This window comes from Aulonocara stuartgranti, assembly GCF_965226115.1.
Source record: "Aulonocara stuartgranti genome assembly, chromosome: 2".
Lineage (NCBI taxonomy): Eukaryota > Metazoa > Chordata > Actinopteri > Cichliformes > Cichlidae > Aulonocara > Aulonocara stuartgranti.
This window is the reverse complement of record NC_138940.1, coordinates 23038978-23181115: the sequence shown is the minus strand read 5'-3', so window position 1 is coordinate 23181115 and position 142138 is coordinate 23038978. Positions and strand designations below refer to the sequence as shown.

Genomic DNA, 142138 nt, shown 5'->3' with positions numbered 1-142138 from the left:
TACCTTTCTGACATGTCTCCCCAATGTGATGTTTGTGTAAAGTTGGTCAGAAGGTTCCTTTGTGAGTGCGCATGCGCCATTAGCGCGCTGCCTGCTGTAACCCTAATTTCCTTCGGGATTAATAAAGTATTCTGATTCTGATTCTGATTAACAACATGTAAAACTGTAACTTACTGTCAGTTTAATCAGTTGGCGAAAATCTGCACATTAATTGATAGATTTCTTTACAGACATCATAGCTGCAACAGTGTGACAAAGCATGTGGCTTAATGATCTGGACTGATGGATTTTTCTTTCTTTGACACTGGAAAAATGAAACAGCCCAAATGAGGGCGCTGTTGAACTACATGTCAAAACAAGAGGCCATTCTGTACTGTTATATGTTACTGACTGTTTCATTGGTAACAAATGACATGTTTTTGATGAACGTATCACAACCTCATCTTCAAGAAATGTTAGGACAAATAAATCAGGTCCTATCAGGACTGTTGGCAATGAGTGGATACAGGTTTGGTCCATTTGCTAATTAGGAAAAGTCAAACACAGAAAGAGTTTTAAAGTGGCCGACAGGCAGGTTGTTGGTGACTTTCACATGATAGAGTTTTAAGCATAAAAAAAAAGAGTAGATAAACTCGAGGAGCATGGCAGCCTTCCTGAGAATCATGGTTAGCAGGATCAGAGAAGAAGTGAAACCCAGGCCACAAGCACGGAGGCAAAACAGCAGACGCATTATTATTACAGATAAAGGCAGTGGGAGAAAACAGGAACAGGAGAAGGAAAATACCCAAGGTATGAAAAATTTCAACTTCAGCCTTATATTTAAAATTGAAAGACAACACATCAAAGATCAAAGCTGAGAGAAGATGAAGTCTAAATGTCAGAGGGCTCATTACAGACATACAAACTTCGGTCCGTAAACCTTTGATGCAAACCGGTCAAGCACAAGGCCCATGTTGATTTGAGATGAAATGACCCAGTTACCACGGTCTCTCCTTTACAGCCTGTAGTGCAGATGAACCTTGACTCGTTCAAGAGAACAAACAGGACATGTTGTTATTTTTAAAAGTGTAACCTCCCACATTGTTCCCCTGTGAGTGACAGCTGCGATGCCAAAGTAGTCTGCGTAGGGCCACCACTGCCAAACATCACGGGAAGGAAGCGGCCACCGAGGCCCCTCTTTCTTAAGCTGTTCCTCGCTTTTCAGCTTTAATTGATTTCTTCCAGGAACACTTGAGTTTGCAGCTACACACTGATACACACAAACACAGTAGTAAATAGGTTAGCATAGAAGCAGAGTTCCTCGATCCTCTTCAGTCTTTTACACTGTGTCAGGAGCTCCTTGGAGTGGATTATGTAAAGAAGCAGAGCAAGCAGCTCTGTGCTTCCTTCTGCTGGACACACCGCACACTGCAAGAACAAACTCTGGATTCAGTCACAAGTACGTGGAAGCTGCTGCTCACATTAACTTTGAACCATGTAATGTGTTCACCCCTCTCTGTGGTTGGAACTTCCTTAATTTCATCATGTATGGCAGCGACAGAGCACATATTTCTCGGCACTGACTGCTGTGTGTGACGTGGTTATGTCGCAGATTCTATCCAGATGTAAGCACCTGTCGTTATCTTGAATCTCTCATGTGCTTTGTGACAAATGTGAGGAGTTCAGGTATGACTGTGGTGGTTGGTTAGATCATGTCTTGATACAGCCCTGCCTGCCAAGCTGAGTGTTTGTGGCTTTGGTCCTGCCCAAAGTTACCCACATTTCACTAACCATCCTTCAAATCGTTTAGGAAAATTATTTTCCAATCAGCGTGTGCGCATTTGTACTATCCACATAGTAACAAATTAAATCAATAGAAGACATTACGGAAATTACACTGAGGCCATTTCCATTCATTAGAGCTTCCTTGTGACCCATCCCAGTTTGTTGTTTTTGTTGTTGTTGTTTTCCGTTTTGAAAAGCTGCAGTGAACTGGAAACCTTTTAGAAAAGACTGTTATGAGCTCTAGTGTGCGGTTTTACCACGGCAAACCTTTTATTGTGTTGCACTCTGGTATTAACACCATTTCCTGGGCTGGCTGCCAGTTTAAATAAGGGAGAGACAACAAGTGAGTGCGCATTTGCACGTAAAGCTGATCATGTCATATAAGCCTCTCAAAAATCAAGTGTGAAAGCCGTGTGTGTTCAGATTCCCATTTAAAGGATGTTTTGTCCTGTTGCAACACATTTTGTTGTACCAAAAGTATTTGTTTTTTTAGTAATATATGTCAATACATCATTTTAAACTCCAAGCAAATTTCAGGTGTTACTCCAAGTAATGTTAAAAAAAACTAAACTTGCTTTTAGTTTGTGTTTACACATGAAAAGTTGCATTTAAAAGAATTAAACAGTCTTTTTATGTCTGACAGTCAGACGTTCCTCTGCTCAGTTCATAAAACACTGTACATAAAAGATGGGCATTAAATGTGGTTACTGAAAAGTGAAACGGCTTAAATGTGAACTCTTTTTGAATCGTCATGCCGAGCAGGGTGTGACGACTTTGAATACAAAGAAGAATTGTTTAGAAGTTTATGAGAAAATTACACTAATTCATATTTGATATGTGACCTCAGTAAAGAGCTTCCTAATGAGTTAATGGTTATAGTCACATGTTTTAACTCTTACTGAATATAACATTACATTAATTTTGTCAATTATAGTCCCATTAAGACTCAAACAGATGCAGATAAAGCATGTTTTAGTGCATGGCTCCGCCTGTAACAGATAAAACACAAAAATTCCAAAGATTAACCCCTCGATGCCTAGTGTACCACATATGATACAAAGAATGTACTGAAAAACCTGAATAAACTCCACAATGCAGCTTTTTCCCCCAAATGCCAGATAAAGCAAATATGATACAAATTAAAAGTCCATCCATTCTCTTTTCCTTGTATCCTTATCAGAGTTGCTGGGATAAGCTGGAGCCTACCTCAGCTGTCATAGGGCGAGAGGTGGACTCAAATTAAAGGTCAAATTAAAGGTCATTTATGGAAATTAAAATGTTATTAATTTTTAAAGCAAATTCCTCAGATCATTCATAAAGCTAATTTTCCTCAATGATGATCTGTTTCTGAAAAATCACTTTCATTTTACTCTGAAGCTCCTGAACTGGATAAGTGGCTATGCAAATGGGAATTCAGATGATGGGTTAGTCACTGATTAGTTGTCTATTTATGACTACTGTAAGTATGAAACACTTGTATTTCCTGTTCCAGCTGAACAGAAGGCCTAGTGTAACTTCTACTTTGCTTTCTGTAGTCAAATTCATGTTTATTAACATTTTAAAGCATTCATTTTTACATTAGTATATTTTTTTTTATTGGTTTTATAAATTAAAATCAAATAGTCTGTATGACAGATTATTCGCAGAAAAGCTTACATAGTCTGGCTTGTAAAATAAGTTTTTATAAATAAGATTTTGTTTTTGTATAAATACAACCATTTCTCCTCCTCTTACAAAGGTCTAATGATACGAACTCTTTTTCCTCTGTGGTTGACCATAGAAGATGGTGTAATGCAGCCATGAATTCACCAGCCATAACATCTTCCTCAGATAACACGAGAAGGTAGGCAGGGAGGGGGGAAGCACGATGCCAGGAGGGGAAATCTGAGCATCCTGAAATGCTGAGGGGTCCTGCAATGTTTTGCAGTGTAGCAAAGACGTGAGTTCCAGCAGCACAAGCATCCAGGCCAGACGGCAGCTGAGCTGCGCCCAGCGAGAAGTCCTGAATCTCCGAGTCTGCTGAGGCCAGCGTGACACCAGCGTGGCCTCGAGTCCCAGCAGACCCAACAGCAGCAGAGAGGCCAGCTGATGTGCATCAAGCAGCTGATGACAGAGCACTTTTGCGGCCTCTCTCCACCAAACCAATTTCCCGTCCTTCATAAAACTCACCTCCTCCTTCCAGCCCGCCTCCTCCATCCACTTGCCCAGGGTCGCTCCCAGCTGAATCGCCCAGTGCAGCAGCACCAGGCTATCTGAGTGAGCCAGTTGGCTCAGGAGGACAGTGGAGGGCTTGGTGGAGATGTGAGGGGAGCGCAGGAGCAACAGAGCACGCAGGCTGAATACACAGCCCAGGAGCAGGGGGAGGCCCACCCCATGGGGGAACAGCAGCACCGTCACCAGCTTCAGCAGTAAAAACCTGCGTAGCCATCCTTTGGAGGCCGGGTGCACCCCTTTTGTGACTGAACCAGGAAGGCAGAGGCAGCTTATCTCCCAGATCGACTTTAAAAGTTGATGCGACCTGCAGAGAGTGCAGCACGGGGCGGTTAGCTCAGAATGACATAAAACAGTTTAGACACTAAATAATTCTCTAAATTGTCGCTGCCTCACTGCTGACTTATCTCGTCTACATAGATTTCTTAATGCTGTTCTCTATTTTTATGAGTAGGCAGTACTACTCATGAAGGCAGAAACCCAGGCAAGCAAACAAACCACTGATAAATTTCTCAGCTTTACAGGAGTCTTAAGATGACTCATGTTAACTTCATTTAGCCTATAAGTCAAGTTACACTGAAAAATACAGCAGTAAGTTATGCTTTTAATTGGAAAATAAATATAACGTGCAAACTTTTAAAATTTCCTAAGCAAAATAGCTATATACCAGTTTATGTGTATAAAAACTCTCATGATTCACAGTATGTATGTATTCAAACCTTAGCTAAAGCTATCTGGAAAACAATACGTTTGAAACTGCTCTTATTAATTATAAAAGTTAGCTTCATTTAGATCAGGGGTGGGCAACTCCAGGCCTCGAGTGCCGGTGTCCTGCAGGTTTTAGATGTGTCCTTGATCCATCACAGCTGATTCAAATGGCTAAATTACCTCCCCAACATGTCTTGAAGCTCTCCAGAGGCCTGGGAACAAACTAATTATTTGATTCAGGTGTGTTGGCCCAGGGTGAGATCTAAAACCTGCAGGAAACCAGCACTCGAGTCCTGGAGTTGCCTACCCCTGATTTAGATCATTTCCTCAGCTTTGTTAACCTTCGTCTATCGCTTCTGATATCTAAGGAACTCACCTGTGTATAGACAGGAAGTCGCGACTGAAGGTCATTGCCCTGTTTCACCTCTTGTGCGTTGATCTCTTCTTTTAAAAAAATCACATTTTAGCCCCTCATCCCAGCCCGGCTGCCGGCGTGGGCAAATGGAAAACAGTGAGTGTGAGGAGCCCCAGCTCTCTTCTCCTTATTAGTGCCGGTTGCTTCAGCTCAGTTGGCTCATTCTCACTCTGTGGTGTCATGTCTGTGAGCAAAGCTGAATCTGACTCACAAGGGCAGAGGATCTGTGCCCAAGAGTTATCTTTTCACAGCGGACATCAGCCTAACCTGTATGTTTTTCAATGTGGCACAGAGACAAAAAGGAGTTTCCTCAAAGAGCCTTTTATACAGACTAATATCAAACCAGTAACTAATACAGCTTCATATAATTTTGTCTTTATTCTTTTTAGATGTATGATTGAAGAGTTGACTAAACAGCCAGCATGTGCTGTCAACATCTCATGTATTGCTGTAGGGCAGGTAGAGACATGCACACAACAAGGATATGATCACTACAACTGCTGCCAGCTAAGAATGACTCATGACTTGACTCACTTTGACATTAGTTGTATTCAGTTCAAGTTTGTTTATACAGCACCTAGTTACAACAGCAGCCACCCAAAGTCACTTTGTTCTGCAAGCTAACAACTGCACGAAAACCCCAACAATCAGATGATTCCCTATGAATGAACTCTATGCAGCAGTGGGAGGAGAAAACTCTTGTAAGAGGAAGAAACTTCTGGCAGAACCAGCTATGGGTTGGGGGCGATGGGAAAGACTGGACGTGTAGCAGTGGGGAGAAAAAAGAGGTGACTGGAGAAGAAACCAGCGGATCACACAAAGTCCGGGAGTCTGAGCCTATAGCGGCGTAACTAAGGGACGGTTCAGGGTCACCACATCCGACACAAAGACTAATCTTAAAAGTAGAGAGGGTGTCTAACTGGCCCAAATGGACACAAATGGTCTAATGGCTGAAGGCTGTTAGGACGTTTTTGTATGAGGAGAAAGCTTTTAAATTAAACTCTGTGATTAAGAGGAGGTAATGAAGAGAAGCTAGTACAGGAGAAAAATGCTCTATCTTTCTGCTCTGTTGCAGTACTGTCACTGCAGCTTTTTGGATTAACTGCACAGCCTGATAATAATGAATTACAGTAGCCCAGCCTAGAAGTAATGAATGCACAGACTTAGACGGGATGTTTCTGCGATATTGGGCAGATGAATGAAAGGCTGTCCTAGATATTTGTTAATGTGTGGATTGAAGGGCATATGCTGTTTAAAAACAACTCTTGGGTTCCCCACAGTGTTACTGGAGACCAAGGTACTGCCATCCAGAGTAAGACATGCCTAGTTTAACTAGATGATTTGTGCCCCCTGGCTTCACAGATAAATAAAGCTTGGTATCATTTGCAAAGCAGTAAAATTATATACTGTGTTTTCTAATAATACTGCCAGGGGAAACACGTATAACGTAAATAGCGTTGCTCCCAGCAAAGAACCCTGAAGTCCACGATTAACTTTTGCATGTGAAGAAAAGCCATTTACATCCAAAAATCTGAGTTTATCAGATGTGATTGAAACCACTGCTGCACATTTCCTTTAATACCAATCCTATTATTGGAAATATTAAAGATAATAAAGGAAAATGCCAATTTTATTTAACCTCCTAGGACCTGGTGTACACATATGTGGACATCACATTCTGGGTTGTCTAGACCAGCGGTCCCCACGGACCGATTTATGTCTGACAATATTTTCACGGACCGGCTTTAAGGTGTTGTGGATAAATACAACAAAATAAAACCAGTAACGGTACAAAAACAGAAAATTTATTCATAGCACACAGGAAAAGATCCAGGGAAACCGAGTTAATGATAAAAAAATAACGATAAAAACTGATAAAAACCCTGAAAACCATAAATTTCACACCCGAGCCTCAACTCTCGCAGCCCAGTACCAAACAACTCCCTGGGATTGGGGACCGCTGGTCTAGACCACAATACTTAATTTTGCTCTATAAGGGCCTAATATCTCTTACGAGAACATTACACTGCCACTGGTCTATCGAAATTTAAAACGAATGTTCTCATATGTGGATATCAGACCCTTATAGAGAAAAATCAGGTAAAAAGATAATTCTTTGATTTTACATTCATCAGCTCAAGTAGCAAAGCGAAGTTAAAAATGCATGCCATGAAAGAGTTCAGGTCTTAGGAGGTTAAGGTAACAAACTGTATCAAATGATGCACTGAAGTCTCCCAGGACAAGCACAAAGATGAGCCCATGGTCAGAGGCCATGAGAAGGTCATTAGTAACGTTCACTACTGCTGTTTCTGTGCTCTGAATCCGGACTGAAATTTCCTCAAGTAGATAAGTCCTTTGCAAAGTTAGATTAGTTAGTTGTTTCACAGCTACTCTTTGAAGAAGTTTTCAATAAGAGAAAGGTTGGAAAAGCTCAATGATTAGATGAGACATTAGATAAGGCTTGGCACGTGGTGCCTAGGGACAGCATGTTGCTGCTCTGGATGAAGTAGTTATTGGAGAGAGTTTGCAGAGGCTGATGGGAAGGCAACTGTCTAGATAAACATCAGTAAACAATAAGGTAGCTATAATTAATGAGGTACTTGTCTGAAGGTCGTAAATATTTTTTCCTCGAATGCTTACAATGTTGTTATTATGAAAAACAAAACAAAACATAAAGTTTGATGGAATTCTTGGGTAAAAGAGCTCCAAGGCGAATAGGTTTACTGCAGAAAAGGAACCTCGTGTTGTTCCTCTTTCTTTTATCAGTGAGAAACAGTAAGAAGTCTGCGATTTGTGAAGGTGTTTTTTCATACAGCAACAAATTATTTATCCAGGCTGATTGAGAATTATAGCAGCAAGGCAAACTTGTCTAATTTGTCCCTTTCTTTTCGAGAGAAGCCACGCTGTCCAGTATTGCATGAAGTGAGGCATGCGTCGCTCCTAACAGGAGCAATAATGCAATATTTGCCAAAAATGCCACAAACTTTGCATATTGAATTGCTTCATGTATTTGTTGCTGTGCTTATCGCTCATAACAGGTGCAAATTTATTCTGTCTCTAAGCTGGTAAACACTTGTCTGCTGGCTGGACTGAGAACAGCTGTTTTTACTTTTAGTCTGGTGCATTTTGCATGCAGTGTTTACACAGTGAATAAATCAGACGAGTATGTTTGTATCAGACTAGACATGACAGTTCGTTTGTGAGTTCTCATACGCATGACTTTGCCAAAACTAACAAAATTATGTTTATTAGTTTCGATGCTTATATGAAAAGAGAACGGATTTATGGTAGTGGCAAGAGGTGGAGGGATGAGATTCTAAACTAGCCTGTTATAAAGAAAGTAATGTTTCAGAAAATAATGAAACAATAACAAGGAACAAAAAGGAACGAATACTTGCAAGTAATATTACAGTGGCTCTAACATGATTTATCCAGGAAAACATTGGGTGTTAAGATTTAAACACAAGATTTAAGATTTAAAAATATTTTTTCCCATCACTTCCTCTGTCAGCTTCATTGTCCAGGATGCAAAACATATTCAGTTCAATTCAATTTTATTTATTACAGCGCCAAATCACAACAACAGTCGCCTCAAGGCGCTTTATATTTTAAGGCAGACCCTACAATAATACATTCAGAGAAAAAAACCAACAATCATATGACCCCCTATGAACAAGCACTTTGGCGACAGTGGGAAGGAAAAACTCCCTTTTAACAGGAAGAAACCTCCGGCAGAACCTGGCTCAGGGAGGGGCGGGGCCATCTGCTGTGACCGGTTGGGGTGAGAGAAGAAGGACAGGATAAAGACATGCTGTGGAAGAGAGAGAGAGATTAACAAGTGTGATTCAATGCAGAGAGGTCTATTAACACATGTTGAGTGAGAAAGGTGACTGAAAAGGAAATACTCAATGCATCATGGGCATCCCCCAGCAGTCTACACCTATAGCAGCATAACTAAGGGAGGATTCAGGGTCACCTAAACAAATATAGAAAACATTTTACAATACATGCTGAGGCTAAGCATGGAAAATGATTGTCATTGTGACATATCAGCATGTCATCACACTGCCAGCTCATGAACCGTCTATCTATCATCAGCAAGGAATCCGATCTTTAAGTGATGACATATGAACCCTGCTTCGGGGTCAAAACTACTCTGCGTTTATTAAGGCTGTTGTGTGTTTAACATGTTTTAATGCTTTTTATCTTGTTCTATTTAATCTGAACAAGCCTCTAAAAAAGTCAGTGATCACTGTCGGCCTCGCTCAATTTTATTACCACTGTTTATTTTAAAGCTTCGTTTTTAAAACCTTATTGTTACTCCCCTCGAGTCGTAATAAAGCTCAACTTGTTCTTTGCGTTTTAACTGACATTTATTTCGGACAGGAGGATTCTTCGACATGCTTTAACATGTAATGATGTCCAACCACAGCCGATACAATGCCGTCAGAACTAAAAAGAAATACAAACTTAAATGAATATTCTTAATAAAGCCCTTAAGCATTCTATATAACAAAACATTCCAACAAAACAATCAATAAAATACACATTACACCTCACACTGCGGTAATTGCACTCAAATATCACGCAACACTAGCGTATTTACATACAACGATAATAAACAAAAGAAAACATTTACCTCATTGGCCTCACTCAAAGGGAATAAAACTTTAATCCTTATGTCGTGGGGAGGTCCAAAAAAGGCACTCTTTTATTTATCTTACTGTAGACGTGCAAACCTTGTGGCTCATCTCTCAATTAGCTTGCTGAGTGTGACAGCCAAAAAAATACCCTCTTAGCAATAACAGACGGAACTATAGAAACGGTTCCTATCTAATTGCACAATTAGCACAAATAACACATTTAAACATATAAATCTAAAGAACAAAACATGAATTACTATTTATTTATTTATTTATTATTTCTTAATATTTCAACTACTAATTGTTTCAGTCTTACATATCTAATAAAATGAACTTAAATGCGAGAGTTGCCTATGACGGCAGCTCACTTATGATGTAACTACAGCCCAGCTCACGCAGCATTAATGACTAACCTCGTATTGTGGATGGATTATCTCAGTTATTCTCCTGACTGAAGTTTGGTCTGTTTACAGCATCCTGCCATGCGACTGTATTTGTCCCTAACCATCGGGAACCCTCACATTAACTTTTATTGAGTGGAAAAAGTTAGCGTTCCTCCTCCAGCTTCACTGTGTTTATGTTATGCTAACTTAGCTGTGTATCTAGCAATCATGTAGCACATCATTATATACCAGCTAGCCCAACTTGAGTAACCCTACAAACGTCACTGCTGTTTAGTTTTCTGTCTTCATTTATGTTGGAAGTGATAGCAGAGCTGCACGTCTTAATTTGTCTCAGAAATCTCTCAGTCAGAATATGCTATATTATATTTAGATGGAAACTAGCGAGCTAACTTCCTGCTAACTTCTAACTCTGTTAAATTTAATAAATTCTGTTTTCATGGATGCCTGGATGTTAAACTTAATTGTTACACCTGGTAGAGCAGCAACGCTGATCATTTTATTAAAAATGACAGACTTTAGATAGTTTTCAACTCTCAGTAATGCCGCAGTGATCGTTTGACTTTGGGACCTGTTTGGGCCCAGACAAAGCTAATGACTTCAGACAAAATAGGTTATAAACAGTTCATCAAATGAATGCCCTCTGTTCCACATCAAAACCGTTATATATAATCTCAAATGAATAAGGATCCTTCATCTGTCAGTCTGTCTATTTTTGAGAAATGTTCTTCTAATGCACCTCTAGTTGGTGACTCTTTGGCCCAAGCTGGAAATGGTTAGGATAACCAGTGTGTGTGGGGTGGTGGTGGTATTGGGGGTGCCCACGTACACTGAGCCACATTTCTTTCTTGTAATTTCTTTAAGCAGCCTCCAGGAATAGTTCACTCTTAAAAACAAGTTTTCAAACAGCTATTTGAAAGGGTCTAAAATGCTCTTCAGACTGGGTCTTGCTACAAAAAATGTTTCCAGTTAATTTAACTGTCTCTGTTTTCCTGTGACAAATGACATCAGTCACTCACATATGCTGTATGATGAGTGGCTGTTGTGAAAGTCTGAAACCCACAGTCTGCATGTTCTGCACAGTCACATTTTGAGCAATCGCACACACACGTCCTTCTAGCTGTCTTCATTTCAAAATGAACTTTACAGTGGCCCTGAGAGGCCAAACGGACTGCAACTTCAGAAAACACTTTGCAAAAAAAAAAAATGCTGCAAAAAGAAAAATGCTGCAAAAAGAAAAACACTTGCAAAAAGAAAAATGCTGCAAAAAGAAAAACGCCTGCAAAAAGAAAAACACCTGCAAAAAGAAAAATGCTGCAAAAAGAAAAACGCCTGCAAAAAGAAAAACGCAGCAAAAAAAAAAATGCTGCAAAAAGAAAAACACCTGCAAAAAGAAAAACGCCTGCTAAAAGAAAAACACCTGCAAAAAGAAAAACGCTGCAAAAAGAAAAATGCCTGCAAAAAGAAAAACACCTGCAAAAAGAAAAACGCAGCAAAAAGAAAAATGCTGCAAAAAGACATCCAGGCATCCATGAAAACGGAATTTATGACATTTAACGGAGTTAGAAGTTAGCAGGGAGTTAGCTCGGTAGCTTCTATCTAAATATAATATAGCATGTCCTGACTGCGGGGTTTTGGAAACAAATTAAAACGTACAGCTTTCTTATCACTTCCAGCATAAATGAAGACAGAAAACTAAACAGCAGTGACGTTTGTAGGGTTACTGAAGTTGGGCTAGCTGGTATATAATGATGTGCTACGTGACCACTAGCGACACAGCTATGTTAGCATAATATAAACAAGCTAACTTTTTTTCCACTCGATAAAAGTTAACGTGAGTGTTCTCGGTGGTCAGAAACAATTGTAATCGCATGGCAGGATGCTGTAAAAGGACCAAACTTCAGCCAGGAGAACAACTGAGATAATCCATCCACAATACGAAGTTAGTCATTCATATACTGCTGCATGGGCTGGGCTGTAGTTACATCCTAAGGTTTTAAAAACTGAGCTTAAATAAATGATTAGCGGTAATAAAAGCCGAGGGAGGTCAACAGGGATCACTGACTGTTTTAGGAGCTTTTTGAGATCAAATAGAAGAAAATACATAACATTAAACATGTTAACAACACAAAAGCCATATTAAACACAGACTACTTTAGACCCGGAAGTAGGATTCGTCGCGTCATCACTGAACAACCAGATTCAGGGTCTGCAGCCTTAAAGTACGCAGCCTTAACGGTCCTCAAGGGCCGCGTACTCAAAGACAGCTGAGGCCGGAAGTGCGAGGCTTGTAGGCTTGTGAAATGGGACGGTCTAGCCTCCGTCACGCTGCCCAGGTTGCCTAGCAACCATGATACTAACAGCTGGAAACGTTTCACACAGCTTTGTTTGACAGAAATGAAGGAGAACATATTTTGTACATTTGTTTCTACATGAGCTTTGTGTGATTTGATAAGTATCTGAGGCTGAGACCACAGGGCTGTAAAACATGATTGTTGGGCTTCATTTCTGTATTGAACAGTCATTTAAGATTAACTAGTAAATAACAATTAGCTAATGTTGTTCATGAGACTAAAGTCATCTCACTTTGGTAATGTAAATATAATATGGCCAATATTATAGTTATTATATTAATCATTATTAGTTATTACAGCAGTGAGTTTGAACTCCGTGTCAAATACTGAGCTTCAGTAAAGATTCAAGTTGCATTTATTTATATTTCCTATCACCTTAAATCTTTACTCAAAGACAAGTATCTTTGACAGTATATATATAGATGTATTATATATGAGACAAATATTGTTCTTTTAATATGTTGGCATTACTAAATTTGGCTCATATGTGTAAAAAGAAAATGTACGAGCTGTGATAACTGTTTCTGATAGAATGAAGAGTAGACTGATATATGAAATATTCCTTTATTGGGTGAGAAAATCAGACCATGTCATAACTGCTTTAAGTCACACAGAATAGATATCAGAGCCTCATACAGGCTGACTTCTGCTAAATGGGTCAAACTGGGCAGAAAGTATACAAACACATAACATCCTTATAGAATATGATGTAACACTATAGATCAACTTACCTCAGAATATATAAAGCATATAAACAATTACAGCAATATGATGCAACAAACACAGCAGCACTACTAATCCTCATACTCAATACTCAAAGCTTCATAGAACTGAAACAAACATTTCTTTTTAGCTCCATTCTGCTGCTGATACATACTTTAGGTTTCTGAATATTACACTTGTTGCTGCCTTTCATAGTGTGTAACTTGAAGGCCCTGAGTACTTTCTCCCACACTGAAAACACTGGGATGATAAAATGATTTGAACATTACCTAATAAGACTGATTCAGGACAGACAATTAGTTATTCTAAACTTTTCTAGCAGTCCTTCACAAACAGGGAACAGTCTGTCTATTCTCTCCATCTGTCAGCTGCTGCTGGCTCTTCCTCCTCCTCTTCCTCACACACTGCTGAGTAGGGATGGGTATCGTTTAGGTTTTATCTGATACCGGTGCCAAATCGGTACTTTTGAAACGGTGCCGGTGCTCAAGCGGTGCTCAAACCGGTGCTTAAAGAATGGAGAACACAAAATTGGTCCAAAAACCTCTCATATTCAGCTGGTTTTTTGTAAAAAGATAACAATGTGTGCCTTTTCTGCAGCTATGGGGCATATATGGTATCACTCTTAGCCGGAAGCAGTGCTTAAACAATGGAAAAAATACAAACTTTGTCCAAAAACCTCTCATGTTTAGCTGTTTCCCTCTTTTTCTTTGGTCATTTTAGCCTTTTTGGCCAGGGTGAAGGGAGTATCTGCCATCAAACAAGAAGACAGCCGCATGTAGCTATGATGATGTTTGCTAGTTCACCTTACATGCATTAATGTAATAACGTGGTTAGCCTACTCAACGTAAATTACACACGAACAACATTAAGCTACTCACGCAGAGAAGAACGGCTGCTGCTGCCATCAAATACGGCGCATTTCTCAGCTTTTAAAAAAAAAATGCTATGCGTCGCCAGGTGTTTCATCGGATTTGAGGTGTTACCTCCTTTGACAGTATCACAGTATCAGCTTAAAGCACTTGTTGCAGGCTGCTGAGTTTGCATATTTTGCTGTGAAGTACAGCCAGACTTTTGACCGCTTCGCCTTGGGCATTTTTAATCTGTAGCTCTGCATAAAAGAACGTACGTACCTGGCCCTGCCTACTATCCTCGGAAACGTAAAATGATTGGCTAGAAGTTTATCACAGCTCAGGAAAAAAAAGCACCAAAATAAAGCACCGAAATGTGCGCTGCTTTTCGGTCTGGTTACTACCGTTTATGTCAGAACCAGTGCCATCATGGCACCGGACACCGGTACCCATCCCTACTGCTGAGTTTGTCCTGGTGAATCATCAGGGGTGCAAAGCCTCACAGATGATGTGCAGCAGTGGGTCCCTCAGTCTGTTCTCATTCTGGACACTTGCAGTTGTCACACATGGAAATCAAATGTGTGATAAGCTGCAGGATTCAAACACAAGTGTAACTTGTAAGAAACAGAGAGAGAGTGCAGGACAGACAGGTGACAGTCTCAGGTGTATACACTGCTACAAAACAGCACCAGAGAAGGAGGATTTAGTGTTTGTGTTATTACGAGTGCTAAACAAGAAGGGTTCCCAGATGGTACAGTGGACACATGTGTGACTCCTGTGATTAAAGCATCTTTCTTTCAGCTTAACGAGTGAACCGTCAGCTCGTTCAAACACACGTTAAAGTCCGTTTGGCTCGACACCACCGAACAGAGGCAGCAATATAGCATGGCTAACATTAACAGTGCAGTGAATCCTGCTTGTGCCGTGATATTCAGGACTGCAAACCAAGCAGCATCACTGACTTTCAGCTTGTTGTGTTTGTGGATATATGACTGACTTTAATTATCCATAAAATCATCAGATTCTCTGTAAGATTAAGGTCGACTATCGAACGGCATATAAAGTAAAGGCTTTAAAACCAAGTAAACGCTGAAAAAACAAACATCGCTAATGTCACATAACTTTGCCGGCATGTGGCCAACAGTAATGTTTTAATGTTCTTCATTATTAAACATTTGCACATAAATAAGTGACATCATATTCAGTACTTACTTTTGAAAGTTTACTCTTTGGCCGCCCCGCTTCCACTTCTTTGAAGTGTCTCCCAGTCCCAGTGCACTTGTTGGCATGTTTTGGTTCGTGCAACTGGTCCGTTGGGTTATTTTCTCCCCAGAAACATTTCCGTTGTGTCTTGTGTGCTTTTGCAGCGGTTTTCTTTTTGCAGCGTTTTTCTTTTTGCAGCTGTTTTTCTTTTTGAAGTGTTTTTCTTTTTGCAGCGTTTTTCTTTTTGCAAGTGTTTTCTGAAGTTGCAGTCCGTTTGGCCTCTCAGGGCCACCGTACAATTTATAATTTACGATAATCTGTTAGTAGAAGATGCAAAACACTAGACTGAAAGAACACTTGGCTAGTCTACACAATGAGCAGATTTACTAGTAAAACTCTTGAAAATGTGCCTCTTGGTTGGCTGATTTATTTGAATAAATGAAATGTTAGTGAAGATGAAGAAACCCAGGATATATGAGTCGTCTACAGTGTAACAGTAGTTACATCTGACTGATAAATATCTGATAAATAATATCAGTGATGATCTAATCAATGATTTGATTGGAATCTGCATGACCATTTAGGTTAACATGCTCACGATGAGACTCACATACTTAAAGGACACTTGACTTAATACAATTCTAAAAACATCAGGATGTTAGAACAAAGGACTCTCACGAGTCACGACTGATGAGCATCTGGAATCCTCTTGAGCAGCTGGTGTCCTCAGTTTCTAGATGTTTACTGACCGCTGTCAAAGAAGGGGAATGCTACACATAGGTAAACATGACTGAGCTGTGTTTTTTTCCTAAAACAGTTCATTGTCTCAGTTGAAACACTTGATATGTGCTCTCTTGTGAATAAAATATAAGGTTATTACATTTGGAAATCTGTGCATTCTGATGTATTTTGATTTTAAACAACATTTTAACTTTGTTTTTTACAATCGTGGTTGTAAAAATGTTGACACAGATGTAGACTAGATACACTTTCACACAAAGTGTGTCCTCATATCTTTACTTCCACTGAAAGTGGCCTGTAAGTTGTTCTGCTTTTGCAGGATGCTACAAACAGCGCTTACACAATGTTAACAGCTCAGATAAACAACAGTTTCCCCATGAATATTTCTTTTGTATGATTTTGGTTTTATTGCTTTTTATACACTATTAGATTTATCTGTTTGTTTGTTTTTTCATTTGTTTGCATTCACTAAACTAGTCTGGTTTCGTCTTTGTTTGAGAGGTGTTATGTGGTAAATGTGGTAAAAATATGAAACAACAATGCTGAGTGTCATATAACCCTACATACTCTGCATGAGGACTATAACGACTAGCAGGGGGTCATCTGAACGGACCGTATTCTTACATATGTGCAGCATACACTCTGGCTTAAATTCTTTATCATGATGTGTAAAATGAAGCTGTACCATTCAAAGATGTGTCACTATTTCCACTGACCCAAAGCATCCCGGATGTTTGAAATAATATCTCTAGATCAGCTAACAAGAACTCTGTATACATGCACAATGTCAGCGACTAGAAAACCACAAAGCTTTACATGTTGTTTGTTTCCTATGAGTGTTCTGGCAGGGTTCTGTCTCAGAGGTAATTGCTGAGGTAAGTGGTAATTTCAGAGATAAAGTGACCTACATAAACATCTGCAGGATAGCACCGGCTCTGCAAAAACCCACAGAATGGACCATTTTTAAAGTCAGATATCACATCAATCATATGAAGATGTTCTTTCTCATATGATTTGAAACAGATTTGAGTTTCAGGGGATCACACATATATTTAACAGTGATTTGAACCTCAACAAATCTCTCTTTAATCTATAACAGCTATATTTTGCAAATTATGGAGGTGAATAATGACAGACTCAACAGTGTAACACTGGTTTAAAATGATTTAATTAAATGGCGGCTGCTCTCATTTCCATGAAAGGATTGGAGCTGCTGTGAAGTCAGAAGTGTTGTTGGGCCCATTTCAAGTATGTAGGGTGGCTACATCCAATAAACAGAAGTTGACAGGAGTAATACCTAAATCTGTGACTACTTCCAAAAGAAGTCATGGATTCCTCTAGCATTAATGGTTATCACAAAAGAGGTCTGTGTTCCAGTTTACAATGCAGCGACTGCTTTAAACACGCTTGTATGTTTGGTGTTTTTTTTTTTTAAATGTGAGCATTAACCCACAGATAAGTCAGCTCTGTCAGCGCTTTCTCTTTTTTAGTGGGTTATTTTTTTCCCCAATCATTGCTAACCCAGTGTAAGCCACATACCAAGCATCAAACCTAGCAACTAGCTAGTGAATGTCCATCTGTTCATGTCCATCCATCTATTTTCTTCCACTTATCCAATTCAGGGTCATAGGTGGGTGGCTAATGGAGACGGATTTGTCGCAAAGCCCTGCCACGCGGGACAAACGCTAGGAAGAAGAAGAGGTGGGTGGCTAACACAGAGAGGCAGACAACTGCTCATACTAAAAGTAAGTGTTGGGGAGTAACGGAATACATGTACCGGCACTACGTGTTTAAAGTTGATTTATTCTGTTACAGTTACCATTTAAAAGGGTAGTATCCAGAATGCAGTTACTTTGTTGAAACAAAGGGATTACATGGTGGTCTTTTCCTGTTTCACATGTTGGGCCATGCTCCCTCAATTTTTGGTAATTCCACGCCGCTGGAAACCCAAACAAAACACGCATTAAGACGCTCTAATGCCTGTGTCTCAATCTCGCGGCCCATGTCACCCCTACTTGCGGCCTGCATATTGACGTAATGAAATATTTTTTTGAATTATTGTTCAAAAAATTATTTAATATGAAGGCAATAGGCAGAGTGTTACAGGCATAGAGAATGTAGCCTCATGGGCAGTGTAGCCCAGTTGTAAGTAAGCTATTAAGACTTGACTGTACACTGTGTTCGTGTAAAAAGTAAAGCCCGACACGGAACCCGACGTATTAGCGATGTATTAGCCAGACGTCCCTTTACTACGGTTCAGAGCCGCGGATCTGTTTTATATACACGCGGAATAGTTTTCTATATGACATCGCTGCAAAAAGTGCAGCCTTACCTAATGTTCATCCTACTGTTACTCATCTATATTAAGATTTAAAAATCTAGTTGGTATTGGTATGGCAAGTAACCCTCAGTGATAGTAATAAATCACACAGCAATAGGTTGTAAAAAGCATGATAATATATTAAGTAATCCAGAGTATTCAGAATACGTTACTCTGAGTAACGTAATGGAATACGTTACAAAATACATTTTGGGGCATGTATTCTGTAATCTGTAGTGGAATACATTTCAAAAGTAACCTTCCCAACACTGCTAATATTCACACTGAAAGCCAATTTAGAATCATCAGCTAGCCTAGCATGCCTATAGATGTGCATATAGCATGCATAGCCTTGCAAGCACATTGACGTTCTTGTGCTGAGGCAGCAGAGCTAACCACTGTGTTGCCCTATGACCGTCGCAGAGAATTTAGCAAGGAAGATAAACTAAAACTAATATGCTGTTAGCGCTCAAACACAGGCTAAAAAGTCGGATCTATCTAACTTGTGTAGCTAATAAAGCTTAATTTAATCCATCTATCTGTAGCTATTCATATATTTAACTGTGGATTTAGCATGGAGGGCTTGATCTTATCCCAGCTGAAAATGGGTAATAAACAGAATACCTGCCGCTCAGGTCATGGTCACACCCACAGCCAATTTAGAAATACCAAGTAAACTGTTACACATGTCTTTGGGTCACTGTAGCAAGCCAGAACACCTGGAGAGAACTCACACAGGCGCAGGAAGAACATAGCAATTAGCAGTTACACAGCTGTGGCAGCCGTGGTATTGGGGGAAACAAGGCTCGTCTTTTTTGGCTTTTCCAAAGAGCTACAAGTTAGCTGGAAATGCTGAGGCGAGACAGCAAAAGAGCTCTGTGTAAATGAGCAGTCAGTAAAATTCTGAGTAAATGAGGTAAATCTGGGATGATGCACTCAACATGTTAAGCGTCTCCACTTCCCGCTCACATTGGACTGTTTTATTGCATTTTGTAGATCAATACAATTATGATCCACAAAGAAACCACAGTTCAGAATCCACAAAGTGCACTCGAGTTCATCACCAGTTAACAGTTTTCAAGTGCACGCTCACAGATGCAAACAGATAACGCTAATCTGTCGAGCAAGTGTTTTTAAGTCTGCCAATGCGCCATTAAGTTTTGCGATGGCGGAGGAAAGCATTTGTTGCCAACATTAAGACTCAAATCTCATTGAGGTCACACAAAGAACGGCTACATGTGGTAAACGCTAAACACTTTGTACGTTTTTCAGTTTCTGGCGCTTGTATTTCGTGGAATGTAATGACTCAGAAAAACAAACAAACACACAAATATCCTCTCAACATCTTTCAACGTCTCAAAAGACCTGCCCCCACCTACCCGTCATTACTCCCTGCGTTTGGCGCTAATGCATTTTCAAGCTAATACATAATGTAACAGACGCCTTTGTTTTTTTATGCTTGTGCTGAACCACTAAATAGGTTATAGATGAATTATCTTGCCCTTCCATCCCAAAGGCCGTTCAACTGTGAGAATGAGTTTGCCCATTTCCACTGCAGCATCCGCACTCCATTAACTTAGTGTAAACCACGCTCATTGGCAATATACAAAGGAAATGCAGCACAACAGCTGTTGATGATGTTGTTGTGTTTTCCTTCTTTGGGTTAACTAACTATCTCTGCATCTCCTTTCTTTATAGCTAATCGTCATCATCACCCGTGTCAACCCGAGTTCCAACTTGTTGTCAACATGTTCAGACAAAACAGCTGCGCTAAACTCTCCAGTTTACTCGACAGCTGCATAGTAAACGACGTGTTCATTACAAAGCGACTAGACATAAGCTGTCACCTAAAGCAAAGACTTTAAATGTTCCTATTTCCCAACACTTTTCATGCAGTGCCCAGTGACATTAGACACTATGTACACAATATGTTGTTAGAAATTGCTGTGTCAACAAGGTGTCAGACTCGAACAGGTCAGGCAGGCTGATACAGTCATCTGAGGGGGAAATATGAGAAAATAAATAAAGAACAGATGGTGTTTGCATTGCACCAGGAAAGTGTGAAGTGAGTGGAAAATATGGTTTAGGGTGTGTGTTCAGCAGAAGCAGATACTGGCCTATCAGGATAAATCAGTAAGTGGCAGTAAAAAAAATATTAGTAACAAATTTTGGCAAATGAAAGCACAATATTGCCTACAGCGAAGAAGTAAAAAAAGATCACCTTTACAGTGGTTTCCCCCCATGAGCTAAAGTGTTTGTGATGTCACTGAGTTTGATGTGACTGTGCTGCGTAGTTAAAGGGAAAGACCAGCCCCACTTCAACTTGCTTTCAAAGTGAGCCTCTGAAGACGCAGCATCATTCCATTACTGTGGCAACATCTGGTAGATGAAGCAGGCAGTCGGTCTGAGGCAGCATTGTGATTGCGGACGTCAGGCGGGAGTGAAGATTGACATACCATTTTTGAAAACAAGAATTCACCGGTAAGGAGAACATGCCTTAGCTGGAGTTGAATTTGCTGGAATGTGGGTTTTATTTTTGTGATGTTTATACTTTTGCTAACAGCTGTGGGTGACAGAGAAAGCGCTCAGCAGCGTGTAGGCTTATTGTTAGAAGTTACCACTCATTGTCTGAGCGGTGCAAATAATCTATTTGTTAATTTAAAGAGTGCTTTGAGAATGTCTTTCAATCAAAAGTGAAAGAGCAACAGAAAGTCTGTTAACTGAAACTGAATCAACGAGTTTTTAGCTTCACAGTAGTGAATGTGCATTACAGTTACGCTCAGGTGCATGGTGAGTTATGTAACACATATGCACGCTCCTTAATAATTTATCGCCTGCACAATGCTAAATGAAACGATTTGCCCCGTAGTGAAGTGGAGTCTGACAGAATGTGATCCATCTGTTAATAATGAGTCTGTGACAAGTGCTCACAATGAACAGTGTCTCAACATTTCACAAGAACTGCATCTAAAAGAGACATTAGCTTATGAAACCAAAAACAGAAGCTTTACCATGTGACAGGATGGAGGTTGAAAGTGCTTATCTGTTTTCGGTGTTTCTTCCAGAATTGCACGACAGGCTCACAGACTATCTGAGAAATAATCTACCACATTGGGGTTACAGCACTTTACACAGCTCTGCGTTTTTGCTTTCTCATATGCATATTTTTTGGGGGCCTGAACCACTTTCATTTACACATTTTTATGCACGCTCATAATGCGCTTTCCCTCTGTCTCAGCAGCTACACAAATGGAGAATGTGACAGGTGGTTTGCAGGACAACTCCAGTCGGTGCGAGTCCATCGATGACTTCCGTAACCAGGTCTACTCAACAGCATACTCCCTCATCACAGTTCTAGGCCTGGTTGGGAATGGCTTTGCCCTGGTGGTGCTTATCAGAACGTATCGCCAGAACTCACCCTTTCACGTCTACATGCTGAACCTGGCTGTGTCTGATCTGCTGTGCGTTATGACGCTGCCGCTGCGAGTTCTCTACTATGTCAGAAAGGGAGACTGGCACGAGGGGGACTTTCTCTGTCGTATCAGCTCTTACGCCCTCTATGTAAACCTCTACTGTAGTATTTACTTCATGGCAGCTATGTCTTTCACGCGTTTCTTGGCTATTGTTTTCCCTGTGCAGAACCTGCGGCTGGTGACAGAGAACCGTGCACGCCTTGTTTGTGGTGCTATCTGGGTAGTGATCTGTCTTTTATCTTCACCCTTCCTGATATCTGGCCAGAAGTTTGATCCGATAACGAATAAAACCAAATGCTTCGAGCCACCTCCACCCGGGAAAAGCTTGAAAAAACTAATTGCGCTGAACTATGTGTCGCTGATGGTGGGCTTTGTCCTGCCCTTTCTGGTCATCATACTTTGCTACGCTGGCATAGTCCGAACCCTGCTTTCCCGCACCCACGCTGCCCGCCGTCAGCGGGGCACAGGCACCAGAGCCATCCGGATGATTGTCATTGTCCTGCTGACCTTTCTGGTCAGCTTCATGCCTTACCACGTGCAGCGCACCGTGCACCTGAACTTTCTGTCTCGGGGAGACACTACCCACTGCGAGAACGTTTCCATGCAGAAGTTGGTGGTGGTGACGCTGTGCCTGGCTGCTGCCAACTCCTGTTTTGATCCGCTGCTTTACTTCTTCTCTGGGGAGGGTTTCCGCAGCCGGCTGTCCTCGCTGCGCCAATCCATGAAGGCAAGCACCATGCAACGCACAGACAGGCGAAAGCCCATCACAGCTTCAGAGTCAGGGGAAAACCAACAGCTGAAGACCGGTTAAATGGCACCATGAAGACAAGTTGTCAACAAGAACATTTTATCAGGTTTAGAGTGAGTAGCGCTCTCACGCCAACAAAAGACAGAAGTTTAAAAATGTTGACAGTTTTAAGTATTTAAACAGACTGTCTCCAGAGGATCATCCTCACGTAAGTTGATATTTATCATCTCAAAGTATTTGTTAAATATTTAAGTGATGTTATGTATTTTCAGTATAATGTAGCCTGTCGTGATCTAAAGGTTGTGGTGTAAATGCAAATATATATGTTATGTCACTGCATGAATGTATTTATATGATGGTGTAGTAGGCTATGACTTTTTATTGAAGGTTCAAGAAGGTCAAGGTTCGAACTTTGTAACTTGCATATGAAGGGTTAATCTCTGCCTCATGGTGAATACTGTAGAAAGAGCAGTGTGGTAAAGACTGTGGGTATTTATTTTCCTTTATAATTATTCTACTCTATGCTGTCGCTTTTATTTTTCACATTTCTTTGTGGAAACATTACTTTGATTTCTGTTTTTTCAGTACGAGTTATCATCATTTCCTGTCTTAGTTTATGTGTTTTGGTTTACTCTGAGATTTCTACACATTTTAGACATTATTTTTCTTTTCTTTTTTTTTAATGTATGAATAGTAATAAATATTTCACATTTTTACAGGAAGGTTTGTGGATTTAGAGGGTACCTCTAAAGCAATAGTTGACATTTTGGGAGATTGGGGAGAACGTACCCATGTGAAACTGAAGCCACATGACTGGAAGAGGGACTAAATAGCTTGCATGTTGCTCTCCACAGGTAACACATCCACCTACAGGTGTCTGTAAGGCTCACTACTCAGTGCACATATTTAATCCCTCGAATGTTTACAGCTTTGGCTTTATGCTGAATTAAACCTCACTTTCACAAAGCAACATGAGAATGGTGCCACTCTTTTTACTACCTGACATTAGCAAAAATAAGCAACATTTATAACCCAAAATGTCGAACTATTCCTTTAAACACATGGAAATATGTTGCTGTATTCAAGCAAATTTTCAAGCCATGTATAATAACTGCATTAATAAAAGATTCTGTCATAAAAGTCTATTAAATTCCCAGAGCCCTTAGGAGCAGCTACACCCTCTGGCCACTGGGGGTCAACACCAGTACAAATATTGTTAGTTCTTGCGTACAGCTCATTGTCTCCCTTGCCATACTATGTTTTTAGAAAAACAATGAGCCACTGTTTTCATGTCTAGAAACTGTGGAGGTCTTTCACAAATTGAATTTGTGAGAAACATATAAGTCATATGATCATATGTATGGTATGTGAGCATACAACCCCAGTTCCCAAAATAGGTGGGACGCTGGATGATCATCTGGTTTGTGTCCTCTTTTATCGACATTTCTGTTTTTTTGTTTTGTTGATTTTTTTGTGGCTTGTTTGTTTGTTTTGCTGTTGTTGGGTTGTTTTTGTGTGGTTTTGTGTGTGTTTTGTTGGGATTTTTTGGTTTTTTGGAGTGATTTTCAGGGTAAGTAAAGGTTAAGAGCATATTTCATCCTTCCATAAACCCACAACAGCCATAAATGAATTATGCTTCGGGGGTAATTTAGAAATACAAAACAGTGAGAGAAGATGAGACTGATGAGGCTGACCCTGCTGATTAGAACATAGAAGGCCACTGTATTACCGCTTCATACACAGATAATATCAAGCACATGATCGGCTCCCCCCGCCATTGGCACAAAAAGCTGTTTGTCTCAGTCTGGAAAACAGGAGCTATCTATCCCATAACAGTATTAGTGTACCTCACAGCAAGGATGCTAGCTATACAGGAAGCAGAGAAAGTCCCTGCTTGATTCTTACTTGCTTCTAAAGAGGGTATAGATAATTGTGCACTATTCATTGCAGGAAGTCACTCACATAGCTTTATTCAATTCATGCTGCAGATTCATTCCTATTTAATTAATTTAGCTTCATTTATGTATCATACTTATTTCTTGCTCTGCATTGTTTTTCTGGGACAATCATTTCATTCATTAAACTAAGGCTATTTGAGGCCCACCTTACTAAAGACAGTCTTGTCTATGATTGGCCAGCATCTGGAAGCACGGTGAGGGGCAGAAATTGGGGCTTGTAAAAACTGTTTTATTGTTGGAAAGGTTCGAAACCTGTAAACCTGCTAAGTAACATGATTTTCTATTAATATTTTAATTATAATTAATATTTTTCCAGGTTGGACACGCTTAAAAAAAAATCTTGACAGATTTCATCTGTTAAATGTAACAAATATTCCTCTTATTTTTAAGTACATGAAATTGCAATAAAATTAAGACTTTTATTTTAAAAGCGAACAAAAATTAATAATGATAAAGACCTAAAATAGAATTAACTGTACTTTTAAATAAACATAAAAAAAAATTTTCAAGATAAAATTATATAATATTAAAATACAATTACAAATTTAACATAATATCAGAAAAGGCTATTTTTTAAATAGAAAAAACGGAAAGTATAGTTTGCCATAAATACTTTTTTAAAACTAATTTTACAGATGTTATTCAACCAAAAGAATAAAATTCTGGAAAAGTATCAATAATAGAAAAGTCATGGATCATTTTAAAGATTTGTTTTTAATAAATACACGGATTTGATGACTTTGAGCAATAAATGCCTGTGGAATCATCCATCTTTGATCATTAAAAATATACTAAATCTAAAAGATGACTTTAGAGATAACTCATTAAACTTCTATGATTAAAATATTAATTATTATGTAACACTAAAAATATCTAAATATTTTGTAATTTCTTAGTCTTTTTGTAAAAAAAAAAATTTAATCAGGAGCATTCGGGAACAATCACATTTTGTATTTAAACTTTGAACAGAAACACAGTGTGTAGAGAGACTCTTCAGTTTTATTTATATATGCTAAAACACAGCAAAAGTTGCCTCAGCATGCTTTATATTGTAAGGTAAAGATCCTACAATAACACACAGATATATCAACAGAAGTTAAATTTCAGAGGACGCAGGAAATGAACTGACCTGACATGTTGAGGCAGTTAAAGATTCGTGGACATTTACAGAGCGACACTGTGGAATTTTAAACTTTTTGCAGCTAATGAAGAAAATGGGCCGTTCAAAGCCAGCAATGAGCACGATGCATCTGCAACTCAAGCTCCAGCCTGGCAGTAAATATCCATGAGCAATCACACTGTCTATTGTTTACATATACTTAAGGTGTCAGCTAACCATTAAAGTAATGAAACCATTGCTTTTCTTTCATGATGTTTATATAAGTTTATATAAAAGTAGAATATGGTGGCGTAGTGGTCAGCATTTAGCACTATGCAGTTAGTGGGGTTAGGCTAATTGAGGGTGATTTGCCCATAGGTGGGCGTCTGTTTCGATAACAAATTTTACCATTCTCGAATTCAAGAATTGCAAGAACTGCTCTTTGACATCACCTTGGAGAAATCTTGTCCCATTCTTCTTTGCACACTTGTTTTAATTCAGCAACACTGGAAAACTTAAGCATGAACAGCCTGTTTAAGGTCATTAGAGAGCATTAGAGAGCAATCACACTGTCTATTGTTTACATATACTTAAGGTGTCAGCTAACCATTAAAGTAATGAAACCATTGCTTTTCTTTCATGATGTTTATATAAGTTTATATAAAAGTAGAATATGGTGGCGTAGTGGTCAGCATTTAGCACTATGCAGTTAGTGGGGTTAGGCTAATTGAGGGTGATTTGCCCATAGGTGGGCGTCTGTTTCGATAACAAATTTTACCATTCTTGAATTCAAGAATTGCAAGAACTGCTCTTTGACATCACCTTGGAGAAATCTTGTCCCATTCTTCTTTGCACACTTGTTTTAATTCAGCAACACTGGAAAACTTAAGCACGAACAGCCTGTTTAAGGTCATTAGAGAGCATCTCGATCAAGTCTGAGTTTGGACTTCAAACTCAAAACCTCCAAAACCTTCATTTGTTTTTATTTGTTTACTTAGTTTGTTTTTTTCTAATCCACTTTCACTGACTTCACCTTGTCTAACAGGTTCTATTTAAGTGATATCCTTATTCATCAGGTCTGGAAGTAATTAGGCCTGGGTGTGGTTACTGAAACTGAACTAACCATTCAGACTGTCTTCCTCAGATATTTTACTCATAGGAGCGACTTTTAAACATGTTTAAGTCATTACTTAAAACTTATTAAAACATATTAAATGTAAATGTCCAACACTGTAAGATTATACTGAATGGTTTTGTGGGGTTTTGTGTTTTGTTTTTTAAGGGGAAACAGACTTACTTTTACAACATGTATAAACACTCACTCTGCTAGATGAGAAACACTTGGAGGAGCTTCCTGGGAGAGCTGTTTCTGTGTCAGGCATTTAGCCTTTCAGTCATATTTTCAAATGAAGTAACCTAATCAAAAAAGCTTGCTAAAATTGTTCTGAGGGATTTTTGTATTTGCCTTAGACAAAGAGATCACACTGATGAATACCACGAGCGGAACAGGCCTTGAATATGTAGTTGTCCATGGTGTTTTATTATTCTGTGTTTGAGAGGCCGATCGAGTTTAGGGTTTTTATGGAGCTGATCAAAAACAGAATGGCCCAAAGTGATACAGAATTACCCCACAGATGTTTATTTATTCACTAATATCTAATTCATGGGCGTTCAACATGGAGAAGTAGAACAAGTTTTCAGGCACCGTCATTTTATATCATCACAATCAGTTACTGAGTTTTTGAGCGGTCCTTTTGTTGCTGTTGTTTTTATGCCTGGGACTTTGCAATGAAGTATTATTAGCAGAAATTAGAGTCGAGTACTCTTTTCCTTCGCACATGCAGCTATAATTTTTGAAATTTTTGTCAGCTGATTTGAAATCTTCGAAAAATGTTTTTCCATAGCGTCTTTCCTGCCTGGTAAACAGTCGTATCTGTCAAACTAGTGTGTAACAAAAGCTTTCTGTTGAAACTCTGAACTCTCTAAACACAAGCTGATATTTTTCTTAGACTGGAGAAAGCACATCAAGAGCCAAAGGCCATACGTATGCAACATGTTTTCATCCCCGGGCATCACATCCCGGCATTCTGTGAAATCCTGCTTGCGTCACAGAGACAAGGTGTCCTTTGGCTCTCATGCCTTGAGACAGTGTCTGCATTGATATTAAACGCAGGGAGAGAACAGCCTCTTTTTAGGAACCAAAAACGTAGCAGCAGGCTGAAGCAGTGATGGTGGAGTGCCTTGAAGGGCTGGTCAGCTACAAGATTACAGTTCATGACCTGTGTGGGAGGTTTACACTTTGTTTTCCTCACTTTTTACTTTCACTTTCACTCACTGCTTGATTTGGCTTGGCCACCACATTTTTTGTATTGCTGCCTCTGTATGCAACCACAGTCAAGGTGTGATTGACGTGTCAGTCAAGTCTACAATCAAGAGAAGCCTTCACAAATGGAAATATAAAAGGTTTATGGTACAAACAATGGGTTACACTCAACAACAGGAAGATCAGACTAGACTTTGCCAGAAAATATTTAAAAACAAATCTCCTGCACAGTTCTGTAAAAACTGATTTGGACAGATGATCAGGATGTCCTAAAACTCCTTGAAAAGTCTTTAGTTGATCCAAATTGCTGCAGCAAGAGTCCTGACAGAGACTAGGAAAACAGAGCATAATTCTTCTTCATTGGCTCCCTGTTAAATCTGTATCCTACTCATCAGCTACTTGAATAATGTCTTGAATAATCAGGCCCCATCTTATCTTAATGATCTTATAATACCGTATCACCCCATTACAGCTCTTTGCTCTCAGACTGCAGGCTTGCTTATGGTTCCTATAATATTTTAAAGTCGAATGGGAGGCTCCCAGTTTGGATTCAGGAGACAGACGCCCTCTCTACTATTACCATTAGGTTTAAAACTTTACTTTTTGATAAAGTATATAGTTATATAGGCTGGATCAGGGATTCCCATGATGCATTAAGTGATTCTTCTTCACTCACCTTTTTCACTCACTATGTGTTAATGCACCTCTTTGCATTTAATTATTTGTTATTATTGATCTCTGGCTCTCTTTCCAAGCATGTCTTCTGTTCTGTCTTCATCCACTGATCCCCAGTCGTTTGCAGAAGGCAGCCGCCCCTCCCTGAGCCTGGTTCTACTGGAGGTTTCTTCCTGTTAAAAGGGAGTTTTTCCTTCCCACTCTCGCCAAAGTGTTTGTTCATAGGGGGTCTTATGATTGTTGAGGCTTTCTTTGTTTTCTTTGTGTTAATCGGGGCTCAAGAGTTGGCAGAGTCTGACAGTCTGGTCGTTGTGTCCTTGGGCAAGACACTTCACCTGTTGCCTACTGGTGGTGGTCAGAGGGCCCGGTGGCGCCAGTGTCCGGCAGCCTCGCCTCTGTCAGTGTGCCCCAGGATGGCTGTGGCTACAATGTAGTTTGCTGTCACCTGTGTGTGAATGGGTGGATGACTGAAAGTAGTGTAAAGCGCTTTGGGGTCTATAGGGACTAAGTAAAGCACTATACAAATACAGGCCAGTTACCATTTAATGTGGGGTCTTGAGGGAACTGTTGTTGTGATTTGACACTCTATAAATATAGAGTAAATATAATTGAATTGAATTGAAATGTCAAGACACAGAAGCTCCACACAATGCATTGAGGTCTCCATCCAAAGTCCATCACCCCAAGACTCTATGAGCAACAGAAAGAGGTAGGGTGAGGATTAAGAGTGCCAGAGACACAATCCAGGAAGAAACACGGAGCATCTGTGAACAGATCAGGAAGATTGCACCCCGGAGAGGAAGCTCTAAGAAGTGGCTGACATCAAGAAATCATACCCGTGTCTAGAAAAGCCTGGCTTACAGGACAACAGACGCTCTGATCATGGAGGCACAGGAACAGGCCCTAAGCAACAGATCCATAGAGGCAGAAGTCTACCACAGCTAACAGGGCCCAAGTTGCAGACTCTACAAAGATGACCTGAGACTATCTAACACATAGTAGCAGGATATTTGTTGGGACTGTCTACACTGAGAGGCTAATTAAGTGACTGAGACAGTACACAGGAACATCTGTGCCGCATATGGACTAGAAGTCCCCAACTCCCGATGGGAGACACCACCAGTGGTGTTTGGGAACAACAGGGCAAAGGTCCCGTGGGATTTCAAGTTCCAGACAAGCAGCTGCTGGTCAACCAACCGGACATAGTGGTGGTTGAAAAGGGGGAGAAGACCACAGTTGTGACAGATGTGGCAGTGCTAGCAGACAGCAACATCAGGAAGGAGGAGAAAATAGAAAAGTACCAGATGCTGAAGGCACAACTAGAGAAGGTAAAGTCTAAAGTAGTAACAGGAGCATTAAGAGCTGAAAGAGTGGTTCCAACAGATCTCTGACCAGGAGAGCGCAGTCCTGAGAACCGCCTCTGGAGGAGGACCCGAGCTTCAGGATCTATATGTTACATACAGCATGTTTGGCCTTGTGGTTTTTAAATAACTAATTGAATTTGGAGAAGAGATCCTTGAATCTAAATAACTACTGGACTCAAGTTATATCAGGTAATTAGCCAAACTTCTTCCAATCAGAGAAGACCGCTACACTAAAAAAAAAACCAGACAGTCACATTTGCTGTACTAACCCTCCAGACGAGGCCCCACCTGCTCTAACAGGAAACTTGTGAAGAGTGCAGCAGTGTCAATGACAGTAATTGTGTATCGTATTGAAAATATTTTTAGCCAGCAGTGTATTTTTGTCCACACTGTGACGCACGCAGAGAGAAAGGCCCCTTCAGTCTGCATGACTTTGAAAATGTTATCATCACTTCCCATCACTTCTCTAAATCACATAAAGCCTTGTGGCATTTGTTTTCCACAAAACAAATGAAAACGAGGGTCGCTTTTAAAATAGATTGGGAACTGTTGGGATGTTACAGTGTTGGTGTTGTGTACGTTCTTGTTTTTATCCTGCACTTATAGACCTGACGAGAACTTGTCGGACATCAAGTCCTTGAAGTAGGAAGTGCTAAAGGAATTAGGATCTTGACAGTGTTTCTCATGACTTTGTGCAATATTTCATATTAATTAAAATTGGCAAAAGCCATAGTTTCACTGCTCTCTGTCCGGCCAGCTTACCTCTCCAATAAACAGAATGAATAAGATTCCTAAAACTCTCCAATTCTCAAACTCCAAGAAGCCTAAATCTTGTTCAATCTGTGTGAGCACCAATGACCAAATGAGTCACAGACTTGCTGATCTTCTACCATGAAATTCTCACATAATCTGAATCAGATCAGTCTGAGCAGAACTTCACAGCTGAGTCCACACTATGAGAGCACTTTAATGGCAAAAGCTGCAAATGAACGTTTGGCAGAAAACTTAACTTTGGGAGGATTATTCAAACAGAAAGCTCATTGTTCGGGGGGAGGTCAAAAGAAGCAGTCCCTTTTGAAAATTTCAGTTTGACTCTTTGAGGCGGAAAACTGCTTTGTTAGTCAATGAGGGAAGAAAGAGAGGATTTGGAGCTTTGGTAAGGAGAAGACAGTCGTGATGCAAAATTCACTGAAAAGCTGCAGCATGTCCAGACGCAGTGAAACTGGGTCATCCTGCTGATATCCCAGTTAGACCTCGTCTGTTTTGGTGCCTTATGCACGTCACTGCCTGAACATTAGCAACACATACTGGCCTGTTTGAAAGCTTCAAGACAAACTGGTTAGGAGTACTGGGACAGTTTGTGAGCAGCCTGTACAAGTTCATCAGAACCAAAGAGAGCACTTCACAGAGCAGATCTTGAGCAAATAAAAAAATGTAAACACAATTTGTTCCCTATGAATACTAAAAAGTTATCAGGTATCATCATTTATAAGCATGCAATGCTTAGGTCATGCAATTTAAGACAACAAGAGGGCTTTTAACTCGTTTTAATTCTTCAACTGAAAACTTCATCAGAAACAAAAGACTAGCTTTACAAGGAACTACAAAAGCACAGGAATTGCAGTCCTCTATAACACAAGGGCATAAAAGAAACTGTTTTAATAAAGAGCAAACGTGTGAATTTGAATCCGGCTTATTACAAACTCATCGATGCAGGAAAACGTTAGATTCATCAAAGATGTTACTTTTTGGCTCATATCTCGTGTTTCCTGCCATCGGAATGACCTTTTCAATCAAAACCGAGCGTAATAGCAAAATATTTTGACACTTGGAAATAACTGCCAGGTCCTTTGAGGTGTCGGAAGAAACTCAAATGATTTAGCAAGACTGAAGATTTTGTGTGTTATATAAATAAAAATAAAATACAACAGTTTGAAAAAAAAAACATTAAAAAACATTGCATGAAAACATGACAAATCTGAAAAAGGGAAACATGCTCATTTTGATTTTGATTCCATCAACATGTTTCATGGAAGTTCAGCTCAGTCTGGAAAAGTGCAGGAGGACATCTTCTGGAAACGACTGCTGGGAATTCAGCCGGAATTCTTTTTAGAAATGATCAGCACACACTGCAACATCCATGGGGGGCATTACTGAACATGGCCTGGGTTATTCACAGTGAAGGTTTCATTAATGCTGATTACACTGGGCAAAAGCACAACCCCTAATTTCCTTATATTTTAATTAGAAAGACACAGATCTTATTGTATTTGTGTTTTTTAGTGTTCTTGAGAAACAGTTCTCCAGGCTTTCTGGAGTTCTTTCAGCTTTTCTTTAGACATTTGGCTGCTTTTTCACCATTTTCAATCCCGTCTTTGTAAGAGACCATTTTCAGAGGAATGTTTTTAGTTTGTTTGTTTCTTGAACCACTTAACGCTGACTTGTGGATAATTCAGTTAAAAAAGGCACCTAACTCAAGGAATGCACCAGTGTGGTGTCTACACAAAACACAAAACTTAACTTAACTTTACTTGGAATCTGTTAAAAACACATCATTTGTTTCCATTTCTTTTGTTTCATGTACAGAAAATGACAATGCTAATATAGTTCAAAAGGCATAAAACAATGTTTTTGCATCCAACAAGATAACTTCAAAGGAAATATTGGCTAAAAACTTAGAATATCTCAGTATTGTGTGCACTGTCATTAAAAAGGTTTTAGGAAACTGGAGAATTGGAGGTCAAAAGAAGAAGAGGCAGGTCTAAAAAACTAGTGTTGAAGTACGCCGACTTCACGGATTCTTTTTGATGGTAGCGACTAGGCGGAGACTCTTACTTCGAAAATCAGACGTCTTTATTTGCGCTTTACAATAAAAGACAGATGCAACCTAGCTAACTAGCCTACTTCCGCTATGTCTAGCGAGGTCTGGCTCACAACCGGGAGTCAACACACAATCTTATGGGTTCAGTGTCCCACCCATTGTACCGCCCCCTTCAACTGTCCTGCCTCCGGTCTTCCTCACCTCAGCAATCTAAATAGAATCACCTAAGTTTAAGCATAGCTCTCTAATCCTCTCTACCTACAATGAAAATAGGAAACCAAGAGTACATAATCACATTCTCCCCAAGCACCTCTTCCCACACTAACTAAAGCAGTTGAACAGCGTTTCATGTCCCTGACACAGGACCTGAGAGATGCATCTGGCCCTTCAGTTTATCTCACTACTCATCACTGAAGCCTCGGTGGAAGGTTGTCTGTCAAGAAGCCATTCTTAAAGAAGGGAAACAGGAGTTAACGGATGAGGTATGTCAAATTACACAAGAACTGCAACTTTGTTGAAGCAGTGTGGGATCATCTTGACAGAGAACAGAACAAAAGGCAGAAACATCCAAAGAAGAGTTTTGAATGCCCTGCAAGAAGCCTGGAGAACTACTCTTAAAGACTATTTAAAGAAATAACAAAGAAGCTGCCTGAGAGAGTTCAGACTGTGCTGAAGAATAAAAGTGGTCATTAAAAATATTCACATTTAAGCTCATTAAAATTGTACCATGTTCTTGTTTTATGTACTGCACTAACTTCCCATTTTCCAAGCCATTTTTTGGCAACAAGCCTCTACTACTGAATGCTTCGGTTTAATTTAATTCAGTCGTTGCTTATTGAGCAGCTCAAGGCAGACAAGAAACCACCACGTATATATAGTATGACATAATGACATCATGCACATAAGAACTTGAAATACTTTCAGGTTAAAATCATCAATAATAAATTATAATTGACTGGCAAAAGACGCTGGTGCATGAGCTAAGCAGTAAAGCAACTATTCCCGCTGTGTTTAAGACAGATAGGATTTATGGCTTCTGGAATAAACCCAACTATTTTCTCCTCATGCTGGGCTTCTTTTGCTCTCTTTTTCTGGAAACATCACAGGAAAACCTGACAGCGTGATGAGCTGACATGACACAAAACAGAATCATCACTCACTCTCGTCTATGACTATCACTGCAGCCACAAAGCAAGTGAGTTATCTGACCACTGACCACATTCATCTTTAAACTTAAAAGGTCATTTTGAATTTGATGGTAGCAACACGTCTCAAAAACACTAGGACAGGGTCGTTTTTACCGCTGTATGGCATTCCCTCATCTTTGAACACCCTCTGTAAACATCTGGGGACTGAGGAGACCAGCTGCTGGACCTTTGGGAGAGTCATGTTGTGTCTTTCTTGTTTGATACAGGATTCAGGCTTCTCAACAGTGCTGGTTCTTTGTTGGATCCTTCGTTTATGATTTGGCACATGAAAAGTCTGAACTGCGGGCAGAACAGTTCAAATTCTTCTATGTGGTTTAACATTGTGTTGCTGAAATATGCAAGACCTTAGTTTAAAAAGACATCATCTAGATGGATGTTGTTCTAAAACCTTTATATACCTTTCAGTATTGATGGTGGCTTTCCAGATGTGCAAGCTGTCAGCTTTATAGGCACTAATTCAGCCCATTAGCATCATAGACAGGCTTTTAAACTGAGCACTAATAACAAGCTGGATGGTCCCTATCCACTTTAGGTCATCTCCACACTAATACATTTTCGTTTGACAACACATCGTTTTCTCTTCATTTTGGCCTCCCGTCCACACTGAGACGGCGTTTTTAGTCAAGGAAAACTGAGCTTTTTGGAAACGCTCTCCAAAGCGGATCCATTTGAAAACGCAGCTTTTCGCGTCACAGTGCAGACTGCGTAAATGGAGCCTTTCGAAAACCATGACGCATTTTAGTCATATGATGCAGTCATGTAACCAATTCAACTAAGATAGTGGAGGTTATTGTACAGCAGTTGTTTTGTTTGCTCTCCATTTTGACAACCCTGTTAAAGATTAATATCAGTCTGTACATGCTCCAGATAGCTTTTCTTCAAATCCTTTAACTCTCACTCGCTTTTGCAACTTTGTACTTTTGTGTTACTCACAGCAACAACTCTCTCTCATTGTTAGTCCATTTAAAAAACTCGGTGCTTTTCCTCGATATTTTGCTGCAACGTTTCAAAGAGCCAGAAAGTAAATAAACAGCAGACAGAAATGAGGCACGTTGAATTGTCTTACATTTCACGTATGCGCAGTACAGGAACGTAACCGTTTTCAGTCGTTTCAGTGTGGATGAACAACTGTTTGGAAACGATTGAAAACGTTAGTGTAGACCGGGAGTGTTTTTAGACGAAAATACCGTTTTCACATTAGTGAAAGTACCGGCTCTAGATTAGTGTAGACGTGGCCTTAGACTGCAGGGTGCACTTTGATGTTTTGCAAAAAGAATAATAATGGATTTGATTTATATAGCGCTTTTCAATGCCACTATTCATTCACTCTTGCATTCACACACTGGTGGAGGCAAGCTAGGGTTGTAGCCACAGCGAGGCTGGCATATCGCTCCATCGGCCCCTCTGGCCAACACCAGTAGGCGGTAGGGTAAAGTCTCTTGCCCAAGGACACAACGACTAGGACAGAGAGCCCGGGGATCGAACCTTACAGATGCACTTCCCAACCCCCTGAGCCAAGGTCGCCAATGTAAAAGTTTGATTCGTCTGACCAGAGAACAGTCTTCCACTTTGTCTCGGTCTGTTTTAACTGAGCTTTGGCTCAGAGAAGATGATAGCACTTTAACAGTTTTGGTTTTTTATAGTAAAAAATATAGGATTATGAGATATGCAAATCACTGTACTCCGTTTTAATTAAGATTTTACCTATTGTCCCAACTTTTCCAGGATTGTGTTTGTAAAATATGAAATTAAATAGTAGCTCTGCGCACTTAAACAACTATGACGTGCGATGAGTCTAATTACAATTAAACTGGATAGCATGACTAGATCTAAATTTTCTGTTTTTCACACAATCTTGCGAGATTTTCCATGTATCTGTTATGTCACACATACAGGCCCAAGCCCTCTGTGAGGTGAGCGAGAGGAAACAGCTGCTTTTGAAGTTGTAGCTGAAGTGCCCTGGTGTGGAGGAGACTCACAACAACCTGAAAATTGTGGGTATAATTAAAGGAGGCTGAGGAATAACATAACACAAGCCAGCTGCTGAGCCTGAGATATCAGCAGAGTCAGAGGACACAAAGAAACCAGGAAGGGAGAGGTGGAAAAGGGGAACCCAGGAAAAGCTGCTGGCTTGAGCAGAACCAGCAGGTTTGTTTACAGAGGAGTGCTTTTGCCTTGTATGTTACAGGATGCAAAGTAGCAACACTTCTTTACTGTACTTAAGTAGAATTTTTAGGTCTCTGTACTTTTCTTGAGTAGTTTTAAGTTAGGAGCCTGTGAGTTATTATATCACATCATTGCAAACATTCAAACATTAACAGTAACACATGAAATCCTGTTGCCTGTTAACCAGATAGATGAGATAAAAGAGGCAAAACTGTGTGCCAAAGTCAGGGGCTAAAGTGGGTTGTGTTTCGATTTATCGTTATTTAACAACTGCAGTTGTCCGCAAGTTGCGGTTGTGGTACTTTAGCATCTAGCTAGCTCCACTGAAGAGGTGCAAGCATAACGGGAGTGACTTTTAAGTGTCAGCTAATTTCAAATGCGGCGTTTCTATCAGCTCAACAAAGCAAACACACAAACTTATTTCAAAGGGAGAGAAAAGAAAGAGAGCTAACTTCACCCAGAGATGGAGAAAGATAAGAAAGACAGGAGAGGAAGAAGAGAAGAAGCTGTGGGTACCGACAAAAAGAATTAGATCACAGATACAAGAGGTGGAAATGGGCTTCCTCCAAAGGGCGGCTGGCCTCTCCCTTAGAGATAGGGAGAGAAGTTCGGCCATCCAGGAGGGGCTCAGAGTAGAGCTGCTGCTCCTCCACATCGAAAGGAGCCAGCTGAGGTGGTGACAAGGATGCCTCCTGGGTGAGGTGTTCCGGGCATGTCCTACAGGGAGGAGGCCCCGGGGCAGACCCAGGACACGTTGGAGAGATTATATCTCTCGGCTGGCCTGGGAACGCCTCGGTGTTCCCCCGGATAAGCTGGAGCCGGTGGCTGGGGAGAGGGAGGTCTTGGCTTCTCTGCTTGGACTGCTGCCCCTATGACCCGGCCCGGATAAGCGGAAGAACATGGATGGATGGATGGATGGATGGATGGATGTCTTCATGCTTTTAAATCAGATATTGGGACTGTACAGGCGACATTAGGTTTTTTCATATTGCTGAAAAAAAGCTGAGGTAGAGTAACTGTTTTATTTAAAGGTGTCACGTTATGTGTAATTCTGGTTTAAATTATATTCTTTGACTTGTTGTTATTCACAGTTATCCACAGCGTCATACACAACAAAAGGTTGCATGAAAAGGTTAATGCAGGATAAACAGGTTAGCTTGTTGTTCTGTGTTGGATTTAAAGGTTCTCCTGCCTGTTGAATCCATTTTAACCTCTCCTCTCTTTTTTAAATATTCCTTCTTTTTCTGTTCTCATGTTCTACTTAACTGATTAAAGCTGACTACTTTCATTAGAATTAACATTTAAACTGAAGTAGAGTTTTTAATGTCATTTATTCGTGCTATTTCATTATTACATTAATATAACACAAGGCTCAGTTAGCTTTGCTCTAAAATAGCTGGTAGTAGCGTCCTCCAAAGAGCTGCGTTTTACTGTTTTACTTTGAGTACATTTTAGAGCCAGTACTTTTTTACTTTTACTTGAGTAAAGAAGCTGAATCAATAACTGTCTTCAACTTTTACTGGAGTATTTATTAATTACTTTATCACGTCTGAAGCATTGTCTATACAATTTTGAACTAAAAGGCAGTCGCTATGGAAATAATCTACATGCAGGCTAATTAAATGAATTGATTTTCTCATTAATTTATATTTATATATATGCTTTCAGACTAATCAGACTATTAGGGAAAAAAGCAACAAGCAATTTGCAAAAATTTGCAATTTGTGAATAATGACATGTACACTATAAAAAATTACATGATTTATTTAACCACAAGAAGTCATATTGGATAGTGTTTAACAGTAATTATAGACTTCCAGTCCTCCTCTGGCATTAACATTGGGGAAAAACTGTGGGCCGGAGCTTCATGGTATGGTTTTCCATGAGCGAGCAGCTGCATGCAGGCCAGGCACAATGCCAGGCATTGGCTGGAGCCACCACTGGACTCTGGAGCTGTGGAAATGTTTTCTATTGAGTGATCAAACACACTTCTCTGTTTGCAAAGTATGATGGACAAGTCTGAGTTAACAAGAATATTACCTGCCTGGCTGCACTGTGCAGGGAAATCCTTGAAGGGAATGAAGGGAAATCAAAATCCTTCAGCTCACTGAGACATTTTGGACAATTGCATGTTTCCAGTTTTGCGGGAACAGTTTGAGGAAGGCCCTTTCTGTTTCAGCATGACTGTGCACCAGTGCACAAAGCATGGTCCATGAAGGCATGGGTTGTATGCGTTTGGTGTGAAAGAACTTGACTGAACCACAAAAAGCCCTGACCTCATGCTCTTCTGGATGAATGGGCAAAAATTCCAACAGACACATTCCAAAATCTTGTAACAAGCCTTCCCAGAAGAGTGGAAATTGTTGTGGCTGCAAAGGGGGGCACCAATCCATACAGAACCAATTTAGATGTTTTACATCTACCTGTAAGGCTGTGAGACTAGACCCTGGCCCCTGGTAACACAAAGAGCTCAGCCCAGAGTCTACAAAAGAGCTTGTTCACACCTTTAGCTTATTTACTCTACTTAAAATCTGCTGACGAGCCAGTAAACTTGTACTATACTTTGGTTTCTTTTCATGCAGAAAAATTCCATTCGAACACCACAACAAACCACACGAGAACATTCAGTCCATTCTGTGACAAAAATAAGTAATAATTTACAGCACAGATTTGCTTTTATAGATAGTTGCTATAGTTTGTGTAATCTCCATGTGTACTCTGCTGTATCAAAGCATACATACTTGCAGTGTACACCTGGTAGTTGAGTCTGAGAGAGGCTGGATCATCTTGATGTAATTACCATATACACATATGCATGACTGAAAAAAAAAACATATGCATGACTGTGGGCACCCTAAAATATTTTAGAATGGGTTTCTTGGATTTCATTAAACGTGACTGTCATTGTTGGTATATGAGAATGTGGGCGGGACTTAATTGACTCATCTGACTTCCAGTTCAATTCAATTAGGCCAGCGGTCCCCAACCCCTGGGCCACAGAGTCATTTGGTACCGGGCCGCGAGAGTTGAGGCTCGGGTGTAAAATTTATGGTTTTCAGGGTTTTTATTGTTAACTGGGTTTCCCTGGGCCTTTTCCCGTGTTGCAGTTGTGCGTCTTATTTTGAAAGAAATATTTACGTGTTACCATAGCGACGAGAGCATTAAGGGGCAGAGAGGAGGATGTTACTCTGAATGTTGTTGGCGCATTTCAGCGGGACGCTGCTAAAGTTACACAATCACACAGTAAATTGGCTTTTATTGTTATATTTACAAAATACCACAGTTTTTGTGTTGATTGTATGATTTTCTTTTGTTGTATTTAGAGGCTGGTTCGTGAAAATATTGTCTGACATTAAACCGGTCCGTGGCACAAAAAAGTTGGGGACTGCTGAATTAGGCTCATTTACATGGCATCAAATCACAGCAACAGTTGCTTCAAGGTGCTTTATACTGTAAGTTAAAGGCCCTACAGTATTAGTTAAAGTTGGAAGGAAAAACCCATTTTTAACAGGACCAGGCCGTCTGCACTGCAGGCCTGAAGTGGTGCCGTGTTATACTGCTCCAGATCCACAGAGCAGACGTGTACCTCTGTCGGTGGGTGAGGCAGTTGCTACAGTAGGAGAAGACAGCATGCAGGGTTAAGGTTGTTTACTTTCTTTTTCAAGTGGCCATTGTGTTTACTTCCACCCATCACATGGCACCTGGTCACAGTCTCCTCATCAGGGCTGAGCTCGACCCTCAACATCTACCATCACAAAAACACACACGCACAATCACACACTCAGATGCACACAATGGGCTGCTTGTTATCTCCAGTGAGTGTACAGGAAGCCTCTCCTGCAGATTTCAGGGTCAAAGTCATGATGTCGGCATGGTCCTGCATGTGCCACTTGCTCATGACGCAACCTCATCAATGCAGCCTATTGATGCGGCAGCCATTTCCTCCAGTTAACTGAAGACAGCACCTCTTATCCTACGGCCAGTTAACACTGAAAGCCACTGAAATATGAGAACATGGCGATTTTGTTGTTTTCACCGCCGTATATTTCACATCTGAATAATCAGCGGTTTATGTGTAGTCAGCTGAAGCTGCTGCTGCTATTACATGGGACACCAGCTTACGTAGGCTGTTGCAAAGCTTGTAATTAGCAATGTACCCAGCACGTCCTGCTCCCTGACACTGCGGCCATGATAAAAAAAAACAAATCTGTTTTCACCAAACAGTTCTCTTTGGTAGAAACCTTTTGGCCGGTTTTATGGAGCTCACATGCTCATGTTAAGCATTTGTCAATATTTGTGGAGACAGGAAGTCTGAAAGTTTGAAGACCTACCATATTTACTGTTTCATAAAAGTCATAGAGCAGTGATGTGTTTTTGAAGTTAGTTCTGCTTAGTGTTGCCACTGCAAGCTCAAGGGGGAACTCGTGGAATTGTTCATGAAATGAAGAAAAGTTTGCATGTTCTTCAACGAATTTATATCTTACATTCAAGGCATGAGGGAAGTAATAAACTTTAAAATTTAAAAAAAAGGTTTAATGTCTTCCTGCTCTTCCACCCACGGTGATGGCAATGACGCTTCATGCTGTTTTCAGAAAATTCAAGTCAGTGGACCAGAGGAAAGAGAAAAAAATGTAAAGCAGATGTCCAGCTGGGTTTGTAAGCACAGCCAAACCCCCTCCACAGCACCCATGTTGAGGAAAGAACATAAATTCTGATGAGATGCTGTACTAGAAGCCAAAACAGGTTAGAGATTTCAAAATTTTTATTCTACTGGCTTTCGCTGACCTAAAAATCCCATCAGGCTGCTCTGAGACCAGCGCACCTAAACATGCAGCACAAACAGATGCAAAAAAGCTGGAGCTATGGAAGAGATTTCACAAGCCCCGAGCTGTTTGGAATCAGAGTGTGCAAATATAATGGTGTGTGTGTCTGTGTGTAGCCTCTGGGTAAATGTGCAATAATGTAAAACAGGATTTGGATCACCCTCAGCTGTGAGCAGGTGTGAGGTTTTTTTTCCAGCTAGTCAACTTCCTCTCTTGTCCTCTTCTGTCCACTGACCTCGTTTTTAGCAGTCTAAGAAAATCAGCCACTGCGAAAGGACTTTGCCGCAGATTCACAACATACATTTATTGGGCCGAAAAACAACTGGCAGCTTTGTGTCCCCAATTACACTGTTTGCCAGCCGGTAATGGGATGCATGAGAGCTTCATTAGAGGCGGTGAGCCCCTCTCTGTCGTCAGTGACCTCGAGATTTGCATTCGTACACAAACACACCGCAAATGAAAGAGTACAGGAGACGGCCAAAGACTCGACATTCCTCGCTGGTGGCCGCAAACACATTTACACACACCAGGGTGGCCTGGCCTTCAGTGCTGCCATCATTCAACCAGAAGACAAAAGAGCTGAAAGCATCTGTGCTTCGATTCTTCTGCTGAAAATGGGTTTGAAAAAGAGCCACCTTATTGCTACATGTTTTTATTTTGTGCAGTTCTTCATTAAACATAACATTAACTGTTTAATGACACATAACATGTTTAAAATAAAGGACTGGTGGTACAAGTTATTTTGACTTGAATTTAGTCAGTCTGCCTAACAGAGTGTTTTATCATGTGGGTCAGCTCTTGCACAAGCACATGACGACTAGGGCTGCCACGATTAGTCGACTATCAGAATCGTCGACGACTGATTTAATAGTCGACGCATCGTTTGAAGCTTTGTAAGATCACAAAAGACGCAGGAATAAGTAGTAGGATTTAAGAGTGTAATAATGGACTGAAACAGAAGATGGCAGCACTGCATGCACAAGGATGCCAGCTGCCGTTAAACCCCGAAGAAGAAGAAGAAGTAGCTCTGTCCCAGAATTCATAGCACAGCCCTGCTCAGTTTACAACAATGGCGGCAGCTAGTTAGTTTTAATATTACTCTTATTATTCTTTCTGGGTCACAAAATAAACGTTTAACATATTGTCAGGAGAGAATGTAGCTGTGTAAACCTCAAATATCTGCTCAGTTTATCAAGACACCACATATTTTCAAAAGCGCTCCGACATTTTCGAAGATGTCTGTTACCCACTAGCTCGATAGCTAGCTGGGGGCAAGGCTCACTAGAGCCCGTGAGAACACCGGACACCCTGCAAATCGTTTTCAAACCCACCGCCATCTTTCGCTACTCAGGTTAAACATGATATACAAGTCACTTAGATAACTTTAAAATGTTATTGTTTGGCTTTTTTCAGTATTTTATTTGTTCCTGAGTAAATTGGTTTGGATTAGATTGAAGTTATAGTTTTTACACAGCTGAATAAACGTCAAGCAGACAACTGATTATCAGAAGTGTGAGATGCTCGAGAATATACTCCGGTGTCCTGTTATATTTTAGATAGCAAGGAGTTTATTAAACTTCACTGAAACAATCTGCAAATTTCATTAAAATTTAATAAACTATCATCTTGTCTTTATTTTTAGTTAGCACAGACCTTAAACACTTCAAGCTGTAAGCTAATGATAGTTATATAAGAGCAGATGCATGCTGGTGCAATAATCTGTACGTTTTACGTCCAATGGATGATGATCTGATTAGTCGACTAATCGCAAAAATAATCGGTGACTGTATATTAGGTAAAACATTGATAAATCAACTTATGTATGCAGATGACCTGGTTGTTTTTAGTCCAAGCAGTGCTGGGTTACAGGATCTTCTTAATGTCTGTACTGAATATGGTGTGCAATATGACATTGAGTACAATGCTGCTAAAAGTGCTGTTTTGATATGTAGAACCAAGCAGGATAAACAGCTAAATTTCCCTTTGTTTAAACTGGCACAAAAAACTCTTGAAGTTCATAAAAAGGTGAAATACCTCGGTCACTTTATTACTGAGCAAATGAATGATGATGATGACATATACAGACAACGATGTAAGCTCTATGTGCAGGCAAATACTATTGCACGCAAATTCAGCTTTTGTTCACTTCCAGTTAAAGTGGCTTTGTTTAAAGCGTATTGCACACCGCTATATACTGCCCCCTTGTGGTCATCCTACAAACAATGTAGCATGCAGAAGCTGCATGTTGCATATAATGATGTGATGAGAATCCTATGCAGGATACCTAGAAGTGGTAGTGTCAGCCAGATGTTTGTAGCTGTGGGTGTTTGGACTTTTAAAGCACTTTTAAGAAAGCTAATGTTCAATTTTAGAGAACGACTGGATGGTTCGAGTAACAGTATAATTGTAGCACTTACAGATCCGACACTGAGTGGTTCCCGTTACTCATCCAGTCTCAGAAAGCACTGGTTAAAGTGTTTGTGTATTTATTGATTTATTTTAAGTAATTGTGTTTTATGTATATTATGGTTTTATATTTTTACAAATGCTTTAGATACTTATTTATATACATATATATATTTAATGGTTTATACCTTGTGTTGGGCGGGGGGGGGGGGGGGGGGGGGTTGTGTGTGGTTTTTTTTGTCTTGTTTTTATGGACTTGAAGTCTGCCAATAAAGATTGAATTGAATTGAATTGAATTGACTATCAAAATAATCGTTTGTGGCAGCCCTAATGACGACTGTAGAAAAGTAAGTGTGATGGTGATTGTGTTACAGTCCAACTGCAGCACAAACAAAATAGCTGCAAATGTGTGCCATGAACTGAAATGGCTGCTTTAAAGATGGGGACCAGGTCTGACACCACTCACAGTCCATCTTCAAATACTCTGGCGCAATGTGATGGTGACAAGGTGGCAATAAAACCGTGTCTGTCTGCTATCGGTTTGCTGCCAGTTTGTGATTGAATGGGGTTAAGTTGGCAACTACATGCAAACTCTGCATGTAAAACTCATGCAATTAACTGATGAATCAGCAAAGACTGCAAATCTGCTGTTGTCTACATACACATAGATTCCAATTACTCATATTTGGTGTTTATAACTAGGGTGGTAATTAGTTGCAAACCATCAGTCTGTCTGAGAGGGATTGCAGTCAGTCTGAGTTGCCTATCTGGCAACCTGAGCAACTGCCTTGTTCCTGAGCCATTATCCAGTAGATACGGTGAGGACAAACTATGACGGACACAAACAATGGTGGTACAGACAGACCAACTAACAAAGATTCTTCTTCTACTGTTTTATAGCAGAGCGCATGGCCTGTTGTTGACGTTCTCATGCTGTTTCTGAGTTACTACAGACATGTCATCATCTGATGAGCAACATAGCTATGGGCTCAAAATGTGGTCATAAATATTTTGTACTTGTAAATCGGTTTTGTACTTGTAAAAAAGATTTGTATGTGTAAAAAAGATTTGTGCGTGCGTAAAAAAGATTTGTATGGGTAAAAAAGATTTGTGCGTGCGTAAAAAAGATTTGTATGTGTAAAAAAGATTTGTGTGTGGACTTGGCCAAAAAAACCCCTGCAAGCTACAACTACGAATTTTGACCCTATTTCTCTTCCTTTCATCTGATTGGTGAATGTCATGTCAATCACAAATGTAACAATCCAATCAGAGAACAGATGGGTTTGGCTGTCGGAGGGGCGCTTTTTTTGAACTGCAGGTCTTTGAAGGGAATAAATGCCCTTTTACATGCCAACCCAGCGTTTTCCTTCATCACCACGAAGGAAAACAGCCTGTGGTCGTCCGAGTTTGGTGATTTTTGTGTCACAGGACTACGTGTTTAATACAGGGACTTCCACAGCCTTTTCAACAGCACTGCGGACGCAGAGGGGGGGGCAGTGTTTTGGAAATGACAGTCTTCATTACAAAGCTTTCTTCGTTATGAATTAGCATACATGTTTTTATTGAACATTTGAAGAACTAGCAAAAAAACCAGAAACTCTTGTAGTTCACATAAAGTCAGAGATAAAAACGACAAGGAGCAGGTGCAACTAGTACAGGTACACTGAAAAAAATATGTTGTTGGATTTACTTAATTCAATGGTGGACATTTGTTGCACACAGATGTTTTGCTTTGGCAGCAACTTAAACAATTGAGTTAAATTAACACAATTTATTCATGTTCAATAAACCTGTGCAATTTGTGTTGATAAAATGTGACTTAAACATGTTTTGATGAAGTAATTTGAGCTCTTGAAATATTTTAATCCTTCACAATTTTCTCACTTTATCCCAACACCATTCAATAACTTTTACCCAATACTACTTGGTCACTTAAATACTACATGTTATCTTCAAATTACATTTTGCTATTATATTCTAGTATCAAATACACAATTTTCAAATGGAGGCCTTATAACAGATTATATTGTTCTCTTCCAAGATGGTTGCTGGCATCCACCAGTAACCTTTCAAAACAAAATGTCTAATTTCACTGCATTGACAGTAGGTAAAGAATTAAACTGACATTACTCCACTACTGAATCTATATAAACCAACAGTTAAATAATGTCAGTTCTTCCGTGTTCTCTGGAATCAATCACAGCAAAGAAATTAGACTCTTTCTTTTGAAAAATGTTAGGAAAGAACAATACAAAACATTCTATTTAAGGCCTCTGACGTCAAGATTCAGTTAAACAACAATTATAACTAAACAATTTGAGGTAATGTTAGTTTCCATTAACATTAAATTAGGTTACTGAATTGGCAAACACCTTCCTATTAACATTACCCATTTTACCCCAATAACTAAAGAAATTAGCACTTGCAGGTCAAAACCTTTATTCAAGAGATGCAAAAATAACATTGATACGGTGAGTGACTGTCAAAAATTACGGCACTGATCATACTGTGACATCTTGGTTCAAAACAGCAAGCTTAGAAATATTCAACATTCCTTACTTCAACTGAATGAAACTGAAAATACCATTTCACACGGCCCATATGGGATATTTAGACTGCATAACTGTTCATGCTACATCTCTTCACTAGTAAAAGAAAGAAAAAATACAAAGAGAAATTTAAAAATGCTGCCAAACAGACAGAGAACTTGTACAGAGCAAAAGGAAAAACAAACAACAACAACAACAACAAAAAAACGGCTCGTCCTCATGGCAGTTGCAGTGTATATAAAAATGAACCCTGCTATCTGTTCCTGGAATTGAGCTTCAAAAATGCAGCAGAACAAGTGTGAGATTTAAATGTCTTCTCACCTAGAGCTGGTCACCTCACATGCATAACAGTGAGCTTCGTTGCAGGAGCAGTTTTGTCTTAGTTGTGAGCTTTTCTTGAGAGCTGAGTTGCTTCCAACTCAATTACCACCCTTTGAATCACCTCAAAAGTGTAGCAGAGTTGTGATGGGTAACTCATATTGAAGGAATAAAAAAGGTCCAAACAGCATGGCTACTGCAAAGGTCACGTTATCCAGATCTTGAAGAACTACTATACCCTCGATGATGATGCCAACGTCAGAAAAGTCATTGCCTGGTGCATCCTCTGGAGACAGATGTTCATTGTGGTTTTCTCAATCTGTGCAGTGGCCTCAGTCAAGTCCTGGTTAAACACAAAACATTTCTTTAAGATTCCTTTTTAAACTCATCTCTTTTGAATCTACCAGTTCTAATGTTAGAGTAATTTAAACCAATGCAAGCAACATAGTAAATAGCTATAGCCAAAGAGTGGCCTGCCATGCTGCCATTCATGGTCTAACAGAGTTTCTAAGAGAGGGTGAAAAACATAATTTCAAATGCTTTACATTAGTTTTTCTTAGAAAGACACCGGCCCATCAGAAATCCAGGTTTTGTCACTCAGAAGATGTTAGAATTTAGACTTTCAGCCCCACAATTTGGTTAGCTGTTGGTCTTTTTTTTTTTTTCAAACAAAAGCTAATGTAAATATTGGTGGGATTTTCCTTTGTTCACTAGAATGACAAATTTAAAGTTTTTTCACACTGATGTGACCCCTAATACAGGGGTGGGGCCTCAAGGGCCGGCGGCTGAGTTCACTACCAGGCCTCATGTGAACTTCAAATTATTAAAGAGGACTACTGGTCCTAACTGGTCCAATGAGGATCAAGTGGATAACTAAATGCATTTTAAAATGTTGCAAAGCCACAATCTACTCATAAAACACTCACCATGAACTCCTGCACCAAGATGTTGCAATTGTCTTTCACACAGATGCGGAGCACTTTGATGAGACTCCCTTTGAGCATTAATGTCATCCTAAAGTATTATAACAAAGAAAACAGAGATTTGTGAACTTTTCAGTAGCAGAGAAGAAAATGATCCCAGACCAAAACTTAAACCAGTCAACATGCAACACCAGCATCTACAAAGCAATATCAAAAGTTCCTGTTTGACATCAACTTTATGGATATATAGTTTCCAGAACATTTATTTTTTTAAAAAGATCAATTTTTCTCAGTGGGCCAGTAAATGCATGACGAAAATTATGGCATCCTTTTGGTGGAATCAGTACTCACAGGTAATAGTTGACTGTTTCAATGGATGCAGCATAAAAATCTTTTACTGACCTAATGCAATACATATACACTTTGTAGTTAAAGAATTTTAAAGTTCTTACTGTCATCATGGCAGCTACATCCTTTAGCTTTGTGCCCTGTTCCCCCGATCACTTTGCAAACACTTTCAGCAGACTGTCAGAGAGAAACTCAGCTCCGTCAGAAACCTGTAAAGGCATGGTTGGGATGCACTGGAATGCTGCATTTCATCTGAAATGACATAAAATTATTTTGAAATAACAGCAGGCACTGTGCTTGGTTAATAATCAGTAATGTTTTGTTGAATAAAAACTGTGTTTCCAGATCTTATGGGATTAAAAAAATCCAAAGATGTTTATTTCTGATTTGCAACCCAAGAACCCACAAGTTACAACCTCATTTTAGTTCAAGTGTGCATTAATGTGAGTCCAGTAATCACCTTTCTGACAATACATACAGGTATAAGTCAAACCTATGGCAGATTTTGGATTTCTCAGTTGTATTAATAGGGTGGTCTATTTGAGTATGCATGCACCTAATAATTATAAAAAACCTATTATAATTAAGTTACAGAAACCTTAAGCGAAAATAGAATATACTTTCTTACCATAACACCTTGAACCCACAATCCATCAGCTGACTCCTGGTGAAATGCAGAATAGATGTGGTCTCTCAATGTGCATCAACAAAAACAAAAACAAAAGGACAGCAGGTGAGGGCAGGAGGGGTAGGGATGTAAGCTAGCATAATACCGCTGATGATATTAGCTAAAGCTGTTCAATGTCCAAAATCTCACTAACACCACGGTGCAGTAAATACACAATGTAACTGAAGAGTCAGTTGACAAATCTATTCACACAGAAAACCAAATTATGTTATGAGTGCCTCGTAATTAGGTTTAATGTGATATTAAGGCTCTTGTGCCAAAGACAAATTCAAATGAAAAAGCGCCAATTCTTTGATAACAGATAAAACAGCAAATAAGCTAACGGCTCTTTTTTAGCATGTTACATGGCGGCACTTTAGACGTTTAACTACATTTGGCTGAAATATGGTAAATATTAATTCAAAAAATCAAGACATACCAAAAAACGTAGAGTTGGCTGCTCGACTTGACTGAGATGGATGCATTTTTTAAACCACGATCCAAAGCCCGCGAGATGAAATCACGCGTGGTTTCACGAGATTTAACGTTGCTATCTTATTGACTTACTTCACCTGAACATGATATAAACAATTTAATACACCCTTTCTGCATATCATGTAGTTTTTACACTATATAGTTACATTTATCTTTAAAACATGAGGCAATTGTGTTAAATACATGCAAGATGCTTACATAAATCCAAGAGATGGCCAGTCCCTTTTTTTCAGTGTAGAGCTGCTGCAAAAACCCACAGAGCCCAGCAGCCAGCAACAAATTCTGGATCCTTTGCTTTTAGTTAGCAATTAGCATTGGCAGCACATCCTGCGTCCGATGTGAAAGGACTTTTATGCTGCTCGCTGTGACTCACAACAATGGTCCCGGGTCAGCCCTGACGTTGTGTTAAACTAATCCTAAAGTAATAATGGTATTTCTAACCACTGACATACCACAACTTTATCCTTTCAACAACTGCTGAAAGTTAGGGGACCTAACTGCTATCGGATATTTATATAGAGATTACCCTTCAAGGACCTGCAGTTCAAAAAAGTGCCCCTCCGACAGCCAAACCCATCTGTTCTCTGATTGGATTGTTACATTTGTGATTGACATGACATTCACCAATCAGATGAAAGGAAGAAAAATAGGGTCAAAATTCGTAGTTGTAACTTGCAGGGTTTTTTTGGCTAAGTCCACACACAAATCTTTTTTACGCACGCACAAATTTTTTTTACACATACAAATCTTTTTTACAAGCACAAAACCGATTTACAAGTACAAAATATTTATGACCACATTTTGAGCCCATACATAGCCAACTGACATATACAGTATGTTTAATTTCCCTAAATTAAACAGAAGAAAAGGCTGAAGCTGGCTGGACAAAGTTAGTATTCTTCTGTAGATACTACATATATACAAAGTGTTACATACTTGTTATCACTGCACATTATTAGGACCGTTGATGGTTGTCTAACCAAACAGTTGGGTAGTTTGTTAGCAATCTGAGACCCCTTTGTCTAGTCTGCTGACATAGCCTCTGGGCACATTGGGCAACATTTTAGTGTTTCCGATGTAGCTAAAGTCTAAAAACTTCCTGTTTTCCGGGTCATTGTTCACAAAAGCTGATGAATTTTAAAACGCTAATACAAAGCTAAATTGTCATCAGACAACAGCCGGTGTTTTTGAATTTCTGCAAATACGTTCTTTCGTCTGCACTTCAGAAGGATTGTTTACCTGCATGAAGCCAAAGGCTGCACAAGCCTGATTGAACAATGCTATCTGCCCTGAAAGCAGACTGCAAACGGCAACCAAATACTGAGACACACTATATGGACAAAGTAGACGGGCCACAACTCTTAATATTTAGATTCAAGAGTTTTCAGTCCCGTTGTCACAGGTGTATAAATTTTACAAACATTGGTGAAACAATGGTCATTCTAATCAGCTCACTGAATTGAGCATTGTAGGGGACACAGCCCCTGCTCTAACCACTTGGCACCCTAGGCCAGATTTTAGGTGGCGCCCCCACCCTTGCATTGCAGTAAATTCCACTTCCTATTTACATATACTCCTGAAAGGAACTGAATGGCGTTGTCTTTGACATTTTCTATACTGTACAAGTGTTATATACAGTGCTTTGTTCTGAATAAGCAAATGTTTCTACTTAGATTCAAATGTATTGTCATTACAGTGAATTATTGATTAAATTTAGTATTAACATTCACGGTGTGCACTTCAACACTGATTTAGAGTTTAATACTATAACCAGATAGCAACAAAAATGTAGAAAATGTAACACCTGCTGAATAGATCAAATCTTTAAAAAATAAAATTTCACTGAGGAGTTTAAGGTGGACAAAGTAATCTATAATACTATAGGTGACTCCTAATCCTGAAGCTACAGTGGCCCTGAGAGGTCAAACAGACTGCAACTTAAGAAAACACCAGCAATAAGAAAAACGCTGCAAGCACATAAAACACAACGGAAACAGGAAAAAAGAAAACAGAAATACAAAAAAATAACATATTTCCAAAAGCACAAGGGAAATGTTTCTGGGGCGACAATAACCCGACGGACCAGTTGCGGAAACCATAAGCTAAGAATTGTGCTGGCAGACACTTACAAGAAGTGGAGAATCTATCAGTTTTGCGAGGAAAGAAAAGATGAGAGGTAAGTGTGTTAGCCTAACTATTAGCCTAAAAATCTATCATCAGTATTATATGAATCATGAGATTAAAACACACTTATCTAGCATGTTTTGATCCTGCAACTTGTCCGTCGAGTTATTGTCTCCCCAGAAACATTTCCCTTGTGCTTTTGGAAATATGTTTTTTCTTATTTCCGTTTTCTTTTGTCCTATTTCCGTTGTGTTTTGTGTGCTTTTGCAACGTTTTTCTTAATGCTGGTATTTTCTTAAGTTGCAGTCCGTTTGGCTTTCAAGGCCACAGTATAAAGCACTTTAACTGATCTTAAAACTAGCTATTTATTGATTAGCAAACCATGCTAGGCTAAAGGCTACTAGCATTCAACAGCAAATTAGCAGGTTAACACTACGTTCTGCTAGATAATTAAAGCAAACAAATATTATCATATTATATTTACTGTACCTCTGTCTCTGCTACTTTTTCCTCTTGAACGATCAGATGTAACTGATTCTACTGTAAGATGGAGTCAAATAGGAACCACACCAAAGAAGCCACAAAGTGGCAAACCACATAAAGATACAGAGCTAGGCACTGAGTGCTGAGGCCCATAGTTCTCAAAAGTTGCCAGCGCTTTGGTGATTCAGTAACTGCAGGGTTCCAAACCTCCTGTGGTTTTAACATCAGCACAAACAGTGCACACCAGGGCCCGTATCCCTAAAGATTCTGAGAATCCTCTCAGAGAGCTCCTAACTTAACCTAAAAATTCCTTGCCAGGAGTTTTAGCTTAGAAGTGATTCCAGAACATTTTCAGTGAACTCTGAGCAAGGAATGGATGGAAAATCCTATCTTAGTGAGGAGGTGTGGTTGACCCCGTTGCTAGGTATGAGTCATCATTTCAAAAGCCGTGATTGGTTGATCCTACAAGTTTGATGGAAATGAGCTTTTGGTGATAATGAGCAAAGGATGTACCCTCAAATCAATAAACATATTATATACTCTAATCTTATGCTGACTGTAATTGTAAATAATATTTCACATTCAAGAAAATATCTGGAAAATGAATAGTAAGCTGTAGGGGTTATAGCCATTAGAATCTAAAATATGTGAAAACTTAAACTCATTACACCCTGTTCAAATAATGATTTGTGTCTTATTTGCTCATATTAATATCCTAGCTGACATATTTTGTACTTTCAATCCCATATGGACCCTGTTGAAAACAAGATGGCCTATCTCAAGGGGCTGTCCTTAATGAAGTAGAAATCACAACGTTACAAGTCCAGTGTGGTCTTAACGAGGGTAACATGGCTCAGCTTTTAGCAATGTCTGTGATTGCAGACCCAAGTCATCACTGCTGCATTGTTGCATTTTCCCGGTTGCCAAATACCTCAGGGTTGTGATTACTTTCGTCTCCGGTGTAATAGTGTTGTGGCGTCGAGTTGGTGAAGTAATTGCATCTCTGAGGAGATCCACCACAAACATGATTCCTGCACGATCCAATCTGTAGCGTCTCAATAATTCCCTGTCATCCAGTGTTTGCAGGACATCTCTCCTGCCTCTTCTGTTGGCCATTTTGTGCAGCTGCTTAGGGGAACTCCTAAGCCACTAAAAGTCCTCTTCCCTGCTCTTAGCAGATCTCGCCTTAGGAGCCCTTTTAAGCGCTAGGAATCTTGAGGAATCTTGAGGTTTGGAGTCTTCTCTCACCCCCATTCTCTGCGACCTGCTGGAGCAGGGGGGCTAGGACTAGGAGGAGGAGTTGGCCGTCCGACTGCGGTCTGGAGTGTGGAGCCTTCCTGCTGCTGCGGAGTCGGGGCGGTCTGCCTCCCCCCACCGCAGGGAAAAGGGAAACACCACCTGGGTCTGGGTGCAGTTCCCCCCTCCAGGGGCGGGGGCACCTAGACCCGGTTTGTAGAGTACGCTTGGGGAGTGTGATCATGTGTACAACGTCTCTTTATGTCTGTCTCCACGTTGGTTGAGTGTGGAGTAAGTGCATATGAGAGCATGAGGGTGGGAATGGATGTTTGTGTCTGTGTGTGCCTGTATGTCTGTGTCTATATGTCAGGTTGGGTGTCAGGCGCCACCTCTCTGGGGACATCTCAGGCCCTCCAAGGTTTGGAGGCCTATCTCCCCCTACCACCACTTCCCCTGCCAGTGGCGGACCCCCTCAGACATCGGTGCGTTGGTGGTTCTTTGTGTCCGGGGATGGGCGTCCAGGTACACACCGGCTCACTCCTTGGCGGCCGCTTATCGGGGCCTGGAGCCTGGGGCTCGCTCGGGCCACTTCGGAGGTGGGGTGCCCCCGGTCTCTCGGCGCAGCTGGCTGCCGGCGGAGCTCACGGGCGCGTCACTGCAACTCCCCCTGGCTTCTGCTCCGCGGCTGCTGAGTGAGCCCTCATCTGGGACTCTCCTCAGCTCTTTCCGGGACAGTGGCGCAGCTGCCCCTCTGTTGGTCTTCCTTGGTCTCTTGTGTTCTGGGGGCCTCTGGATGTCTGGAGTTTTGATCTCCTCCACACCTGCTTCACGCCCTGGAGGATGGGGCTGTGGCCCCCCCACACCCTCTAGCAGATTATTACATGAAGGAACCTTTTAAAAAACAAAAAACAAGCACGTCCATGCTCACAGGTGTACACACGGGTGATCACACCCACAAACTACACCCTTTTTGGCTCCTACCTCAAAGCACACTGTGTTCTGTTGATCTTATGTGCTGCACAATAATGTTTAACATTTAGTATTTACTGTCATATTCCCATATATCATTGTGATGTTGTTTATTCTATTACTCTTGTTCTCTTCTGCTTGCTTTCTTTTTTCTTTCTCAGCAGGTGATCCAGGTGATTGATATATGCATTTTTTTTTTCTCTGCCCGTTCTGTTGGTTTTTGTCTTTTGCCCTTCTCCCCCGTCCCTCTTCTCAGCTGTTTCTCTTTCCCTCTTTCTTTCTCCCCTTCTTTCCCCCAGTCAAGTCTGTCCCGTATTCAGTAAGTGAAAATAAAATAAACAATAAAAGGTGAATCAAATGGACCATTACGGCAAGGCTGGGATGGTCAGTTTGGTAAAGTAAATCCGTTGGGCATCTTTCTTTGCCTTTAGACAACAATTCTGATGGCAAAAGAGCCAAACGGGACAGGCAAAAAAAAAAAAAAAAAAAAAAAAAGGAATCTTGAGGAATAGCTTTTATATTAACTGGGATAGTCGTGTCACTTTTAGGGGAAATTCTAAGAAAACGTCATGACTCTGAGAATTTTCTTAGAATTTGGCCGCTAGGAGCCACTTTTTGCACAAAGATTCTTTAGGGATACGGGCCCAGGAGTTTAACAGCATAGCTTTACATGGCCGAGCCTTTCATCACCAAGCACAAAGCCAAGAATTGGATGGAGTAGTGTAAACATTTTACTAAACCTGCTATGGAGGTGGCAAGTGCAGGATGAGCACTTGTCAGAATGTTTTTTCTAAAATGCTTCTTTTTAGTGAAGAAACCAGCAATTGCTTTTTAGGAATGTGGGATGTTATTCCCCCAGTAACCATCTGGAATCAAATCTACAAAATAAAATTATGGCGTCAAACATCTAAGACAGTGTGTGCAATTCAGAGGTCAGTTTGGTAGAGTCCTTAGCACTTCAGGAATTTAGAAATGGACAAAAATATACTACACTACCATGCAAATAGTCTGGAATTTTGCTAGGAAAATGGGAAAAAGATGGAGTGATTTATTGAAAAGTTCTCCTTTGGATGTTGGCTGTCTGTTATTCTGTTCTCTATCAAAATGATCCCACACTACTTCAATAATGTTGCAATCTGGGCTCTGTGCAGGCCTTGGATAGTGATCCATAGTGTGTCTTTCTATCCAGGTATGTTTTTACAAAGTGTTTGGGATCACTGTCGTGCTGAAAAATGCAGCTCTTGTCAATCAGATTCCTTCCAGATTGTACTGTACATGATAGTGCCTCCACCGTGTTTTACTGTACCCATCTCCTGACCTCCTCCATACATACTGATCATTATTTGAACCAAAGCTTTAACATTTGGACTGATCCATCCATAACACTGCCGCTGATTTTCAGTCTAGTTCATGTATAATTTGGCATATATCAGTTTTTTCTCCCTGTTTTCATTTCTTAAGAATGGCTTCTTGATAGCCAACCCTCCACTGAGAGCAGTTCTGATAAGGTGAACAGAAGATGAATCATCTCTCAGTTCCTTTGTCAGTTCTTTTTTTAAGGATATGACTTTCAGATCCTGCTCATCTGCTGTAGATAGGTTTTCAGGTCTGACATTTATACCTTTTTCCTCCACCAGTCCAGTTTCCTCAAAGGAAACACTGGACACCACGCCAAGTTTCCAGCTGATAGCTCTTTGCCAATCACCTTGTTAGTGTAAAAATATTATTTCATGTCTGTCAAACTGTGTTATTCTTGGCCTTTTTCATATATTCAGCTAAAGAAATGAAAGCAAAATGTGTGTTTTTGTGACAGGCTGTTAGTAACAAAGTGCCTAAAGATAACATTTTAAATTCAGTTCTTTACTAAGTTTTCTGTAGACACAGCGTTGTGTCCTCCTTTGAGTTAGGTGCCTTTTTGTGCTTGAATTCACTGGTCAGTGTTAAATGGTTTAACAGAAAAACAGCAAAAGAAAAAAATCATTTGAAAATGGTCAGGCACAAGGACTGGACTGAAGATGCCGTTTAAAAATGGCACAGTCTGATACCATGAAGGCCAAATAGAAAGAAATAAGGAGTGGCTAAAGACTTGCACAGTGCTGCAGATTTTATTTTTAATTACTATTCAGATGTTTATTATCTCCAAACTCTCCAAAGATAATTTTATGTAGTTTCAATCAATGTTCACTGGAGAAAACCATCAGGTTTTCAGTACATGTGATGCTAGATCTCTTGAGTGTAACACGATTTGTTTTGGTTTTGGCATACCAGAATTACACTTGTAAAAAAATACTCAAATGAAAACCATTTTAGGATGTTCTAACAATCCCAGATTTCAATCAGCGCCCTGTACTACTCAGTGTTTCATACAGATGGAACAGCAGACTTGTTATACGTGCATCTCTGCACACACAGGGTGATGAGAGACACTATTTTACAGTCCAGACCTGAAGGAAGCACCAAATGGTTGTTACCATCATTCACATGGTAGTAAAGAACTGCCTGTCTTATTGTAATCTGCATTCAGGGAGCTGTTTTCAGGTGAAGGGGTAAAACAATATTAAGTAGTTCTATCTGTCTGGTTCTTTATTCCTTTCTGAACTTTTATTATAGTTTGTTTAGTAAAGTTTCATGTGTGTGAAATGGCTAATAATAAAAGGTTAATAAGATCCTAGCTAAAGTAACAGTTACAGCCTCTGTATTTAAAATAAATACTTGTGTTTAGAGCTAGCAGGGAATATGTCTTGTCCTTGATAATATAAGTACCCAAATGCTTGACTATTGAGCAGAACAACAGTCCCTATATTTACTCTTATATTTTTTCTCTGTCCTTTTTACTGCACAGGGTCCACAAACAGTGGGAACAATCCATGATAGCTTCCTGAACTAAAGCCAAACTTCCCAAATTTCAGAATGACTTCAGACCCACGGCCTTGACCTCTTTATTAATAAAATCATGAGAAAAAATATTTAAAACAGCAGTGAGCTTTGCTTCTAGAACTGAGAAGGGACTCAGGATCTTCGCCTTAAGAGTTCGACTGAAAATGCAGAATTGTTTGGGGACTTCAGCGCCACACAGCCAGACATGCAATTGCATAAGCTCGCTATCAGAGTTAAATGTCAGTCCTCTTTTTCCTTTTGTACTCATGGACTCTACAAAAATGAGACATTGATCAGACTTAGATAAGTTAGCATAACCCATCCACCCAAAACCAAAAAAAGATTGTTTTTGTGCATGCATGGCTTTCTATATTGTGTGCTTCTAAATTCCTGATTTAGTGTTACATTCATGTGTCTATGTGTGCTAAATGGGTTACCCACTGGTTATGGTGTATCCCACTGCAGTATGACTAACAGCCCCATAGGGACAAATAAAATCAGTGATTTACTTATGGTCAGATTTTCCAGAACTCCTGAAAACCACAAGAAACCCACAGCAGAGGGTGATAAAATAAGAGAGATGACAGCAAAGGCCTCCCTGTAGCGTGACATTCAGCCTGCTTACGTTGTATTTGGGGGGGGGACAGGTGTTAGAGGAGAACCAGGCAGTACACCGAAGCTCTAAACCAATGAACATATGGTATGTTTTTGAGCTTTACTGGGGCTGGAAACCACATTTAAACCACATGAGAATGATCTGTCTGGATATTTTTTCTCCCCTCAATACAGATGTCCTCTATGAAAACTAGGGAGGAGAGAAATAGTAAATGATTATGTTTTATATGTGTTAACATCATTCAGACATCTACCAGTCAGGTATTGTACTAAAGATGTATTAAAGCTTCATGAACAGCCAAGCATCGATAAGTGAGTGGAAGATGCCACTGGTTCAACCTTCACATAGTAATGGTGTAGTACAATGGTCCCTCGTTTACCGCGGGAGTCACGTTCTAAAAATAAATTGCAATAGGTGAAATCTGCAAAGCAGCCAGCTTTATTTTTTACAATTATTATAGGTGTTTTAAGGCTGTAAAACCTCTCAACCTCAGACAGGCATGAACTTCCATGTTTTTCAAGTTCAAAATCATCATTGTCAAGCAGTTCCTTTTCCTGAGGTAAAAAGAGTTTTAACGAACTCTGAAAAGGCAAAAGTGCTCAGAGACACGACCAAGGTAAGGCAGGCTGAAACCCAACCATCAAGACTGGACCAAGAAACATCTGAAAACAGATTTTTCAAAGATTTTATAGACTGATGACATGAGAGTGACTCTTCATGGGCCAGATAGACGGGACTGTGGCTAGACCAGAAACATGCACTGAGCTCCACCTCAAATCAGATGCCAGCAAGGTGGAGGTGGGGTTAGATTTAGAATCTGTTGGGGATTTTTTTTATTACTCTCACTTGTTCTATTCTTCTAGGAAAGCCAAAACCTCACTTTTGCTTTCATAGACATTCAGGTTTGACTTTAGCATTTTGGATTGACCCTTGATCAATAGTAAAAATGAATCCTCAAAAATATACTTTGGCTAATAATTGTTCACAAGGTTCAGAGCTACTTAGTAACCAAACCTGTTGTCAATAAATGTTGTTAGCTGACCAGTTTTGACTGGGAAGACATTGTTGCTGTTTTAACCATGTTTGCAGGGATAAAAGTCACATGCTGGGGATTTTTTGCAGAAGATCTATCCCAAATCTTTCCCATAAAATTAGTCCAATAAGGGAACCAAGCTTATCAGGGAAGGTCAGATTTATTAAGTTCACATGCCAGCTTATTGAGGTTTTCAGTTACAGAACTTCTAAATCTGTCATGCACGTTTAAATTATTCTGCAAGCTATTGTTCCAAACTGAGAACTACTGAACAAGAAACATTCAAGCCCTTGAAGTTATCAGCATCCCTGATGCTGTCTTTGTGTATCAGATGTTTCCTGCACAGGGCCTTAGCGGAAAGGAAGTACCCACCTATCCTGACTCTGACACTAGCTATCTCGTACTGTTATGTTGTTGCTAAATAGACCCTTTGCCCCGAAGCCAGCACTGCAAACGTTGCTTATTCAATAATAAATCGGATGCGTGCAGCAGGTTTCCTAGATGTTGATGTCATCTGGAAGTCACTGTTCCTGTTCCCAAGGGTAGAACCAGCCAGGGGCTGGTGGGAATTGTTCACGTACTGAGGGAGGGTTACAACATGTGTGCATAGTGTGACTTTGGGGTTATCACTGAGCTACTAATTGGAAAGGCTTCAAAAATTAAAAAAAGAAGAAGAAACTTTGTACAGTGTAAGGTACCTTTTCCCATTTCTCACATCATCAATCAAATTTGTACACGTTTCTGAAAATTACAGCAGACGGGTGTGGACAGAGCAGGGAGGGGGGATTTTCATAATAGCCCTGTGATAACCCTCTCGTCAGTGCTAATGCACACATGCCTAGGCCCAGCTATACACTAAACGTAATACAGAGCTGCAAAACAGATTGCTACCAGATGTGCTTTTCCTCTGCACCAACTATATGACAATTTCCAACCTTACTCAAATATTTACCGGAAAACTGCAGTTATCATAAAACGTAATTTTCTGGTAAATATTTGGCACAGAGATCTCATCATCCAACACTCTAAGAAATTCATGACAAATCGTTCAGGTTGTATCCCTGGGAAAATCACCTATTGAGTAATGCTGCAATTTTCTCAGTCTTCCGTACATTTGATATCCAGCGGTATTTTCTTTATTCGTAAGAGAGAAAACAAAATCACAGAGCAGGTTTGGATTTCATTAAAGAATAAATTCCAAGCTCAATGAAGAGATTTCTCTCTAATATATTGCCTACTGTTCTTCTCTCTCCTGCCAAGTGGTATCGTGCTACAGAAGCAGCAGCGTGCAGAAGAGAAACTATTAGAGTGTTAATGGTGCTGTCTTTGGCAGGACCATGTGCACCTTCTGCTCAACTCATCCCCTGATCCTGTCAGTCTAAAGCTGTATTTTTAGGATTATTTCAGAGCCAAAGCTCATCTTTAAGTCCAACGGCAAACTGATCAGTCAATCCATCTCACAATTTGTCTTAGGATTTATCACCTTCATCCTTATACTTCAGCATTATACTGCTATAGGCCTTGGCTCTTCACAAGGTAGAACAGTTTCTGTATTTAAATATCGAGAATCTTTAAACAGCTGATGCCAATTTCAATGGCAGATTGTTGTTGTTGTTCTTTTTTCTGGGGGGGGGTTGGTTTTTTTTGTGTGTGTGTGGGGGGGGGGTTCTCTTCATAGTTTTGCTTGTAATTGAGTACTTTTGCTCAAATATCAACTGGCTACTCCAGAAGCCCTGAAAACAGACCAGACAATGTGTTTCCAGATAGTCCACAAAGCACTGAGCACCTTTTCTCTCATTTTCCCTTCATGCCTTTTAATCCCACTATGCATTTATGTTGTCTTCTGAGGGTAATGTACCATTTGTTGTTGTAGTGTCCACTATTATGTCAAAATGATGGACAAAATAAGGAAAATTATGCAATTCTTGTCATAGGTCTGTTCTACAAGAAATCTGAAAAATGCTTTAGGATTTATGCTGCCACCCTAAAAGGGGACTCATGGATAATTTCCTATATGAATGGATCCTCCCTTTATTTATTTTTTTCAAACCAAAATGTTTAAAAACAGTCAAAACCAGAGTAACTGTAAATCCAACTCATCTCTCAGTTGTACACAGCGTCCATTGTTCCATCTTCAGGATGATTTGTACTTATATTGGAAAACCAGTACTTCCATAAAACAGACAGGTCCTTCTGCACCACAGCACTGTTGAACAAAGGATAACTTGGACTTGATGCAAGGGCAGGAATATGCAATCCTGAGACAGTGGACCAACACGAGTTCTTTGCAGCTTTAGCAACAGTGATGAGTGAAGTCTGGCGAGGAGGCCTAACAATGCTGTTTAATTTCCAGCATCCTAATGTGGCAATCTTCCTGTGGAATCCAAACTCCACCTATTCAACTTCATCACTCATATACAGTTCTAGCTCCATCAAGCCAAAGCAAAAATGGCTATTGTCCCCTGAGATTTAAGTCTGTCTGGTCACTGAAAGATTGAGTTCAGCTGTGCTCTAAATCTTTGTTTCCCCTCACAAATATCCAATCCATCCGGAGCTAGCTCAGCTGAATAGAGTAAACAATGAACCATTATTTTGTCAGCACTATAGTAAAGACACGCAGTACCAACTGTACCCTGTTCACACATTTGGAGAACATGGAGAGTATTATGCATCCAAATATTCACTATTCTTTGAGCATGATGTTCTCCCTCATTTCCTGTCACCACTCCAGTGGCAAACAGCTAAACTCTGCAGAACAGAGATGTTTTGGGGTTTTAGCATCATTTTAGTGAAAGATACCAAGAAAAGAAAATAGATTTTTTGGAATCTCTGGACCTTAGGAGAAGAACCACAGAAATTGGATCTTTCTGTAAAAGTTACCAAAAATCATCAGATTGAGCTACTTTGTCTAGAAACAAAAGGAATGAGACACTTTATCTGATAACTTTCTTCCTTATAACTTACAGCCTTTTTTGTGCCACAGACCCGTTTATGTCCGACATTATTTTCACAGACGCCTTTAAGGTGTCGCGGATAAATACAACAAAATAAAACCAGTACCGGTACCAAAAAAACTGGAGGTTTATTCATAACACACGGGAAAAGACCCAGGGAAACCGACTTAACGATAAACGACGATAAAAAAATAACAATAAAAACTGATAAAACCCCCGAAACCATAAATTTCACACCTGAGCCTCAACTCTCGCGGCCCGGTACCAAACGACTCACCCGGGGGTTGGGCACCGCTGACTTACAGCACATAGTGTAGTCTGACCACTAGTTCAAGGAACTTTCCTCTTAGCCTTTCCTCTTTATTTCAATCTACCTTCAAAAAGGCACCCCCTCCTTAAAAATGATTAGCGTGTAAAACAGAACTTTTAATACTCACCACTGAAAAAATATCTCTCCATTAACACCTGAATGATACAACAGCAAGAGCCAGAGGGATGCATTTTAAGGTTGCAATGTTCCACATCACAGCAGCACACCAATAGAGGACGGCTCGATGTTGTAAAAAGAGCAGTTCTGGCATTTGGCAGTACTTTATGTTCTTATTATCAGTGAAAGCTGACGGTAGCAAGTGAGCTGAAACAGGACAAGCAAAACTGCATGCAATCCCCTGATGATTTTGTCCTGCAGGCTATTCTCACGGTTGCAAAAACTGTATATAAGGTGTAAACGTCACAATAAGATGCAAACAGAATGAGATGTTTGCCTTTTTGGTTAGCGTTGTCACCTCACAGCAGGACTTCTTCTAATCCAAACCTCCTGGTTGACTGGAGCCTTTTTGTGTTGGGTTTGCATGTTCTCCCTGTGGGTTTCCTTTGGGAGATCACGCTGCCCCTCATAATTCAGAGTCATGCATGCTGGGTTAAGTGTTATAAATTGGCCATGTGAATGTTATTTGTCTCCAGCAGTGGATTTGGGATTTTGGGATCCTTGTTCTGTTGGAACATATAATTGTGTCCAACTTTCAACCATCTAGCTGTTGATTTAAGGTGAAGTTGAAGAATGTCTTCATTATTTCATTCACCTTGTTCAATGCAGCATTAGCACTGGCTGCAAGAAAGCTCCAGAGCATGATGGTACCACCAGCATGCTTGATAGTTGGTACAGTTTCTTAGGTTTGAAAACCTTTACTACTGTGAACACAAGTAAAGAAGCGACATGCTATATAAAAACCAGCTCAACCATTCATTGTGACCAGCTAGCTTAATCTTTGTCTTGTCTGACCATAGCTTGTCCATGTGAGCCATTTGAGCTTGAAGGTGTTGATTTTCGAGTGGGTGCTTCTTTCTTAATCAGCCTCTTTGAGTGTTTGGCGATGTTTTACTTCACTGTGGGCAGTGAGACTGGTGTTTCAGGAGTTCATATTTCATGGTGGTTCCTGTGTTGTTTCTGAGCATCCTAACCAATTTCCTGTCATCTGAAGGTGATGGTTCTTCCAGCATTTGTGTGTTGACGTATCAAGTGTTGACGTATCAGAATAACTTGTACTTATATCTATGTACAGTTGTGCTATGTTTCCCTGTTGAGCAGAGGATGGATGGTATTGGTTTGGGAAGTTTCTTTTTGCTGGTGTATGCATGTATATTGCCACTAAAACCTGATTTTACTGTCTTCATATTTTCTGTTTTAAAATCAGATCAAAATAAAATATATTGTAAGTTTTCATAAGCACATATTAAGTTTTAGTTTAGCGAAAAGAAACATTTAGCCTCCATTTGTCTTCACATTTAGAAGAAGATGGTGCATTCACTGTTCGTGCTGCTTGGCCTCTCTAGATTTATGTCAAAAGTCATGTTTCCACGAGCCTACACGAAGAGATTAATTTGAGCTGCTGGTGCTGGCCAGTATTGTTAACCAGTAAATTTTACATATTCTCCCATTATGCAAATTGTCAGGTTAGCTACACCCTAGAAAGACTTCTCTTTCAGATATTCACATCAACAAAAATGTAATCAGTCATCAAGTTCATTCCATTTTTCTGCCAGTGCAGGATTTCATATTGCAGTGCTCATCATTCATTTTATCAGATACAAAGCCAAAATTTGACACAAAGAATCTCCAGAGTCTTCTTGAGTTTTTGATGTTATTTGAGGTGGTGCCAGAAGCCTTGACTAGCAACCTTTCCAATTTGCACCCCACCTTTTCCCAAAGGTAAACTGGGATAACCTCCAGCCCCACCACAGTCAAGATCGGATAAGCGGTAAAGGGAAAAAAAGAGATGGTGCCAGGTTAAAACAGTCCTGTCTGCTGGATAAACTCGTCATGTTTCATCAGGTTAGATCCAGCACCCCTTAAGTTTTTTAACCATATGAACTCGGTGATATCAATTGTTAAAAACTAATGTTGCGTGACCAAGCATTGTTCAAACCCACAGATATTTGTTTTCAGTTAACATAACTCATTACAAAAAGATGTCAAACATCTCTGAGTTTGCGGGAAGACCTTATTTACAAAGTGATGGAGTAATGGTGCTGTGGCATTATGAAGAAGTGTGGCTTTATTTTCAAAGTTTAAAAAACTCCAGAGTTCAAGAGGTTGAGCAGGCATAAATGAAAGATACAAGAACGATTCTTTTTGTGCTTTTTCTGGAAGCGGAACATGATGTGTTGAAATTGGATTTATCACATTACAGCTGAAGAAAGAAGAATGAACTGTGCACTTGTGTGCCTTCAGGAAAAAAATAGCTCAGATGGGTGAAAAGAAATTAAGCGGCAGAAAAACTTCAGCAATGATGTGAGAGGTTTGTTTGTTTGTTTTTTTAAAGAGTCTTACAGTTTTTGCCCGTTGCTTGAACACCATGAACCCATGCCTAGACTAAAGTAACACAACTTGAAGCTTTTGTTACCATACCTCAAACACATGTACCCCTACCTTAAACAAAAGCGCTGCTTTGCACCCCAGTTCCAATTATGCAACACACCTACTCCTTTATGCAACACACATGGTCCTGCATGCTACACTCCATTTCATACATAAGACACTTCGTTCACAAAATGAAATTTCAGGGTGCCATTCGGAAAACACATGTATCCAAAATACAAAACACATCGGGTAATTGCAACCACTCAAATACACACCTGAAGGCACTTACTTGCAAAACCAAACACCAATTAGCCAACTACAAAAAGCCCTCAGCGTAGCCATTTCAAGAACTTTGCAAGCATGGATGGAGGGAGAGCAAGAGGAAGAGGAAGAGGAGGAGGAGGCCGAAGAGGCCATGCACGGACCCATATTTCTGATGAAATAAGAGCAACTTTGGTGGACCATGTCATCAACCATGGCCTGACTATGAGGGAAGCTGGGCAGAGAGTCCACCCACATCTAAGCCGCTTCACAGTGGCATCTGTAATACGAACATTCCGACTAGAAAACAGGTCTGTCTTCACCTCCATACCTTCTGCTCTACTCAGATGGTTTTATAGCACTGTTCTACAGTATATCACATTACCATATCAAGTGTACGGGGTGCTAATGCTCCTTTTGCAGCCAAAGTGGCTGATTCCTTATATTGAAGTACAGTGTTGTACAGTGGATGACACAGTACATACAGTAAAGTACTGTAAGAAAAATAAGCAAACCGATGACAATATGTGGTTGTATTTCTCCAGAATGACCCGAAGACCTTCTGGGGGAGGACGCCAACGCCTGTTCACACAACGGCAGGAACTTGCTGTTGTGGACCTAGTGAGGGCAGACAATGCCATCCGTCTCCACCAGCTACGACGGAAAATACTTGCAGACAGGCGAGTGTTCAGCAACATAAACCATGTGAGCATCACCACCATCAGACGCATCTTGGGTAAACACAGCATCACCATGAAGCAGCTCTACAGAGTCCCATTCGAGAGGAACAGTGACAGGGTCAAAGGACTTCGAGCTGAATATGTACGGGTACGTGTAACTGTCCCTTACATTTACAATAGAGTATTGGTGAAGTCCAGTAGCAGCTGAATATGTACCATATCAGTACCACATGGATCTATTCTGAGAGCTACACAGGTACCTGTGTGATGGGGTGAGGGTGCTGCATGTGTAGCACTGTAGTACAGTGATATGTTCCCCTTTTTTCCAGAGAATCTTGGCCATGGATGGAGCTGCACAGCCTCATGAATACATTTTCATTGATGAAGCTGGATTCGACCTGAGCAAAACAAGACGACGGGGTCGTAATGTAATTGGCCAAAGGGCAATTGTGCACGTCCCAGGGCAGCGCGGGGGAAACATCACATTATGTGCCGCCATATGCCTTCGAGGGCTTCTGCACCATCATGCAATACTAGGTCCATACAATAGCCAACACATACTCACATTTCTAGATGCTCTCCATGATATAGTTGTACAGAACAGACCAGATCAGCCCAGGTTTGTGGTGATATGGGATAATGTCAGTTTCCATCGGGCTGCTCTGGTCCAGGCCTGGTTCTCCAACCACAATCAATTTGAAGTGGTATACTTGCCCCCTTACTCACCATTTTTAAACCCTATAGAGGAATTTTTTTCGGCTTGGAGATGGCGAGTATATGACCGCCAACCACATGCCCGCATGCCTCTTCTGCAGGCAATGGAACAGGCCTGCGGCGACATTCAGGTGACAGCAATCCATGGATGGTTTCGACATGCAGGAGGATATTTTCCCCGGTGCCTAGCGGGAGAGGACATTGCTTGCGATGTTGATGAGGTCCTGTGGCCAGACCCCAACAGACGGCGGGATCCATGAGCCCACGTATGCACAATTGTCATGGTTTTTTTGTTTACAGTATAGTGTTTTTTCTATTGCAGTATTATTGTGTTGTTGTTGTTGTTTTTTTTGCTTTATCTGAATTCATGGTACTGCAATGTACAACATTGGGTAGGTCTATTTGCGTTTTTGGTTGTTTGGAAATGTGTCTCCTGTAAATGTGCCTTCTGAATAAACAATGGAAATCAAGGACTGCAGTGTTTTATGTAAAGGAGACTAGTGTGTTCCCCCTGATCTGTAAGTGTTTGCATATGATGCAAGTATGTGTCATTTTGTCAACAGAGTTACATTTTGACAAAGGAATGTTAGGTTTTGACAGCAGAGTTTAGGTTTTGGGAGTAGAGTTTCAATTTGGCACAGATGTGAATGGTATATTTCCCAGTGTTGTGTCATGTGTACTTGTGTGTACAGTTTTGGCACAGAGAGCGGAGTTTTGCAAAATGTCTTCAAGCAGTGGGCAAAAACTGTAATAAGTTTGGGGATGAGTTTTGCACCAGGAGGCTTATTGTGCAGCAAGAAACATCATATCCAACAAATGCTCATCAGGTTCCTCCCACTGGACATCAGCCTGAAGGTGGAGCCATGGAAACTTAACTCACACATGAAGATCAATCATTGTCTTCCTCTATTGTCTTTTTGCAACCTCTGTTCTTTCTTGAGTAGAAAACAAAATAGACTCCAACTTGAAGAGCTGTCGTATTTGCTGCTTTCCAATTTCAGAGTTTGGTGGCTTCCTGTGGTAGAGGAGGAGGAAGAAGGAAGAGCTTTAAAAAGTGCCTGTGTGCATCTGCCAAGGCCAAATTCTCTAGAAGCACAACAACACATCCTCTCTTCGGTTCCTCCGTCTCCTCAAGCACACACAGGTGCAGAGCAATGCTGCATTAAGGAGTGTGTAATGGTGATAATGTCTGTTAATGGTTTAATAATTTGAGGCTGTGGTAATGACAATAATGATGCACCAGGAATAGTCGCGTCCCAAAATAGAGCAGGGGATGGGTGCCATTAAACAGACTCCACAGAAAGGTCCTTTGTTTTGTGTGTGTGTGTGTGTGTGTGTGTTGTGAAGGATTCACACATGCAGAGGGTAAGTGTGCAAGCATGCATTTGTTACAAAGAGAAATGATTTTATTGTTATTTTATGTTTTGAATTGTTAAACTCTAAGATTGTTAAAAAATGAAAGCACACAGTGTGTTTGTGTTTGTTTGATAATGCATGTGTTGCACCTTTTGAATACCTAAACAGCACTTAGTCATCAAACAACAATGCATGCAATAAAAACAAGTGTTAAGTTCACACCTGCAGGTTAGAGTAACAGCAAAAGGCAGATGTGAAACCCTCTGATCCTGCAGCCTGTAAAGATGTTTCCATATTAGAGTCATGCATGCAGTCATATCATAAACATAGGATACATTTTTGTAACAGCATATGTGTCACTGTTGCAACTGCCCACCCTCAATAGCCGAGTTCAGTTACAACGCTAACTTCCTCCATTTGAATAAATCATGTGAATATTTTCATTTTGTGTGTAATCATCTTTCAGTCATGTGGGCAGTAAGATAAATAATACGTTCTTTATTTGACCCATTTTGGGGGAAATGATCATAATACAGCAGTTAAAGTAATGATAAAAGATTTCACGGGGGCAGCTGTGGCGAAAGGTTGGTGGTTAAGTCCCTGGTTCCTCTAGCCTGCATGTGGAAGAAAGGCAAGTTTCCCCTGATACAACCATTGGAGTGTGAGTGTGTGGATGAATGTTATCTTTAAAAAAAAAAAAATCAGTGTGTTTTTGAATGGATGAATGAGGCTTCCCATAGGTGGTCCAGGTGAATCAGTGTTTTAATAACTGAGATATATTTGGTGCAACCCACCTCAGTTTTCCCCTGGAGATGGAGTCGATGATTCTGAAGAGGCTCATCAGTGGAGAACGGCTGAAGGCAAAAAAGATTCCCATAAAACAAGCAAACAGCAAAGGAAAGGTCATATATTACACATTTATTATTTTGCGGGAACAATCCGATAAGCTTTTCATCTGCAGTATTGAAAAGATGTATTTCTAAAGTCTTCCTGCATTCATCCTGACAACACAATGGAAAGGATGGCTGTGTCTGATTGGCTGCTTTCGCAACCTCCCGGCTTGGGTATTTAACCCCCTCGACTTGTCGGGAGGCTGCTCAGAGCGCAGGCGGAGCAGGGAGGAGAGGTTTTACGCACAGCTAAGCACGGTGTGAACTCTGAACGCCAGGAACTCACACAAACAGCTTCGGGCCAATCAGAGGAATATTGATCTAAAACGTTGAGTTTGAGCACATCATAACAGCGCGGTCCGGTAAGTCGAGTGAAGCTGGTATTAATTTAATAATTAACATTTGATTCAATTTAAATATGGAGAGGCAACAACAAATGTATGTTATGTTATACTAGACTACAATCTATCTATCTATCTATCTATCTATCTATCTATCTATCTATCTATCTATCTATCTATCTATCTATCTATCTATCTATCTATCTATCTATCTATCTATCTATCTATCTATCTATCTGCAGTTTTGTGTATATATTAACTGCTCTTGTGCGTCTGCTACTGCATTCTCCGGGCTTTTTGAAGTTTGCACTTTGCATGCCAAATATGTTTTGTTGCCATGTCATAGAGTTTTATATTTACTGCTTTGAACCCCATTCAGTCCTTTGTGCCGGACTTGATGAATGCTTTAACCTACTTTCAGCCTGCCCTCTGATGCTCCTGCATGATCGTGTAGTTTTCGGACAGCTGCAGAGCTGAAAACGAGCGGCTTGTGCGCCGCATCACCAGCTGATCTCAGGCTGCGACCTTTGTCGCTTCCAGAACCTGCAAGCGCGCAGGCTTTGTCTTTAAAATGTGTGGCATGAATGCATCACAACACCATCAAAAGAGTAAAGCTTTGAAGAGCTTTTCCTTCTTGCTAGAGAGGATTTATCGGATCTTTTCACCCTGGAGATCCTGCAGGGCACTGTCGGAGAAACATTTAACACTTTAATAGGGATTTTTTTTTTTAAAGGAGGCTGTTTAACTATTACCTAAATTCAGGTTCGGTGGATTTGGAAACATTTGGAAGCATTGGTTTTTATCCCCTCACAGCCATGTAAAACGGCACTGTGATGATGTGCACATGATTTTAGACATTGCGCTTCTAAACAGCAGGGACAACGTGACGATGTTCAACAAATATTCCCATAAACTTTACTTATGCGGGATTTGTTTGCTCGGATATACAAGCTCCCAAGCTTTTTGTCTAAAAATACAGTTTTCAGGTTTATGCGCACTGTGTTCTCACTTTAAAAAAAAAATGCATAACTTTCAGCGGCTGTATTCTGCCGCAGGGAATCATTTCAGTCATAAAGGCATGCGAAGCTTTATCTGATTGTTGCACTTTTATTGCCAACTAATTATCTAGCCAGCGCTATAAAATTAATGATAAAATGAAGCCACCTCCTTTCCACAGCTTGGGATGAAAACCACATGTTGCTTTCAACAGTCACATTTATTGTGTGCTGCTCGGATAATTCAGAATGTGAAGATCCAAGAAAATTAAGACAGTTTGATGTCATTTCCTCACATCATGGACATCCTGGAAATTTATGCTGAGGATAAATGCTTCCTAAAATCTTCCTGCCATCTCTTACTTTGAGGTCACTCTCATGACTTCTGCCCTCTTCTTCATTGTAGCTCAGATACCCCCCTCCTTCATTCTGGCTCTCCCTTTCCTGTGCATTCCTCCCTATTTTATTGTCCTTCCAAATTGTACGGTAGATCAAGTTGTCAGTTTTCTCCTGTCCTGGCCTCTTGTGTCTTCCTGCATTTCATTGTTTTTAAAAACACAGTTTTCAACACTTCTCTGCGCTCCCACCTTCAGCCCCCACGCACAGGCATACACTATCTGACCACCGCAATATCCCTTCCACTGCTGCTCAGCTGGTTGCCAACATTCCCCCTCCCTCTCTCTCAACCTCTTCAGATGTGGAGCCAGCAGAGCTAAAGGTTGGAGATGGTCTCTAAAGCCAAATCTATTAGATTAAGAGGATCGGGCCAGTTAAAACTCAGGTTTCCAATTAAATCAGACAATTCTGCTCTAACATAGCCTAATGAGCTGCCATGTTACACAACACAAAGGCATCATTCACATGACCGAGACATACGTTTGGACGATGGCCACATTTTTCAAAACTGATTTCTTGTGATATGTGTGTGAGTTGACCCATGTGATTTTCTGCCTTTGTGTGTGAGAACAGAACCAACTAGTGTTTTTCAGTCAAATGCATTTATGAATAGCAGTTGTCTTTGAGCGAGTGTGTGTGTGTGCATGCGCTCAAGCGTATGTTGCTTCTTTTAGTGCAACTGCATTAAATTTTGCAAATGCAAGTGTATTCTGACATGATTATTTAAAAGTAACCCTGTGTGTCCGCAAATTGTTGCCTTTCCAAACCATCATGTCAAAGAGGTTTGCTCATCTGCGCCAAGATGAAGATTGTACCCATGTGTGTGTGAGTGTGTCTGTGTGGTGTGTGAGCGTGTGTGTACGTCTTCACCCCGATAGCATGTCTCTATAGACGCGGTTGTATTCGTCAATCAGCCCATTTATCCCTCCATGCTCCAGGCCATTCTGAGGGTGTGTGTGTGGTGGGGGGGGCATGATTCTTGAGAGGGCTCATAGCCAAGTTAGAGTCCTCTATGAGTGAAAGAAAGAATCAATGTTAGAGCGCACGGGACACACAAACACTGTTTTCATCAATATTTCATCCCTCCTGCTCCCTTTGTTCACCAGCCTTTATTTTACAGCTTCTTTTTCATCGCATAAAAACGCTGCTTTGATGATGTGTTTAATATACGTGCACATGTACTCAGTTAAATATATTGTGACGCCTGTTGATTCAAGAGCAAATTGCTTACTCAGGATTGTGCTTGAAATGTTTGCTTTGTTTTATAATTACTGGATCGAGCGACAATAGGCTGGCTCAATGGTGTGGGGATGATTTTGCTCTTAGTTGATCCATGAACATACTGCAGGGGTCGCTGAGATTGTTAAACGGGTTTCTTTTTTTTAATTTCTTCAAAAAAAGAATTTTCACCATAAACCAAAGCACAGGAGAAATTTAAATTTGCACCTGGTGATGTTGGTCATGCTCAGAGGGGCATTATTATATGTAATAAACTTTTTAATAATCCATTCAGTAGTTATTTTTATAATTATTTGGTACAGAACTGTAAATGTGAACCCCAAGTTGAAAAATCACAGGATCAGCAACAAGTACATATTTTATAGGGTAAACAAAAACACAGACGTGCTTTTGGCGTTCTAGATGAATCAAAAGTCATCCTCTTCAAACCATAAATATCTTTTTATGCGCCCTGAGAATCTAACATTTGTTAGAAATACTTTAGGCCAAAGCGGTGAACTCACCATCGTTGCTGGTTTTCACCTCAGCATGCATTCTGGAAGGCTTGTCTTCATTTCACACATGCAGCAAGTTTTCTGTTTTGATGGTTGAACTATTTTCTCTGCAGGACAACTTGGACTCAGACGTTGCCAGCTGTGGAGCAAGACCCAGTGGGTGGATGCGTGTGTGTGCCTTAAGTGTTTGTTTTCTTACTTCTGTGCACCTTTGGGTGAGGCTTCTGTGAAGATGAGGGCCATCACACTGCTGTGTCTTCTGATGGTTGCGGAGGCTGCAGCCTCCAGGTTCGTCCGTGACTCCCAAAGTGGGCTTGAAGCTTTAGAACCCGGCAACAACAACGCATCAGTTGTTCTTCCACCCTCGCAGCCGGGCCGACCACGGAGCTCGCACCCCCCCATGTGCATAAACCCCACGGAGATCAAGCAAGCCTTCAAATATGTGAACACCATCATATCCTGCCTGATCTTTGTCGTGGGAATCATTGGCAACTCAACACTGCTCAGGATCATATATAAGAACAAATGTATGAGGAATGGACCCAATGTACTCATTGGCAGCTTGGCACTGGGAGACCTGTTATATATTGTCATCGCCATCCCCATCAATGTGTACAAGGTAACCAGATTTATACTATGTGTCTTTATGATTCTTCTCATAGTTTAACATCGACTGTACATAAAAGATGGACATAGCTACATTACCCACTGGTTGCTGGATTACCCCTCTGCCAGCTATGAGTCTGTTTGTCTGTTGTTTTTTGTGGCTTCATTTTGGAGTTTGTCACTTTAATGTGATCTCTGTCTCTCAGGTCTCTAATTCAGAAACTGTTTGCTGTGTTAAAATCACACAGTTATATCTTTGAATAAAATTCAATTCACTGTTAATACAAGTGAAAGTTTCGCATGACAAAGTCTTCATTAAATAATTTAGCTGACTTACACAATATGTAGAAACTTAATATTGATTCAGTTTATTACCAAAGCTGAGGATGCATCTAGTATTTTACTTTAGTATTACTTCAAGCTAAAGCAGTTTACATTGCCTAAAATGTAAACCTGATAATTGCAATTTTTTCTGCCGGAGGTTTCTTCCTGTTAAAAGGGAGTTTTTCCTTCCCACTGTCGCCAAAGTGCTTGCTCATAGGGGGTCATATGATTGTTGGGTTTTTCTCTGTATCTATCTCTGTATCAAAAGTTGCCTTGAGGCAACTTTTGTTGTGATTTGGCGCTATATAAATAAAATTGAATTGAATTGAATAAATAAATCAGGTTTATTTATTGCTTTGTAAGATTTGATGTTGCAGACTTGTCTACCTAAAACTTCAAGGGATTGTCAAACCCATAAAAAGGCAGATGTAAAGTGTTATGCTAGGATTTTCATAGAAAGGACTTTATTCACTTGCACTATCCAATGGTCAGAGATTTTAGTGCAGCCAGACAATCCCAGCCTGCAAGAGCTTATTAAACCAAAAAACAATATTTGAAACTTTTTTGTGGGAGTATTAAGATGCATTTCAACTTTTTGATTTAATGAAGAAACATTTAGAGTGCGAAGGCTTTACAACCTCTGATAGATTAGCGAACAGTACAGATTGCTGTGAGCAGCTGAAAAATATAAAGTCCCTTCTGATATTCAGATGTGTGGCCATAATTTGTTGTTACACATGCTGTCCTGACCCTGAGCAGAACTTATTGCCCCTGGGAGATGGACTTGGCAGTCACGAGGAACATGCTGTTGTTGCTTTTGGCATTAGAAGCTGTATTAATGAAAGAAGACACGAGGAAAGAAGGACCCCTAAATGGACCTCAAAGAGGTCTGCCCGCATGTTTACACAGGTGAACTTCTTACATTTACAAAACTCTCTCCTCTCCGTCTCTTTTTCCTGCAGCTGTTAGCCGAGGACTGGCCATTTGGCGTGTACGTCTGTAAGCTGATGCCGTTCATCCAGAAAGCGTCGGTGGGAATCACCGTCCTCAGCTTGTGCGCACTCAGTATTGACCGGTGAGTACACCACTACTCCACACACATACATAGACACTGACAAGTGTTAGTATTAAAAGCAGCTAATGGATGTCTCTGTTTATAGCTACCATGCAGTGACATCATGGAGCAGGGTGAAAGGGATGGGAATCCCACTGTGGAAAGCTGTGGAGGTGACACTGATCTGGCTGCTTGCTGTGGTGCTGGCAGTTCCCGAGGCGCTCGCATTCGACATGTTGGAGATACCATACAGAGGCACCAAGCTGAGGGTTTGCCTGTTGCATCCAGAACAGACCACAAGCTTTATGAAGGTAACCACCAGATTGTCACAGTCAAGTCAAAATTTACAGCATCACAATGTAGAGGTCACCAGTATGAGGTGGAAAAACTGCACAAGTACTTTTTATATAAATGTATTAAGGTCATAAGGTGTTAGTTGTTGCAAAAAGGTGTCCTTTGCTACCTTCGGTTTCCCAATTTTCATCACTGTGCACAGAAATTAACAAGATATTGTTAAACTCTTCTATAGTAAATACAGAACTACATTTTGGCCTATACTCTTATTTCTGCAACATGATCACGTTGTCCACCATGTTAATTTGGGCTGTCAGCTTGATAGCATTCTCTAAAAATCACTTAAACACTGGGCTAACAACTGGCAATGATGACATTCTCATTAAAATGCAGGACACTTAACACAATAAATAACATACAAGCTCTTCCTCCCCTCACCCCCAGCCAGTAACTGCAGATGGCTCCCTGAGCCTGGTTCTACTGGAGGTTTCTTCCTGTTAACGGGAGTTTTTTCACCCCACTGTCACCAAGTGCTTTGCTCAGAGGAGGTCATGTGATTGTTGGATAGTTTTCTCTGTATTATTGTAGGATCTTTATCTTACAATATAAGGAGCCTTGAGACAACTATTATTGCGATTTGGTGCTATATAAATAAAACTGAATTAAATTAAAGGTGACTAGTGTTTTGCTATAAACAGAATAAATTTGAGATATGCTAAACTAAGGGTGTCATAACATTATAATTTATACCATGAGTTCGCAAAACAGATGATAAACAGCCTGAGAAATACGAAGTGTAGAAACAACAACATGTCTCAGGCATTTTGCCTTCAGTACAGAAAAACTAAACTGTTGTAAATCGAAGAAATGCATCAGCACAGCTCCATGTGTTGATCACAGAACATCAGTTTGCCCGGGGAAGTCGTGTGTAATATTTGTTGGCAAGAATGTGGTAAGAGTTAGATTCCAGGCTGAACCTAATTTATAGCAGAAAGAGCTTAAAATGATGTAGGTACCTTCTTGAAACGTTGTGGATGTACCTCACAGAACTCCTGTTCGCTTATTAAAGCCTCCCGTGGGCTACATTAACTTGCAGCTGCACATTATTCCCACTTACATCAGTGGTCTACACCAAAAGTGGAAAAAAATCCACTGTTCTGTTTTGTAATTTTTTAAAGAAAGCGATCGGGATCTGCGCTAAACTAAAATAGCTTCTTCTTTCCACCATGTCCTTTGTCCTTTTGCACCGACGTTCATAAAATCGAGTTTGTTAGTCTTTGAATAATCCTGCCAACAATTACAGACAGGGTGGCAGTTTAAAGAAGAAGAACAACACACAATATCTAAGTTAGGCGATGGGCCACCATGTGCTTCTAGAACAGTTTCAGTGTGCCTTGTCATTGGTGATTCACATTATTATAAACTCATCAAATCACACGACGACCCCTCTGCAGATAGGTGAAACTGCTGCAGCTGATCAGAGAGGAAGTGACCTCTCCCGTCAGGACTAAAATGTTTGATGCTGCCGGGTCAAAGGTTCAGATTTTTCCTTTAATTTGTCTGCCGTCTGAACCTCCGCCTTAGCTGAGAAAATATGAAAACCAGCAACATGGAAAAACTCCAAACAGCTGGATACTTACATCTTTCTGAGATATATGATCTAAACAACTTCAGTTTGGCAGAGAGGAGTTATGTATCAATTCAAAATGTTTGATAGGGATTATTAAACTTTCCCACAAACACATGGTCAAAGTTATCCAGCATGTTGATTTGGATCTGTTAGGATTGGGCTGAGGGGGAATAAACCCCTTGGATTCTATTCAGCTTGCACCTGATGTTACTTTCGAGTGCAAATGTCAACAGAATGGTTCTCTTCAAAGTAAAGCGCCTGGACAGCAATGATACAATTAGAGTGTTTCTTTAATCAGGTTCCTTTTATCACTCTGCCAGTAAGTTATTAGTGACAGCAAAGAAATGCAATACAACACACTGCAGGCAAAACATGTCAAATTACTTTTTCACAGTTCATTGATAAAGCCACGCAGCAGGATCAAAATCACAAAGATATTTTGGTTCTTTTAAATCTGAAGGAAGGAACCACACAGTTCAGTGGAAACAAAGCAGGAAGCTGGCTTTTAATGTGTCATCAGGATTTGAATTATCTTATAAACCTACAATGTCAGCTTTGATCAATAGTCAGATTTAAGCTGATTATTGCTATGAATCAAGGTACTGTTTATTAGTCATAAGCCACTCCTCATTTCTTTACAATCTCTAGGAAACCAGAGTTTCTGTTATTTTTTTTAAGTCCTCCAGGCTTTCTGAAGGTTTTTCAAAGTTTTTATTTAGTTTGGACATCGCCTGCATCATCACACATTTTTAGTCCGGTCCTTGTGCCTAAACATTTTTAGAGGATCTTTTTTTCCCTTTGTTTTTTCATTTGTTAAACTGCTTAACATTAATCTATGAGGGATGAGTAAATGTTGTCTACACATAACAGTCAACTTGGCAAAAAAACAGTTTAAATTGTATCGTTAGGCACTTTTTTAAATGCAGCCTGTCATAAAAACCACATTATTTGTTCTCATTTCTTGAGCTGAATTAAAAAAGAAAAAAACAGAAAAACACAGCAAAGTTTTTGAAGCCAAATAATGTTTGCATTAAAATAATATTCTGCACCATCAAGGTGTTTCCCAAAAACATGTTTTGGTGCAAAAGAAGTGGCTGGCCTAAAAAAAAAGATGTATCCAATTATCTATGTCAGAGGAATCGTATCTGAAAATTATGTCCTTAAGAAATAAGAAAGTCATCATCAGCATGTATGTAAAAGTTCAGTGTCTGCAGCATCTGTAAAACACCGTGGAGGCTCTGTCATGTTTTGGCTTTCAAGGTTGTTGCAATTTTACAAACTCGTATTTTTCCTTGTATGCTGTATTTCCATGTATGTTTTCACCTATTTCCACTTTTCCTAGGAAAATTTTTTTTTAAAAACAGAGGGGTGGCTCAAGACTTTTGCACAGTACTGTAAAATATAATACACACAATTTTATGTTGGTTTAACAAAGTAAATATTCAAGCTGAAATATCAGCAACAATATCAACATTATCCATATAAGCAAAGATTAGCAAAGACGCAGCTAATCCACCAAAGACGTACAACAGGCCAGGAAAACAGTGATTATGTTGATGACGCAGAGTTCTGGGAAACTTGTGGATCAAATGAGATACAAATGGATTTATGTACTTAGACCAAAGTTGCACTGTACCTGCCTCTTACAGGTTTAACATGACATTATCTTGAAAAATAGATATGTATTTTTTCCAGTACCCTTGTTTTGTTTTTTTCCCAGTTCTACAAGGAAGCGAAGGACTGGTGGCTGTTTGGCTTCTATTTCTGTTTCCCTCTGGTCTGCACGGGAATCTTCTACACTCTCATGTCCTGTGAGATGCTCAGCCGCAAAAAAGGCATGCGCATCGCACTCAATGACCACATGAAGCAGGTAGAGATGCAGATGACAGCCATGCTGGGAACCATTACACTGATTAGCTTATGCAATGGCGATGTCTGCTATAATTTACAAGAATCACTTCTTCTCAGAGAGTACTGGTCACTCAAACTAATGACTAAATTCACTGGCACAGTGGATCTTTATATTAGTTTGTGAAATACAGCTAACCAATGACAGCAAAAACTTTCTTTCTGTACACCACACATTACAGTAACCTGTGAATTGTGATTAGATCAAGAGCTGGGTATGGTCACCTTACTGTTCCTCTGATTTCTTTGTGTGTGTGTGCTGCAGAGGAGGGAAGTAGCAAAGACAGTGTTCTGCTTGGTATTGATTTTTGCTTTCTGCTGGCTGCCCCTTCATCTCAGCCGTATTCTGAAGAAAACAATCTATGAGGAGGATGACCCCGACCGCTGTGAGCTGCTCAGGTAGGCACGTAGATAGCCAGTGCGATTGTTCTCCATTCTGAACCTTCCTGTAGTCTTGCATGTAAACCTTGGCTTTTTTATCTGTCAGTTTCCTGTTAGTGATGGATTACATTGGAATCAACATGGCCTCCATAAACTCCTGCATTAACCCGATTGCCCTCTACTTTGTCAGCCAAAAGTTTAAAAACTGTTTCCAGGTATGCAATAAAATTACAAATGTGGTTTTACAAGAAAACCTATTTGTCAAAAGTCTAAACCTTATATATTTTTTTGCTGTTTCGTAGTCTTGCCTGTGTTGCTGGTGTTACAGAACATCTCATCTGGATGACCAAGGACGCTGGAAGGGCTCATGCCACGGTAACGGACTAGACCGCTCCAGCTCCCGTTCCAGTCAGAAATACACAAGCTCTTCATAAATGCAAACACACTAATTGCACACCTCCTCCTGTACACACCAGTGCTCCCATCAGGGACAAACAGCAGTCTCAGTGCCAACAAACTGGCCTTCAGATCAGAGTCAGAAGGGGAACCTGGAGTCACTTCTACAGGACTCGCCGCAGACTGAAAGACTCAAAGATCAACCCCAAAATGCTGATGAAATAATGGAAGTGTGCCTCCTCAGGCTGTAATAGTAAATGCAAAAGCTTTGATGAAACCGATGCTACATAAACACGTTCATATTCCTACGCTGAGGCCTCTCTAGAGGACAACTCGGTGACACTAAAAATGCATTTATACAGAATGTTTATTCAAACCACTATGTAAATGTATGTACAGTATTATTTACATATAGAGTGCAAACTTACCATCATATTTATCCTTAGTACTTTGTGTAGCTATGAATAAGCACTGAAAAACACTACCTGTTGAAGCTTTATTACCTCACGGGGAAAGCTAGAGGGAAACTGTGACCCTTAGTAATTTTACAATGTAGCTTCTATTTTTCTAAGAAAACAACACAAAGCACACGGAGAGCTTGTGTTACCTAAAGACGTGAGGTGTCCACGTGTTATTATTGCCAAATATTTCACCTCTATCGGAGAGCAGTAATGTTTCTGTGGCTGGAAATTAGTCTGAAAATGCTTTGTGAGAGCTGTTTAAGTAATACATTTCTGAGCCATGTAAAAGCTTTTGGGAAGGAAAAAGAAATTTGCTGGTTAAGCTGTATGTAAGTGAATGATTTAAAAACTCACATAACAAGGGAAGGTTAAAAAGTTCCACAACACAGCCCATAAAAAGCTGAGGTCAGACATGACTTAAATGAGGCATCATGGACCTGTAACTTGTGCAGAGAGCAACCATCGACTTTTGTTTCAAACAGACTCAGCTTTTATGTTGAGGATCGTTACTAGGAATGACAGCTGGGTGCTCAGACCCAGAGACCAAACGGGAAATTGCAGTGGAAGAGCTTGCAGCTTTGAACGAGGAGTGTGACCAGGAGCACACATATTCTTCTTATTATCATTATTATCTATTTTTTAAACAGTAAATTAGTCTCCCAGGGTCAGACAGTCGAAGCAGGGCTGGGCTGTAATGTCCTGAGTAGGGTTTTCGCGATACTAGAATTCCGACACTCAGGAAAATACTCAATACCTGATGCTATTTCTAACACCGCAGATGAAAAAATGACAAAATAGGCATACTTCTTTTAAAATATTAGAACAATGCTGGTTCATGCAAAGGATTGAACCACAGCCCTGTTCATTTTCTGTGCTTCTGTCGACTTAGTCCCACGTTTTTGTTGCTGAACAGAGTTGAAGAGTAGGCTGCCAGTGAGAAATGAAACTGTTTTTTTACAAAAACAACTGTGCCTTCGTGTTAAATTAACAGTCCAATAACTTTACAGACAGGCAGGACTGATAAAATCTGCTGCCTAGCTCCAAAATTACCGTTAATATTTCATTATTAGCCATAGCTGCTAGCTTAATGATAACAGACAACTAACGTGGGTTAGCTGCTAACAGTTAAATGGCTAATGCTAACATTTATGCCAGTCAGATTAATGTTTGTGTTAACTAAGTAATACTAAATGTGTTTGAAACAGGAGTTTTACTGACCTCTCAAACTTCCTCAGAAAGACAGGATATAAATTAAGATGCTTTGCAGAGTCTGTTGATGCGTTCAGCTGCTAGTGGGGGGAGGGGCCGTGCTGCATGAACTTGTCTGTCTAGACTTCTGTGGTGAGTCTTTGTAGAGCCTGCAAAGTCACCTGTGTAACTGACCAATGTCATTGCCAGCATTTGTGTATGTGCAAGTGCATTACATGTTAATTACCCCGTGGCTGTGTCTCTGTTTGTATGCCAGCCAACAGAAACAAACAAAACGCTTTTTGAAGAAAAATCTAATCTAATCTAACGTCATCTCACAATGAGAAGGATAAAGGTAGCTGAAAGTAAAGTGAATACAAGCACTTAATAATCACATATAAATCTAATATAAAAACTCCCCATCAGAAGGAACACATTTATTCTGTATTCACAACATTGTCACTTGGGGAGAAAAAATTGCATGTTACAGTTCATTTTAAGAAAATGGGACAGTGCCAATATTAATAACACTCAGTCCAGTGATAAAGAAAAGCCTAGGATGAACCCATTTTATGTAGCGTAATTTCAGTACAGTGTTTCTAAGATGTGGTTAGAAACGCTTTCACTGTTCTCAGTAATCGTGAAATGTGCGTATTCTGAGAATCCAGACAACGTGTTTGCCGTCATTTGGAAGACTGAAATAGAGCACACTGAAATATGTTTATCATTTTAACACCTGGACACAACATCAATCAAGTCAGCTGATCATGCAGTATGTGACTCATTAAAATCTATTTCTTGCCATTTTGAGCCTGCTTTCAGCTGCATCTAAGTGATTGTACAACTTTGTAAGTTTCCTTTGTAAGTGGGACCAACAAGCTGAGACACGTCGGTAATTTGACCTGGACGATCAAGTTAAATGTTTATATCCCCTTATGTCTGAAATCACATTTATATTAGTATGCAGTAATAAATATCATTTTATAGCACTTGTGTTGTTTGAGGGTTTTTGTTTGAGTCATTACAGGTCAGTAGAGATGCCATCAAAAATTGACACAATACAACATGTTACATAAAGTAGAAAACGGTGAACAAAACAACCCGTCTTCTCTGTCAATAACAGCTTGTAGAAGCTTAAATGTGATTTTATAAACATAATGCTTTCTTTTTCTTAGAAGAAGCTGCATTTGGTTTGCATTTGATATCACAGATCATAAAATGGCAACTTGTGAAACGTCTTGACTTTACTGCTGACAAATAGAGAAGCTGATTCCAAGAAGCGGGTCTTGTGGTGATTTACTGTAGACAGAATGTGAGAAAAAGATCTTTAACAACTGTTCACATTACAGATCTCTTTAATCTCACAAAACTGGCTGTTGTCACAAAACAACATAGCTGAGTCCTGAGGTCAAACGGAGACGGCGCTGCACTGGATTCCTGGAACAACTTAATTAAAGAATTTCAGCATAAAATCCTCTATTGGCATGTTTACAAGGACTTCAAGGCAAATATTTAAAGATTAGAAAAATAATATTCACTTTATAGGACTTTCTGAGGTCCTACGCCAGACACTTTGGAGAGTTCCAATATGTTTTACATAAACATGGTATGGGCTAGAACTTCATCCTGCTTCTATTCAATTCTAAACTTCGTGATGCTGACAAAACCACATCAACACTCAAAATTATTGTTTGTTAAAAGAATTATATATTCATAGCAATGCTTCAGTGTCCCAGTGCTGCTGTCAACAACCACATGTCCAAGTAAACAGTATTTAAAGTTTGTGACCATGTTTCATGTGGTTCTCTGTCATTATATGAGTTTCGTGGTGTATTTTGCATTTGTGCATGACTGGCACATTAAACTGGGATTTCGAATTAAATCATTTTGAAAACCACAGCAGTGGCATCAATGCATTATTTCTCTATTAGTCATCCCACGTTACAGTGGTTATTGAGCACTTGTCTTTCTACATTTCTGCATAAAAATGACCTTGAAGATTAAAAGATTTTCATGAAATTCAGGGAAAAAAAAATCAAAATTACACCTACTGTACATGGGATGGGGCAAAAGTTTAAGAATTTCTTGATTTAGTGGATAATTTAAAGGTAAAATTAGGAGACACATGTTATCAATTCATTGAATGAAAATCGGGCGTGGATGGTGGGTTTTTGATGTTTTTAAGTGAACAACAACAACAACATGACTGGAACAGGGATCTATCAAAGGCTGATCTTTACAAAACACATTTGAGGGAGTGGATCGTAGTTGGTGTTGATGCTCATGCAGCTGTAAGAGGTTACAAAACCATCCCAGAACAATTCAGACTCCACAAGTCCAATCAGTCAGACAGATGGTGTTCAACTATGAAGGAGAGGTTGACAATCAAAGATCATTCCCACAGCAAACCATGTTACAGTCATCAAGGTCACAAAGGAACAGTCGCAGGCCTCTCTCTCTCTTTCTTGGCTAATGTTTGTGTTGATGACTCCACCATCAGGAGAACGGCGAACGGCAATCGTGTGCATGGAACGGCTTCAAGGACAGAGCGCTGCTCTCCAGAAGAACGTACACAGTTTGCTCAAGATCACATGGACGAATCTCAATACTGCTTTAACAATATTTTGTGAGCAGGTGAGACTGAAATAAATTTTTTTGGTGCATCTGATCTAGGATGATTCAACTTAATTTTGAACTTTAAAGAAAAGTCCACACACAAAATTCACTTCTTTTACCTGCCAAAGTAACCCTTTAAATTAGGGTTGCCAAAGATAAGGCTGGGGACCAGAATCGGCCTAGCAAAGCCGCTGGGCCACCAAACAACTTTGGAAAATGTCAAGGATGCCATAAAGTTTCAACTTTAAATTGTATTTTCATTTATTTTTCACCTTTTCCTACTATGCTTTTCTGGTGACTTGTGGTACTTTGGTTATGTTGGCAAATTTGTGACAAATTTTGACATTTACAGCAATTATCTAACAATTGTAATTCATTCTCACGATGCCTGCAGTCCTGAAACAAGGTTACTCCACACTTTGTTTCTCAGCTGGTTGTTGTTTTTCCTCAAACTCTTTTCCATACTCGAAGAGCGCGCCTTGCTTGAACATGTGACTGATGAAGAGATGCGATTAACCTCAAATAACTTTAACCTTGTTATTCACACTTCACTCCCCTCATATTTTCCCTCTGTATTCTTGGCACTGGGCGCAGTCCTTCACACCACATTCTTCTTCTAATAAGGACATTCGTCAAACACAGCTTCAAAGGACAGATGAGAGCAATCTAGGGAAAAACAACATTTAGATCTGGACATCCGTGAAAACCGTCTCCCTATGAAGGAAAAAAAAAAAATAATAATGTGAAATCCATGGCAAAAAGGAAAACGCAAAGTCTTTAAGAGTTTAATGTTTTATATTTGTTTCAATCATCATTCCAGCATTCAGGGAATGATAAACACAAAACGTATTCACATTTATCATCATTAATCAATTTGAAAATACTACAAATACAAAAGCTGCACAGATGTTTGAAACTGATACAGACTGTGTTCAGGAATCGGAGAACTTGCCATTCCTCCTGCTCCCTAGTATGTATATTTAAATAATACGGAAAAAAAAAGTAGAAATGTCCAGGTAACTCATTTTCATGGTGTGGATGCAGAACTGGTGTCTCCGACTCCCTCGCTGTCCCTCGTGCCAAACAGCGTTCATTCCATGGGTTGCTCTTGTCTTTCTTTGAACTCGTTAACTCTTGCCTGGAACAAATTTAAAGAACGTCCACGTCAGAGGTGGATTTCAGGCAGCATGTGGGAGTGTCACATTTAATTAAAGTCAGCTGACTGTCCTTTCACTTAAAATTACTGTTTGCTAGAACGCCCAGGGTTTCTTTCTCTGTCCTGTTACGTGCATGGAAATTCAGGTTGGCTTCTTGTTGCTTTCCCCAGTTTAGAAATGAGAGCACCAGGTCAGCTTCTAGCAGGACTCCTGTGATGGGAAGAGACCCTGGGGTAGGAAGAAATTGTTGGCAGCTGCTAACGCTTGGTTTGAATATTCTGCTCTCTATATTTTGCACTGTGATAAAGGAACTCCCAGAGATCATTCATAAAAGTCTTTGAGGTCCCACCTCTTACGTGCAATCTGTGCTCTCTTTGTAAATACCACTGTGCATTTTTTAACGCCAAAACCAATTTGCATGGGCGTTAGTAAATCTTTTATGTTGTGTGGAGGAACAAAGAACATATGAAAACAAATGGAAAGAAAAAAAACAACCACGTTTTCAGAACTTCAACTTGTCCAGTCTCATGGAAACCAGACAAGTTGGTGTTCAGCATGCATGAAGTTGACAGTGTTGCTGCATTTGTTTCAACAGGTAGCCAAAAAGGTCAAGCTGAAACTTCCACAGCTCAACAACCAATAACCAGCTTCCATCCATCAATTTTCACAACCTTTTGTCCAATGCAGGGTTGTGGAGGGAGTGGAGCCTGTCCCAGCTATACCCTGAAACGTAGGGTAGACTCTGGCAGGTTAGCAGGCTATTGTAGAGCCAATACGAAGACATAAAGAACAATTTACAGTGACATTCACACAAATTTAGAATCCCTAAGTGGCCTAATATGCATGTTTTTGGACTCTGGAGGAACCCATGCAAACTCCACGAAGAAAAGCCAGTTCACTATCAGCGGGGTCAGACCCAGGACCTCGCTGCTGTGAGGGGACAGCGCTAATCACTGCACCGCTGCCCTATCAGTCCAGTACTGTCCACTCTAATTACCTTTAATGGTTTAACCTCCCAAGACCCGAACTCTTCCACGGCATGCATTTTTGATTTCTCTTTGATATTTGGGCTGATTGGGGCCAGATGAATGTAAAAACAAAGAATTGCCAGATTTTTTTTTTTACCTGATTTTTGTTTCTAAAAAAATGAGATCCACATATGAGGATATTCGTTTAAAATTTCGATAGGACAGTAGCAGTATAATGTCCTCATAAGTGGATATCAGGCCCTTGTTGAGCAAAATTGAGTATTTTGGTCTAAATAACCCAAAATGTGATGTCCACATATGTGGACGCCAGGTCCTAGGAGGATAATTTAGGTCTCTGTGTTCTGACCAATCACTGGCAGGCACATTCAGCGACAGCTTCAGTGTATAGTAGCAGGAGCAGCTCCACCCAGATCGAGCTGGACATGAAGCCTCCTCTCTCATCAAAATGGAAAAAAAGAAATGATTCCATAACTGTGGAATTTACTGCTCATGACACGAGGCCTCAAGCACTTATTCCTCAGTCATTTATGTGCTCGAATCACAAGTCGATAGAAGTTCAATTTTCAGAAATCATATGAGTATAGGCAGGTGCATGCTTGTTTATAATGAAATTAGACTAATAAAGCTAGCGAGGAGATTGCTCTCAAGGCACTGTGGCTGATTTAGTTAATCAGGAGATAACATGCAGACATGACCGTAGGCTGGGATTTCTGCAAGATTCCAGCTCTGTCATCAATTAAGGGAAATTTAGGATGCGTAAATGATGATTGACTGGATCATGTCGAATGACATCTCCATTCGTGTTTTACGAGATAATCGCTGTGGTCCAAAGGGACCGTGCATTTATACTTGAGCCGTCACAATAGGGAAAACAAGTTATCTGCCCTCCACTGATGATGGCTTTTCCCCCCCATTCCCCACGCACACGCTTAAATTAGAGCTGATTAAACCAATTCTGACCAGCTGTGCTGAAACCACAAACTCAGACTTTCCTGTCTCAGAGTAAAGAGTTCAAGGTGATTCTCAGAGTTTATCAAACCTGTTTTCTGGAACGCACCCCGGGTCATTTTTCTATGTAAGACACATGTTGTGTACAGAACAGTCACACATGCTTACCTGAAATGTGTTGAGAACATGTTGACAAACATCGCTGAGCTCGTTCAGGCCTCTCCGCAGCGGCTCTGCGGCTGGAATTCCCCCTGAAGCAGATAGCAGATACTTCTGACGAAAACCACCACCGACAGCACAAACAGAGCAAAAACAACCGCAGAAGATGTAGGCACTCTGTTAGCCACTCGTCTCTGGGTTTCATTTAGCGCTGTGAGTCATCGTGCGCCCATGATGAGCACAAAAGCGGACGCTCTACACAAATTTATTATTGACAAGGGTCACCAGCGCTGTTAAGAGATGAGAAGCACGCATCAACCACATTTGCAACGTGGGATCGTTTTGTCTTGCTCAATTTGATATTTCAAGTGTCGAAACAAACGCCACACCTGCAAGCGATGCATCGCGAGCGCTACAGAGAAACTCTGCCAACGAACTGACTGCACCCTCACCGACGATGGCTTGTAGGCACGCTACGCGCTCTGGTCGGCATCTCGATGGGGAAAGATTCATTCTGCTGCAGAAATAACGAGCCCAAACACGCCTCGAAGCTTTGCGAGAACTACTCGAGGGCCAAAGAAAACCAAGGAATCCTGGACATTTCCCCCACAGTCACATGACCTGATCCTTGTAGGATATTTACCATATGGGGGACTGACTGTGCTGTTCCTTATTTCCTGTTATATATACTTTTACAGTGGTGGATACTCCTGTTGTAAATAATGAGGTCCATGTATGTACCAGCAATCGCTGTAAGCCAAAAGTTGTTTTGTGCTCCTGAGTCTTTGACAGGTTTTCTCAGGTGCACAGCTCTTGTTATGAGCTTAAAAAACTCTCCTCGTTTAATTCTTTTGTTTGCAATGGCCGGCCAATCAGAAGAAAGCTAAAGGTAGGTGTGCCTTAAAGGAAGAAGAGCTAAAAAAATAAAATAAAAGCTTGTTTCAGAGTTGCACACAGTTGAGAAAATAATCATTTGATGACCTGCTGGGATTATTACGTTTGTTCACTTCCAAAGAAATAAACAGTCTCTAATTTTATCGTAGTTTTATCTTAATGAAGATACTGAAGACACACATTACAGCCATGTTATAAATGGATTTGTGTAATAAGTCTTTGATCTGGGCTGTTCTGAGTGTTTCGCCCACATCTATGATTAAAAAAAGACCTTAAATAGAAACGTAGGAGATAGGAGCACCTGTGTGAAGAAAATAGCAGTTTTTCAACAAACAGATTGATAACACAACAGCGATCCTATTTTATATGGCAGCAATACCTGCAACAAGCAGGACTGAGTCTAAAGTCTACACCATATTTATTTCAGGGCTTTAGTGACATTATTTTGTAGAATTAGATTAATCTAAAAGTATATTATACTTGCCTTCAGCAACCTGCCCGATTTAAACATCATATCAGACCAAGTTAACAGTTCATCTGCATATTTTAATGTAAGTTCTGTGGCTTTAATGTAGATGTTTGATGTTTAAAACATGGATGGGAGCAGCTACAAAGTTCCCTTTTCTTCACGGAAACAAACGTTTCTGTTTCATACGTTAAAAAGAGCCAACTTTCACTTCGCCTGAGCTCAGCATTTAGGTAACAGCTCTGCCTCTTCGTTCTTCACCGTGCTCTTCTGTGGCGCCACAATAAACAGGGACAACTTTGTGCAACAGTTTTTATTGATATGTGCGCTCTTATCACTGGTCATCTGTTTTTAGTCGGTGAAACGCTTGTGTTTACACTGTGACATGTGATCGTTACAGAATTGCACATTAAACGAAGCATTGAAGTAAACAAAACAGGGTTGTTGTTTTTTTTAGAATCTAGTTACTCGATGAATCGTTGAACCCCTAAAACGCTGTCACAGAGACTGCTGACATGCTCGCGTGTCCTCATTCCAGTCACACGTACTCACTTGTTCACCAGCACACTTAAACATGCAGACACACACACAAACTAAATCTAGCTCATCCAGGTGATACAACACTGTCAGAACTCTTCCTGCTAATCTACGAGAGCCAGTGTGTAATTTTTGACAGATATAGTACGCACTTAAACTACTAAAAGCAATGAGCAGTTCGTGGCTCAAGAGTTGGGAGTTCGCCTTGTAATCGAAAGGTTGCCGGTTTGAGCCCCAGCTCGGACAGTCTCGGTCGTTGTGTCCTTGGGCAAGACACTTCACCCGTTGCCTACTGGTGGTGGTCAGAGGGCCCGGTGGCGCCAGTGTCCGGCAGCCTCGCCTCTGTCAGTGCGCCCCAGGGTGGCTGTGGCTACAATGTAGCTGCCATCACCAGTGTGTGAATGTGTGTGTGAATGGGTGGATGACTGGATGTGTAAAGCGCTTTGGGGTCCTTAGGGACTAGTAAAGCGCTATACAAATACAGACCATTTACCATTAAAACACCTGTGTTTTAAAGAGAGACAAATCACATGCTTCCTTTTGATGACACTGTCATAAAATAAAATGTTTATCATATTATTATCTATGAGCTAGAAAGCGAGGAAAGTCCCTTCCAGTTAGAGTCTTACTACAGATAACAGCCGTCAAGCTTCACTCATACCCTTTGTACGTCAAATAAGCCACATGTGTAGGATGTGACTTCAAAGATACAAAAGAAAACATTTAAAAATGTTTATTTATTTTTATCTGATTCCAGCCATAATTCTGGCTGCAATCAATTACAGACGTCTTGATCTTAATACGTGTATAAAACACATATATTTTCAATTTTTTCCATTGCAACCTCCTCAAGAACAAGCTTGGTGAGAAGGTGCAGTTATTCACAAATGGAGAATATAAAATGACCATCAATCACCCTCAGTTTGAATCTCCGTGCAAGATCTTACCTCATGGGTGAGGGAAAAAAAGACGGTGGATAAGCCCCAAGCTAAAGCTTCTCAATGACCTTATGGCAGCTGGGATCACAAACCCCAAGTACACCACTGGTAACACACTATGTAGTCACAGATTGAAATCTTGCAGCACCCACAAGCTCTCCCTGCTCAAGAAGGCCTGTCTTAAGTTTGCCAGTGAACATTTAAATGATTCAGAGAAGGTTTGGGAGAAACGCCTGCGTTCAGATGAAACAAACATCTAACTCTCTGGCTTCACCAACTCTACCTGATGTGTTTTAAAAGAAGAGAAATGCTGAGTTTGACCCAAAGAACACCATCCGCACAGTCAAGCATGGAGGTGGAAAAACTATGATTTGGGGCTGTTTTTCTGGTAAAGGTACAGGACGACTTCACTGCAATGAGTGGCCAGAGGGCGAAGCTATGTACCATAAAATTCTGGCCTAGAACCTCCCTCCCTCAGCCAGAACACCAGCAAATCAACCCACAACTTTCATGTAATGCATTCTTTTCTGGATGTTTGGTTGATATTCTGTCTCTTTCCATTTAAATAAAGCTGCCATAAAATTAGAGACAGTTTATTTGTTTGTTAAAAAGTTTGTATATTCAGCTGGAGACCTAATAATTACTCCCCCCCCGTATACGTTTGCCAAAATCTGGAATAGAAATAGTAAAAGTGGGAACTAATACATGGACAGCTTTACATAAAATCACATTAAAACATGAATAGAACACCTGATTGAAAAAGTCAAAGGAAAAACTGAACTAAGGCCTGGTTAAAAGAATATTTCCCTTTTTCTTATGCTAAACTAAATATACAGCAACACAAAACCAGGATATAGGAAATGAATGTTCGTCATGAGCAACTGTGCAAGTGCACAAAAAAAGGAAACAATTCAGGGTTGTGTCATTGATCGTTAACTGAATATGCTTTTGTTGGCTGCTGTTGAAACCAAGCTGTCAATTTTTTATGTCGCTGCGCTTGACTATCTTGTTTTGATAATCTAAGCGATTAACCAAAAAAAAGATGTGGCATTAAAAAACAAACGAAAAGAATGCTGCGGCCCTCCTGGCCCCCTCAACTGACACAGATGACCTCAATCCAGCGTTGTGATTGCGGTCTTGGTGGAGAAATTTAACAACCAAAATAAATACAGATCATTTCAAAGGGCGATCTGATGGCCGAAAGCGCAGTGAAAAAGAGGGGGAATATTTTTTTATTTCTCCTTGTGCCTTGAAGGTAATCGGGTCTAGCTGTATTGAAGCCGTGAAGGAAAAAAAAGAAACCTCCAGGCAACCAGAAACTTGGTTCAACAACAAAAACAAGCTGTTTTCTCAGTCTCGCCGAGTCCTTTCATGTGACAGGGCTGCTCTTATCCTTTGTGAAAGCGGATGACAGATTTTTTTTTTTTGGCAACGGTGCAAGTGATTATTGCTCTCAAAATTAGGGTGCGTGTGTTATTATTTGCAGTATATCGTGATCAGCCTTTTTACCTTGCAACGCTGCCTGAAAACCTTTATTACCAATAAACACAGCCATACGGAGCCGTGTGTATTAACAGAGACGTCTCTCACCTCGTGTCTGAATGCGAAAGTTGATCTTGCTCTCTGACGGATGGGTGATGGTGTAGCCGCAAAACTCCACATCCGCGCTGGCAAAAGAGAAAAGTGGGAAAATGAAGCGGAGGTTTGCGAGCATTCTCAGAGTTCTGCTTAAAAAAAAAAAGACTGGTAATGACTATATTTTTTTAGATTAGCAGACCCTCTCCTGGCAGGATGACAAGAGAGCCCCAAAAACAGGGAAGAGGAGAAATCACATGCTTCCTTTTGATAACACTGTCATAAAATAAAATGATTATCTTATTATTGTCTATGAGCTGGAAAGCAAGGAAAGTCCCTTCTAGCTGGAGTCTTACTACAGATAACAGCCGTCAAGCTTCAGTTTGAATGTCAAATAAGCCACATGTGTGGGAAGCGATTTGAAATATAAAAAGAAAAAAAGAAAACACGACGGTGACCATGCTGAGTTCAAAGGGGGAAAAAACCAACACAAAAACGCTCACTTCTTCATGATCATGTATCTGAGGGAGTTCCCTAACGTATGGTCCTCGTCGTGCAGCACAAAAGTCACACAGCCCTCATCTGCCCCGTCGGCCTGGACCTAGAATGCAAAAAAAGTCCATTCTTAAAACATCGCACAGCCAACATGGAAGAGAAACATTACACCAGCTTCCTCCTCTGAGATTAGTGAGTGGGCGAGCCGCTCACGCTCATTATGCACTTCCAAAATATTCAAAACATACAGAGTTACAGATGCAAATAGAAGCAGACACTGATTGCATGCACAGTTGGGTCCAAGAGTATTTGAGAAAGGACATGATTTTATTTGATTTTTTTGCCTCTGTACGCCAGCACAGTGGATGTGAAATCTAAGAGAAAAAGAAAAATCAAGATGTGACTTGGAGCTTTAATTCAAGTGTTTTAACAACAAAAGTGGACCTACTGTGCACATTTCCAGCTCCATATTTTGCTCATTGGACTCTTTGTTTGGGTCACAGTAAATGTTCTTATTTTTAAACTCAGGCCTCATAAACTTTATCAAACATCTAAAACACACAATGTTACCCCATTCCTCCTTCTTTTAGGCCAGCCTTCATCTGATTGGCCACCATTCACAAAGTGAAGATCTGCACTGGAGCAGCTAGAGCGTATTTAAAGTGCCTGACTTGACCATGTTAGGGATATCCACTCTCAACAGGAGAAACAATAGTTTGCTGTTTAGAGTAAGCCGGAACTTTTTAGCTCTTAAGAGTCTTTTTTTTTAATAACTTCATTATTTTCAAGTTTTTGCTTTCTTTATGGAAAACCATCAAAGAATTGCAGCCATTTTTACACGACAACCCACATTTTTACAGCTGCGAAGGCATGCAGGCCTTCACTGCGGCCGTCTTTAGCTGCTGTTTGTTTGTGACTCTCTCTGCTTTCAGTTTTGTCTTCATCAGTAACTGAAAACCATGCTCTGCTGGGCTGAGCTCTGATTTGACCATTCAGGAATATTTCATGTCTTTGCTTTAGGAAACTCTTGGATTCCTTTCCGTCTGCGGATAAGACGGTGCACTGAAAGCACCGTCTTATCAGTTCTAAAGCACTTTGGCTGAATCTGAGCAGAGAGTACTCCCTGTACGCTTCACAGTACATCCTGCTCCTTCTATCAGCACTCACATCATCAATAAAAACCAATGATCCAGTTATACCGGCATCCACACATGCCCATGCAACAACACTGTCTTCACCAAAGATGATGAGGTACTTCGCCTCTTATCATATTATCCCCTTCCAAGGTAGTTAAAGCAATACTTTTAACCCCCACTTGAATTAAACCTGAAGCTTCATATTTCATTCTTAATTGGCATCTTTATTTCACATCATCTGAGGTAGGAAAATTAAGAAAAATACATCACTTTCCAAATACTTATGGCGTTTATCTTCATAGGACATGAACACTGTTTAACTACTGCCCCCTAGTGGAGATACTGTTAGGTACCCGTGGACTGAGACAAATCCGCATCTAAATTAAACAAGTAGGTACCCTCATGTTCCAAATTACTGTTTGTCTCCGGTGCTGGTAATGCTTCAAAAAGACAGATTTTAGCGTATACTTAAGTTAGATTAACGCCGTGTTGTAAGTTTATTTACTGCTAGTCACTAGCTACCCACGTGAGGAGCACACAGGCGGTCAAATCGCTGTCATTTGCTTCTTTAGTTAATCGATCCGACCTGGAGAAAATAAAGACGAACCCATCCAACCGCGCACACCATCAAACCACACACGATTTTCGCTTTTTACCATTTCTAGTACTGCTTTCTTTTCTCCTTCCCCGGCCATGCTTCACCTTCCCACTGCATCCGTCAACAGAGTAAGGTTTAGTTCTGTGCTCTTTAGCCCTGAATCTAGTTTGACAGGCAAAGGAAAGTTCAATACGACTGGAATTTACCTCAATGTTTTGGTAACATATGTATGATTGTAGCCATAAATGATCAAATTATCAGATAATTTTCATTTAAAGTGACGCAGCTCTGTGGTTGGTAGATTATTTGTCAAACGCGTCGTTTGGCTACTCTGCAGCGTGATTATGGCTTAAATTTTATATTATTGTTGTGCCTGGATGCTTAATAACATAACATGTTTACTTAAACAAATAGTTATTTTTAATACTTACCTAATAAATATTTATTTTAATAAAAGCTAACCTGTTCAGCAATTAACAATGGTAAGTTTTGTCACATCTCTAGCTGCAGGGGAAAGCGTTATCCTAGCGTTCAAGTCGCCTGGAATACTGTAACAGGGGCAAAATTCGCGGCCCTTCTATAACAAGTTGTTTATACGAAGACGTGACGACGGAACTACGTAATATGTAACGGGGTAAAAAAAAATGTAGTTCCAAAAGGGAAACAACGACGTTAAGCACATAGAGCCTGAAATGCGGTAGGAACTACACTCCCCAGCACGCGCTTGAATGTGTTTCCTGTGTGGACGATTTGCGAAGCAGGCAGAAGTCACTCGAAAAGGATTAGCAAACTAGCAACTGAAACGTCTTTAAATGTGGGAATTTTGCGCTAAATGAGCCACTTTAATCGTCGTTGAGACATCCAGGTACTGAATATGATGTTATGTGACTATTACGTACGTTAGCTCAGTAGCTAAAAACAACCGACATGGCGTCAAGTGGCTAACTACCTTTCTGACGCTAATATAGGTTTAATGGTCAACAACAGTGTTAGCTAGCTTGTTGTTTCGCAAATTTTGGTTCATCTAGTTTTAGCTGACATTTTACTCTAGCATGACAACCTGTTCATGATTGGGAATTGTCCTACGGCGTTCTAATCGTAGTATTTGCATTTCTTAGTTACACCTGTTCACATGTCATTTTATTTCCTTCTTCCTGTTATCTGTAACTATTTTTGGCTGTTTCACAAGAATTATTCTTCCCTAATCATTATCGTTTGGGTGTTTCCCCCCCCAGCTCAGCAGTAACAACTCGCCTTCCTTGTCCTTCTACCTCCAGGGTGGTAATAAAGGTGAAAACCCAGCTGTTGCCATGGCAATCCTGTTTGCTGTGGTGGCTCGAGGAACCACTATTCTTGCCAAGCATGCATGGTGTGGGGGTAACTTCCTGGAAGTTACTGAGCAGATTTTAGCTAAAATTCCCTCAGAGAACAACAAACTGACATACAGCCATGGCAGGTAAGGGCGTGTGCGGCCTGTGTCATCCCCAGTTGGCAGTTTACATCCTGTTAGTGACAATGCCTACGGCGGTGTCATGTGATAAAATACCACAGAGTTCATTCCTTGTAAAAACTGTAGGAAAAACAGCCCTACTGTATAAAACACCTCTCATCTAATGATTAACCCTTCTGCTTTATTTTTAGCTATCTGTTTCATTACATCTGCCATGACAGAATCATATACCTGTGCATCACGGACGACGTAAGTATATATTTGACAGTCATATGATTTTGTCGGGGTTTGGATTTGCAGTAGACCATTTGTAGATGTTATGAATGTATTTTAAGAACCTGAATTAGTATAAAAATAAATATAAACCACCCAGCCACTGTAGGAAATGGACACATGTCCTGTGTTATTGTAGAAAACCTAGCATTACTGCTGTTGCTAAAGATGAGATAGGGTTTTGAGGCAGCCACAATTTATTGTATGCAACTTCTTATAAATCTATTTGACTGTCATCTTCTAAAGGACTTTGAGAGGTCACGTGCATTCACCTTCCTCAGTGAAGTGAAGAAGCGTTTCCAGACAACATATGGCTCACGAGCACAAACAGCCCTACCTTATGCCATGAACAGCGAGTTCTCCTCTACACTGGCAGCTCAAATGGTGTGTATGATGAAAGCCTGAATGTACCAAGCAACGTTTCCTGTTACTGCACTGTGATGTCCTAATATTTCTGTGGTTTAAAAGAAGAAGAAGAAAAAAAAAAAAAGAAACGGAAGAAGACGTGAAGAAGTGTGACGTGTTCCTTTTCTTTGCAGAAACACCACTCAGATCCACGTGGACCCGATCGTGTCACTGAGACTCAGATGCAAGTGGACGACCTGAAGGGCATCATGGTCCGCAACATAGGTGAGCATCTCTTTAATTTCCTCATTTTGTATTTATTCATAAATAAATAAACAAACAAGGCTCTGAGATGGAAAAACATTGACTAAAACTCTAATAAACCAAGTTAGATAAAACCTGTAATGTTTGATTGGTGTGTGGTGTGACTTTAAATGAGTGAAGTGTTATATCATGAGCGACCACCTCACTTACGATGCATGATGTGCTGTGTTTAGTGAATTACTCATATGTATTGTATTATGTGTATTCACACTAAATTCACTGTTTGCATTCATGTTTTTACAGACTTGGTAGCTCAGAGAGGAGAAAAGCTGGAGCTGCTGATTGACAAGACAGAAAACCTGGTTGATGCAGTGAGTTTAACTACAACTGATTAGGCTCTGTTGCTTCTACTTATTTTCTGATGCATAACATTTGTCATTAAGTATATACTGCAACTGCAGTCTATTAAACAACAGATATTGTTACTGATTACATTTTTTTTCCTCCTCCTCCTTCAGTCAGTCACATTTAAGACCACGAGCCGTAACCTTACACGAGCCATGTGCATGAAGAACCTCAAGCTGACTCTAGTCATTGTGCTGGTTGCCCTTGTGAGTACAGACACCGAGATGATGAAAACAAGTAGTGCATTGAGCTTGGCTTCTCTGTGCCTTATTTAGTGCAGCAGTTGTGAAGGAAGTGAACTCTGTCTGTGCTCTTTTTCAGGTGGTGATTTACATTATTGTCTCTGCTGCTTGTGGAGGTCTCAACTGGCCCACGTGTGTCAAACAATGAGAAGAGAGCGGGGACAGAAGAGAGGGAGATGAAGGAAAAGGGACAAAGGGGAGAAGTGCCTGTTTAACTCTGCTTGCCAGTGGACACAGTAGAAAATACCACGTTCCTTGCTTTTTACTCCTTTGGCTTCAGAAGAGCTGGAAAACTATTTGCTCCTCCTCCTCCCACCTCCTTTCTCACCCTGACTTTGACAGTGCACATTTATATGCCTTCTGGACCTGGAGTCCCACCTCATACCCACACTAATGGACAGCAGCCACGTGGCCTAAAACTGATGTGGAACAATGGTCTTGTCTTATGTTAGTCTGGTGCATTCATCTTGTCTCATGCACTCGGTTGGCTGATGTATCAGTTACTATACTGTCCTGCACCTGCCTGTGTAATTAATCCATATAGATTTAACTACAAAGGTAGCAATGTTTGATTTGTGAGTGTCCTGTTTAATCTTGGATGCCAACAGAGTATGTGGGTAACATGTTTTAAATGTATCACGAGGGTGTAGTGTATGGGCCTCTGTTGAAGAACTTTAAACACATTGTTGACTAAACTGATGCAGTATACAGACTTTCTGATAAGTTTTATCACTTAGCACAGTTGTATCTTCTAAGGTTAATGTTGTGAAATACCCTGTATGATCATAAAAATAAATATTGTACATTTGATTGAGGAAGAATGGTTGTTTTAAAGCAAGTGTGATTTCTGCCTGTGGAGTTAAGGCTTCCCTTCACCTTTTACCTCCCTCTTTGAGGTTCAGTGTGCCCAAGTTTTCTTTCTGTTAACAAAATGCACTTTTTTTTATATTATGTTGTACATAGATTTGCTTCCTGACATCATATGGCTGATGATCATTATGTAATAATTGTACATCCTCATTTAAAATAAATACATTCTGATGGAACTGAGTGATTTGCCTCTAAACCAGGAAAGGACAAAAGGGTGTTGTGACATGTATTCATTTTAAAAAGGCTAACTGAATGTGTCGGTGTGTATTGATCCTAGGTAAATAGCACATGCACGGAATACGTTTATTTTTATTTTACAACTAATTATGTGAGAAATATGACCAACTCACCGTCGGTGTCTCCCAGAGGTCAAAGTTCATGTAAACAACTCTTCTTCAATCACTCCTCCCTGTTGATAGTTGAACTCTGGCACGGTGAAACACGTGACACCGTGAAGTTTTCCACGACGAAAATACAGTGAAAAGGGGAGAAACGAGCACGTGGAACCGACTGCCCACCGAATCCTCGAGCGCTCGCTCCCGTCGCTGCTGCTCGCCCCTGTGACAGGTAGCTAGCAAGTTTTGACATTTCTGTGAAAGTACTTTTTATGAACTCACTTGCCTACAGTATGATTTAAAAGGTGGAGAGAATGTAAAAAAGTTTTTGTTTTTCTTCTTTGTAAATATGTAATTAGAAAATTATATCGAAAATTACACCTGTTTTCAATAGAAAATAATGTTAACTCTAAACGCCTCGGCTTGTTTGTCAACCGTTCTTTGTTTGGTCATTTTGGCCAGCCGTTGAAGTTAATCCTTGTATATACTGAACCATTTTGTAACTACAGTCAGAGGAGAACTGCTAACAGACCGTAGACCCCACAGCGACTTCAATGAGCTTTTTCTTTGCTATTTGTAGCAACATCCTATGTTTACTCCTGAAGAAATTGTAGACCTGAGTGACTGCTGGAGGAGGCCTCACACACGAATGGATATCCGTCGGGTTCAGGGGTCGAAGATGTTTTGATCAGAAGTTGCTGTACTAATGACCATCCGTGTGAAAGGGCCAGGGAATTATAGTGCTTCTCTAAACGCCACCTAGCAGGATTCATTCTATTTTTGATAACCCCTGAATAAGTTAATTTATGATAAACTTTCAGTTGGCACAATGTAGGACTTAGTGTTGTTAAAATTTCAGCCACATGTAGCTTTCTGTGAGTATGGACATGTCTCTGTGTAGTTGGTGTTTGCTCATTGCTTTGAAGAGAGCAGACTGCACAGGCTCATTGGTTTAACTTTGTTCCCCTGGGCTGTCTGACCAGCCTTTTTCCCTGAACAGAGCTTGCTGTTTTAGTGTTGGACAGTCCAGTGACTGGGCTTTTGATGGCTGGTCCTGCTACTCATAACCACTCTCTGTGTGATACTGATATGATCCAGTCAACCAGGAAAAGGCCATTTGGGGCATTGTATGCCGTGCCCGAGGGGCTTCGTGAACAGAAAAGCATTGTTCTGTTGCTCTCACTCCAACTTTTAAATGTATAATTTAATTTGCAGGCAGTAACTTGCACTACATTGCTCTGAAGGAGAACAGAGACACTTAAATGGATCCCTTAATCAAACACATTGCGATGTTTGTGTTTTAAAGCTGCTTTTAACTTTTTGCATTGTTGTGTAAGACCAGTGTTTTTCGTTGTTTTTAAAAAGCTCCAATCATGTTTATGTCAAGAGCAACAGGATTTAAAAGTTGTAGGACTCTTAAAACCAAGAGCGGGGTTAATAACTGTGCTCCATACCATGATTTACATCTCAAGTCAAGATTGGACTGCCGTGTCTCGGGTCACAGGCCTTGTATAGATTAAGCAGAAATAGCTTGGGTCTTGGTGGTCTCAGTCTCTGGTGTCACATCACTGTTGTCATTTCAGGATCAGGTGTCAAGTTGGCTGTGTCATCAAAGAATGATGTTGTCAGACTGAAAACTGTGTTTTGCCATCATTGTGTGAGTTTGAATGCAAATTCCAATACTGATGTACGGTTAAAAACGTTCATAGTGCAACTTTCTCCTCTTGCTAGGCCTCACATCATTCTGCTCTACTTTTCATTTATCCGTTGCTAAAAAAGCCGCCTGATCCATTCCCTCATAAAAGAGGGACTTTGGCTGCTTAGCAACAGTGAATGCCAAGTCTGCCTGGCAGCCCATGGCCACTCCCCTCGGCATGGATAAGGTAACGTGTTGCTCTCTGCCTCACTTGATCCTTTTGTGAACTTGGGGAATGAACCTCTGCAGTGAGCACTGCCTCTAGCTGGACCTTTGCATGCTTGCACAGGCGGAGCAGTGTGAAGCTAAGTTACTGAGTTTGTCTGAGACAGGAGCTGGTTAGATGGATTGATGATCCACTTCTGCAGCAGGCCTACAGGACAATCACGTTACCTCAGGGAGTGAAAGAAGTGAAGCTAACAACTGCATGGGGGGGGGGGGCACTCTCACTCAGACTGTGATGTTACTGATGCACGGCTGATTCTGAACACGAGGACAGAGGAGCAGTGGGATGGCGATAGACTCTCAGCCAATTGCCTGCTTAGCTGGCTGGATTTTGGACTTTGCAAGGAAAGTAGTAATTGGATTGTCTGTGAAAGGCTAAAACGAGGCGAATGGAGCTACAAAAAGTGCAATACAGTAAGCTTAAAAGGTGACTAAAGATATTTTCTTTCTTACTGTAAATCTCTGGATGCAGAGGATGCAAATGGAGGTATTGAAAGTTAGTTTATACTGTAGCCGAGTACCTCTCCTTAAATCTTTGTACACAGTTGTGCTTCCTTCTTTGACTGTTCCTTATTTCTGTTCACTGTCTCAGTGTCTTGTAACTTGAATCTCTTGGTTTTATTTACCCATAAACATCGTCAGGTTGTCAGCACATTACATAATACGCCATGCCCAGGCTTATTTGTAACAACCAAAACAACTGCTCTTTGTCATTGGCCTTGAAGGTGCACTTCCACAGTTCAATGTGCACGTCAGCTTGTCAGGGCTATATATTATACTTCATTGTAGAGATTGCAATGTACAGTAAGGTGTGTTCTCTCTGCCTGTTAAACAAACACATTCATCGAGTTTTTGACCACTGATCGTGCTGATAAGATTCACTGAAACTGTTGGAATTTTTTCAGCTCTGATATTAAAGGCGAGGCAGGATATGGATATAACGCCATGTTTCTTCAAAGAAATAGGCTGTGATTTGACTTCTTGAGGGTTCAATCCTATGTGTCATCATAGGATTTCCCATTTCAAAGAGTGCTTTATTTGAATAAATGTAACTTCATTGAACCTTTTTTAAGGTGATTGAGATATTTTTATTTAAAAAAAGAGAAATCTGTATAATCTGCAGGTGTCTGTGCAACTGCCAACTTGTGTCATACTTCAAGAAGAGCCAGGTCTTTGCACAGGGAAAGAAAAGGGTCATTTTTCTGGATTGTTTTCATAATGCTGCAAAATATCTTGGCACTAAAATACGCAAATAGGCCAAAGGCTTATAGGCCGTTTCCCAACAATGGGTGGCGAGCACTTAAGTTAACAATGTTTTCCCATTAAAAGGATGAAAATGATGGAAACAAAATGTAAAAAAAAGTCAGTAAGGATGTTTTTTAAAAGTAGCTAGTAGACTGTATGACTTTATCTTTGTGTACATCCAAGTGTTAATTGTTCTTAAAAGCAATAGCAATGCTAAAAGCTCTTTGTGTGTGCATTTTCAAGTTGTTGGTGACCCAATGTCTGCTTTTCCTGTCATCTGTACCCCAGTGGATTTTGTAGTCGTGGCTGGCGAGCTCTGCAATCCAGCCTGCTTGGATAAACACAACAGTGCATAGCAAAGCTGCCGAGACAGTTCATTCATGTTTTTACTCTCACACGAGCCACGGCAGAGTAAAAACATCCCTCCTAAAAGTTGGTCCATCCTTGCATTGAAGCCATTTTTGAAATCATGATTCTACAGAGACATCAACACTGACTGTGATATTTTCATGCAGTTCTCAGTTTAAATATAAAATGCATCATGCTGAAAAGATTACAAATTGTTTGGGTTGGTTGTTCACACAGGCTCACCAGTTTTGCTGAGCTGTAGAGTCAGTTTCCTGCTCTTAGCTGACATTAATGGCATCGTGTGTTGTTTTCTATTTCAAGGTTCAATAAGTTGTGTATTCAGAGTTGCTCTTCTGCTTATCTTGGTTGTAATGAGTTATTTGGGTTACTGTTGCCACAGTTGGCATCAACAATCATGTCCCGTTAAAAGTCACTTGCATTGCCTTTCATTCCCACTCTGATGCTGAGGTTGAAATTCAGAATATTTGTCAAATTTCTTGGTTTATTAGATATTTGCTTTATGGAGGAGTTAAACAGGTGTACATAATGAAGTGGCTGGTCAGTGTATGTTGGTGCTTTTATGCTGTTCTTTGAACATACAAATGTATTGACAGGCTATGGTGCTGATTTCACCAAAATGGTTTCTTTTTCTCCTCTTTTACAGAAATCCTTCCCTGGTATCAGATTTTAATGGGCTAAAGTGCTGCCAGCTGAACCCATAACTGAAGCTGTTCAGCACTTGGGATACACAAGAAATAAAATCCCATCAGAATTCTTAAACATGGCCAGTGACCAACCTGAAAGCATGGTGCCTCCACCTCACAGTGACATAAAGCTGATCCTTTCATCTGAGACTCACCCATCCACGCCTGTGTCACCTGACTCCAGCAGTAGTATTTCGTACATGAATGTCAGAGGAGCCAGCAGCTCTGCTGACATTAATGTACTCGAACATCGCCTTAGTCAGTGCTCCCCTGTGGATAACCTTTACAATACCACCTTAACACATGGGGATGTCTTCTGTGGTGTGACTTCAAACTTGAATCAAACCTTCATTGCCACACCTGTGAATGATGGCATTAATTTCTGGAAACAAAACTTGAGCCTCATGAGCAATGAAGACGTGGAGGATTTTATTAGGCACAGAGGGGATGAAAGTAACAATACTGTAATGTCTCAGAGTTCATGTGGGGCATCCTGGAGGGGATCCAATGAGAATGACTGCTGCTCTCTGAGCTCTGGGGAAATGGTAATGAGGAGCAATAGTTTCTGTCTGGAGGACCAGTCACTCTTATTAGTCTCTTCCCTGGAGGAATCATCCATCTCTCCAGCTGCACGTCGACCAGAATCACCTGCTGTATCGAACCTGCTGTCGACCACTATTCTGGGCGTCTGCAATAAACCCGCAGAGAGAGTCTCAGAGGAGAACACAGGCCATCCTTGTCTTGGTGTGACTTTCATTCAGGCAGACAACAAGGAGCTCCTCGATGAGGAAAATGAAATGGCAACATCGAATTGTTTTGTAGCTTTGCCAAATGAGAATGAACGGGGGCTTTTCACAACGTTCATCTGTGAAACCTCTCCAGACTGTGGAAAAGAGGCAAACTGTACCAGTGCTGAAGCAGAACCTTTGCCCCCATTTTCAGCGGCATTTACACCAGAACAAGGCAAGACCTTTGTGTCCACTCTGTCAAATACGCAGGAAATTGATGAGGGTGTTTGCACTTCCACTCCGGTGCAAAACATTGAGAACAAGATAAACGGCCTCCCCTCGTCTCCATGCATTAGAAATGTGAGCAGCCCAGGATGTCACCCTGTTAAACAGCAGCAAATATCTGTCACTAATAAACAATGTTTAGACCCAGGACTGCCACCTACAGCAAGAAAAGCTAAGAAAATAGAAATTAAAAGGTTTCCCAAACCTGACTTCAGTCATGTAAAATCCAAAGTCGTAACAAGAGATCCACAGCAAACCTCAGTGCCAGAAGTTAATTTGGGGAATAAACGTACTGAATCCCTGAGAAGAACCCCAAATGGTATGTTTCCTGCCAAGAGAAGAAGTAGCACTACATCTGATTCTGCCACCAGTAAAATATTTAATGATGGACAGTTAGAAGTGGATGCTGGAGCTGCTAATTTGGGATTAACAGTGACACAGTCATGTGAGCATAGTGCTGTGGATGGCCAGGGCAAGAGCAGAGAAACCCCAGCAGGCCAGTGCAGTAAACCCAGCTTTCAAACAGAGGGGCCCTCTTCCAGCCAAGTATCCGAAACCTCAGCACAGCACGCTTGCAGCCAGAGCAGCTTCTCATCCCTAGAAAAATCCCCGGGTAAAAGTGGCCCCAAACCAACTCCAAAGAAGGGTGTGTCAAACAAAGCTGTGGCCAGATCAGGCTCATCTTTGGGTCAGGACAAGTCTTCTGTCTTCAAGACATGGCCTCGCTGCTCATCTGAGAGTTCATCATCAGCGTCCAGGACACCTCAGGAGAAGCAAACAACTCTAAAGTTCTCAGCTAGTTTTAACATTACTAAAGCCAAGACCCACCAGAGACAAACCAAAGCAAAGAACCTGAGCTGCTCTTCCCAGAATAAACAGGCTATACACTCCGAGGACCCTACTCAAAACTCCTCCAGAGAGGTCAAGAAAATAAGCCTCGTGGTGAGTAGATGGAGCATTGATTTTGAAGGTGAATATGTATGAGTGTCAGAGGTGGGGGGGGCTACAGGGGGCTTTTTCTTGTGTGTTGTAGTCCATCTGGGCCAAATGCACAAGACCTGCAGACTAAGTGAAGAATTGTTCTCTTTTCAGGCAGAGTCAGCAAGAGCTCATTTGGATGATGGTAAGACTAGATGTGTACCTTGGCAACCATCCCCTAGACTTGCTAGGAGAACACCACTTTCACAACCTCCACCTGCCAGTCCCAGACCAACCACTTTGTCAGCCAGGCAGAGACTGGGATCCCTGGGGATGAATGAAATCAGGACCCCTAAAGCTGTAGGGAAACCTCAATCCAAGCAGACGAGCATTACAGGTATGGGTCATGTTTGCTTGATTAAACCTGTTATGTTGAACTTGTTCTGTGGCAACAGTTCAGAAATGTTAAAAGTTATTCTTTATTGTCTTGAGGAAGCCAAAGTTCACCTATAAATGCATTAAAATACTAGACAGGAGGCCACAGTCAATGCCTTGTAAAAGTAGAACCTAGGGATTTCTTAACTGGATTTTTCGATGTTATGTAAACAGAATTGTGTAACAGGCCTTTTTAACCTTTTGGCTCAAAGCACCACAGTTTCTTTTCTTTCTTTTTTTTTTTTTCCAGGAAGTTGGGCATGTAGTCCAACTGATAAAGCAGGACTATAAATATTTATAATATTCACCCAATACTTCAAGAAGTAACGACTGCAAATTCATTACTTTTCAATGTGCTTTCATACTAGAATTAGGTTGTCATGACATTTCCTTTCCACTAGAGGGTGACATTGAGCAAAGTCTGTCACAAATTATTCAGGTGTTTGTCAAAAATGGACAGCTTGCTCAGCGCTATTGTTAGATGAATCCTGAGGAAAGGAGAGAGACTGTTCATCTGATGGGAAGCGGTCTGCAAACTGGAAAGTAGGGGAAGGAAAGGGAGTTTTTGAGGTTAGCAATGGTTTGAAAGGAGGACAATATTTAAACCAGTTGGACCTTTAGTACAGTAAAATGTCATGACCAATGACATTGTCATTTTTCAGCTGTACACACAGCTTTAAATTTAAATTGAGCTACAGCATTTTTGTTTATGGATTGTTGTTAGGATTGTTTGATTTTTAAATATTTAGAGTTGGTAAGATTGCAAAGTTCCCAAACTTATGTTTCAGTGACTGTTAAAACTGAAAGTAGTCACACTTTCGCATTCTAGTTTTGTGCAATTGAATGTGGTTTTAGCTTTAACTTTTAAAAATATCCTTATTTTTATCTGGATCTGACACATCAAAAATACCTAGAACATGACTCTTTATATGTATTAGTGAGCTTATCCTTAATAAAGAGGTTCATGCTGCTGACCTCATTTCCTTCCCCAGGCTGTCAGAGAGCACAGGCAATAGGAGAGCCATCCCTGGGATCTGCCTCAGCAGCCAACATTGAGCCCCAGGTCAATGGACTACAACCTCCTCAGACTCCCACTCAGCCCTCTGTTATAGGTCCTCGGTCCACCCCTGTTAGTAAACTACCACACAGGACTTTGGGGCCTTTTAGGAGCCTTACTCAAACCAGTGTTCAGCATGCGCTATCCCAAAGCTCTGGGAATACACAAGGTGAGATTATTAAGAATTTTCTGTCGCTTTTAGAAATAGGATATTCTTTCTAGAAATAGTGCCAGTATGCTGTTATATAAAGGTATAAAAACAGTTATGAACTGGTTTCTGGGATTAGCCATGATGTTTATTGGAGGGTTTTTAAGGACACATGTGGCTAGGATGATGACCTACTTTGCCCTGGCTAGGATTGGAATCTCCCCTTGGGCAGTCTTTCTCTGATTGCAATCCTCCACCTCTGCTATGATTATAGGTGCTTGACATCTTAAACATAGATTTTTCTGATTTCTTCTGAAAGGATGTAGAAACATGTTAAACATAAAGCTGAATGAATGAACGGAACCCCAGGAAACTGGGAAAATGATCTTCATTGTAAGGGTTATCTGCTTTGGAGTTCTGAACAGCCAATCAGAATGTACTGATGTGTCATGAATAGATGGAGCAATGTTTTGATGTGAGCTTCCCAAATCCTCAACAGCATAGAGCTCTCTGATTGGCTGAGAGAATATATTTGTCTAAGTCGGGGACCCCCTTGTTGGTTGTCATGGCAACGGCTCCTATTCCACTCTAGTTCACACGCAGTGTTGCCTGGAGGAGAAAGAGCAGACATACACTACAACTGATGCCGTCTGAGGTGGATTCAAAGGAGCGTTTCTTCTGTTTTTTGATTGAAAACCAATGGCTGGCTACACTGGGCTTCGAAGCTGCACCTGGACGGAATTTCCAGCTCATGTTTTCAACAGTTCTTCTTTACTTACACAAGGCAGTGCAGCATCCAGCTGTGACCTCACTCTCTTGACCTGCCTGCTCATTGGATCCTATCGCTTTTGCATCATCCCTTTGTTAGCTGCATTTAATGGAAAAGAGAGAAATCTGTGGAGAAGTAAGTTGGGCTGGCAGCTGACTCATTAGTGGGGTTGCCATGGTGACTTATTTACTGTTTGGGATCTTATCAATTTGGATGACATAACCGTTTGTTTGGCGTGCTAAAAATTGTAGATTCAGTTCTTTTTGCTATTGTTTTGGTCATTTTGTCATCAACATTCCTTATAATACACTCTTCCAATACTTAATTTACATTGTTACATTCTACATTGCACATGCTAGAACTAAAATATTCTTTGTCTCTAAATGGCTTCAAATGACTTTCTGACAAACTACCAGTGATGCCAAAGGTTGTTATACTAATTCCCAGTGAATTTCCAGAACATCATGACATACATTGCAGTATTTAACCAGTATGTCTCTAATGCCTCCAACAGTTTCTGGAGGAGTTGCACACAAAACAACCCCATTCAAATCTGTGGTACTGAAAGCAAGGCTCATCTCGACCTCTGGGAAAAACACTGGACCAAGTAGGATCACACTACCACACGCCACACATATCGCAGTCTTTCATTGTAACATGTGATTATATTTAAGCCTTCTTTGAATAACAATTGATCACTTTTTGAACAGGACATTCTTTTTTTTTTTTAAATCTATCTTTCAATGACCTTCATAAATGTGACCTAATCTGTTAAAGTTTGTATAGTATGGTAACGATGCTTGATAAGCACTGTTTAGTCTTGATTAAATTAAACTGTCTCCTCCTCAAACTAGTTTTGTGTTTCACAGTTGTCATTCACTCAGCAGGCAGTGTGTCACCTTCATTATGGGTCAGATTAACTCCAGCCTCTTTTCTCTCCTGGATCTTTTGCTTGTAACAGCTTTGTCTACGGTAAACAAGCCTGCTGCTTCCACTGGAAAAGGAGCATCAAATTCTATAATTGGTCCTCTGTTAAAGACAGCTTCTGCAAAACTTGCTCGATCAACGCTGGTTGGATCTGGTAAGACTCGTTTTATTCTCTCTGTATTTTACAGAATTTTTAACGTCCTTGTTTGTATTTTCTAAGTCTAAACTAAACATCAGCATGGTGTAGGTTTTGTTCCATTTGATAGTGTGGCGGACCAAAACTAACACAGTGCATTATATACTATTAAAGTATAACAGCAACAGATGAAGTTTTCCTTTTCTACATTTATAGACCTATTAAACTATCAAGCCATCCAATTGCTTCTGTTTGAGTCGTAGGGGGAGCACGCCTCCCTCTCTCCCAGCCACCTCGTCCAGCTTATTTGGAGAAACACCAAAGTGTTCCCAGGGCAGCAGAGAAAAATCTGTCCAGGGTACCCTGGTTCTACTCCGGGGCCATTTCCCAGTAGTATATGCCCCGAACATGATGCCCCAGAGGCGTCCTTGTCAGATAGCTGAGCCACCTCAGCTGGCTCCTTACAATATGAAACAGTAGCAGCTCCACTCCGAGCCCCTCTCTAATAATTGACCTCCTCACCCCTAGGACAGCAGTCCTCACTCATGCCTTATCGACTGATCTAGCTGCTATTTAAAGAAATCTATATGTAAGTATAAATACAACGTAGACCAGGCAAACAAATTGTGCAGACAAGCTAGTGTGCTGTCTACTAATGACTAACAATTTCATATTTCCACTGCTGCGAGGAACGTGTGGCATATTAGTCAACCCAGCTTTTAACTTGAGAGTTGCTCGCTGTGATTCATACGCAGTGCTTGAAATTTCAGGGCTTCTCATCTCTTGCTGTCTTTTATGGTGTCAGTGGATTGTGTCTTTGAGCAGAAGCTAAACTGGAACACACATTAAATTAAACCTGATTTGTCATCATACTGACCTTGCCATGAGCTTCCTGTTATCTATTACTATCCCACTGCCAGGGACACAGGGAAATAGAGTAATGCCTTGGCAACTTCAAATTCCCATTGGCTGATGTTCTCATGCTTGCTCCTCCCACCCGTTTTAATGCTCCCTAGCCCCACCCCCTCTACTCTCTCCTCTGGCATCCTGGCAGTGCTACAGCACCGCCATCATCCAGCTTGGAAATGCTGCTTTACTTTGGGAGATTTGTGCTTTTTTGTGAAAAGCTGACGGCTGACTTTACAGAGGATTAAGAGATTTTTGCTTCCCCCCCCATTCTGCCTTTATCACGTCTTTCAGACTGTGCCACGACCAATGGCCAGGCTTTGACCCTGTACTGTTCACAGCTGGGAATTAATTTTGAGTTGGGACTTCTGCCATGCCGAACTGGGTGCCCTCACTTTTTTCAAGGCCATATCAGTGGAGTAGCTGTTACTACTGCTTTTTATTGATTTATTTAGTAATTTTCCATCAGACCTCATCAGTGCTGCTGTTACCTGAGGCATGATGCACTGAGAGGCATCACAGCTCGTGGTCCTTAGCTAGCACCAACCATCTGAATCGTGAAACTGGTTTTTGATTTTTAAATCAAACTGTTAGCTGAAGACTTTGGTTCTTTTGCATTGTTTTTGAGATGTTATGGTCGCCGAAGCTCTCCTTGTCCAACATCCACGTGCGTCTGACAGCCAAAGGTTTACTCCGAAATATTCAGCTGCTCTCAGGATGCAGGAAGAACACTGTGGTTTTCCAAGCAGGTCTGTCAGTTGTTTTGGTGTTAAATATTGTTGTCAGTGTTATTATGACATTTTGAGCAGTTTCTGTGCTGTTGTATTTAAGCCAATCAGTTTGCCTTTCAAGTAGATCTGTGGTGTCAGTTTATGAAATCCATTTTTAGCTATATACTAATTGGCAATACAGATAGCTCCAAAGCATGTGACCCTGGGCTGAAGTATGCTAGGAATGGAAAAATTGAAGAATGATTTAACCAAAAACTGTAATAGTCTTTGACATTCAGTGTTTGTTTATATTATCTTCAAGCATTGATTATGTATCCAAATGTCCCACTTCCCTTTCATGCTTCCTGGGATTTCTGAGACTCTTCTTTCAGTCAAATGTGCCGGGGTTATTTTGGTTCTTTATGTCTAAGTGACTCCATGGCAGTCTTGTTGTAATTGTAGAACTGCATGTTTGCTTAAAGCTTTTGTACGTGTTTTGTTTTGTTTTGTTTGTTTTTTTTCTCAAATGTGGTAAATTTGTTTTATGAAGCAATTTCGGAAGCACTTTGTATCCTTCTAGTAATTAAATAGTATCATTTCTTTTTTTAAGTTCTAATCTGCTACTGTATCACTGATTCACAAGTATTAAAACTCGTGCATTTTTCTTATTTTCATTCATTATCATACTATTAGAGTTGTGCCCCTTACTGTATCAGCCAAGAACTGTAACAAGCCCCTGATTGTGAGGGGTCTCATCATCCATCATGCTTTGTGCTATGATGTGATATCTCCTCACACCAGCAGAGCACAATGCTGTGGAGTCATTAAATCTCTCTGTTTAAGTATAGAAGTTAGAGTGGTACAGTTATCCTTCTTTGAGTCTGAAGTGAACTGAGAAGCTTGTCATTATTTTGTATTTAGACACTTGGATGAGAATAGCTGTAAGTCCTGTGTTGCTATGGAGCAGTAGACAAAGAAGGCGATTATGTGCTTATGTAAAGGAAATTAAATGTCATGTGGGTGCAGATTTGTGTGTTTATGTAAAGCAAAAGTGACACGATGCTTTTAAAGCATTATAGAAAGGTTTAATAGTGACTCCCTGACAATACGTTTGTTAATATTTGAATATTTCATTAATGTTTTGAGTTTGTATTAGTGTTACACTGGGTCGTCATCACAGGAGAAAAGTGAATGCTTCACTGAAACATAGTTTTACAGCCTGAAATGTGTAAATGTATGAAGCATATGATACAGTAGATAATCTTTTTTCTTTCTCTTCTATACAAGCACGTTTATATAACATGTTGGTGAAGTTGAGATGTTCTCTATTTGTTCTAGTTTCCAGCCAGCAGAGGGCGTTGTAATTCAAACAAACCTCTGCTAGGTTTGTTCAAAACATGCAACACACTTTTAGAGTTCCAATTCAATTTAGTACAACATTAAAAAGATATCAGAACTATGAACAAAATCCATATTGAAATACTTGGCCAAAAAGTGTTTCATGTTTTAGCTTTGTTTACAAAAAAGAGAGTGTAGACACTGAAGTCTGACGGAATGTTTGTAAGACGTTAAAACTGAAAACAAAAGCTTGGAAATTTAAAAACGTGTTGGGGTTTTTTAACTACATATCTCTATTATTTCAGAAAAAATGTTTGAATGGTCTTGAATCATCTGAGTCCCAAACATCAGTCTTTTATAAACATAACTTAGTCAGGATCACAAGTCTTGTGGTTCCAGCTACACGATGGTGACAATTGCTAACCAAACATCTAAATATTTAGAATCTTTCCGTGAATGATGCAGTATGTCCTTTTTTTGGCTATTTGATAGCCTCAGTGAAGAAAGGACAGGAAAGCGGGGGGCAGAGAGAGAGAGGCAAAGACATGCAGCAAAATGCCGCAGGTCGGACTCAAACCCGAGCCGACTGCTCTCAGCCGTATGGCATGTGGTCGCCCGCTCAACGCACTGAGCTAAATCAGCGCCCATGCTGCAGTATGTCTTAACAGTTGTAACACATGTAGTTGTTGCAGAACAAGACAGGCGTTTTGTTTGTCTTAAAGGCTGTGCCCAACGCTCGTGCTGAACAGTTTACTCTGGCAGCCGTAAAGTAAGCTGCACATCCGGATACAGAGCTTTGAAAACTCAAGTCTGTCTTTATGACGCCAACATTTTATGGCTGCAGAATGATGAATCTGTTTTTATATAACTCTAGTTTCTCAAAGCAAGATTGCATCGATTTCATCCCTCCAAAATTTGATTAATGAATGAGTTGCTATCAGAATGTTTAATTTGACTCAACAATGACACTCTTACATACAAGTTCAAGATCAATGTGACTTAATTCAAAAATGTATATCCAAAAGGTCAACTTTACTGACTTTCATGACTATTGTTCAATGTCTAAACATCAACCTGAGGGAGAGGGAGGCTTACCCCTGAAAGGTGATAATTAGTCCCAGAGTAATGAGTCCCACAGGCAGCTGCATGTAGTAGCAGTATATTCCAGTCATTAAAGCTAGGATTCCTGATATGTCCCAGGCTATTTTCACTACTATGTTATGAAACTGTCTCTTAAGAGCTAGCATGATATATAAACATGTCCATTAGTATCATTGTAATTGATGTTGGAACTTTTCTTTCTTTTCTTTTTTTTCCTCCCCCAAAACAGCATGTGTAGTGAAATTTTCAGTCAGGTGTTCCTCTGTTGTAGTAGAGTAAACGATGTGAACTGATGGTAGCTGTTGCATATCAGTGATGTATGTATAAGGCTGATGTAAATCAACGCTGGCCTTGCTAAAATAAGCTGTCCTTGGAGACCAGTGCCTGCAGAGCACTAGACTAAAATCTAATTGTATTCAGTGAATCTATTTTTTCTTTTTTCCATTTTTCCCTTCGGGGCCATCAGAGGAGCAGCGCTGGGATTCATCAGACTGCCTGATTGGACAGATGCATGCATAAGTGCTTTGACTCGGGCCTTGTTGCAAATGTGCGCCTGACATGAGTGTCGTGATTTATACTGTATTGTCAGACCACCTGCAGTGATTATGGAGGGGAGTTTGTTGATGATCGGGGTTGTCACGACACTAAAGTCCTTATTTTATTTTATTGTATTTTTTTTCCCACAGTGGACAAGAACAAATCCAAAGCTGGCTCCCACCAACAACTCCCGCAACAGCAAGCATCACAACAGAAGCAGAGCAACAGGCCTCAGGATGCAGTGCCAGCGAGTCTTACAGAAGCTGACAGAATAAACCAGAACGTCCAGCAGCTCAAAGGACTGCTGAGAGCCAGTAACTGTAGATTTGAAGCACTCTCCATAGTCTTGCAGCAAACATTGACTGGGGTAAGAATTGATTTATTTCATAAAAACACTTTCATTTGTAGTTTAAAGTATATTTTATGACACACATTTTGTTAGTTTTGAGACATGGCAATCATTAACCAAGTTCAGTGAGTTCAGCTCACAGTAGTTTCTTATGATCATCTGTTTAGAGTAGAAACTAATGTTGTTGAGCAGTGAGTTTGACGTTCCAGTAAAACACATAAAAAATATTGCTCTTTATATTAAGCTAATAATTTTTCTACACATACATGAGTCCATTGTGCTTGAATCATAACTACAAGTGTTGTAACATCACATCGTGCATTCTGACAGAGGGGAAACTTAATGGCATTACTGTTTTGCGCATCTATCCTAATAGTCGTACTCCACCCAACCATCAAACTGCCTTATTTAGTTGTCAGAGCAAAACTATGTAGATAATGTGAGTGAAATTGTTTCTTTGTTTGAATCCATGTGTTCTTAAAGAGAAGAAGTACTATCTGCAGGACACAGTGTTTCAGCTCTCTGGGTTGATTCAGTAATGCCCTTGTTTGATTACATCATATGTTATGCATCAGTGGCAAAATGTCTGGTCTGGTAGGATTGTTCTCTCCTGGTCACTTTGTGTTTTGCAGTGGTCAGACGCTGATATGTTCGTGTCTGTAAATCTTCATTTAGCACCACGGTGCTGTAAGCTCAGTTTGTTGTGGTGTAGTTAGGGCGCTCTGCAGCTAACAGTATTTTCAGAAAACGAAGCCACTGCTTCTCTCAGCTGTAATGCATGCAGTCACCTTTGAAGTTTTTTCTCCTTTGGCCTTAATGTCAGCAACTGCTTTTACTTCTGCCTTACTCCAGATTTTGACACCAGACAAATTTATCATTACTGTAGTTACGACAGAGTTCATATTTGGCCAAGAGAAACCTCAGAGGACTCGAGTCTAGGGAACATTTTTGTCTCCATTTAACATGATTCATCATTCTAACCAATCAAAAAAACAGCAATAACTTCTTTAAAAGCTTGTGTGGTTTACTGCACATTATTTCCCCCTGAATTAATTTTTCATTACTTTGGATAATGTCTGAAGTTTATCTGCTAGTTTGTGGAAACATCTTCTAGTTCTTACTGATCTGCAGTATGAATTCTTCCCCACAGAAATAAAAGCCAGAAGGTGGAGCATGTTCCTGAAGTATGGAGTCATGCCTTTCCTTATTCGGGGTGGAGTCAGTTTGGTGCAGGTGTCCAACTCTCACCATTTCTTTCTCCCTACTTACCCGATGCTCCCACAAAATGGCTAAAACTCTTTCGGTTCACTTAGTTTGAAAGGCCAGTGTCCAGTAGCACAGATAAGTTATAAAGATTAAATTTAAGTGATCATTATTTATTTATTTATTTATTTATTTATTTATTTATTTATTATTAGTTTGTATCTGAGAAGCTGATTCATTGGACAGCCTCAGTCTAACCAGAATTTTAACCCTGACAATGGATGTGGTCCACCTGGTGATGAGCACTAGAAATTGGCTTCAAAATGATTTATATATATTTATTTTAGTAGCTTGTGAATATTTTTAAATCAAAACTTATGTTTTCATGTAAACAAAAAAAATAACAGATTTTTTTTTCCATGTGGTCTCGGTGCAGTCATGAGGAAGACATTTGGAGCAGAATACGTTTAAGTCGCTGCTCGTGTCATGTGATGTAATGTGACAGCTGGTATGAGGCACAGTGTGTGATGTTGTGTCACTGATCTTTGCCTCATTCCCCTCTGTTTGGACGGCTGGGTTGTGAAACTGAATGCATCAACAAATATTAAAAACACGCTCGTTCCTCTAGAATACAAAAGTCTCCTCCCACTGAGTCAGTTTTAACTATTGCATGTCCTGCTTCTTTTTGCTACCCCTATAGGATGATACTATTTAATGCTAATGCTTGCTGTATATCAGACGCAGGGACTTGCCTTTTTATATGTAATCTGAAGTCACTGAGGTTGTGCGATACAGATCTAGTGATTTTTGGATGTCGGGTGTATTAATGTTCAGATACGCTTTGAAATCTGGTGGTCACTGATCATACCAAGAATAGCTAGCTGGCCCTGGCCCTGACACTGTGAGAATGCCCCAGCTGTTGACTTGATATGGTTATGAACAGCAGCCAAATGCTAAGCAAGGACTGTTTCTTATCATCTGTTTGGATGGGGTGTTTGCCATGCCTTCTCTTAACACTTTCCCCACCAGACTGTTGTTTTGACAGGGTGAAAAAGAAATGCTATAAGACTGGTTTCCTCTTAGCACAGAAATGGAAGCACATTACAAAAAATCAAAAATACGACCTTTATTTATTTAGCTATTTATATGTTTGCTTGTTAAGTCTCAATATTTCCAGGAGACGGGAACGTGATCTACATCAGTCATGGTCTCAGTTGAGCTTCATGTCATCCTACACCTGACATGGATCATAGTTGTATACACAAGGGACATTTCTCCTCTCTGGATTGGGCTATAAGAGTTGTGCAGTGCAGAGGCTTGTGCTGAGTAATGATATCAAATTAAATTGGCGAAAGCATCCACTGCCTAACAAAACAATCTGTATTTTGGATAATGAAGGAGATTTTTTGCTTACACTGTAGGGCTGCATGGTAGCAAGTTGGGGGTTTTGTTGTTGTTCAATTTCTGGGTGAAAATCATGTAAATAAAGAAGAATAAAAGGGCACTGCTGCATTGTAGTTGATGTGAACCAAAGAGGAAAACAAGTTTAACTGTAGACATTTTCTATACTGCCAGCTAGTGAACAAATAATATTTGAATGCTGGTGAGCAACACGATTTACAGTCAGTGAACATAAATCGTGTTGCTCACACAGAAGCTGGAAATTTCCTCTGTCACAGCATTGTATCATCACCTTATAGGAAGACAGTGCCTGTGCAGCCTGTAGCTCTACAGCAGGATGTAATATAATTGTGCAGAGGGGTGATTTAATCTGTTTGGATGAGTAGTGGGGGATGGTGGTAATGAAGCCTCTCCATGTATCCCACGGGTAGGTCACTGCACAGCACAAGTCCTGCTCCAGCAGCCTGATGTCAGACAGCTCTGAAGAATTTATCTGTTTGCTCCACTCCGGCTGCCTTTACTGCTGTCTTAAAGTGACCTCACCTCACTGAGGAGGCTGTTCTCATGCACACTGTAGCCTGCCCCTTCTGTTATTTTAGATGGAATACGGTAATGCACTCTGCAGTCACTCACCACAGCCAGGGGAAGCGGCTTTTTCAGTCCTGCCTCAGATATAGTCAGAGCAGTCTGGGAGGAGGTGGCGTGCCCACCTGGACCACTGTCTGTCCTGGAGTACGCAGGGGGGGGACTCCAGCACCCAAGCCTCTGGCTGAGGCTGGACAATGGGCTGTTCTGGCAGCAAAGCATGCCTTAGTGCTCCCTGCGCTGCAGAGAGGGTAACTAGCTTCTACATTGTTCCACTCTGCAGTGAGGAATAGATGCAGGACAGGGTGAACACGTATTTGCTAATGTAAACTGATCAGTGAGGTGATGTTTGGCTTGTCTTACTTGCCTGATTTTTCTCATATCCATAATTAAATAATGCCAGGTATTCGGTGTGTTGTGCACAGTGTCAGGTTGTTGATGTGAATCGGGACAGTAAGTGAAACGTAATAGACGGGAGATAAACAGTTTTTGGATCATCTATGCGTCAGTTTGAAGTCTTGCAGGAGCACTGCAGCTACAGCACAGCCTTTCCACTGCAAAACTGACTCAGAAAGAGAGAAGTAAGGGAGTTTCTTCTCTCTTTTCTTTTTTCAGTTCCTCTCAGTATCACTTGTTCTGGCTTTTTCTTGTTAGCTGCGTTTGCTGGTGGTGGTTGTTGTTGTGGCTGCTGCTGCTCTTGGTGGTTTTTGTGTGTATTTCAAATGCAGTATTTTAGTAGGAAAACTGCAGTAATTGGATGATTGCATTACTTGCATTTCCCCTTTTGTAATCTTGACTGTCACAATTTAGTCTTGTTACTGTGCTGGAATAAAGCTGCAGAAATAAATGCACGAGTATGTGTGTGTGACTGTTTACCTTTTTCTTGCTTGCAGCGTGATGAAGCCACGCAGCAGTGCAGGGAGCTGTCCCAGGAGCTGGTCAATCTTAGAGAAGAGCTGGGTAAGTTGGGTCACCTTGGCTTCATGTTAAGTGTTTGCAGTGTTTAGCTGTGTAAAGAAACTCTGCTGGTGCAGGGTTTGCATTTAGTTACTTTGTCTGGATTTTTATTTTTAATCCCTTAGGTTTGGATTTTTGTTCAGGTTGGTAGAAATTAAGGAAATCTTTAAGGGTGATTTGACTTTATCTTTAATGCTATGCCCTGTTTGCGGTCACGGGTTAAATTTTATATGTGTTTCATGACTAAAGATGATCATTTCCAGATGCAGATAAGGCTTTGACCACACAGACTGTCCATTCAGCACTTTCTTTACTTAACTGTTTTGTCCACTGAAAATCAGTTGCCAAGGCAAGTAGTTGGTTACGTTTAGTTTTTTTGTTAGTGATTTCCATTTCCCACAGCGTGGCAGTCTGACCTCTGAACCCACACAGGAGGGGCTGGTGGAATGCCGCACCACATGAGGCCTTGTGAATTCTTGGAGAGAGTGATCCATGTTTTATGTCCAGCTTAAGTGCTGTCAAACAGGCCCGAGCACACTCAAACATGGCTCACACACCAGCCTTTATCTCTTTTACCTCAGGCAGCAGTAGTACTGTGGCCCCTCCCTCACAGCCGCGGGACTTCCACATGACTGCTCTTATATGCCGAGCGCTGTTGTATTTGCACTGAAACACATTCTTCATCTTTGGGAAGCTACATTCACCTCAGGCAGACTTTTTGTAAACTTGTTTGGATGTGTGAAGTCGTTGGAATTATTCTAGGGATATTGTCTCTCTTTTAGTTAATTTCCTTGTATGTGTACTTTACAGATTCTCTACTTATCCAAGGAGCAATTTGTTGATGGTATTTTTGCATTGCTTCCAAACCCCATCTCACCCAGACTCTGAGCCACAAGGTGTTTTATGTGGAGGGGTTTGGACATTAAGGTCACATGACTGCAAAATGCTTTGCTCCTCTTTGTTGAACTATACGTGCCAAAGCCTGATAGATTGTCCCTTCGTTTGCTTGTCATCTGTTCCTGGATCTGCTGCCATTATTCCACTCTGAATAAGGCGGCTCCTCATTCTCAGGCAATGAAATGTAATTCCTTGACTTTCCTTTTTCTATTTATTTTTTTCATTTGGTTTGGGAGATTACCTTTTGTTTGGAAATGATCTACAAACATCCACTGTGCAGTGACACCCTGAGAACATCAAATTGTACCTGCCACACATGTGTCACTACAGAGCAACATCTGGATTCAGCATTTGACAGCCACTGCTGCAGGTGCACATAGTTGCAAGTCCTGAATGTTTGAGGGGTTTTTTTGTCATTCTTATTAGTGTTAGTTGTACAATAAACAATACATTATTGTATTATTTGGTTCAGTCTGTTACTCTTGTTTTGGATCAACTGTAACCCACATAATTTCCTTAGGAACTATTAAAGTATTCTGATTTTAGAGGAGCACAGCCTGTTTGACATGGAAGAAGTTTTTGTTCTTCATAACTGTCTTAACACTATCGCAGTCTCTCTGTAGTGCACTGACTGACCTGCCAGCTGACAGATATTTGCACTGTTTGTGCACAGACACTTGAGCTGCAGACAGTTTATGGAGTTTGCTTCTCTCACCCACTTCAGCCCAGATATAAACACTTGTCAGTGGAAACAGTTTGGAACTTGTCAGGCTGATTTGGAGATGGAAAACAAAAGCCATCAATGGCAAATAAAGGATAAAATGGCCAATGATCATCTTGGAAATGGTTTAAGAAATCTGCCTTGAGATGTTGTGAAAGAATTTGGACTCATTTCTATTTCTTCTTGTGTCTGGAATTGACATGCAGTGTAGCTGGCATCAGCACTCAAGTGTGCAGGCACCTCCCCTTGAAAGTCAGTTTTTCCATTCCTTTTTGGAGAGCATTTGGTGACACATGTTCGCATCAACGAGGACTTTGCTAAAAAGGCTTTTATTAGAGGGCACATCAGATTTCTTACAGTTACTAATGAAAATTTTCCTCTGACTTTGCAGCTGTACAGACTGATATTTAATAAACAGAGTAGCTGAATACAATGCAAGCTGTCAGCTTTCACCAAGATAAAACTTTATCCTTCCAGTTTCCTCTGTTCATTCATCTGAGCATCTGGAGAAGGAGAATGAAGAGTTGCGTGTTGCTCTGGAGGATGCACTGCACAAACTGCAGGAACAGCACCGTAATGACCTGGTTGAGCTGGAGCAGAGGCTGCAGGCCTACTACCAGGCTGAGAGGGACAAAGTTCACTGTGCCTACCAGAAAGAGGCAGACAAGTCCAAAACTGTCATGCAGCAGCAGGTTTGTCTCTACAGCACCTTCTGATTCTTATTTTGGGAAATTTTAAGATGATTTACAGCCTAGTCTAGTCAATTTTATTTAATCCTGTGGGGAAAATTAACTGACTTATGTTCTGTTTAAAGATTGAAGAGCTTAAAGTAAATCATGATACCATGAAGTTGGACCTTGAGAAAAGCCATGAAGAACAGCTGCAGTGTGTTAAACAGCAGTATGAGATGTCACTGGAAGGTGAGAGAACAATCCAAATATATTCATCACCTGCATAATGCAGGCATTAAATATTGGAACATTTGTCTTTGTTTTTATTCCATGCATTTTCATTGTGTTCATTTCATTTTGTGATACTGGAATCTGCAAACCTTTCAGAGCTCAGGAAAGTCCACAACCAGGAGCTGGAGGCTTTGGACAAAACCTTAAAAGATGCTGAAGCCTCTCTCTCTGTGAGCTTCCTCTTCTGCTCTTTTAAGTCATCTTACAACAGGACTGTAGCTTACTTTGTAATGGTTTGCTCAGACTTTGTTGTGCTGTACATCCACAGAGTCAAATTGAGGAGCTGACCTTGGAGAATAGTGCTCTAAATGAGAGGCTAACTGCTGAGGAGAGGAAGAGGAAAGAGCTGGCTGAAAACAGTCAGGTACTCTGTGCTTATTATAGCTTAGATCTGATACAGAAGCATCTTGTGACTCTAATGTCGTTTCCCCCTGAGCATGAAAGATTTAAGATAAAATGGGAACAGATGCAAAAATGTCTTCATATTTTCTTAGAGGATTTCATTCTCAAGTCTGCAATGATTTGTGTTTGTTCAGTAATTAACCCTCATTAACTCTTCTCTACTGTATGAATAGGTATGAATTGAAATGAGTTAATTTCTGCTACATATGCACTAGATTCCCCCGCCCAGAGTTAATTTTCCTGCAGTGCTGTTGTACAGTAAGGCCGCCACTCCTCATTAATGTAAAGTGGCTCTAACTGTACTCTGTATTGTCCCCCAGCATAGTTATTTAGGCTAACTACCTCACATTACCTGTCACTCCATATTTGTTATTAATACACTTATTCAGAAAAAAATGGCACAAGCAGCAGTTTAATAAAACGACACATGATCAGTAATGGAGTGCTTCATTAACCACCGCCCCACCCATATATGGTCTGTTATTATTTATTTATTTATCTTCATAAAGGATCCTAAGCAATTTCCCTCTACTTTTTTTTCACTCACAGAAGGACCCTCACACTCTGTATCTGGAGCAGGAGCTACAAAGTCTCAAAGTGGTGCTGGATATCAAAAACACACAGGTCCACCAACAGGAGAAGAAGCTCATGGAGATAGACAAACTGGTCAGACGATAAAGAAACTTAAAGTTCAGCACTGCTGCTGAGACTTTCCCTTTTAAACTCGCTCTTTTCATTCATTTTTTTTTCCAGACAGAGAAAAATGTAAAGTTAGACGAGAGCCTTAAAAAAGTCCAGCAAGAGAACGAAGACCTCAAAGCCCGCATGGAAAAACACGCTGCTCTTTCAAGGTAAGAGTCCACCATATGGGTTCATAGTGATTAATTCCACAGAGTGAAGCACCTGAACAGCTGCCTCAGCTCAGACTCATTTTAAATTACTGCATTCATTAAGTGTAATGAACACCAAGCTTTTTTCTGTGTGCCAATATAATTCCTAACCTCTAATGCACCTCCACTTTATTCCAAAAACTATCGATCACGCCACCATCCTGGTGCCGCAGCTACTCACAAAGATTCCAAATATGTATCGAAAAGTGACTCATATTCCCTTTTCCATCTGAGGAGGTCAGTGCGGTTGTAGAACTGTTTTTTTTTTGGAATTGCTTTTACGACCCTAATTCCAAATAAAATTTGGGATGCTTTGTCTTATCTTTGTTGCCGCACAAAGGAAAATGCCAAAAAGGAATATTGTATGGCTGAGGCCGTCGGTGAGCACAGCATTAAAAACAGGCCTGATTCTGTGATGCTCACAAGCATGTCTAGAAATGACTGTCTGTGAACGCAACTCACAGGGCCTCCACAGCATCCCAACGTTTTGTCAAATAGGGCTGCAAAACTGACCTTTATGCCTTCAGGTGGAAGTTACTGAGATTCAAACTCATCCAAATATAGAAAACACACACACTTCAGGTGTGTGTGTGTGTGTGTGTGTGTGTGTGTGTGTGTGTGTGTGTGTGTGTGTGTGTGTGTGTGTTAAATTAAAGTGTGCACTTCGGTCATTAACACTGGAAGAGGCCTGCTAAATTAATAAAGTAATTCTCAGAAGAAGGCAGCAGTGATAATTTCATGGTTTCATCCAGGAGATGAAGCTGCATCACGCTTGCTCGTGTACATATTTCAGGATGTCAGTTTGAGCTCTTGTTTTCAGAGCTGGGGGCACATCCGAGTAAGCAGAGACTTTATTTTATAGAGTCGACTGACCCAGACAGCATCTATCTGTGCATCTACTATTTTCCTATCGTTGCATATTTGAGTTGTGAATGCACTTTGCTGCCAAGTACAGTGATCTGATTGGTCACATCTGTTGATTTGGATCCAGAAAATCTGAAAACTCAAGCTTGGTTTGGAAAAAATAATAATAGGTGTCCAAAATAATATTATTGAAACATAAAATATTTATACAGATTTTGTGCTTCTGGTGTGTAAAGGCCTTTAGTCTGTGTCCAAATTTGACATAAAGTCAGTTGTGATATAAAGTGCAGCGCAGATGTCCGAGGATGTCTTAGAAACATTAATATATTAACCTAAAACTGTAAAATTGGAAGGAATCAAGTGTAAGAATGTGTATATTAATGAAACTTGTCAGAGAAACACAAAGACACGAGACACTGCTGAAGAATTTTAGATCCTCCTCCTCTCAGCATACGGAGGTCAAGGGAATCTGTCCGGAATGCTGACCCCATTTCCAGAGAACTGATTGGCCGGTAGGTGATGTTTTCATACGTGGTACCTGCATATCTGGAGCAGGTTAGCCTTGCAGCATAAGTGACTGTCACAGTACACCCCAGTTTAAAAAAACTGTATACGATGAAAAGCTTTGTTCAGGCCTCCGCTTGTCTTGTGTTGATGCACCGCAGGCAGCTGTCGACAGAGCAGGCCATGCTGCAGGAGTCTCTTCATAAGGAGTCCAAGGTGAACAAGCGTCTGTCCATGGAGAACGAGGAGCTGCTGTGGAAGCTCCATAATGGAGACTTGAGTAGCCCACGCAAGGTGTCTCCCACCTCCACCTCTCCCTCCCACTCCTTCAACTTCCAATCACCTCGCAGCTCTGGCTGCTTCTCCAGCCCTCCCCTGTCACCCAGATAACAACGGGCTCCTGCTTCCAGGAAGCAGAACACTGCATTTGAGTTATCCGTCTGGACTTAAGAGCCATCTTTGTTTCCTTTGCATTTAGCGAAACATCAGCCTGACCTTGGCTCATTCAGAATGAGCCGAACTCTGACACTGCAGAAATACAGGAAAAACAACACTGCACAGAAGCACTTAATAAGGAAGGCCACGATGTTTGCCTTTAGAATTTGATTCTTTGGATGGAGGAAAGAGGAAATCTCAGGACTTCTATGTAATGAAACACTTTGTTATTTGTAGAGGCTTATCTTTGCTGAAGCTCGGCATACACACACAGTACATGCAGTAAAATACATGCATGTGTACATTTGCGGGAAAAAGAGGAAAAAAAACATTAAACTTCTTATGCCGATTTTCTTTTCTTTTCTTTTTTTTTAAATTAGTATTTTCTTTCTATAAAACTAATAAGTATGTTCAGAATTTCCTTGGTTATGTTATTTTTTAAGGCTTTTTTTTTTTTTTTTTTTTTTTTTTTTTTTTTTGTAATAGTTGGGTTCTGGATCATTTGTGGCCTTGTACGGTTTTGTTTCAATGTTTATTTGACCGAGGGACCAGTCAAAGTCTCTTTGCATGTGTAGCCCGTACCGAAGCCTCCTAACACAGCTTTAAAGTCAGCGTCTGTGCAAAGAGCTGACCAGAAGCAGCTTTGCTCGTCTGTGTCAGAGACTGTATCTTGGAAATGTCTGAGTATTTTTGTTTTGAATTTATATAATAGATGTGCTGATCCTGTTTGAAATAATCTATTAATAAAGTCTTGTATTAAACTGAAGCTGTGAAATGGATTGTCAGTCAAAACTGGTAAAAGTGGTACCCACATTTTATGATGAAGCTCTACTCGTGAGCTTTTCTAAGGAGATATTGAAGTTTAAATGCCAAATTTCCCTCACTCTAGTTGACTGAAATGCTATGCAGTGTATATACTGGGTCCAACCTGTTAATGCTTTTATAAACCACAAGCATTCATTCATAATCCTAATCCAAAGTATATTTCAAAATCCTAACCACCAGTAACTTTTCAGCAAAGTGGAAATATCAGCAAGTGTTGCACTGGATCAAAATAAGCTGCAGGCCTCAGATCACATTCCACATACGGAGCACATTAAGACGCCCGCCTGGCACACAGCTCCTCTTCAGACAGAGCGGGACTCTGACTCCTGCCACTCTCCTTTCTGTTTTTTCTTACAGCTTCATTACTCTGTTTAAATGAAGCCTAACTCTGATTAGTCAGGGATGATTGATTTGGTGTCCAACACAGCCCTCTGCCAGAAGTGACAGCAGCCATGTGGTGTCGTCATGACAGCCCCAAATGATTAGGACTCCTCCCCCCAGAGCTTGTGCTATTACCTTCATTTATGTTATTCTACAGTTAAGAAAATTGTGTTTTCCAGTTTTGTTGACTTCTGGGATCACATGATGCATGTTATGAAACAACTTTTCTTTTATCTGATGTTCCTGAGATCTTGAGTAGTTTGGAGTGTGCTGATTGGCTCTTTACTGTTCTTTGGACTTCAGGTATTTGCATGCTTAGACTCCCTGTTGTGCTGCAAAATGAAACCTCTAAATATTTGTTTTAATAGATGCATGTGAAGGACTGTCGTCCATAGCTTGCTTTTAATGACATGAACTTTTCAACTTGGCAAAAATGTATTTTTATTTATATACATGCTGATTTCATGTATTTCATAGATTTAAAAAAAAAAAAAGACACAAATGTGTCAAAAACTCTTGAATATCAGATGGAGCCAGCAGGTCAGGTTGTTTGGGGCTATTTGGAGATGGTGGTCCCCACGATTGTCTCGCCATGCTGGCTCTTGGCTTTACACATGTATTCTCCAAAGTCAATGGTTTCCATGTCCTCTACCGTCAGGATGCTCTGGGTGACGCGCGTGGTGTAGCCCATACCTCTGTTAACCAGCCTCCAGGAAGTCTGGATGTGAACGGGTCGGGAGCCCTACACAACATGAACACATGATTTCCTCCCACTGTGACAGTTATCAGCAACAATAAAGAGCATAATTGTAACAAACTCATTTCACTTTTATCAAAAGAAAATAGAAAAAAAAATTTTTAAAGGTGGCAACAGAATCTTTTACTCCTAACCTTCAGCTTTTAAGTAGAACATCACGTATACCACAATTGGGTTTTGTTTTTGTTTTTTAGGGCATCTGCGAAATACTCAAATGCAGTGAGTCACTGCTAATGAATCATAAAAACACGCAACTAAATAATACCTTCTCTTTTAAAACCATTATTAAACTATCCATCCATTCGCTTCCGCTTATCCTTTTCAGGGTCGCAGGGGCGCTGGAGCCTATCCCAGCTGTCATAGGGCGAGAGGTGGGGTACACCCTGGACAGGTCGCCAGTCTGTCGCAGGGCCAACACACAAGGACAGACAACCATTCACATTCACTCGCACATTCACACCTAGTGGCAATTTGGATTATCCAATGAACCTACCCCCACAAGCTGCATGTCTTTGGACTGTGGGAGGAAGCCGGAGTACCTGGAGGGAACCCACGCAAACACGGGGAGAACATGCAAACTCCACACAGAAAGACCCCGGCCTGATGGTGGAATTGAACTCAGGACCTTCTTGCTGTGCGGCAACAGTGCTAACCACCATGCTGCATTATTAAAATAAAATAAAAAAACCTAAATATATGAAGTCTAAATTTCAACCTCAGCTCTGTACTGTAGACTCCTTTGTTGTTTTTCTTAATAGTAAAGAGTTGGACAGAATTATTATTATAAAAAGTACATTTTAAGGGCCTTTTAAAAACATGTTGATTCATGCTTAAAAGCTAACTTTACCCATTTAAGGACTACGATGATCTTTTTCATTTTTAATACCTGTAATCGGGTCTGACTTTTAGTCCAGGATTTCTCTTACCTGACCAGGATAAGTCCAAGTGAAGCTCACGTCCACATCTGGCTCTCCCAGCACTGTGCAGGTTACATTGACGTTGTCGCCTCCTCTCACAGAGTCTGGAGAGGTTTCAAGGCTCACAAACGGTGGCCCACTGGGAACTGTCATCGAGAGAAAGATAAGTTCCATCTCCTTAAAGTATCAAAGTCATTTAAAAAAATAAAAAAAAATTATTCATATATATATATATATATATATATATATATATAAAAATAAATATTTGATGGTATTCAAACCGTTGAACCATACTTGAATCTGGATTTTTCTCCACCTGCCAGTCGACCGTGCCACAGCAGCTTAACTGTATCTAAACCGCACAATAGTTCCATTGCATAAATCTGTCCCCCTTTTGCAAAATCCAGACTGTTTCCACTTTAGTTGGCAGGCGTCCACATTAACCAAGCACAGCAGTGAGGATTAAAGAGGCTCTTGACATTTTTGAAATACAACCCTTTCCTGGAAGCCGATTTAAAAAGTAGACGTCGTAGAAGTAACCAGCGCTTGATTCATAACATTGCAAAAAGTTGATTGTCACCACTTAGAGTCAGTAAGATAAATGGTTATGCGTAGCAGTTAGTTTCACAGAACAATAGTTAGTGTTTCTACATGCAGCATGTTTATATCTTCTATTACTGTATTTATTCATGAGGTGTCATGTGATTGATTTGTGCTCACCCTCCACATAAAGCAGCTGGTACTTTGTGGAGATCTGAGGGGTGTCCATGGTCTCAGCCTTGCAGTAGAAGACTCCCTGGTGCTCTGGCCTTGGGTTTTGCAGGATGAAGCCCTTGGTGGGATCATATGCCATCTGGGTCATATTTGCTGTGATTTCCACCGGGGGGACCTCTCTGTGCAGGGATGTCTTGGCCTGTGGCTCGGTCACACGGCAGGGAACCACGGCAGGCTGGTCTGGGCGTAGATACACAATCTCAAAGTGCATGGTGGATGGAACGAAGAGGTTGTCTTTGTCTGTTTGGAGAAAAAGTTATTGATATTTTTGTTAAGAACTTGCCCATCCCAGCTACCATAGGGCGAGAGGCTAGCTATACTCTGGTCAGATCGCCAATCTGATGCAGAGCTAACACAGAGATACAGATGTTGTTACATTAACACCTATGGCCAATTTATTGGACAGTCTCGGTCGTTGTGTCCTTGAGTTTGAATGAGTAACTCATCAAAGTCAATCGAGTTTTTTGAGTCACTTGAGTCACTGAGTCAGTTGACCAGAGAGTGCAAAAAAATGTACAGTTTCACTCAAACTTAATTTGTTTCTCTTTTCATGTAAATCCTACTGCTAAGATGAGTGATTGAAAATGCTCCAGTAGTAATGCTCCTTAACATTGGTTGCCAACCAAGAAGAAGAAGCTGTGAGCCAGGAGGGAGGGGGTGAGTGAGTCCTGAGTGATTCCCTTACGCTACGATTCTTCGTAGCTTACCAAAGTTGTACTAAAACATTTTTTGACAAAGTTTTTGAGCACCGTGTACCACATAAAGTGTGCCTTATAGTGCGGAAAATACCACAAGTTAAAAAGCAGTCAAGATCCAAAGAAAAACTTTGAGAAGAGCTTCAGAAAGCCTGGAAAATTATTGCTCAAGACCACTTTAAAAGGTTAGAAGAAAGTCTGGCTCCTTGGAAGCAAAATATAAAGAATTTTTAAAATTACCTTTGAAATAGATGTATGAGACGTAGGCGCGATCGTGGTCCTTCTCACACTCTGTGCCATCACATACTATCACCCAGCAGCTGTAAGCCCCCGTGTCAGCAGCAGAGGGCGACGTCAGGATCAGCTGACTGTACTTGTCGCTTTGCTTGATGCTGCAGGCGAGAACCAAAATATAAGATGCTCGGATTTAATGATTCACTGCATGAAGTAGTTCGTGTTTCCTTCCAGCACCTGAGGCGTGAGTTATTGAAAGTATCCAGGTAAGTCGGGTAAGACCATCCGATTTTGCTGCCTTTGCAGCGCAGCTCCATGTTTTTCCCAGGAGTCAAAATGGTGCTCTGGCCCAGGCGGAGGAAGCGGCCTTTATCCAACACCTGCGTCAGGAGTGAATGGCTTCTGCCTCGTCCGTCTTTCAGCGTAGGCCACACCTTTACCCGTTTCCCACCTGGCCGGATGCGGTTCTCTCCGATGTCTTTTCTTCGCTTGACCTGCTGGCAGGCACCTGCAAACACAGAGCCATAGAGGGCAGAGGGGAGAAACTAATAATAAATAGATCAATAGATAGATATGATAGATGTAACTTATATATCTATAACTTCCAAGTCTGATAAAGAAGCCAACAGGGAAAGTGCAAAAAAAAACTGCAGTTCCTACGATGGCCACTTGGGGGTGGCTCAAGTTAGTCCCCAAAGACTTTCATTTTAAAATGACCAAAAAATTAACTCATTTATACCATGATATAAATAAAAAAATAAAAACCCTAAAATGATCTAAAATGATTGTTAGGGTTACAATGACAATGTCACAATAACACTGCAGCTCTGTCCATTTAGGTTAGCTGCTCTTTCTCCAGCTGCGGTAACATTAAAACAGGATGTGTAAAAAGTCCAAGTTACTGGCACAGTATGACCATTCTCTGTGAAACACACAAACCGTTAAATACAAGAAAAATCAGCCTGAAGTGTAGACTTTCAGAATTTGTTGTTTTATTCCTCAGAGCTGCATTAATGGAAACTCAGAGAGAGGTCAGTAGTACAGGCCAGATAATTAAAAACGCCTGCTGCATACCTTAGATCCAGCTGGTTTGAGTCGCTCTGCAGGAGCACTTTGGGAAAAACTTTCAAAAACTCAAATCCTTTGCATGCTTTTACACTTTGCATACATAAAATGCAAAGATTTTTTTAAAGTCAGTGGCTGCAGACCTCAGAGGGAGTGTAAACAGAATTTAAACTTTGCAGTTTGTGAGTGAGATCTACTGCATGATTGCACCTCCCATTCTACGCCCACCACATAGGCCGATGCTCCCAGCCAGTCCTGATGCATCCTCAGATTGTCTCATTCTCCCTCTTCTGCATTGTTACAGCCAAAGCTGTCGTGATTACGTTAACAGCCATCTTTCTTCACTAACAAATTGTCATGACAGATGTGGAAATGGAGACTTACCATTTTGGAGCTCTACCACGAGCAGAGTCAAGCAAAGCACAGCCCAGAGGTTCATGGTCAGAGGGTCGAGGAATCTGCAAGTTCTGGAGAGAGATCGGGGGGTTTTATGAAGGGGTGAGGCGGGTAAAGAAAGTCAGGCTTGGAGCTTGGCTGGAAATTTGCAGGCTCCAGTTGCCCTATTTAGATTTCCAGCTCCATCCTCCTCACAGACTGAACGGAAGAGGGAAAATAACTTCAGAGCTCCTCTGTTTACTCCCATTTCTCTGATCTGAAGAGCAGAAACTTGTAGTTGGAAGCCCTCTGCTGGCCCTCAGTGTGAACTGGCCTTCTTTTAGACAAGAAAATTCAAGGCACATGCCCATACGTATATCGAAGGAAAGTGAAATATTAATAATGCCTCATTATGAATAGCTAGATATATGTACCAGCATGTAACCTGAAAAAATGTGAGCAGTTCATTGGGAATCCAGAGAGAGCTGGAGGGTCTTTTTTGACTTAGTTTTCTAATTATACCTTTTTATTTTTGTGTCATAGAACAAGGACTTTAGACTTTTAGTGGGAACTTCATTGATGTCATTGTCAATGTTTTCATGAGACTGAAGCACATCTGCAGCCGTCACAATGCTTCTTTCTCTGATTCTTGTGTTTTTGCAGAGACAAATCCTGAAGAGGATTACTTTCTTTGAAATGAGCTTAAAAAGCATAGATTACAACAACAAATGTAAGTATTTCTCTTTGCATAGAGTTTAGATGTGAAAGTGAGCTAACTTTTAATAATGAGTTTTCGTTCTTGAACAATTTTTGAGCAGCACCCCCAAGTGGAGAGTGTGTGTTTATGGACACTCCTGTTTTTGAGAAGTTTCTGAGGAAAAAATACAAACTAAAAAGTTCCTGTGGAAATTACAAGCGATAAGACACATCTGACACTGTATTACCGGAAAATACATTTTATTTTATTGTATTTGTGCAGTTGGTGTGACACTCCATTACAGCATCTTCTGCAGTACGTTCTTCATCCTGTACCCTTATTGCAGTCATCTGCACGTCAGTGTAGAGCTTCTTTGTAGTAGAACACCTTACTAACACCTGCTGAATTTGTTTCACAGTTTTTAGACCACGGAGCACATCGATGAACCACAGCTTCAATGCTCTATGGAAAAATAAACTCCAAGGAAAACACCAGCAGTCCTTAAAAGCCAAGAGGAATGAATACAACCACACAAAATCTCTTGAAACCAGTTACAAACCGTTTAAAAAATACATATATACATGAGGAATGAGGAGCTTACTTTATATACAGGAATACTTTGTTAGGCAGCGATGACAGAGGACATTTTCATGAAGCTTATATTAACAACATGTCTACATCAAAATATCGCAAAATATCAGACAAACAGGAAAATATATGTGATAGAGTGAGAGCTCTGCATCAAATAACTATCTTTTTATTTATGTAGTAACAAGGTCAACAAACTCCAGGGGGAACCTGTTAAATAAGACCACAGCAACAGTTACAGAGATCTCACTACTTATAACAGAGGTTTCTATGGGTTGTTACATAATACTACACATGGCTGAAAACTACCACCAACAATTGGCGTGCTTTCAGGTGAGTCACGTCAGGACATGTTATGTGTCTACAAAACGATTTCACACATTGTACATTTCTCTGAAAGTCTTGTGATTATGATTTATACACAGCTAGTAGAATTATATATGTAATGATCATCCGAAAGGGCTAACAACCAAATGCTGCACTAAGCTACTGGTGTATCAAACTCTACATTGAACTTTACATTGATACCTTACCTGTACAAACCTGTCAGTGTATGGAAAAGCTTCTCTGCAGCCTTGCACTGACTGTTTCAACGCTAAAATAAATGAAAATCACTCTCCAGTGTGTTACCTGTCCGTTCTCCCTCCATGCTTGTCCACAAATGTGACTCATGGGATGTGGTCCCATCCCAGTCATAGAGCGATTCCTCATCATGTGCCACTGATACGTAATACTGATGCTGCCTTTGCAGACTGAATGTGCTTATGAAGCACACACGGTGAAGCTGTATATACAGGCACATCCAGGAATAGCTGCTGTGTGCTTTTATGCATCTGTTCCCTCACACAGTCTGTGAAGGAGCCGGCAGCCTTTAACACTGGCTGGTCTTTTCTGAGCAGATGAAAGACTCCTGTTCCTTTCCTTCTGCATCCACATTGTCACGCTTCTCCTGGTTGCTCCTGGTGTTTTCCTGTGCCGTGCCACTTTGAAGCTGGAGCTGGCGCTGACGCTCTACACTGTGCCACACGCCATACCCAAAGTAGATCAGGAAGCCTGAGAAAAGTGGTGATGAGACAGGGGGAGATGTGGAAAAGAGCTTACAGGGAACCGCTTGACTCTGTTCAAAGGTAACCAAAGTAATCTACCAGCATATCTAAAGCTCTATTATATCTTCATTGCTTACTCACTTTACCGTTACAGATTAATTTCCAAAGGGAAACCTTAAAAGCTTCAAAAAATAAACTAAAATTGAACTGCAGCCCCTCAAATTGCCATTTGAGGGTGTTTTCAAGAGTTATTTCCTGCATATCCTCTCATGGTAAAATGTACAAATCCACAGCAGAAGTAAACAACTTTACATGCTGATGTTTAAAAACACAAAGAAAAGGTTATTGATTGTTAGCTTAGACAATAATCAAGGTTATTTAGCGTTGGTTTCTGAAATCTCATTTTGAAACTTTGATCAAATAAACAGATATGACAAGGAGGGATGAGTATGACTGCGAAACCATTTGCTCATTGGTCAACAACATGTGATTGACAAGTAATTAGCCAACAGGTAACTCTCCTTTTAACATAATATGACTGAAATTTGCAAAGCAGATTAAATATTTATTTCACTTGAGCCACGATCAGGGTGATTGTGGCTGAAGAGTTGGCCGGTTCGAGTCCCGGCTCGGACAGTCTCGGTTGTTGTGTCCTTGGGCAAGACACTTCACCTACCGCCCACTGGTGTTGGCCAGAGGGGCCGATGGTGCGATATGGCAGCCTCGCTTCTGTCAGTCTGCTACAACCGTAGCTGCCTCCACCAGTGTGTGAATGTCAGAGTGAATGAATAGTGGTATTGTAAAGCGCTTTGAGGGCCCCGAAAAGCGCTATATAAATGCAATCCATTATTATTATTATTATTATCATTATTATCATTATTATTATTAATATGACCCAAATATACTTCCTTAAAAATTTGTATTGGCTCATGGCTAAAGGCACTCACCAGCAGCCATCCACACAGAGAAACGTATCCAGGTGTCTCCACTCAGCTGAACCATCAGGTAAATGTTGACAAATATGCTTAAGATTGGCAGAAAAGGCAGAAGAGGTACCTAGAAAGGAAAAATCAGACCAAAATAATCAGTTTTAGATGCTGTTATCTCATAACAAAAGACCTAGTGTTAAAACCAGAGTTACAGAGCCGGTGCGTACCATGAAGGAGACCTTCTTCTTAGTCTGAGGCTGCCTGATGACCATAAAGATGCAGCTGCTGAAGACGAGCAGACACACGGACAGCGAGGCCAGGATCCACACTTCCAAACCCAAAACGGAGTTGATGTGGTATGTGGTGAGATAGCTGATCACACACACCACCAACACTGTGGATTGACGACACACAATTAATTGTGACACAGAAACCTTACAAACAGACTGAAGTCAATCAGGAGAAAAAATCCTCACTGAGAACGTAAACTGTGAACTTACCTAGAACGCCAGTGGACATGTTGACAACACTGGACGAACGCTCAGAAGGTGTCTCGGGAGGGTGTAGAATAGTCTGCAGTGTGGAGCTGCCTCCCTTTAGCATGTTGAGGTGGGACTCTGACTCTGTCAAGTCTGACTCACCCTCTTCAGACGCGAGGCAATCCCTCTCACCTTTACTTGCCTGCCGCTCCAGAGCTCCATCTGGCTGATACCTGGAAGAAAGAGAAATGTTGGTTTTTACGGAGGTTTAAACTCCAGATTGCTCTGCTGTAAGGCGGTGTTATGTTCTGATGCAGTCTCAGTGTTCTGCACATCTATCAACTACTGTATGTCTTTCACAAAAGCGCTAGACTTTTTTAATTTAAATGATTCAGTTTGACTGAACAAGCAAAGTGTGTCCGTGTTTACTGATATTTGTGGTGCAGGCAACAGAGGTGTGCAGCAAGTTCAGTTTAGCAAGTAAACATCTTTATTTACTCAAGCAGCCACTGAGCAGTGTACAGTCAGACCATTCACAGCCCTTACATCACCAGTGTGATGCAATAACAAGCAAGGCAATCATTCCTGTGGGTATCTGGAAAAGCTATTAGAGACGCCCCTGCAGGATATTACACAAAGATGATTCTGCTCCAGTTAAACTTTTGAGTTATTTAAAAATGTACCAACCTGAGAAGCAGTACACACACAGCAACCAGCGAATAGGCCAGCAGAGTTCCAATGGACATCATGTCCACCAGGGCTTTGAGGTCAAACAGGAAAGCCATGATGGCTAAAGTAAGCAATAAAAGAAGAAGGAAAGAAATGAACACAAACACTTTCACCCTTAACACTTAATTTCAACAGGTAGGATCATTACTGATTCCCTTCACAGTCACAGAACACGATCCTTTACACACACATACAGTAACATGGAAAAGACATTTCCTTCTAATTGAACGTGACAGTCACCAGATGCAAATCAAATTTCATGCAGATGTGTTTTCACTAGAGCACAACAGCTGTATTCATCTCCATATTGAGTCATTTGATGTGAGATATACTGCGGTGTTGCTTGTCTTGTATCTCAGCACCAGATTTCAGTATGGAAGTTTTCTCAGCAGCATGGTTCAGACACAGAGCAGTGGTATGTCCGCTGCTTCTCACAACATTATATTAAAGCAAAAATATCAAAGAAAGCTCCCCTGCTTGGTACCGTCAGGTGCTCAGTACATAGCCTGTGGTGGTGGTGCAGGTGTGCTGGGTCTCTCCCAGGGTTCACATCTGCCAGCCACTTCACAAAACTGCAAGTCTAAGCTGGATGAGTGCGATCCACAGCAGGAGAGCTTTAAAATACTGCGAGAGCCAGTGTTAATTCTGTCTCACAGTCATTTTCATCATAGGTTTTGCCTACGATCCTTTGTTTTCTAACAACAACAAGACGCTAAATAAATAAAAACGAATACACGAGGACAAAAACTATGATGAAATGTATCAACGCTTTTGTCAAGAAATAATCTAATTTGAGTCAACTGAATCAACTTTAAATTCAGCTGTTTAGTTTAGACATTTATCCAACTAAGACTACATTTAAATAATTTGGATGACTTAATTATGACTAAAACTGAATTATGTTTTAGTCAAGAGACAACGATTAAACTGAATCTGAATCCAAAATTAACACTGGTATGTGCACCACATTGACACACAAAGGCCAGACTACTTGAAACGAATACATCCTATTTTATTGAAACTTTTTTCAAATACTTAGATTATAAAAGAAATACTTTTTTACTTTTTTCAGAAGGAATGCACAGTGATGCTCCACTATCAGTAAAGTAGATAAGCGCGCGCGCGTGTGTGTGTGTGTGTGTGTGTGTGTGTGTGTGTGTGTGTGTGTGTGTGTGTGTGTGTGTGTGTAAGTCCTATGCCTAGGTTTACGCGGCTGTGTTGAAAACTTCACCTCAGCTCTTCTCTGCTCTGCTAAAAGTCTGATGCCAGGAGCAGCTGCTGTGCTTTGGGCTAATATTAGCGTACATGACAACTTGACTGATTCTGTTTAGCATGTCCACCAAAATAGTTTAGCACACTGAACACTTGTCTTTGCTGTTTGTGCCCAAACACAAAGTACAGCTGAAGCTAATGCAACACCTCCAGAGCTGAATAAGCCAGCTGCAGTTGCCCAAATGGCCACTTGAAGCTGCTTCCAGTTTACTTCCATGTCCAAATGGATAACCAGCATGAGGAAACGTGTACAGCCTGGAGCAAAGAAATTACTTTATTCCTGCTACCTTCCCTCTGCACTAACTGGAACTCTCCATCATGGTTGTGGTGTTGTTCCCTTTTGGAGCATTTTAATTGAATTATTTAATAAATACCATCAACTGCCAGTGCTTGTGTTATTTACTTAGCAGATATCTGTGTCTCTGTGTATCTTCCTAACCATGCCTGTTTAAAACTCTTCCATTATTATTATTATTATTATTATTATTATTATTATTATTATTATTATTATTATTATTATTATTGCCAGCACTTGTATTTAGTTACTTTCTAGCTTCTTTTTCAAAAAGTAGCCAGCTGGATTTGTGGACATGTGGTGAACATTTTTAAAATCAGACAATATCCTTGGAGATGGAAACTCTCTGAACTGGGTTGTTGGTTTTGTCACATGCTTGTGGAAACACCATCACCCAGTTTATCATGCAGTCACCGTCACCAAACGATTATCTGTAGAGAGATTGTTTTAAAAGAAAAAGAAAAACACCACGATACAACCCCATGATAGATCTGGCAGCTTACCCGCAGTGGTACCTGCCGCCATGGTGGCAGCCACAGGTGACTGGCGCTTACTCACTTTGGACATAAATTTGAATAGAATACCATCTCGTGCCATGGCAAAGAGAATGCGTGGTAGAGGGAACATGGAGCCCAATAGGCTAGGGAGAAGAGGGTTGATGGTTAAGTTGAGGGCTTTCTGGGAAAGAAAACATGACACCTGCACAACTGTGAAAGAACAACAGGTGTATACAGACGTATGACAAGGTCCTTACACGCTAGATAATTAATATCAGAAAGCGTAAGGCCCAATTTGATTCAGAACCAACATTGACTGCGCTGTGTCTTTCACAGTTGATCGGTGAGGAGAAAGATTAGCTTAGAGTGATCCCACTTGGATTCTCCCTGGCTCTCACCTGCAACTACACCGGAGCTCATAGTGGCAATAAGTGGGGTCTTCGTCTTAGGATTGATTCGGGCTAAGGCTTTGAAAAGCACCCCATCCTCTGCCATAGCATAGATTACACGAGGCATAGGGAAAATGGAGCCCAGCAGACTGCATGAGATAGCAGAGACATGCAAGACCAACACATTAGTCAAAAGCCCCAAACCAGGACAGTAAATCACACACACATAGGGCTGAAACACACACTGAACGTCTTTCTTTCCTGAAGGTAATATCATCATTTTTTCAAGTTTAGCAGCGGTGTGCAATCCCATTATGTTTTAAAAGGGATTGCACTTTTCTTGCATAAGGATAAAAATGCCAGTCAGTACAATAACAGCATATATAAATTACAGGCACTGGCAAAAATACAAAATGTAATTGCTTTGACTCCAATCAGATAATCTTCACCTGAATGTGACCATGAGATGGATTGACAAGGTTTCTTGATAGTAAACTGATTTATAGACCATCCGGGAAGAAAGACAGAATAGAAACTGCACCATTAGATAGTTTGGAGACACTCTCCAACTTTCTCATTAAATGAAGAGGCTTTAAATGTCAGAATGACATCACAGAGTCATGCAGGTGTCTCAAAACAGACACAATTACATATTGCACCCGCCACACCCCAGATTAGAAGGAAGAATCAATCCATTAACAAGACACACCTGGAGATATGTGGTCAAAACTTTCAACCAAATCTCAGCCCCATTTATCCGTCCACAGCGATCACAAATGTAGCATTACATCTAAAGGTTTTCTGTAGCAACACGTGTTCGTTTTCTAATGCATGCAGCTTGATTTGTTAAAACAAATCCAGCGGTTACCTTGTGGATAGGGCACATAGTGAACCCGCAGCCACCACATACTTCGCAGGGCCCCAACCCACATATTCAAATGCCATAGGCAGGGGACTTTTTTCGTCCAGTAGGTAGTAGGGCATCATCAGCGTGAGGGCAGCTGACACGCCAAAGTATGCCAAGAAGCACACGGTCAGTGACACCACGATGCCAGTGGGAATGGCCCTCTGAGGGTTTTTGACCTCCTCACCTATCAGACACAGACGCATGAAAACATAAAGCTCTGCTTTCGTAAAACTCACATTAAAACTCAACCCGACCGTGACTCACCTGTTGTTGCAATGCAGTCAAAGCCAACAAAAGCATAAAAGCAGGTGGCAGCTCCTGCTAAGGTCCCACTGAAACCATAGGGCATGAATCCTCCAACGCCATAATCGCTGCTCACATTGGCTGTCACGGACAGGTTCCTGTAACATGTACACTCGTGACTGGAAGCAATGCTGCTTACAAATGCTCTGCACGTTGTTTCATATTAACTGATGTATTAAAGGGTAGGCGTCTTTGCCCCGTCTAGGATTGCCTTTGCAAATAAATCAATTACCTTGTAGCTATGGTGACATTTATAAGGGAGTCTTCGGTTATCTTCCAGTTGTATGCGTCTCCTTTGACAAAGCCAGAGATGATAACGAACAAGAGCACGAGCACATTGATCGATGTGAAGACTTTATTGACCCAGGCTGACTCCTTCACTCCAAAGGACAGAAGTCCTGAATGTGTAGATAGAAAACAGAGCTCAGATGCTTGCTGTAGAATATTTAAAATGCCTGCACAACTCTATCTCTGTCTCTCAATCTAACCCTGCAAGGATCCAAGTCTAGCTGTCACTGATTGCAAATTGTCAGAATTGAGCCAACTGATTATAAAAAAAGTTACCTGCTTTGTTTAGCATGCTATATTAGCATCCTGGGTAAAAGGTTATGTCTGTACTGGTTTCTGTCGTGAAGGAGGATTATCAAACTTATCACAGCTTTTCCTCAGGACTACATGGATATCTGTACAAACTAACTAACAGCAGTGCGTGCAACAAATGCAGAGAATGAAGGCAGAAAATTATTTGCTGTGTTTTAGGACACGACCCGACTCAGATTTTGTTATGGATTATCTTATATTTGCATAGCTAGTGTATCTGCCATCCTCACAAAAACAACCAAACACTGGTGGACTGTTACTGAGTCCCACTGACTTAATGTAATCATCGTATTGGCAGGCCGAGAGCAAAAACCATGATTAAATTGTTTGAGGGTTAAAGGGTTGAACGTAACAAAAACTAGTGCAACTGTGCAAAATTCTCCAAATTACTGTATGTGAGCAAGACACAACTTATGCTTAGACTTAAGTGATCAAAATCTGTAGGAGCTGCAAAAATAGGGTGCATGTGTGCACCTAACAGACTCACACAGCCCTCTGGGATCCCTCGCCCTCTTTAACACGAGAGTCCCCTGCTTTCCTGTTTTAGATTATGTTATATTATGTCAGCCGTGGCTCATAAGCTTGTTTTTGCTCAAGATGCAGCCAATTCTAAATTTCATTTATTCGCTGCAGCCTGTGTGTCAACGGTTTGACATGAATCTTGTGATTTTCAGCTTTTGTTTTGCTGCCTTACCAGAGAGCAGCAGAATCAGGCAGACCGCAAAGAAGTCAGGGTACTGGGCCAAACCGGGAGAATTCATGCTGAAGTGGGTTTTACAGAATATCTCTATGTGTCCTCCTATCATTTCATCGAATGTGCCGCTCCATGCTCTGGCAACTGAGGAGGTGCCTGTGAGGAAACAAAGAAAATTGGGGAGCCGGTGTCTTCTTTACATAAAAACAAATTTGAGCATTGCCCCTAACTCACCGATCACATAAGAAAGGATTAGATTCCAACCAGTGATGAAGGCCCAAATCTCGCCTACAGTGACATAGCTGTAAAGGTAAGCGGAGCCGGTCTTAGGGACTCGGGCGCCAAACTCGGCATAGCACAGGCCGGCCATGACAGAGGCCATGGCGGCGATTAGGAAGGAGATGACGATGCTGGGACCGGAGTCTCCCTTGGCCACCTCTCCAGCCAGTACGTACACACCAGCCCCCAGAGTGCTGCCCACTCCCAGAGCAATAAGGTCAAGGGTTCCCAAGCAGCGGCAGAGCTTGGAGTCTTCCAGGCTGTTTAGGTCGACCACTTTCCTTCGCACCAAGGAGCGGCTGAATGACAGAACCTGCTTCAGCATGTTGACACCTGAAATCAGAGAGCAAAGAAAAATGTTAAATAAACTAGTCTGCTCACATGTTGTGGGGCATGAGTTGATGATTTAATAGTTTTAATATTAATACTTGAGGCCAACCTGTCAAAATCACAGTGCAACCAAGAGAAAGAAAATCACGTCTTAAAAATTCCCTACAGGGCTCCAGAACTGCGAAACCAAAAGGGCCGTGTGCAAGTGCAGTCTGAGTTAGCTGCACCTGCTCTGCAGTTTGAACTTACAGCTTGTTCTCTGCTGACAAATCACAGGTTGCACAACCTGTGAGATTAACCAAAAGGTGGGGGGACGAAAGAAACGTTAACCCTGCCATGAATTCTAGGAATGCTGCCAAATGCTGTTGCTGGCAAAAAGGTCCATACAGTAAAGACTCCTATCAGAATGCATTGTTCAGGATTATCGTGCAGCTCTAACTACTCAAAGAGCTGCATTCATGAAAGACATTCCTGCAGCCTTCTGTACTAATTGCATATAAAGGACATTAAAAGACTGTACAGCCTCCTTTGTGTTCATTCAAATGTCTCTTGTTCCATTTATGAGATCGATGGGGAAGCTGTCTAAAAATATTTGCATGAATACAATATGTTAAATAGGCATGAATACTCCCGCTCCATCATGAATTCCTGCTCATTCTCTTTGGCGTTAGAACTCGTTCTTCAAACTTAAACTTTGATCATCGTGACCATAAAATAGCAATGACAACCGTCCAAATCTACATTGATGTCTTTTGCAATGCAGATTTGTATTTGTTTCTATTTAATATCAGGAGATATTAATTTTCAATGTGATGGCTCATTAATATTACAATGAGGGCTGCATCACAGAATCTCCATAAATACAGTGGATGGAAAGTGAAGATAGCAGAGAGCAAAATAAGATTTTGGCAAGTAAAAGTCCAGCTTTGCTTAAAGTATAGTGAAGTAGAAGTTGTAGTTTGCTGGGAAAGACGTCGTGTGTGTTTTTAGATTGTGCCATGACTGCATGCAACATGTGGTACGGATCTTAAAGTGAGGCTCACCAGAGTCCTCACAGCGAAACTGTTAGTTTGCAAAAACAAAAAACGTTCAAAGGTTTGAACACGTTTCTACTTCATTAGACATGCGGACCTACCTTAGAACAGATGAGTAGGAAACTGAGGGGTTCACGCTGAGACACAGAACCAAAATTAGCTGCTAGAAGTCTCAGTTATTTTCTTCTGCCTTGCTTCTGCCGAGAACCTTGAGAGATCAGCTGCACAGTGAAGCTCAGGTAAAAGTGAGACTACACCTACAGATCTGCGCTGGAGCCTCAAATCTCTCCAGTGTGCTGAGCGCTCATTCACTGTGCTGTCACATAAACTATACAGAGCAGCAGTTTTCACTCCTCCCCTCAGTGGCTCAGTGTTTCTTCATAGGATTTGCCCCTGCCTTACCCCTAAACTGACGTCCCTAGAGGAGGGACGCAAGAGGAGGAGGGGACCCAAGGGAATTAAAGTGGGGTTGGGGAATGGGTGGAAGAGAGGGGGGCACTTCCATGCTTTTGGTTTGTGGGAGTAAGATTCTGTGGAGGAACTGCACAATAAGCTCCCTTCACAAGATAACACAGAAAAAAATGAGGTTTTACAGTAATGGGGAAAGGATTTTTTATATTTTTGTCATTTCTAATACATACTCAGGCTAAAAATTCCCAGCTGTCCACACGCTTACTGACCACTGGGCAACATGATTGGGCAACTTTCTCTGATAAACACAAGTACTGTTTACCCAGTGCAGCCCACAGAAGCGCTGCTAAAAGCCCTGATTGGTCAATGAAGGGTGTAGAAGTAGTGCAAATCCTCCTAATGGAAGACAGATATTGCTCAATGTACCCTGAGCCATGACCCATGACTACAAAATCAATAACAGCTCGCCATGGTACGCCTCCAGAAACGCCTGGCATCTCCACAGGAGCTTCACTTATGAGCTCCAGCTCCTGGAGGGAAAAACAAAGTCCCATTTTTCCATCAAACACGACCTGCAAATTACAACTAAAGGTCGAGTTTGCAGCGGAGACTGTGTTTTATTTTTTCTGCCAGGACCAGCTCAAACCAGCTTAAAACCTCAGTGGGAAGGTGGCAGCTGGGCCCTAGAAACACGTCCAACCCACAGACCAGAGATTCGACAGCATGACAACAACAAACTCTCTCTCAGTTTGGCCATCCAGCCAAGCAGCCCAATATCATGGGCGATTGCCCACCGAGCCTGGCTGCAGGAGCGGATTAGCTGACCGGCATGCTGATGGGAAAGCAAAGTTTTCCTTAGTAGTGCGCTAACAGGAGACACAGCATTTAATGCTCATGCTCTTCACATTCATATGGACTGAAATGAGGGTTAAAGCAATTTTTCTTTTTTTCTTTTTTAAACTGTGTTGTTTGGTGCTTTTAGGAATGGACGAGCTTTCCTCACATACCGTTTACACTGTAACCATGGAAAGGATGGAAAGGACCCACCGAGCTCGCTGTATTTCATTGTTGACATGTGCTAATTGTGTGAAGCCAATTGGATGCCCTGATGGCTGAGTGAACCAGCTCCAAAAACGTGAATATGGTCAACAGATTGAGTGGTGTTTGTCTTGCAGATAGCAGGACTCGTTAACACGGTCCAGTTAACACTACTGTCACCAGGAAATGTTAGAGTGAACAATTATTGATAAGCCAGGCTGCAATGACAGAGATGCCCAGATTTAAACATAAATGTCTGGGACAGGAGGACACTTTTATGTGAAAATGCCAAAGTTACAGGGTTGGAGGATACCACTGATAACTTCAAGTAATGAAAAACAAGACATCATTTTTTATGTCAAATAAGAAAACAGCAAAATGAGCAAAGAAAAGTTCAGGGTGGCAAACCAGTGTGTTAAAATGCTGCTGCTGCTGTAGATCAGATATACTGAGCTGAACCAGCATCATCGTGTAGCTCACTGTAAAGTCAAAGGAGAAACTCAGGTTAGGCATTTGCTTAGAAGGCCAGAGTGGTTTAGATGCCGAATTTCATGGAATGGCGTAAAGCCTCTTTATATTGCTTTTCAAGAACAGTCTGGGGGCTCGAGCCCGAAGACATTACCTGTTCTTAGTTTGACATAATGCTGTTTTTATGAGCTACAAAGACTACTGCTGAAGGAAAAGTCACTCGGAGCTCTACTGAAAGTGATTTCCTGTCTGTATCTGGGTCACTGTGCAGTGTAGACGGTTGTTTTAATGGGTCACACTCCTGCAGAAAATGTCAAAAATCACAAACGTCCACGCATTAAGTGTTGAATGTGGGTCATAATACAAGGACTCAAGCCATCAGATATTTCTTGCAGCATATTTGGAAATCGCAGCAGATTCTTTTAAGCGTGATCAGCACTTTTCAAGTATCATGTTTGAGACCCTCGAGTGAAAATGACTTCCAAAAAAGTGTACCCACAAAGCTGGATGGTCTTCATAGGGAATTTCGCAACATTAAATACATATTGGGTGTTTGGCAATTACTACCACTGGACACACATCGATAATAAAACACATAACTTGTTGGATTCTTTTCTGGCTCGTCTCTGCTGAAGTGTGACATTAGAAATGAACTTTTTTCTTTATACTAATTTCACAATAAAGTTTTGTTTTGTTTTGTTTTCAGGGAGAATTTCTCATGCATGAATGCATCAGGAGCCACTAAGTCACAAATCCCTCCTAGTTAATTTTACTGCTTTTATTCTATTTTCTTTTCTGGTTATTGCCCGGCAACAGATGGGCGCTGCTTCTCACTGGTGTACGCTGGGCTGCAGATGATAAAAATACAGAAATGCTTGAGTTTTGGTTTGAGTTGCCAAAACTATAAAGATGTCTGCAGAGCTTGATAAAGTGAAATGGGAGTGGAGGCTCATATAGCGTCCAGTTTCAAATCATGTGGGGCCCATCTGTATTTGTACTCATAATAGCTTTAACATTAACTAGCAATCTGTGCATATTCAACATATCCTGTCTTCTAATCATCCTTATTTTGGACAAATTACATCAGCTTTTGTTTTGATTTCAGGCCGGTGTCAAGAAAATTACAGTGATGTTTGAACAAAGAGAGAGGACAGAATTTAGTGCACAATATTTCCAAATCAAGTATCTATTGTCTCTGTGTAGTAATTAAAACATCTTCATAATGTAGAACAAAGGTAAAAAAGAAACTTGCATATCAGAGCTATTGATAACTAGTCATAATGATTAGAGTATCTAATAAACCTACAAATATCAAAGCCCCAGGATGTAACTGTGCCTAATTAGACATGTTCTCCTCAGTTCCTCTCTGCCCTGGTCCTTTTTGTTATCGCAATACTTTGACATTTATTTTTCCAACCTCGTGCAAAGATTTCACACATAATACCAGCTGGCTCACTGGAACTGGTTCACATCAGTGGAATGCAGTCTTGACATGCCAAAGTGTCTGTGGCAACAGAGCTTCACATATACTTCAGTAGGTCTAATCCACCAGAATCACTTAAAACACTCGACAAACAAGAGAAATTCAAACCAGTTTAAGCAGTGCGTGGTCTGTCCACACCAGCAAACTGACTGGATCAACTGGACAGGCCGAGTGTAAATCCTCTCTTAAATTCATGACGACCAATTTACAACATAAACGATCAATCCGATCAAAATGTGCACATTTTCCTTTTAAATAAACGGAAACTGGTAAATGTCATTTCCTTGACCTTTAGTTATTGTTCCCTTAAAGTTCCCAGAAAATGACAGTTACAAACCTTTAAAAATGCAGGATCTGTCATGGTCCTGGGCCATGTTGGCCCAGCATTCTTAGTTTTCTTGTATTTTTGTATTTTGTTCCGTATGCCGTGGTTCCTAGGTTCTGTTAAAAATGTTCCTTATTTGATTACCCCCTGTGTGCCCCTCTGTGTATCTGTGAACCCTCGTTTCCCCTCATGTTTCATTTAATGTTTTCCCCAGCCCGTTATGTCTGTGCTCTCTCTCCTCCTGTCTGAACCTCTGTGTACTTCCTGTTTTACTTTGACAGTCTCTCGTCAGTATGCGTCATGTTGTGTTCACTCCTGCCCTGTCTCGTTATGATTATCTGTGTCAGCTGTGTTCCCCGTGTGCTCCCACTTCCCTCGTTAACCCTCTGTGTATTTATGTGCATGTCTCCCTCAGTTCAGTGTTGCGTCGTCAATGTCTCCTCCCTGAACCTGTGTGTCTTTCTGTGTTCCCTCGGTCTTCTGTTAGCATTCCCAGTTTGGTTCTCTTTCTTTGTGAAGCCTGCAATAAAGCAGTGATTTTGAGTTCAGCTTTTTGTCTCCGTGAGTTTTGCGTTTGGGTCCTCTTCTGCCTCCACACAGCCAGTTCATGACAGTATCATTTTCTGAGGAGTATTTTTGCAAAATCTTTTTTTTGTTCCTGCAGGGAACATTTCCTAAACATTTCCTGAGAATGTTGCTTAAAGGTTCTCTAAAAGTTAAATATCCTTCAGAGAAAATTGCTATATAGTTCTAACAAGTGTTACAAGAACTGTCACCTTCAGGAAACATTAA

At 40.7% G+C, this 142138-nt stretch overlaps 9 protein-coding genes and 1 long non-coding RNA gene across 25 annotated transcripts; 5 read left to right on the top strand and 5 right to left on the bottom strand.

Moving 5' to 3' along the window:
- Positions 1-2970: 2970 nt before the first annotated feature.
- Positions 2971-5329, bottom strand: LOC309689409 (uncharacterized protein). Its single transcript, XM_082505804.1, has 2 exons — positions 5060-5329; positions 2971-4282 (listed from the first exon to the last, which is right to left on the bottom strand). The coding sequence occupies exons 1-2, from the start codon at positions 5092-5094 to the stop codon at positions 3505-3507; spliced, it is 813 nt and encodes a 270-aa protein (XP_082361930.1). The 5' UTR covers positions 5095-5329; the 3' UTR covers positions 2971-3504.
- A 12157-nt stretch (positions 5330-17486) lies between these two features.
- Positions 17487-23522, top strand: cysltr1 (cysteinyl leukotriene receptor 1). 9 transcript variants are annotated; one of them, XM_082553827.1, is made up of 4 exons: positions 17488-17537; positions 17634-17756; positions 20030-20812; positions 21573-23522. In XM_082553827.1, exon 4 carries the CDS (start codon positions 21581-21583, stop codon positions 22613-22615), a length of 1035 nt encoding a protein of 344 aa, XP_082409953.1. In that variant the 5' UTR covers positions 17488-17537; positions 17634-17756; positions 20030-20812; positions 21573-21580; the 3' UTR covers positions 22616-23522. The 9 variants fall into 9 exon arrangements, with proteins under 9 accessions (XP_082409957.1, XP_082409956.1, XP_082409953.1 ...); XM_082553828.1 differs by having other exon boundaries at positions 17489-17537; positions 17634-17712; positions 20626-20812; positions 21570-23522; XM_082553826.1 differs by having other exon boundaries at positions 17489-17537; positions 20626-20812; positions 21570-23522.
- A 21558-nt stretch (positions 23523-45080) lies between these two features.
- LOC309691409 lies at positions 45081-48941 on the bottom strand. Of its 4 annotated transcripts, none has more exons than XR_014271994.1 (5): positions 48894-48941; positions 48162-48772; positions 47638-47785; positions 47189-47276; positions 45081-46605 (listed from the first exon to the last, which is right to left on the bottom strand). It is a non-coding gene; the product is annotated as an uncharacterized lncRNA (long non-coding RNA). The 4 variants fall into 4 exon arrangements; XR_014271996.1 differs by having other exon boundaries at positions 48162-48225; positions 48640-48922; XR_014271997.1 differs by having other exon boundaries at positions 48162-48197; positions 48640-48922.
- Positions 48942-50865: 1924 nt separating this feature from the next.
- LOC309689189 (uncharacterized protein) lies at positions 50866-65762 on the top strand (the record flags this gene model as incomplete). Its single annotated transcript, XM_082505435.1, has 3 exons — positions 50866-50871; positions 64654-64936; positions 65118-65762. The coding sequence occupies exons 2-3, from the start codon at positions 64655-64657 to the stop codon at positions 65760-65762; spliced, it is 927 nt and encodes a 308-aa protein (XP_082361561.1). The 5' UTR covers positions 50866-50871; position 64654.
- A 2181-nt stretch (positions 65763-67943) lies between these two features.
- On the top strand, positions 67944-80444 carry LOC309691323 (endothelin receptor type B-like). Its single transcript, XM_082508940.1, has 9 exons — positions 67944-68110; positions 71327-71832; positions 73106-73218; positions 73304-73508; positions 76842-76991; positions 77295-77428; positions 77517-77625; positions 77713-77785; positions 77887-80444. The coding sequence occupies exons 2-9, from the start codon at positions 71446-71448 to the stop codon at positions 77991-77993; spliced, it is 1278 nt and encodes a 425-aa protein (XP_082365066.1). The 5' UTR covers positions 67944-68110; positions 71327-71445; the 3' UTR covers positions 77994-80444.
- Positions 80445-82847: 2403 nt separating this feature from the next.
- On the bottom strand, positions 82848-92128 carry polr1d (RNA polymerase I and III subunit D). Its single transcript, XM_082509019.1, has 5 exons — positions 92022-92128; positions 90238-90335; positions 89750-89826; positions 85334-85416; positions 82848-83209 (listed from the first exon to the last, which is right to left on the bottom strand). Exons 1-5 carry the CDS (start codon positions 92058-92060, stop codon positions 83162-83164), a joined length of 345 nt encoding a protein of 114 aa, XP_082365145.1. The 5' UTR covers positions 92061-92128; the 3' UTR covers positions 82848-83161.
- Positions 92129-92575: 447 nt separating this feature from the next.
- sybl1 (synaptobrevin-like 1) lies at positions 92576-95988 on the top strand. 2 transcript variants are annotated; one of them, XM_082508988.1, is made up of 8 exons: positions 92576-92828; positions 93199-93419; positions 93605-93662; positions 93933-94070; positions 94226-94316; positions 94599-94666; positions 94814-94906; positions 95022-95988. In XM_082508988.1, the coding sequence occupies exons 2-8, from the start codon at positions 93274-93276 to the stop codon at positions 95088-95090; spliced, it is 663 nt and encodes a 220-aa protein (XP_082365114.1). In that variant the 5' UTR covers positions 92576-92828; positions 93199-93273; the 3' UTR covers positions 95091-95988. The 2 variants fall into 2 exon arrangements, with proteins under 2 accessions (XP_082365114.1, XP_082365113.1); XM_082508987.1 differs by having other exon boundaries at positions 92582-92828; positions 93241-93419.
- Positions 95989-96224: 236 nt separating this feature from the next.
- Positions 96225-121296, top strand: mtus1a (microtubule associated tumor suppressor 1a). 3 transcript variants are annotated; one of them, XM_082508856.1, is made up of 16 exons: positions 96329-96379; positions 97879-98495; positions 100326-102320; positions 102471-102693; positions 103724-103957; positions 105220-105312; positions 105667-105786; positions 110510-110727; positions 114792-114858; positions 116951-117165; positions 117288-117393; positions 117532-117605; positions 117704-117799; positions 118387-118503; positions 118591-118688; positions 120257-121296. In XM_082508856.1, the coding sequence occupies exons 3-16, from the start codon at positions 100443-100445 to the stop codon at positions 120483-120485; spliced, it is 3768 nt and encodes a 1255-aa protein (XP_082364982.1). In that variant the 5' UTR covers positions 96329-96379; positions 97879-98495; positions 100326-100442; the 3' UTR covers positions 120486-121296. The 3 variants fall into 3 exon arrangements, with proteins under 3 accessions (XP_082364981.1, XP_082364982.1, XP_082364983.1); XM_082508855.1 differs by lacking the exon at positions 97879-98495 and having other exon boundaries at positions 96225-96379; XM_082508857.1 differs by lacking the exons at positions 96329-96379; positions 97879-98495; positions 100326-102320; ... (2 more) ...; positions 105220-105312; positions 105667-105786 and adding an exon at positions 106815-107423.
- An 864-nt stretch (positions 121297-122160) lies between these two features.
- Positions 122161-126830, bottom strand: pdgfrl (platelet-derived growth factor receptor-like). Its single transcript, XM_082508967.1, has 6 exons — positions 126563-126830; positions 125351-125621; positions 125120-125271; positions 124131-124424; positions 123420-123556; positions 122161-122478 (listed from the first exon to the last, which is right to left on the bottom strand). Exons 1-6 carry the CDS (start codon positions 126615-126617, stop codon positions 122293-122295), a joined length of 1095 nt encoding a protein of 364 aa, XP_082365093.1. The 5' UTR covers positions 126618-126830; the 3' UTR covers positions 122161-122292.
- Positions 126831-127493: 663 nt separating this feature from the next.
- On the bottom strand, positions 127494-137974 carry slc7a2 (solute carrier family 7 member 2). Of its 2 annotated transcripts, none has more exons than XM_082508880.1 (12): positions 137723-137974; positions 136213-136590; positions 135979-136134; positions 134917-135082; positions 134646-134782; positions 134343-134565; positions 133484-133623; positions 130980-131082; positions 130314-130525; positions 130041-130207; positions 129832-129940; positions 127494-128891 (listed from the first exon to the last, which is right to left on the bottom strand). In XM_082508880.1, exons 2-12 carry the CDS (start codon positions 136580-136582, stop codon positions 128710-128712), a joined length of 1965 nt encoding a protein of 654 aa, XP_082365006.1. In that variant the 5' UTR covers positions 136583-136590; positions 137723-137974; the 3' UTR covers positions 127494-128709. The 2 variants fall into 2 exon arrangements, with proteins under 2 accessions (XP_082365006.1, XP_082365007.1); XM_082508881.1 differs by lacking the exon at positions 133484-133623 and adding an exon at positions 133092-133228.
- Positions 137975-142138: the final 4164 nt, after the last annotated feature.

Bases quoted from the DNA above. Each gene is read 5' to 3' on its own strand.
- LOC309689409 (XM_082505804.1), bottom strand. From the start codon at position 5,094: ATGACCTTCAGTCGCGACTTCCTGTCTATACACAG. The intron at 4,283-5,059 runs GTGAGTTCCTTA...CACTCTCTGCAG, and splicing joins GACTTCCTGTCTATACACAG to GTCGCATCAACTTTTAAAGT.
- pdgfrl (XM_082508967.1), bottom strand. From the start codon at position 126,617: ATGAACCTCTGGGCTGTGCTTTGCTTGACTCTGCTCGTGGTAGAGCTC. The intron at 125,622-126,562 runs GTAAGTCTCCAT...CTGTGTTTGCAG, and splicing joins CGTGGTAGAGCTCCAAAATG to GTGCCTGCCAGCAGGTCAAG. The intron at 123,557-124,130 runs GTGAGCACAAAT...TCTCGATGACAG, and splicing joins CCAGCTGCTTTATGTGGAGG to TTCCCAGTGGGCCACCGTTT.
- mtus1a (XM_082508855.1), top strand. From the start codon at position 100,443: ATGGCCAGTGACCAACCTGAAAGCATGGTGCCTCCACCTCACAGTGAC. The intron at 117,606-117,703 runs GTGAGCTTCCTC...GTACATCCACAG, and splicing joins ATGCTGAAGCCTCTCTCTCT to AGTCAAATTGAGGAGCTGAC. The intron at 117,800-118,386 runs GTACTCTGTGCT...TTTCACTCACAG, and splicing joins AGCTGGCTGAAAACAGTCAG to AAGGACCCTCACACTCTGTA.
- slc7a2 (XM_082508880.1), bottom strand. From the start codon at position 136,582: ATGCTGAAGCAGGTTCTGTCATTCAGCCGCTCCTTGGTGCGAAGGAAA. The intron at 133,624-134,342 runs GTAACCGCTGGA...TATCTCATGCAG, and splicing joins CTATGTGCCCTATCCACAAG to TCTGCTGGGCTCCATTTTCC. The intron at 130,208-130,313 runs GTAAGTTCACAG...GTCAATCCACAG, and splicing joins CATGTCCACTGGCGTTCTAG to TGTTGGTGGTGTGTGTGATC.
- sybl1 (XM_082508988.1), top strand. From the start codon at position 93,274: ATGGCAATCCTGTTTGCTGTGGTGGCTCGAGGAACCACTATTCTTGCC. The intron at 93,420-93,604 runs GTAAGGGCGTGT...CTTTATTTTTAG, and splicing joins CTGACATACAGCCATGGCAG to CTATCTGTTTCATTACATCT. The intron at 93,663-93,932 runs GTAAGTATATAT...CATCTTCTAAAG, and splicing joins ACCTGTGCATCACGGACGAC to GACTTTGAGAGGTCACGTGC.
- LOC309691323 (XM_082508940.1), top strand. From the start codon at position 71,446: ATGAGGGCCATCACACTGCTGTGTCTTCTGATGGTTGCGGAGGCTGCA. The intron at 73,219-73,303 runs GTGAGTACACCA...CTCTGTTTATAG, and splicing joins TGCGCACTCAGTATTGACCG to CTACCATGCAGTGACATCAT. The intron at 77,626-77,712 runs GTATGCAATAAA...GCTGTTTCGTAG, and splicing joins AGTTTAAAAACTGTTTCCAG to TCTTGCCTGTGTTGCTGGTG.
- cysltr1 (XM_082553823.1), top strand. From the start codon at position 17,595: ATGTCCATCCATCTATTTTCTTCCACTTATCCAATTCAGGGTCATAGG. The intron at 17,713-21,572 runs GTGGGTGGCTAA...CTGTCTCAGCAG, and splicing joins AACGCTAGGAAGAAGAAGAG to CTACACAAATGGAGAATGTG.
- polr1d (XM_082509019.1), bottom strand. From the start codon at position 92,060: ATGGCCGGGGAAGGAGAAAAGAAAGCAGTACTAGAAATG. The intron at 90,336-92,021 runs GTAAAAAGCGAA...TTTGCATTCTAG, and splicing joins AGAAAGCAGTACTAGAAATG to GTCCAGGCCGACGGGGCAGA. The intron at 89,827-90,237 runs GTGAGCGTTTTT...CTCTTTTGCCAG, and splicing joins AGATACATGATCATGAAGAA to CGCGGATGTGGAGTTTTGCG.